The sequence below is a fragment of the Mustela nivalis genome, assembly GCF_964662115.1.
Source record: "Mustela nivalis genome assembly, chromosome: 3".
NCBI lineage: Eukaryota > Metazoa > Chordata > Mammalia > Carnivora > Mustelidae > Mustela > Mustela nivalis.
This window is the reverse complement of record NC_139022.1, coordinates 119591005-119733640: the sequence shown is the minus strand read 5'-3', so window position 1 is coordinate 119733640 and position 142636 is coordinate 119591005. Positions and strand designations below refer to the sequence as shown.

The following is a 142636-nucleotide window of genomic DNA, read 5'->3' as shown; positions in this document are numbered from 1 at the left end:
GGTAGCCTGCAGGTAAGATCTTTGATTCATCTGTATCGTTCAATTTACATGTATAAATACCTATAATGTAACTAGCATTGTTCTTGGAATAAAGACAAAAATATTACACGGCAGCAAAGGGAGGAGGAGGAGCATACAAGAGATGGAAACAAAGTATCAAGGAATTGAGAAGGGACACCTTGACCTTGTGCCAGGCATGGAGGTGGACAGCAGGATAAGAAGGTGAAAATGGTACAGCCTGGGGCTTTGGAGGGGCCATAGCTCAAAGGGAGACAAACTTAAAGACCCAAATGATGGTTGTGGGGCCCTACTGGGGATCTGTGATGTTATTGTGTTGGGTAAATTTTAAGAAGACTTCCAAGGCGAGGTGACTGAGGAGCTGGGTGCTAAGGGTGAGTAGTCACCAGATGGATAAAACCAGAAAGAGCATTTTAAACTGAGGACTAGTATATGTGAAGGCCCAGACACATTACAAAAAACAGCGTTTGAGGGTGCCCGGGTGGCTCAGTGGGTTAAGCCTCTGTTTTTGGCTCTGGTCGTGATCTCAGGGTCCTGGGATTGAGCCCCACATTCGGCTCTCTGCTCAGCCGGGAGCCTGCTCCCCGCCCCCCCCCCCAACCTGCCTTCCTCTCTCTGCCTACTTGTGATCTCTGTCAAATAAACAAAATCTTAAAAAAAAAAAAAAATAAAACAAAACAAAACCCAGAGTGTTTAAGGAACAGTTGGGTGTCTCTTTAGGGGAAGTGAAAGAAAGTCTTTTCATTGAGTACAGGACCTGGCACAGAGTAAGTGCTCAATAAAAGTTGGTCATGCTTATTGTGAGATAGTTCATGAACTTGTTCCCTAGTGGTGAGTTGGTACTGCTAAGACTCACTGCAAAGAACCAATCACCTCCCAGGACCAAGGCAGTCTCCGGGACAGAAGAACAAGAGAAGTGATCTTCAGGAAGAGGCTGTCATGTGGCACAGGCCAAGGTTCAATTCCTGCTTCAGGGGGTCTGCACAGTGTCCTTCCTCTTTGGGGATGCTCATTCTGTTCCCTTGCTCAAGCAGAACTTCAAGAACTGGCTGGCCTAATGACCAGCACTGAGCTAACGGGAAGGTGGGCCACACTGGGCCCCAAGTCATCTGCCTGTGCCGATGAGCCAGGCCCTGGGGATTCCTCCCGCCCCGGGGGAGCATTTAGAGAAGTACACTGCAAGTCATCTGCCCTGTGTGGTCACTGCCTGTCAGGGCTGCGCAGGGCTGGTGGGGAAATGGGCAGATTGCGGCACCGCTCATTGGGAACCGAGTGCTTGGGCCCCGGAGCTGTCTTCTTGAGTCTGTTACCAGAAGACAGTTACGTAAGCAGTTTGCTCGTTCCCTCGACAAGTGTGTATTGAGTGCCAACTGTATGCCAGGCACTGTTTCAAGCTCTGGGGGGACCGTGGGGACAGACCCAGCCTTCCTGCTTCAGGGAGTTCTGGAAGAAACATTCTGAAAAAAAAAAAAAAAATACACACTAACAATGTTCTACTATATTTATTGAGGATTTAATAGACGCTGAGCCCTTGTTCCATGCACTACGCCAACGGAGTTTCATTTATTCTCCTTATTGGATTCATGAGATGAATTTTATGTCTCATAATTGTTATCCCATTTTATAAATCATATTCTTTAGGAACCCACCTGCGGGGACCCCCCCTTCCCCAGATCTGTCTGTCGTTGACTCTCAAAGGGGTGTGAGCTACAGTGGGGTGCAAATGATGATGCCTGGCCTTGGTCTTGGCTCACAGTGACCTAATGGGGTAGGAATGAGGGGCCTGGCATCTTCTGATAACATTCGGGGCCCGCCCGCCCCAGCCACTCTCCTGAACTCTGAGAGCTTTCAAATGCTTTCGGAGCCTTGTAATAATGTCCTTTCCCAACATTCCTTAATCATCATTACTCTGGACTCAGGCATTTAATTGCTCATCTGTTTCTCCATTCCTTCATGAATAGAGAATTTCTTTCATGATTGCATCAGGACAACAGCCACCTTGGACCAAATCGTGTTATAGGTGCGAGGCCTCCCCACCCCGCCCCACCCCGGGTAATTGTCCTTCTGCCCCTCTGTACCCTCATGTGAGCCCTGCTGAGTGCCAGGTGCTTGGGTCAGGAGCCCCCATGGAGACAGAGGAAGAGGGCTCTGTGGTGAGAGGGGCCAGACAGGGGTCAGAGAGAAGATAGCCCCAGGGGGCTGGGGAGCCCAGAGGTCATATCGCCCAGCAGTGGGATGAAAGAGGACCTGGTCTGGACGGCCAGAAGTCATCCAGAAGCTCTGGAGGCTTCTGAAAACTCCACTGAAATATCCCTGTTCTCTTCCCAAAGTCCCTCTTCACGTCTTCCCAGCTCTCCACTGCCGGCTCCACCTGTGTACGCTCCTCCCGGCTCTCCGAGCATCCAGGCTTCCTCTGCTTTTCCCTTGCTCTTCCCGCCATCTCCCACTTGGCAAGACTAAAGTGAAGGGCACTGAACATGGAGCAACACAAGCAGCTGGGGCACTGCTATCCTTCGGTGTCCTGGGTCTTGCCTGTACTCATGAGAAACTCCTTCCAGTGGTTTCTTCTGGAGGGACCTCAAGGCTTTGGCATGCCCACATACATTCTTTGGAACAATTAGCTTCTTGTTTGCATATACATTAATTTTATATTAAAAAAATAATGAGGGACGCCGGGGTTGCTCGGTCGGTTGAGCACCCAACTCTTGGTTTCAGCTCAGGCTGTTGTCTCAGGGCTGGGGGATCAAGCCCCGCGTTGGGCTCTGTGCTCAGCGGGGGAGCCTGCTTGATACTCTCACTCCCCCTACCCCACCTCCCACTCTCTCTCTCTCAAATAAATACATAAATCTTTACAAAAATAAAATAAATAAATAAATAATGATATCCCCACCAGACCTGTCTCTAACATTGCAGGGACCCAGAGAAAGAGAGCGAAAGGAGGCCTATGACTACTGCCTACACCCCCCCCCTCTTCTCTTCCTGTCCTGGATCCAGCCTCTGGGCTTCCGGGAGGGGCCAGCCCCTCCCTCACAGTCAAAAGCAGATCTCTGGTCTACCTTTGTTATGGAGGACCTGGAAAGAGGCTTATGCAGGCTCTGGAAATGGACTAGGGACTATTAAACAGGAAATACAAAGGTCCTGGGTGCCCCCAAAATGTGAGGATGTGTTGATACTGCATCCACCCAACAGCAGGATTACCAATGTCTTTCTCTTCAATTCTTCCTTATTGTTGGAACATATGACATCTAGCAACACATTTGTGATCTTTACGTGGCCCCCAAATGACTCAGCCCCATTTGGAGGAACAAGATGACTGCAGAACGGCACATGGGTGGAGGGGCGCCGGGAGGGGACAAGGCTGGGGCACTAGGCAGATCTGCAGCGCATTTTGGGTTTTGTCACTTCCTAGCTGAGGGCCTTGAGCAAACCCACTTAGCTTTCTCAGCTTCAATTTCTTTCTTTGTCAAATGGGAATAGTCATTACCATTTTTCAGTATTATTGGAATGATTGAGTGGCCAGGCAAATGAGTGGCACAAAAATTTTAAATATAATTGTTACTATTTTTTAAATGTCAATCGATGCCAGGAATATTTTGGTGATTCTTCTAGGGTGGTTTCAGCACACTTATTTCCTGGTCATAATTACTTCCTTTATCACCTCTTACGTCATCCTCAGCCTTTACCTCATTACCCTCCCTGCCCTGTCCCTCCCACTAGCCACATCACTACTCCCTTCCCCGGGCTTAGCTTACCCCTCCCACCGGGAGCTCAGCCTCACATGAAAAGGGTGAGAGGGCACACTTTCTCTTTTATGTACCTCAAGCTACTATTTTGACATTTAGCCTTTCCCTGGCCCATTTCAGACCCTCTTAGTCACTTCTGCAGAAGCAATGCGAATGAATGAGCTCAAACTGGTGTGCTCCCAAGGTCATTTACATGTTAAACTGGATTAAGCTGAGATTTCATTTTTTGATCAGACAGCCAAGGTAGGTGGACATAAAGCTGGCTGGGAAAGCCAGAGACTGGGATTGAAATCCTGGGTCTGTGCTTCCTAATTGTGAGGCTCTGAGGAGTCATTTCACTAATACGAGCACTTGGGTCTTCATTTATAAAATGGAAGAAGAAGGGGCGCCTGGGTGGCTCAGGAGGTTAAGCGTCTGCCTTCGGCTCAGGTCATGATTCCCAGGTCCTGAATCAAGCCCCACATGGGGCTCCCTGCTCAGTGGGGAGTCTGCTTTTCTCTCTCTCCGTTTCCTCTTTTCTCTGGCTTGTGCACTCTTATGATCTCTCTCTCCCAAATTAATAAATAAAATCTTTTTTTTTTTTTTAAATGGAAGAATGATTCTTACCCAGCAGTTTTGTATCACAGATCACTAACATGTGTACGACACTGAATAGGACTTTGGTCAGTGATAGCAATTAGGCGGAGGCCGGATCGTGAACGGCCTTGAGGAGCAGAAGAATGGGTGCTGCAGGCTTCATGCTGAGGATGGTGGGGAGCCATGGAAGGTTCTAAACAGGGGTGGCACTACCAGATGGTAGAGTTGAGATGTGGGAAATCTTGCTTAGATGGCAAGATGGGAAGAGGCAAGAGGCAGGGAGACCAGTTAATGGCCGTGAGACCCGTACTCCGGCAGTGGCTGGGGAAGTGAGGACAGATTCAAGAGCTGGCCTGGAGTGGGCATCCTGAAAGGAGAAGGTGTCCTCATTCACCACTCTGTTGTCTGTCCCCCTCGAGGTGACAAACTGTCCAAACTGATCATCTGGATTTAACCAGGGGATGGGGTGGGGGGGTGGGCAGCAGAGTGGCAGGTGGAAGAATAACGTGAGAGAAAAAGAAGGTGAAACAAAGACAGAAATCTTGATTTTTGTTGTCCAATTTTTCAAACCCTGATTTCAGCTAGAAAAAATCAATACCCAGCAAGTCAGAAGTGAAGCAAAAAGTTTGTGTGGAGATAAAAATAAGTAATAAAAGCTAAGGAGCTCTTACTATGTGCCAGGCTCCACGTGAGGCGATGTACTCTATTATCACAATAAATCATCACAGTCAGCCCATAAAGGAGGCATCACCATCATTTCCAGTTTAGAGATGAAGAACACAGGTGCAGTGAGGTGAAGGATATGGGCGAGGGTCAGGGAGGGCACGGACTGTGATTCAAGGTAGGCAGACCCAAACTCCAAGTTCTTAGAGAAAACTAAACACCTTATGAGACTCGAGCAACATGAAAACCAGAAGTCTGAGGTGTCCAGGAATAGCGAGATAGTCACTCCTCCCTACTGGTATTCAGTACGCCTTTGAAAAGGTAATATAATATGATATAAGTAGAAAAAGCACATGACCTATAGTGTGACTACAAGTAGGCCTTAGAAGTACATGGACTCAAGATGCAATTTACAGAAGCAACCCCAAATTTAAGGTACCTAAGAGAAGTGATCAAGACCCTTTCAGGGAAATTACAACCTTTTATTAAATAACACTGGAGAAAATCTAAATACATGAAGAGGTATACCATGTTCACAGATAGGAAGGCGATTCTCCTTAAAGTGTCCTAACACTATTTTAATCAAAAGCCCAACTCAGTTTTTCTTATAACCTGGCAAGCTGAATCTTCAGTTTATATGGAAGAGCAAAGGGCCAAGGAAGGTAAAGACACTCCCAAAGCAGAATTCTGGGCAGGGAATTAGCTTACTATATATCAAAATATATGATAAAGCAAACACATTTTCAACAGTCTGAAACTGGGACAGGGATTGACACATATATTAATGAAATAGAATAAAAAGTCCTAATAGAAGGATCCTTGTGTATTAGAAAACCTGATTTCTGATGGAGGATCCCTTAAAGACCAATGCGGTAAGGAACCAGTTATTCCATAAACAAGACTGGGAAAACTGGCTCCCCAAGTGGAGAAAACAATACCCCTAGCATGCAAAATATCAATTCCAGGTGGGTCAAGGGCTTAAATGTGAAAGAAAAACCTTAAAACTCTTATAAGAATTATAGGCCATAAAAAAGAAGAAAATCCTGCCATTTGTGACAACACGGATGGATTTGAAGGGATTATGCTAGGTAAAGGAAGCCAGACAGAGAAAGAATACTGGGTTATCTCTTTTGTATGTAGAATCTAAAAAAGTTGAACTCATAGAAACAAAATGTAGATTATGGTTATCAATGGCTGAAAGTGGAGGAAATGGGGAAATATTGATCAAAAGTTACAAACTTCAGGGGCTCCTAGGTGGCTCAGTTGATAAAGTGTCTGACTTGATTTCAGCTCAGGTCGTGATCTCAGGGTCATGAAATTAAGCCCCACACTGGGCTCTGTGCTCAGTGGGAAGTCTGCTAGAGATTCTCTCTCTTTTTCCTTCTCCCTCTGCCCCCTCCTCCATGCAACACGCTGTCATGCTCTCTCTCTCTAAAATAAATAAATAAATCTTTTTAAAAGGTACGACCTTCATTAATGAAATGAATTAGTTCTGAAGATCTAATGTGCAGCATGGTGACTCTGTTTACAGGATTGCACTGTGTACTTGACATTGATTAACCAAGTAGATCTTGAATGTCCTTGCCACACACACACACACACACACACACACACACACACACACACACAAATGGTAACTGTGAGCTGATGGATGCACTGAGTAACCTTTTTGTGATAATCATTTCACAGTATGTATGTGTGCCAAATCACTATATCATACACCTTAAACTCACCCAACATTATCAATTATATCTCAGTAAAGGTGGGAGAAAAAAAGCTCTTCGACTAAAATAATGAGTATCTTTACGATCTCAGGGAGAGACAGACTTCTTAAGCAAAATACAGAAAGTGAAATCACAAAGGAAAAGATCAATACATCTAATTAGGTTATAATTATTTCTGCTCATCAGAAGACACCAAAAGAGATGAAATGACAAATGATAAATTTGGACAAGACATTTGGAATGCATCATCAATAAATGATTAGTATCCAAAATAAAGTTGTACACATTCATAAAACTGAGACAATCTAATAGGAAAATGAGCAAAAGACTTAAACAGATAGTCTACATAAGAGGAAATAAATATGACCAAGAAACCTATGACAAGATGCTTAATCCCATTATTACTCATAAAGATGCAAAATAAAACCACATTGTCATTTCACACCCACCAAATCAGTAAGAATCATGGCTGTGCCAATAGTGTTAGGATACTGAGCAGCTAGAAGGATCACTTACTCTTGATGACAGGTGTGTAAATCATGCTGATGCCATCTTGGACAAATCTGCCATGATGACGCTCTGTGACCCAAAGTCTTCTTGAGCACAGCCCCCCTCCCCCACATTCTTTCTTTTTGTCTAATCACACCCTTGGGGCATAGCATCCTTGATCAGCTCTGGAGATCCTACCGCCAGCACTGTACTCTCCAACCCCTAAGCTGTAAAAGCACGTCTTACACAAGGTGGGGTCAAGGAGATCTATTCATCCTGTGGCTGCTCAAGGCATGCCCAAGGCATGCTTCTGTCTGTAAGTACCCTTAATAAACCATCTCTCATCAAGCCGGACTTGTCGGTTTTTTCCTTGGGTCTTACAGCTCCTTTCAAAGTCATTTTACATATACGCCCCCTTCACAGAACAGCGGTGTGCGTTGGGACTGAAAAAAAAACACTGAAAAATAACACACAGATCTCATAACCCAGAAATTCAATTCTTAATTATGTTAATAGAAAAACTCTTACACATGGGCATCAGGGTGTATATATTAGAATAGTCATAACAGTTTTGTTTATTAAAAATCCTGAAACCGCCCCTTCCACAGGATCACGCTGAGCTAGTACCCATACCTGGAATTGGGTTGCAATCTCAGCCGCGCCTGTCGCCTGCCACTGCCTCTGGACCATGGACCCCCGCAAAGTGAGCAAGCTTCGGACTTTCGTGAAAATGTGTAAGCAGGATCCGAGCATTCTGCACACCGAGGAAATGCATTTCCTGCGGGAGTGGGTGGGAGCATGGGGGGTAAAATACCACCTGCCACTCATAAAACTAAATCAGAAGACAGTATCAAGGAAGAAAAACCAGATAGTAAGAAGGCGGAGGAAAACATAAAGACAGATGAACCATCAAGTGAAGAGAGTGATCTAGAAATTGACAATGAAGGTGTGATTGAACCAGATACTGATGCCCCTCAAGAAATGGGAGATGAAGATGTAAAGATAACCGAGGAAATGATGGATCAGGCAAATGATAAAAAAGTGGCTGCCATTGATGCCCTAAATGATGGTGAACTACAGAAAGCCATTGATTTATTCCCAGATGCCATCAAACTAAATCCTCGCTTGGCCATTCTGTATGCCAAGAGAGCCAGTGTCTTCATCAAATTACAGAAGCCAAATGCTGCCATTCGAGACTGTGACAGAGCTATTGAATTAAATCCTGATTCAGCTCAGCCTTATAAGTGGCGTGGGAAAAGCACATAGACTTCTGGGCCATTGGGAAGAAGCAGCACATGATCTTGCCCTTGCTTGTAAACTGGATTATGATGAAGATGCTAGTGCAATGCTGAAAGAAGTTCAACTGAGGGCCCAGAAAATTGCTGAACATTGGAGAAAATATGATTGAAAACGTGAAGAGCGAGAGATCAAAGAAAGAATAGAAAGGGTTAAGAAGCCTCGGGAGAACATGAGAGAGCCCAGAGGGAGGAAGAAGCCAGATGACAATCAGGAGCTCAGAATGGCTCTTTCCCAGGTGGCTTTCCTGGGGGAATGCCTGGTAATTTTCCTGGAGGAATGCCTGGAATGGCAGGGGGGATGTTTGGGATGGCAGAAATGCCTGGGCTCAATGAAATTCTTAGTGATCGGGAAGTTCTTGCAGCCATGCAGGATCCAGAAGTTATGGTGGCCTTCCAGGATGTGGCCCAGAACCCAGTGAATATGTCAAAATATCAGAGAACCCAAAGGTTATGAATCTCATCAGTAAATTGTCAGCCAAATTTGGAGGTCAAGCATAATGCCCTTCTGACAAATAAAGCCCTTGCTGAAGGAAAATCAACTTCGATCACCTAATGGATGTCGCAGTAATACAAACCAGTGTACCTCCGATCTTCTCATGAAGAAAGCTGGGGTACTGTGAAGAGAATCCCTACCCCCTGCTCCCCATGCAACTGAAACATTCTATAATAGTTTGCCTTAGGGTATTCATTCAGATAATGTTTTCCTACTAGGAACTACAAACTTTAAACATTTTTTAAACCTTAAAAATATTTAAAAACATAAAAAAAAAAATCCTGAAACCCCCTCACATACACATTAGGCTGACTATTATTAAAGTAATTTTTTAAATTTTTTTAAAGATTTTATTTATTTATTTGACAGAGAGAGATCACAAGTAGGCAGAGAGGCAGGCAGAGAGAGAGAGGGAAGCAGGCTCCCTGCTGAGCAGAGAGCCCAATGCGGGACTCGATCCCAGGACCCTGAGATCATGACCTGAGCTGAAGGCAGAGGCTTAACCCACTGAGCCACCCAGGGGCCCTAGGCTGGCTATTATTAAAACACCAAGAAACCCCCCCAAAACAAAAAATAATAAGTGTTGATGGGCCCGTGGAGAAATTGGAACCCTTGTGCACTGCCGGTAAGAATGAAAAATGGTGCAGCTATTGTGGAAAACAATATAGCAGTTCCTCAAAAATGAAAAATAGGATGACCGTATGATCCAACAATTCCATTTTTCCATACACACCTGAGCCAAAAGGTTGAAACAACCCAAGAACCCATCAACACATGAGTGGATAAACAAAAAGTAGTATATACATACAATGGAATATTATTGATCTTTAAAAAGGAAGGAAATTCCAACACATCCTTCAGTTTGGATGAAACTTGAGGATATAACGTTAAGTAAAATAAGCCAGTCATAAAAAGACAAAGACTTTCCACTTCAATGAGGTACCCAAGGTAACCAAAGTGAGAGCAGCAGAAAGTAGAACAGTGGTTGTCAAGGGTTGGGTGGGGAGAGAATGGGAAGTTGTTCTGTTTAATGGGCACAGTGTTTCAGCCTGGAAAGATGAAAAAAGTTCTGGAGATGAATGGCAGTGATGGGTGGACCACAAGGTGAATGCACTTAATACCACTGAACTGGACACTTAAAAATGGTTAAAATGGTAAATTTCACGTTTATATTTATTTATCACAATAAAGGCAGATCCTTAATCATTTTGTTTAATAAAAAAATTTTTTAAAGATGAAAAAAAGTCCTGGAAATCATCCATATGTCCATCAGCAGAAGAATGGATAAATAAATTAGAGGGCGGTATATATATACAACGTTCTTCAGCAGAGCAATGAAAATGAATGGTCTATACCTGCTTATGTCAACATGGGTGAATCTCACAAACATAATAAATGAAAGGGGACAGTTGCAAAATAATACACTAATCATATAACCAATAACATGGCTTTGTTTGGGGACACAACACACAGAGAGCAAAACTATAAAGAAAAGCAAAGAAATGACTCCCACAAAAACCAAGATGGTGTCTCCCTCTGGGTGAGTTGTGAGGGAGGGGTATATGGGGATTTCTAAGGTATTTGATGATTTCCTAAGCTGGGTGATGGACACATGGATATTTACTCTATAATTCTTTAAGTAACACATTTGTGTTACATAGTCTTTTGGTGTGTACATACAGTATTACATCATTTTAAAAAAAATACACATAGAAAAAAGGATAGAAGAGCTCCACATGTGATGGTATCTAGTAGTGGGGCCCTTTTACTTTGTTTTCCTGTATTTTTAAAAATATTCTTTCATACTTCTGTAGTGAAAGAAGCATTAAACTATATTTAGAAAAAAAAAGTGAAGAGATATTTTTCCCTCAGATTTGTTCAGAGAAAAAGGAAGTAAGGGGAAATGGTTGAAAGGTTTGGTTTTCCCTTCATTCTAGTAGGAACAGAAGATGACATTAAAATGTTGAGGCAAGAAGCAAAATGCTCATTAAGAGGTAATGAATTTTCACTGCAATCTTGAGGAAGGGAATGGTCCTCCCAAAGCGAACTCCCCAGTCCCTCTTCTCAGGAAATCCCTGCTGGTCTTAAGAGTGGGCGGACGGTTTTAATGCCCTTTTGAAACAAGGGACATAACCGAGGAGATGAAGCCACGAGGCTCAACCAGCCCTTGTCACTTTTGATTTCAGATGAAAACTTTGGCACGCATCCCCTTTGAGTAGCCTTAAAGACAGATGAAAAAGAAGAAAAAGAGGAACATCACCGAGATAAGAGAACTAGTTGAGCTAGAAGATGGTTTGAGAAAATATGATTCAACACAGTCACCACACATCTGGAGAACATAATGGCCACCTGCGCAAATTTAATTGAAGAGATTTGGGGTTTTTCTTTCTATACTGTCATCTTATGTTCCTCCTCTCCTATCATCACCAAAAGCTCAACACAAGACCACAGACTCCATTGTTCACTGTTTTGAGGCACGTGTGTACTTCATAAACATGTAGGCATCCCCCACCACAAGTACAGACTTGTCTGGAGCCTGGAGACATGGATGAATGAAACAGAGACCCTCGCTTCCCACCAGATATAATGGCAGTTAGAATGGGATGGAAAATGCTTTGACATCCATAAGTAGAAGACATTGTGGGCCACGACACAGAGGTGGGACATCTAACCTAGCCTGGGGGTGACTGGGAGGGCGACCAAGAGGCGATGGCCCCTATGAAGTCACAAAGGATGCACAGGGATGCATTAAGGATGAGAAAACTAGGCAAAGAAGGGTTAGGATGAGGAGCTGGTCTGCCACGTAGGACTACATGGGCAAAGATGTTGGGGAGAAATAACCCTGTGGCCTGAGGGGAACCGTCAGTTGTTGGCTTTTTTCTGGAATGTGATATTGTGATATAAGGACTAGATATTTGGTCTTCATCCTGTTTCTGACATAGAGCCCCTTAGGATTCTGGGGCACCTGGGTGACTCAGCCTGTTAAGCGTCTGACTCTTGATTTCAGCTTGGGTCATGATCTCAGAGTCACAGGATCAGCTCCACGCTCAGCATGGAGACTGCTTAAGATTCTCTCCCTCTGCCTCTATCCCTTTCCCCACTCACATGCATGCTCTTTCTCCCCCTCACTCTGCCTCATAAAACAAATAAAAAAATCTTAAAAAAAAAACCCTTAAGATTTCCTAAATGATAAGCATGATAAAGTTGTCTTTTGTTATTCACAGTAAGCTCCTTTCTACTATACCTGAGTTTCTGTCAAGCGGTGACTTTTGGAAAGCCCCTATGGATGGGCAGGGCTGGTGCCCAGGGGAACTAAACACAGGACTGATTGGAGAGTTGTGACTTACCCCCTCCACCACCTTCAGGAAGGGGAGAGGAGCTGAAGATTGAGTTCAGTCACCAAGAGCAACGATTTCATCAGTCATACCTATGTAATGAAGCCTCCATAAAACCCCAAAGCACAGGGATTGGAGAACATCCATGTTGGGAGACACGTGGAGGTGCTGGGAGAGCAGCAGCAGTCACCCTGTGAGGAGCTGAACCTCGTTGGTACATTTATAATATTCTTTTCTTTTTAAGATTTTATTTATTTATTTATTTGATAGAGAGAGATCACAAGTAGGCTGTGGGGGGGGGCGGTGAGGGGAAGCAGGTTCCCTGCTGAGCAGAAAGCCTGATGCAGGACTCGATCCCAAACCCTGAGCCCAACGCAGAGGCTTAACCCACTGAGCCACCCAGGTGCCCCCATTTATATTCTTTATAATAAACTGCTAAATGTCAGTAAACGTCTGAGTTCTAAGAACCCATCTAGCAAATTAATTCAACCCGAGGAGGAGGTCTCAGGAACCTCTCACTTATAACCAGTCACTCAGAAGCACAGACGACCACCCAGAGTTGAGAATGACCCCTGCAGTAGGCCAGTCTTGTAGGGCTGAGTCCTTAACCTAGCCACTGGGTACTGGGCAACAATGGAGGTATTTTAACAGGAAAGAGAGGCATCCAATTTGTCCCAGGCATTAGGATCAATTTCCTTTAAACCACCCATTTCATGATGTCATAAACCAAAGGAAATGTGAGGTATAAACCACAGGCAGATTAGGTAAAGGGCAGGTAGAGTCCAAATTTGGAAAAACGAGTCGGCATCTGAATCCTGCTGCACTACTCACCAGCTCTGGTGAGTCACTTACGTCCTCTGAGCCACTATGTGATCATCTGGAGTGGGGTTAACGGGAGCACCCAATGGAATACCATGAGCTCTCATGCAGATCTGTGTTCACCTGAAAAAACAAAACAAAAAAAACCTCTCAGATATATCATTGATCCGAAGATTAAATGGCAGAATAATACGTTTGATACCATTCATCTTTTTTTTTTTAAAGATTTTATTTATTTATTTATTTATTTATTTATTTATTTGACAGACAGAGATCACAAGTAGGCAGAGAGGCAGGCAGAGAGAGAGAGAGAAGCAGGCTCCCTGCTGAGCAGAGAGCCCAATGCGGGACTCGATCCCAGGACCCTGAGACCATGACCTGAGCTGAAGGCAGAGGCTTAACCCACTGAGCCATCCAGGCGCCCTTGATACCATTCATCTTAAAGGAAAAAGAGAAAGAACACATATATGTATGGAAAATGCAGAGAAAAAAGGAAGGATTCAAACAAAATTCAAAGAGAGTTTACCTCTGGAGAGGCAGAAGGAAAGCAAGACAGGAGCTGCAGATTGAAGGGGGACTTGACTTTATCTGGCAAACTTTTGTTTTTACGTGGAAAATGTATTCTTATACTATTTGTATATTTAAAAATTAATTTTAAAGGGGCCCCTGGGTGGCTCAGTCTGTTAAGCATCTGTCGACCTTTGGCTCAGGTCATGATCCCGGGGTCCTGGGATCGAGCCCCACATCGGGCTCTCTGCTCAGTGGGGAGACTGCTTCCCCCTCTCTCTGACTGCCTCTCTGCCTACCTGTGATCTCTCTCTCTGTCAAATAAATAAATGAAATCTTAAAAAAAATTAATTTTAAAATAGCCTGACAGGGGCACCTGGGTGGCTCAGTCAGTTAAGTATCTGCCTTTGACTCCCAGCATGAGCTCAAGGTCCTGGGATTGAGCCCCTGCATCGGGCTCCCTGCTCAGTGGGGAGACTGCTTCCCCCTCTCTCTGACTGCCTCTTTGCCTACCTGTGATCTCTCTCTCTGTCAAATAAATAAATGAAATCTTAAAAAAAATTAATTTTAAAATAGCCTGACAGGGGCACCTGGGTGGCTCAGTCAGTTAAGTATCTGCCTTTGACTCCCAGCATGAGCTCAGGGTCCTGGGATTGAGCCCCTGCATCGGGCTCCCTGCTCAGTGAGCCTGCTTCTCCCTATCCCTCTGCCTGCTGTGCCCACTGCTTGTGCTCTTTCTCTCTTTCTGTCAAATAAATAAAATCTTTACAATAAATAAAATAATAAAATAAGATAAAACGCCTGACAAATGGCCCTAACAGAGAGTAGCTTTTCAGTCAATGTTCTCTCCCTTTTGTTTGCTTTCATAGTGAGATTTGGGGTCTTTCCAGTTTGATTTCCTAATTCACCCTAATTTCAACCCTGAGTTGGAGGCCTGCCATAGTCACTCAACAAATATTTGTAGAAGACCTTTCCTGTAAGGGTTAGTAGGTTTCTTGGAAGTGGGTTAAAGGTGTCTTTGGCCAACCTCTGACCCCAAGACCTCCTCGAGAGGTGGCCTGAAAGACTGAACTTGGTCCTCAGCAGGGCCCCTGAGGACACTGCCAACACTCTGGCCTTCTGGTGGGCCCTCAGCTCCTTGGGAAGTTCCCATTCTTGCTCCCATTCTTGTCTTCCTGGCCTCAAAGCTTTTGTCTGAGACAGCAGAGAGAGGTCTATGTCCATTTTCTTCCCAAAGAAAGGCTGCGGTCTCCAATGACTACCAAAAAACCCAGTCCAGTAAAGAAAACTTTCAGCGGTGGTCACTTCTGCTAGGGTTTGGGGGGACAAGAGAGACACTCTCCCCTGTGGACTCTTTTTCCTGTTTGAATATCTTTTTTCATATGTTATTTTTAAAATTAAGTAATTACTATTCCTTTAATTAATTAGTTCCTGAAAACAAAAAAAATCACAAAAGCTAATTCTATTTTAATAACTCTGATTTAGGCCAGATTAGAGTTCTTGATGAATATATGACTTGGCATGGGGAAGGGGAGGTTGGGCAGGGCATAAAGAGGTCATTTGATGGGATGACTCTTCTAGAGAGGAGGGTCGGGCTGACATGTACACTCCTAATATCCAAACACTTCCTGGGGCTCAGTCAGGATTTCTTGAATTTAACTCAGTAGGAAGCCCTATCTAGGGTCTGCTAAGAATGCACCTGTTTTGGAAAGGAGAAAAAAAATGAAAAAGAAAAAAAAAGAATAAACTCATACAGCAAGGAGGGGTCTTGGTTATTCCCACAGATCTTACTTCACTGACATGGCCATGAGACCAGAGAGGGAATGGGACATGAGATCCAGCTAGAACTATATTAAAAGTAATGGGGGCTCCAATACGACCATAAGGATAAACACCTGACCCTCCCAACTATCCCATGACCTGGTGCCACATCCATTTTGCAGAGGAGGAAATCAAGGCTATAGTAGGGAATGAGACAACGGATGATGAAGCAGACAGGAACCAACAGAGCTGGGCCTAGGATCCTGCTCCCTGACCCCCAGGGCTTTCCCTTCCACCTTTGACCTCATCTCTTGTCAGGCAACTCTTTTGGACTTTCTCTGTTTGCAGGCACCTTGGAAAATGTGTGGATCTGGGTGGGGACCCCTAGGACATATTATTATTGGGCTTTTGTCTATTTATCACTACTTACAGCGTTCTAAACGCTTGAGTGTGAAGGGACTTTCTTTCCCGTTTGCTGTTGTATCATCGACTCATGAATGAATCAGGGAATGCCCTCTACTCCTTGAAGATCCCCAATTTACACAGGAAGAGGTTGAGGTTCAGGTTCACGGAGCTGAAGGGACTTAATTCAGTTACGTGGAGGCACACCCGGGCCTCCCAATTCTATTTCCTCTTCAGAGCTAAGGCTGCTTTGACAGTCTGCCAGTCACCAGCTCACCCTGAGGAGGCATGGCATAGTCATCAGCTGGGAGAACAGACCTACCTGCCCAGGTTGGACGTCAGCACTGCCAACGCATGGTGACACCCACACACTGTGACACACACTTGTGCTTGGGCCACACAAAGTTCTCCCCAGTCCTCAGGTCCAGCCAAGGAGTGGAATGGAGGGAGAAGCCCACAGAGAAGGGGGAACGACTGAGTCTCCAGCTGTACACGCCCCACCCGGCCCCAAGCCACACCACAGACAATGCAGGAAAGGGTCCAGGTGAGCTCCGGGCCAGAGCTGAAGAAAGTGACCCGGTGGCCCTGAGTCATGCAGCTCGTAAAGATGACAGCTGGAGGCAGAAGCTAGCACCATCTGGGAGAGACCTCAAACAGGCGACCTTCACAACTCTTGAACAGTGTGGATGAGGGCACCTGGGTGGATCAGTCGGTTAAGCATCTGCCTTCAGCTCACGTCATGGTCCCAGGATCCTGGGATCGAGTCCCACATAGGGCTCCCTGCTCCATGGGGAGTCTGCTTCTCCTTCTACCTCTGGCCCTCCTCCTTGCTCATATTCTCTCTCTCTCTCTCTCTCTCTCTCTCAAATAAATAGAGGAAATCTTAAAAAAAAAAAAAAAAGAAAAAGAAAAGATAAGTGTGGATGAAATGCCATGCTCTAGGCTGACCAGAGGTCCCCTATCTGTGTGAGACAAAGGCCCCCTTCCTGCATGGACCAAACAACACTACCTTTTCATTCACCCTTCCTAGAATTCTCAGAGTGGAAGGGTACGGGCACTGCAGTTTTATTAATGTGTATAATGTGTTTGATCCTGTGTTAAGTGCTGGCCTTATATCAAGGCATTTTTTTTTATGACTTTATTTATTTATTTGACAGGCAGAGATCTCAAGTAGGCAGAGAGGTAGGCAGAGAGAGAGGGGGAAGCAGGCTCCCTGCTGAGCAGAAAGCCTGATTTGGGGCTTGATTCCAGGACCCTTGATTCCATGACCTGAGCCGAAGGCAGAGGTTTTAACCCACTGAGCCACCCAGGGGCCCCTATCAAGGCATTTTAATATGATATGAACATTACTAACCCAGTTTACCAATGAGCAAACTGAAGCACACAGTGGTTCAGTAACTTGCCTAGGGTCACACAGCCCAGAGAATGGAGGAACCAGGACTGAAACACAGGCTTGAACAATAAAAAGCACAGTGGGTCATGTGGGTCACGTGCCTCACAGAGCAGGACTTCAGTGAATAGTTAATGTGCCAAGGAGAAAAAGGTCAGGCAGGTGGATCTCAAGAAAGAGGTAAGACTGAACTGCACCTTGCATGAGAAATTAGACCCACCTAGATTTATCTGGATTCCAAGACAGAGTGAAGACTCATGAAAAAGGAAGAAGGTGGGGCTCAGAAAAAGAGAATCCAAAGAGTTGAGATTTCCTCATATGCACTGAAAATGCTAGAACACTATCTGCCAGGGGCTCATGACCGAGTAGTTTCCTACATAGCTGGGAAACACCTGGGCTTAACATGGAAGCACTGAGTGGACGCACCCATGTGTCCTCCCACAAAATGCGCCCTGTGTAGGATATAGAGGCTGGTGCTGGGTCAAAAGATGTATCCTACCTCCCCCTACATGAATGCACTTGTCAACTAACACTCCCTGAGCCTATAGAAGATATAGGCCTCGCAGCATCCTTCCCTTCTATGGCAATGCTGCCCTGACGTTCCATTAGGAAGCCAGCCATCTCCCATCTGAATCTGTGCATGTATAGGATGAGTCTGATTCCACTCCAGGCACTAGGGGCTCGTGTTCAGCACATTCCATTCTCCTGGAGCCACTGGTCAGGGTTGAGACGTAAGCAAGGCCCTCGTGGATCAGCCCTGGAGACTTGTCTGGAGGTCTCAGCAAAGTGGGTCATCACATCTGCTGACGTTGCTGAGTGGGAAAACAGCAGCCTGAGACAGCAGTCAGACGTTTTCCCACCACAAAGGGCAAGCTTGCCTTGAAATGAAGTCAGAACTTAAAAGATGAGGCTAGGATGGAGAGAGAGGGATTCCTGATGTGATGTGCCTAGATCCAACCGTGTCTGAAACCCAAATCTACCTCTGGACCTTTTTTTTCCCCCCACTTGAGGCACTGTGCATTGATTTGAGATGATTTCTTTCACCTTCAACTGAAAGAGTTCAGATGAATTCACCCCTATGGGAGCAATCAGGAACCCCTCCTTGGCTTCCCAGCAACCTCTGGTGCTGCCCATATCATGGCACTTGCCACACAACCCTGCATTGGCACAGAGAATTAGTGCCCTGACCCTGGTTTTTTGTAGTGGTACCGTGCTGTTATTCACCTCCTTCCTGACTTCTTGAGAGGAGGGCTGTCTCTTGTTCATCCAGAGGTCTTGTCGTCAAGAGATGTTCGGTGATTAAGTCATCATGAATGGATCTCTGCTAGTTGGTGAGTAGATTTGAATAGAGCAAGAAAAAAGAGTTGTTGTTCAAAGGCCTAAGTTACCCTCAAGACCTCTCTGAGGGGCACCTGGGTGGCTCAGTGGGTTAAAGCCTCTGCCTTCAGCTTGGGTCATGGTCCCGGGGTCCTGGGATCGAGCCCCACATCGGACTCTCTGTTCTGTGGGGAGCCTGCTTCCTACTCTCTCTCTCTCTGCTTGCACCTCTGCCTACTTGTGATCTCTGTCTGTCAAATAAATAAATAGATAAATAAATCTTAAAAAAAAAAAAAAGACCTCTCTGAGCCGACAAAAGATGATTATTCTTAATCTCTCACCATCCAGACCAACCACAGGTGAACCAGCAACACCTGTGGAACACAAACCAGTCTCCCATGTCAGAGAAGGAAACCAGACCTGGCCATCCCCTTGCTTAAAACACCTTTTGGTGACCTGTTTGGCAGGAGGGGGTGGAGATGAGTGAGCACTTGGCTCCAGGGAACGTCCTGTGTTACCGAACATTCATTTGTGTACTGACTGATTCATTTAGCAAGCATTTACTTAGCACTTGCTATGAGCTAGGCCCGTGTTACTCTGTCTGCACAGCACGCTTTCAGGACCACGCACTTGTCAGGCTGTATTACAGATCACCCCAGACTTAGTGGCTTAAAGCAGCAAACACTTGTTACCTCCCAGGATCCACACACAGCTCGGCTATGCTGCTGGGTCACAGTTTCTCAGCACATCACAATCAAGCTGCCCACCGGGGCCGCGGTCGCCTCGAGCCTCAGCTGAGGCTGCAGGGTCCGTTTGATTCCAAGCTCATTCACAAGGCTGTAGTCAGGCCTCAGGAGAGTCTTACGGGCCTCTCACACACCAGCCAACTTCCGTGGGCCTCTCCACAGGGCTGCCTCACAACATGGCAACTGGCTCGCCCAGGGCAACCCCTGTGAGTGACCCGAAGAGGGCCCAAGGCAGAAGCCATAATCTCTTCACAACCTAGTCTGAGGAGGAACATGCCACATCTTCTGCCACATTCTGTTCTTCAGCAGTGAATCCTAAGTCCAACTTATACTCTAAGGAAGAGGACTACACAAGGGTATGAATCCCAGGAGGTGGCTTGATTAGGGTGGCGGTTTTAGAGGCGTCCTGTCACAGAGAAGGTATTATTATCCTTCATTTCATACTCAGACACCCAGCTAGGGAAGCAGTGTGTTCAGGTCACTCGTCTTGGGTACTGTCTTACTGGTCAGTTGTGCGTGAGGTGGAGGAAGCCAGGGAGAAGGTGCTGTTTAAAACATATTCATTGCTCCACTGAGCAAATGATTACCCTACAACTTTGGGGATTAAAATAAACATTGATTATCTCATATAGTTTCTAAGGGCCAGGAATTCAGTGGCAGCTTAGCTGGGTGGTTCTGGCTCAGGGTCTTTTGTGAGGTTGTCCTTAAGCTGTGGGCCAGAACCACAGCTTTGAAGATTTGACTGGGGCTCAGGAGCCCCTTCCAGAATGGCTCACTCCCCATGGCTCTTGGTAGAAGTCCTTATTTCCCGGTCCCAAGGACCCCTCTCTAATGGGGCTTGGGTATCTTTGTGACATAGAATCTGATTTCCTCCAGAATAAGTGATTCAAGAGAGCCTAAGCGGAAACCTCAATGCCCTTTGTGACTTTAGCTCAGGAGTCATACGCTGTCATTTCTGCAATGTCCTGTTGGTTACCCAAGTAAGTCCTGTTTGTTGTGGGAGGATTACACAAGAGCATGGGAACATCAGATGATGATCACTGGAGGTTGGCTACCATAGGATCCTACAAGATTAGTAATCCCAAAACCCAATTTAAATTAAGTCACTCCATTGGTCAAAGAGATCCAGAACTTTCCCACATCCTGCAGCACAGAATCTGATTTCCTCAGTCCCATCTCCCACTCTCTTTTGGGCAGATGGTTCATTTGGGACTGGCAGCTTGGTCTGCTTCATGACCCCAACGGTCCCCACAGGGATCCTTGTAGATGTGTTCTCCTCCCCAGCCTCTCTGTTCAGGGGGATGCCCTACTTCCCTGGGAAACCCAATCCAGCCTCCTACACAGAGTCATTGGCCTTCCACCATGTGCGGGCTCTGGTTGGATGCTGGAATACTAGAGTGAGCAAACAGACATCCATCCTCCCTGGAGAGCTTCTGGTCAAGATGGGGAGGTAGACATTAGCCAATTAACAATAATCTAATTGCAAATTGCGACATGGTCTCCCAAGGAAAATGACAGGTGCCATGCAAACCTATAATGGGGGTCCTGGCCAATTCCACATGCCAGGTGTTTAGGGTTAGGTTCAGGTGCAAGGGCCAGAAAATCCATACTAAAGGTGGCTTAAACAAGAGATATGTTTATTTCTCTCTTGCTTAGATGTCTGGGAGTTAGCTGTCTGGGAATCTCTCTTGCTTAGCTGTCTGGGATGTCTGTGTTTGAGGACAGGGACTGTGCCACTTAGTGATAGGGATCCTGGTTCCTTCTACCCTGTTGCTCTGCTCTGCATGACCTTCACCAGGGGTCCAGGATGGTGGCATCCATATTCTGGGCAGCCATATGGAGAAAGAGACAGAGAGACAGAGGGTAATATATACCATCTATCCCAGAAGCTGCCACAAGATGCTTCCCCTTTCATCTCCGTGGCCTGAACTTAGTCACATGACCACACCTAGCTGCAAGGGAAGCTGAAAAATACAACTTTCCTTCTGAGCTCCCATATGAGGAGCCAAACATTAGAGCTCCATCACCATGCAAAAATAGCCATGATAGTCAACCTTATCTTGCACGACTCTGTGCCAAGCACTGTTCTAAGTCCTTGACACGTATCAACTCATTTCATCCTCACAATAGATCTGCGAGGAAGGTACCACTCTTGCCCCCCATTTTACAAAGGGGGAAACTGAGATACAGATGTAAAACAAGTCAGTAAGTGGACAACCTGGAGGATGAACCCATGCACTATGGTTCCAGGGTCTGGATGTTGTTCACATGGTTCATAGTTACGAAGAGAGGGAGAAGAGATATTGGGGGACAGGCACATTCTCTGTCCATATAGCAGGGTGGAAGACAAAGAAGAAAGTACTCCAGGCAAAAGGAATAGTCAAGGCAATCCCCACCCTTGTCTGCTTCCAAGAGTAAGGTCCTTTATGACAGTGTCTCTCAAACTTTAATGCCCCAACAAATCTCTTGGAGATCATGCTAAGTGCACACCTGATTAAACAGGACAGGGCCTAGAATTTGCCCCATGATGCAGCTGGCCTGTGTACTACCACCAGATAGACTGGACCACATTTTGAGGAGTGAGGACATGTGGTCAGAAGCCCATCACTGCATGACTCCCTTCTGGCACAGGGCCAACAAACAGTGCTTTGGGCCTGGTGGCGGGCCACAGAGAGCACTTACACCCTTCTTGCTATCCCAGATTTTCAGTTCAGGCTGATTTCCTCTGTCTCTCCAAAGTACCAGGCCACTTGTTGAATTAATGAATGAATAAATGAATGAATGAAAAGGTAATGCTGGAGATCAGAGAAAGGGAGAGACAACTGATCAGGCGATGGTGTATCCCCAGGGGAAGATTTTGGTTCACGGGCCCCACCCTGTCAGACCCAGTGCTGGCACTGTGCATTCTGAATCCTCCCAGAGGAACAGGTACCATGGTTTACTACTGTTTATAGATGAGGAAACTGCCTTCTGGCCTTGCTTTTAGAACGTGAGCCTCCACCTGTCTCCCCAGGGATTTTTCAAGCCCTGTGATGGAAAGATTGGAGGTGGGGCCAGTGACAGAACCCCAGGGCAAGTTCAGAATTAGTTTCCTTTATACCAGTCTTGCCTTACCTCAGCTACCATCTCCTCTAATCCACCCATCCTGGAGGGAGATGCTGATTCCCTGTGAGTTTTGCAGGATGAAGCACAGGCTCAGAGAGGTCTGTGAAAGGCCATGTCACAGAGCAGGTTGCATTGTGTCTGAGGCTGCCAATCTGCCCTGGGGGAACCTGGCTAGCAGCCAGCTCTCAGTGAAAACGGTTCAAATGAACCTTAAGTGGAAGATGGAAGCAGAGACAGCTATCTGGTCCACCGCAATCACTTCCAGTGATCCAGCCCTTTACCGGGTGCCAGGCGCTGCACTAAGCCAGTCTCCCAACTTTCTCCTCAGACCCTCAGGAAAAAGCCCTTCAAATGTCATCGCCATCTTTGTGCAGACGTGGAAAGCAGTGGGGGCTCAGAGATGCCAAGTGTCTTTCCCAGAGAGGCACAGCAAGGAAATGATGGGTCCGCTACGAGTGTGGGACTGCCTGACCTCCTCCCTTCTCAGAGCTGGACCTTATGTGCGACTCAAATCTGGATCATTCATTCATTTAATCCTCACAACACAAGGAAACTGATTTACAAATGCAAAGGAGCTCTTCGAGGCTGAGGTTTGCCCAAGACCACAGAGAGAAAGTGAAGGAACGCTTCGAAGGAACGAATGCGTCTTTGGGGGCTCCCTGGCCTTCCCCCCTCCAGCCCAGACTCCAAAGGCCCGCCCTTCCCCCTCCGGGCCCGCGGGCCCCTTTAACCGGGCGGCGGAAGGGGAGGCCGGGGGCGGGCGGACAGCGCCCAATGGGCTGCGCGGAGCGTCACTTCCCGGCGGCGGGAGGCGAGCGGCGGGTGTCGGGGGCGGTGGGCGGCCGGCGGGGGCGGGGCGGCCGGAGGAGGCGTTGGCAGCGGGCTGGGACCCACGCGGCGCCGCAGCCCACCTGGCCTGCAGCGCTCCCACCCCCGGCGGCGGCGGCACGATGCCCTTTGACTTCAGGCGGTGAGTGTGGCGACTGCGGACACGGGGTCGGGCACGCCGGGGACTCCTGTTGCCCCGCACGCAAGAGCAAGCCCCCAGCCCCCAGCCCTGTGCATGCCTCCTGCAGGCCCGCGGGGACCCGGGGAGGCCCCCTTGCTGCACACAAAGCCAGCCGGAACCTCTGAGGGCCCCCTTGTGCAGCCAAGCCACCCACCTCCCTGCCGCCCCACCCCTTCCCTGCCCCGAGCCCCCTCCCCAGCCTGCCCGAGCCCCATCCCCAGCCTGCCTCGACACCAGGCAAACCCCACGCAAACCCGCATCTCCTGCCCCCCGCCCCCCAGTCTGGGAAACAGATTAACTCACGCCACCAGCCATTCCCCCTCCTGCCATCTATGGAGCCTCGTTTGGTGGACCCCGCCCCTGCTGACAGGTGCGTCCCGGGGGCACCTCCGGTGAGCCCCCAGGGAGCCCCAGGGGTCTGCAGCCGGGTTACCGCGGAGCAGCAGCTGGAGGGTTTTAGGTTTCCATAGGCTGAGGCTGCCCCAGCCTAGGCAGCACAGGAGTCCTCTGTCAGTCCTGGTCCTGTACTCGGTATGGGGGCACCATGGGCAGGGCTCCCCAGAGGGCCCAGCCTGGTCTGGCCTTGGCTTTCTGCAGTCACTACAATGGGTCCTTTGTGGGGTCCAGCTGCCTCATGGTCTACGTTGTGCTGGGCTAGGCCTTCTGAAAGACTGCCTGGGAAGGGGTCTCCGCCAGACTTTCCTTTGAGGTATGGAGCCCCAGGGAATGCCCTGGCCTGAGACAGCCACACTGTGGGGGTCTGGCCAGGAAAATAGCAAGGCTTCAGTATGGGAAGAGCTAGATTAGCATCCTGGCTCTGCCTCCTCAACTGAGCAGCTTCGTAGATTCTAGAAGTTAGGGGCGAAGGCCCTAGGTTAAGACCTCTCCTCAGCTCTGTGAAGGGATGACTTGGGCAAGTATCTGAACCCTCTCAGGAGCTCTAAAATTCACTACCTTCAGGTTGGAGCTGGATTTAGGTCCTCAACTGTGAGGAGCGTGAGAAGCATTGAAATCAGAGGTTTGTAGGGTTTAGAGCTCAGAAGCAGGACATTAGTAGATGGGGGGCTTCTCCGTGAGGCCTTTTCTCCATCTACAAATGGGGATACTGATGCCTGTCTCACAGGAGGGAACTCTTCCTCCTCGCCTGCCCCTTCCCTCCACATAGGTGAGAGTGAAGTTGGGGTAAAGTGACAGCCTTCCCAGGAAGAAAAGCCTGGCAGTGACCCCCAGGCACTGGCTGATGTGGTACTCCCGCCTTTCCTGGGCACCCATGCAATCTGTAAACATCTGCCAGCTTCCTGCCCCTTCCATGAAGCCCAGAGGCCGGCACCAGGGTCTCAGGCAAATGCTTGCAGATCCAGGGCAGTTCCAAAGAAGGAAAGCTCCTCTGATGGAATCAGGGGACAGTCCTTACGCTGACCCTTAGCACTGGCCCGTGAGAGCTGTGGTTGGCACATGGATTCTGGCTCCACAAAGCCTCCCCTTACCCAGGCTGATAGTAAAGATCCCTGACCTCCCACCCCCAACCCCTTGCAATTTCTTAGGTTGCAGTGATTTTGACTTTGTTGGGGACACCGCCACTTTGGGTCATTGAATCCTTTCGCTCTGCATCTCACCCCTTACAAGGGGGAAGTTGAAGCTCCAGGCTGAGGGTCTTGCTGTGCACTTCAAGGGAGCTAGACCGAGGGGTGGGCCAGGGTCTAGGTCATGCCCAGCTTCTCACCTGCTGCCCCTTGAGTTGAAGGTTTGGCATGCCTGGTGCCATGGGGACCCCAGCTCAGTGAGGTCTTGTTTTATAAATTTTCTTGAGGGCTTGGGCTTACCATAGAACAGTGAGGATAGATTTCACCACTTTGCATTGGAGCTTTGGAGGACGAGTCATCTGTGCCTAGTAACCCACACTTTAAGATCTGTTAATTCCAGGGCTTAGTTTCTAAGGAAGGTTCTACCATCCCACACACCTTCTTCCTCTTCAGTGTTCATTCATCAAATGTTTACCATGCTCAGCTCTCTGCCACGTGGCCCACAGTACAGAGCTCCAGCTGTGTAGCCCTGCCCTCTCAGCCCTGGGGAGAAGAGAGGAGGGCATCTACCCCCAGACAAGGCACTGCGAGGCTTAGACTTGAAGTCTGTTCTCTTATCACCTGCGAGAGGGAGTTGGATCTCCATTTTAAATCAAAGGAATGGGAGGCTGTGCCCAGTAGAAACTGTTTGCCCAGGGCCATATACTAGTGAGCTGGTGGAGCTGGGACTTGAACTCAGGGCGGTTAGCTCCAAAGCCATAGCTCTGGGAGCAAAGGGAAGACTTGAAGGGTCCCACAACCCTGTCAGATCTCTTAAGAACTGTGGGGGAAGGGAGAGGGGCATACTGTGGTTGGACCCACTCTCCCAGCTGGAGGCCTGGAAGAAAACCAGGCTTCCTGCCTGTTTTTCTGGCCTTAACAACTAACCAGAATCAGGAAGTGAGGGGGGGGGGGGGAAGACGGGATGAATAGCAATCTCTTGCCCTCTTGCCCTTTCTTATCAATACTCCTTTTTTTCCTTAGTGCCTACGGGACCTTGTGCATCTTACCTTCTATGTGTTCTCCTGTCTGTGAAATGGGCATGAGAACAGTACCCATTGTTGAGAGGATTAAACAAGTCAATGTGTGTAAAGCATTTAGACACAGTAAGCACCCAATAAATTTTGGCCACTATTTTCATTATTTGTGTTATTACATGTAAGCACCTATATTTCCTAACACTATGTAATTCACTTAATTATGATGCTTATTCTCTTTCTCCCTTCCATTAAAACATGAGCTCCCTTAGGGCAAAGATTTTTATCTGTTTTATTCTCTGCTGTAACTTCAGTGCCTAGAACAGTACCTGAGCCAAACTCGCTCTTGGAAATGCCTCTTAGGGTCTGTTAAGGAAGTCAAAGGCATGGTGTGATTTGATCTGCCAGCTCTTCTTTACTGGGCAGATTTACAGCTCTTGGTGGAGAATTTTCCCCTTTCCTTCCTTGAATTTGCTCTAAGTTGTTTTTGGGGGTTGGGGGAGGCGGGATCCTGGGCCTGCAAAGATTACTTGTGTTTGCTTTGCTCCTGTTGAATTGTTTCATTAATCGCTGGCCAGTTGCTGTTGTGGAATTGGCCTTGTGACCCAGATCCGTGGGTGTTGGCTCTGACTGTACCCAGTTCCGGCTGGCAGGGGTCAGCAGCACCTACCTTCTGCTCAGCCTGGGGTGGGGGTGGGGGACAGTGCCTGCAGCCTGGAGGCCCAGAAGAGCCTGAGTACAGCTTTCAGAGGGCAGAGAGGGCAGGCCTTCCCACAGGCCCATGAGCTGAACCCCTAAGCCCTGGGTCACCAGGGCTTCTGCCCTGTCACCGACCAGCCAAGCCATGGGACTGTTAGTTTATTTTCTCAGAGCCTCGGGTTCTTCATTTTAAAGACAAGTGGTAACCTTCACTGCCTCACCTAGTTGGGTGGATGTAGGGGCAAGAGAGGTGTCCCTGCAGGGTAGGGTCACTCTGTAATCTGTAGGGCCCAGGGCCAAATGAAAATGCAAAATCCCTTTTTGGAAAAATATTGTGAATTTCAGGACAGTGACAGCAGAGCATTAAAATAAGCAGGGGACGCCCCCCCGCCCCGCCATCCTGCCACCAGACTGTGTCACATTGCTTCTCATACTGGCCTTCCTCCAGGAGACCCCAGACCTTCTTGAGAGAACCCTGAATGAGCTTTCCAAAGCTGACCTGTTTTTTTGTTTGTTTTTTTCCCATAGTAAAGCTTTCCACAGTTAACCTGATTTTCTCATGTCCTGGTTTCAACCTTCAAACAGGGTCCATTGCTCTGAGGATCAAGTATGAATTCCTCAGTTCTTCATGTGGCTTTGTCTGAGGGGGGCCCTGCACACCCGGACCCCTCCTCAGTCTGCACCAGGCAAGCCCCAGCCACCACAAGGGCTCTGAGCACATAGTTAAACACTCAGCTGTTAGCTAACATGAGTGTCTGTATTTCTACCCTGCCTTATTCCAGGAAGAGCTTGGGGAAGCTGACAGAAACTCATACTATTGAACAATTTTTTTTTAAGGATTTATTTATTTTAGAGCAAGAGTGTATGGGGGGAAGGACAGAGAGAGAAGGAGAGAGATTCTTAGTGAGACTCCATGCTGAGTGTGGAGCCCGATGTGGGGCTCGATCCCATGACCCTGAGATCACAATCTGAGCTAAAACCAAGAATTGGACATCTAACTGACTGAGCCACCCTACTTTACAACAATTTTTAAAAAACATAAATGGGCTTTAAAATGATGGCAAAAGGGAGATGAAGATTAGAGGAAAAGTGATGTGAACACTGGAGCTAGCATTTTGTTATTGAGCACTTACTACTGACTAGTGACCTGACAGTGTTATAAGGATCTTACATATATCAATTCCTTTAATCCCACAGCACCCCTACCACACGAATTATTGTCCCACTTTACAGATAAGCCAGTTGAGGTACAGGACCAGTGTGAATCGGCAGAACGTGCTAGGGTTGAACTGTTGCCCTCTGGTTCCAGAGCCCTGCTTTCTGGCTGTAGGCTCATCTCTAAACCTTTTCCCCTTCCATTCAGCAAGTTCAGAGAGAATGGGAATCTCCTCTAATTGGATTCACTGACTTTCTCATCTCTAATTCTTCCCCTACTGTGCTCATTAAGAAGCTTAATGCCTCAGCTTTTTTCTTTCTTTCTTTCTTTTTTCTTTTTTTTAACCAGCCTCATTTGGCCTCATTTCGCCTGACACTCGATTCAGAAATTGTCTTTAAAGAAGCCCACTAACCATCTCACGCTAACTTAGAGCATCTCACTCTTGAGGGTCCAGGTTTTTCCACATTGGCCACTTGGGCTTTAAAGCCTAGAACACGTGTTTACCTGCTCATCTGGACATGGAATGAGCTGGAAATCTCTCCTCTCAAGGCAGTTGGGATTCCCGACTGTGATACCTATTATCTTGAGACAGGGCTTTGGCCAGCTGTGGCCTTGTCAAGTGCCATTTCCCATCTAGTCATCTTTTCCTAGTTTATTTTGGACTTGCTGCTGGGCAGTTTTCTTCAGGCATTAGAGGGGCAGACCGATGTGATGAGGGTGTCCAGGGGGAGGTTTGCCCACCGCCTCTATATCTGTGGCCCTCAACACTGGCTGTGCATTAGAATCACTGGAGGAGCTTTAAAAAAGTCCCCCAACTCAGGCTACACTGTAGACCTAATAATCAGGCTCTGAGGGTTGGGGCCAGTGTTTTTTTACTGGTCAGGTAGCAGTATTTTTTGAAAGGCCCTCACATGACTCTAGACTGAGAAGATTGCTGAAAATCGGGAGAACCCATAGGAAGCAGAGCAGAGAGCTCTAGGGTAGGGAAGGCTGGGAGTGGAGTCTGGTCCTACCTGTCATTCCTGTGTGACCTTCAGCAAGCCATTTCCCTACTCTGGGACTGATCCTCTGTGGTCAGGGGGTTGATAAGTGGTCTTACCTTTCCATTGATGTCCTTGCTCTTCAGAGTGTGGTCCCAGACCAGCAGCTTCAGCATCACCCGGGAGCCCCTGGGAAATGCAGAATCTCATGCCCACCCGGAATCCGAATCTGTGCTTTAACAAGCTCCCTAGGTGATTTGGATGTGTGGGAAGGTTGCTGAAACCCTGCTCTATATGACTCATCTGATACACTGTCTTTCATTCTGTGCTGCATACGGCAACTCTGACTTGGAGACTCACAACACGCGTGTCCCTTTCTAAAGGCACTGAGAAGTCCTGCATGAGAGGAAGCCAGATCACTTGGTACAGACAGCTTTTGTCAAACTGATTGTTGAAGCCACCCCGTTGTTCACAAGGCGCCCAGTACCATTTCTCAGAATACAGAGTAGGAAGCAGCCCTAATTGATCCTTTAAGGAAGTAGTAATTAGCCTAATTGTCTGTTGTCAACTTTAACATTCAGGTCTGTTAACTTAATTACATTGGTTATATAAGCAGGGAAAGTGTAGAACAGGAAAAAAAAAAAAAACCCTCTAACACTAGCTGTATTTGTTGTTATAATTGTTGGCCCTTGGGAGAGGCAGGAGAACTCAGGGCTCCCCGTCCTGCTGAGAGCTAGGGGATACGAGGTGCTTTACAAATCTACTCACCCCGAGTGGGCATTATTGTCCCTATTTTACATCCAGGGAAATTGACCTCAGACAAGATGGGTCACACACCTGATGCCTCAAGGGCCCTGGGGACTGGTGTACACTGGCCACTGTAATCCTCTCCGTGGAGCCCTTTTCTCCTGTAACCCATGGGGCAGCACAGCTGGGCAGGAAGCAAGATCCCTTTGAAATGGATTAAAGGTTCAGTTTTGGAAACCCATTGGAGATGAGAAGCCTGGCTCTTACGAAAACAAAGTATAGTCACAGGTGCCTGAAACATTGAATCTTGTTGTGGCAGGAACCTTTCCATGGCATTTGTTTTTCGTTCTTGCATTCCATTCCGGGGCTGGCATCTCTTCGGAGGAGGAAAGGAGGCATTAGTTATCTTACTAGGAATGCCTGACGGTTCCTCAGCTCGCGCAAAAGATTGAGTGCTGTGCTGGGCAAGGTGTGTCCTTGGATTTGAAAGTCACCCTGACCCCACAAGACAGACACAGTTTTTAGTAATTTATTTTCTTTAGTTTCTTTTTAAAATTAATCCTACAAAAAAATTGACTTTTGGTGTACTCCTCTACAAAATTCAAGACCTTCACTTGTAGAACCACCCCAAGCCTGTGTAGATACAAAACAGTTCTTTTTTTTTTATTGACATATAAATATTATTTGCCCCAGGGGTATCGCCAGGTTTACACACTTCACAGCACTCACCATAACACATACCCTTCCCCAATGTCCATAACCCAGCCACCCTCTCCACACCCCCCTCCCCCCAGCAACCCTCAGTTTGTTTCCTGAAATTAAGAGTCTGTCATGGTTTGTCTCCCTTCCGATCCCGTCTTGTTTCATTTTTTCCCTCCCTACCCTCCCCCCACAGCCCCCTGTCCTGCCACTCAAATTCCTCATATCAGAGATATAATTGTCTTTCTCTGATTGACAGAGAAATAGCATAATACCCTCTAGTTCCATCCACCTCATTGCAAATGGCAAGATTTTGGGGTTTTGATGACTGCATAGTATTCCATTGTATATATATACCACATCTTCTTTATCCATTCATCTGTTGATGGATATCTAGGCTCTTTCCATACTTTGGCTGTTGTGGACATTGCTGTTATAAACATTCGGGTGCACGATATACACAATAGTTCTATCACCGTAAGAAAACCTCATGCTGTCACTGTATGGGTCCTGCTACTAATGCAGTTTTTTAAAAAATTGTGCTAAGAACGCTTCAGATGAGATCTACCCTCCTAACAAATTTTTAAGCACGTGATAGTATGAACTATTAGTTGTCCATCAGACCTCTAGAACTTACTCATCTTGTATGACTGGATCTTTATACCACTTGAAGAGTAGCTCTCCATTTCCCCCTCTCCCCAGCCCTGGCGTCCACCATTCCACTCTCTATTTCTCCAAATTTCACTGGGTCCAATATCACATAAGCAGATATCATGTAGTAGCTGTCCTTCTGTGACTGGCTTGTTTCACTTAGCATAACACCCTCACGATTCATCCATCTTGTTGCATATGGCAGGGTTTTCTTTTTTCAGGCTGAATAATACCCCATGGTACATCTGCGCCACATTCTCTTGACCCATTCACCTGTCCTTGGACCTCTAGGTTGTCTCCACATCTTGGCTGTTGTGACTAATGCTGCTCTGAGCGTGAGGGTCCAGACATCTCAAGATCCTGAGTTCAGTTGTTTTGGATAAATACCCAGTCACAGGATTGCTGGATCATAGGGTGTTCCTATTTTTTGACTTTTTGAGGAACCTCCGTACTGTTTCCCAGAGTGGCTGCACTGGTGTGCATTCCCACCAACAGTGCACAAGCATTCCCCTTTCTCCACATCCTCGCCAACACTTTGGACTGTGGCGACCTTACAGGTGTGAGGTGCTAGCTCATTGTGGTTTGGATTTGCATTTCGCTGATGACCAGGGATGCTGACCAGCTTTTCGTGTACGTGTTGGCCATTCGTATGTCTTCTTGGGAGAAATGTTTCTATATAGCTCTGGAGAGTAAATGGTTGGTCACATACCCTGAAGCCACTGAGCCCCAGGCAGATAAGGTGATTTGGTGTGGGCTCTGGCTCATGGGAGTCGACACTCTATCCGGAAGGGGCAGCACCAATGCGGCTCTGTGGTTCCGTCCTCCTCAGATTTCTCTCATTTTCAGAAAATGACGAAAATCTTTTAAATTATGTGAAAATGGTTAGGAATCATTTCTGGTTTTATTTTTGTGGAACAGGATTCTGGGCCAAAGCAACACCTTCCGGGGGCTGACAGTGGTCCATGTCTGGCAGCGGGCAGCCTGTGTGTCACACGTACCAGTGTGAGACCATGTGCTGGCTGGGTGGACAGGACTTGGGGCAGAGCCCCAGGACTGCTGGAGGTGATCTGCCAGGCTTGGAGCCCAAGGCAGAGAAGTGTGGGCTTGGGCAGAGGCAACCCTGGACCATACGACTTTCCTCTTTGGGGCAGTACTGGGACAGCACGGCCAGCTCTGCCACTGGACCCAGCCTTCCTCTCCAGCCAAAGCTCAACTTGAGTGACACTCCTTGCTCCAGACCTTTTAATACCTTCAGCCTCTAGGGTGTATCTTGCAGGCGACTTCTCAGGACTGTTGTGATAACAACTGTGCCCACAATAGTCCCCATTTAGCAAGTGCCTGGCTAAAAGCTTTGCTTGGATTCCATCAGTTGATCCTCTTATTGGGTAAGAGCTATATATTATTCCCATTTGTCTGTTGAGGATGCTGGGCAGAAAGGAGGGACAGGACTTGGCCAAGGTCGCACAAACTGCAGGTAACACAGCTGAGACTTGAGGGTTCATTTGTGATGCCAGAGCTGACTTTCTTAACCACACTCTTGTGCCCTGGAAGCAAGTGTTATCACCTTCAATTTTGGGGGGCTACTCCATGGACATGCCTAATGTTCCTTGCCATCCTTTTTTCTTAATTCAATTAATTAACAGAGTGTATTAATAGTTTCAGAGGTCGAGTTCAGTGAGTCATCAGTCTTATCTGACAACCAGTGCTCATCATATCACGTGCCCTCCTTAATGGCCATCACCCAGTTACTCTATCCCCTCAGTGACCTCCATTTGTATCCTATGATTAAGAATCTCTTACGGTTTGTCTCCCTCTCTGATTCCGTATTGTTTTATTTTTCCCTCCCGTCCCTCATGCTCCTCTGTTTTGTTTCTTAAATTCCACATATTTATAAAATCACTTGATAATTGTCTTTCCCTGATTGACTTATTTCACTCAGCATAGTACCCTCTAGTTCCACCCACATCGTTGCAAATGGCAAGATTTCATTTCTTTTGATGGCTGCGTAGTATTCCATTGTGTATATATACCACTTCTTTATGCATTCATGTGTTGATAGACATCTAGGTTCTTTCCATAGTTTGGCTATTATGGACATTGCTGCTATAAACATCAGGGTGCAGGTGCCCCTTTGGATTGCTACATTTGTATCTTCAGGATAAATACCCAGTAGTACGATTGCTGTGTCATAGGGTAGCTCTATTTTTAACTTTTTGAGGAACTTTCATGCTGTTTTCCAGAGTAGCTACACCAGCTTGCATTCCCACCAGCAGTGTAGGTGGGTTCCTCTTTATCCACATCCTCGCCGGCATCTGTCGTTTCTTACATTGTATTAGCCATTCTGACAGGTGAGGCAGTGGTTTTGATTTGTATTTCCCTGATGCCGAATGATGTGGAGCATTTTTTGGCGATCTGGATGTCTTTTTTGGAGAAATGTCTGCTCATGTTTTCTGCCCATTTCTTTTTATTTATTTATTTATTTTATTATTTTTTAATTTATTATTTATTATTTTATTCAACATTTATTTATTCTTTATTTATTTATTTATTTGACAGGCAGAGATCACAAGTAGGGGGAGAGGCAGGCAGAGAGAGAGGAGGAAGCGGGCTCCCTGCTGAGCAGAGAGCCTCATGCGGGGCTTGATCCCATGACCCTGAGATCATGACCTGAGCCGAAGGCTAGGCTTTAACCCACTGAGCCACCCAGGTGCCCCTTTCTGCCCATTTCTTGACTGGATTGTTTTTTGGGTGTTGAGTTTGATAAGTTCTTTACAGATTTGGATCTGATAAGTCATTTGCAAATATCTTCTCCCATTCTGTTGGTTGTCTTTTGGTTTTGTCAACCAGCTGTTTCCTTTGCTGTTCAAAAACTTTATCTTGATGAAGTCCTAAGAGTTCATTTTTGCCTTTGTTTCCCTTGCCTTTGGAGACATTTCTAGCAAAAAGTTGCTGCGGGCAATGTTACCCGCCACCTAGTTAGTTGTTTACAGTTTGTTTCTCTGGAAGCCTAGGAGGAATTCTGGGTCACTGTAGAGGAGGCCAGGCCTGGGTGATCACTTCCTGTCACAGTACACGTCTATGGGCAGATTACCACCAATGAGCCCCTGCTGGGGAGCCACACAGAGGGGTGCAACCCTTCCAGTGGGGAGCAGGTGGGACTGGTCTCTGAAGCCCCCGTGAGCAGGCCAGAGTGGGCTGCAGTGGTGAAGCCAGTTCATTGAACATATTTACTGGGGCCCTACTGTGTGCCAGGCTCAGTTCTAGTTGTGGGTATATGTACTGGACCAGACAGGAATCTCCCTCAAACCGCGATCTCATGAGACTTGTTTTTGTTCTGGCATTTGCTTCTCTTTCTCTCTTGCTCTTTTTAATTAAATGCACTTTTTATTTTGGAATAATTTAGGTTTACAGAAAACTTGTGAAGATAGTACAGTTACCCCCATCTGGCTTTCCCCATGATTCACACCAAGCATGACCACATCTGTTAAAACTAACAAATTGATATTGGTACATTATTATTAACTAAAATCCAGACTTTGTATGGATTTCAATGGTTTTCCACTCGTGTCCTTCTACTGCTCCAGGATGCAATCCAGGATCCTACATTGCATCCAGTGGTCATGTCCCCCCAGTCCTCTATGTTTGGGGACAATTCCTTAGTCCTTCTCGTTTTTCATGATCTTGGCAGCCTTGAGGAACACTGTCCGAGTGTCCTCAAGAATCGCCTTCAGTCGGGATTTGCCTATTGTTTTCTCAAGATTAGATTGGGTTGTGAGCGGAGCGCCTTTCTCAGTGCATCCTGTCAGGGTACCATGTGATGTCACTGGTGGTGCTTCACCTTCATCTGGTGCGAGCAACATGGCCCAGCTGCCCCTGTATGGCCCCTCTTGAAAGGACTGGGAGCATTTCATCTAGTGCAGAGAGGTGTTTGATTTATTTATTTACTTACTATTGAGCCTAAATATTTCCCCAGGTACTCATTCTTTATTGCTACAGAGAGGCATTTTGAAGATTTATCTGAGTCTTTTAGGCCCCCTACAGTAGACAGGGTGCTGGGTCTGTCCAGAGCCCATTCCTGTGGATCCAGGATGAGACAGCAACTCCCTGTTTGTCTCCACCTGCTGAAATCTCACCCATTGTCCTCAGCCAGCCTTAAGCACCCCCTCCTCTGTGAAGCCTTTCCCATTCTTCCTGAGTGGCAATGCCCTCCTGGCTGTGCCAGCCCCTCCTCTCTCCATCTGTCTCTGTGCTCTGTGCCTCCCTTGCTCTCTTCCTGTTTAGCCACAAGGACTCCGGGCTGTGGCTCCCTCCTGCAGGACCCAGCACGGGGACTGACACATAGGGCATGGCTGTCCCTGAGTGATGTGCTCAGCAGAGGCACATGGCATTAGGTGGAGGAAGGGCTTTGTCCATCTCCAGTAGTCCTGGCTTTAGTTTCAGCTGGACTGCTTCCCAAATGTTTGACCTTGGCTGAGATGCTTCACACCTCTGAGCATCCTTTGCCTCATTCCAAGCCAAGCCAAATCATCAGCAGCGCCTGGTTCCCAGGATTGTGGTGAGGGCTAATTGAGCTTGTCTCCATAAAGCCCTTCAGACTGCCTGGCATCTGTTTGGTACTCAGTAATTATTTGTTACAGAAAAAAAGGAAATCCAGGCTGTCACAGAAGCTTTCCGGGCTGGCAGGAAATTGGACTAGAGATGCCTCCTTGATAATAGCCCACGTCAGCGAATTTCCATAAGCAACCTGAAAATCACCGTGATGTAATACAACAGAAGCTCATTTCGTGCTCATGTAAAGTCCCAGGGTGGCTGGGGGAGCTCTGCCCCTCACAAGTACCTGGAGACCGAGGTTCCTTCCATCTTGTGGCTCTGTCCTTCCCAAGGAAGTGTTGGACCCTCTCCCAGACCTGGCAGTGTGGAGAGAAGGGGAGGATGTGGAGGGCTAGGTGGAAGGTGTGGATACAATGCCATCATTTCTGTCCTGACCTGGGGATGCGCTCCCACCCAGTTGGCGGGAGCCACAAGGAGACCCAGGCAGGCCATGTACCAGGAGGATGCGAACAGGAGGGGGTTAGATGTGCCTGTCGATGGCAGAGGTGGGAACTGCGCTCAGTACTTTCCAGCCTTCCACCATTCTGGCACCAGTTCCATAAGCTGGGGGCATATTCGTAACCAACATGTATTATTAGTCAGTTTTTTAATTCTATTTTTATCTATGAAAGGTAGCTGTATAACATCTTTGAAAATGGTGAAGCAGTATCGCCTGCCAGAAATAGATACCAATAATTGCAGGGTTGTTCTGTTAGCTAGCCGGTGCCTTCCAAAGTTGTTGAGTCTGTTAAAAAAAAGTGGGGGTAGTGGGTATCGGCCAGTGGCAGAAAGATGAGAGCTCGGCCACAGAGTAGCACTGCCTGAGACTTCTTTGATCTTTTCAGAATGTTAAACAAGTGAGAACTCAGCGGGGATTCAGCACACTGCGCAGCCGAATGCCACTGAACCACCAGGTCCGAATATCACCTGAAATCAGCCGGGGTCATACCAGTGGCCCAGGTGCCACACTTCCGGAAATGCTGGCTTCGGGGACGATGAGCACATGATATGTACAAATCCAAAACATGGTGCCCGGAGGCGTGGATGAGATCCACTGCTTCGCCTCATAGCACTTAGCACTTTACAGTTTGCACCTTGATCTGTGAGGGAGGAATTAAGAGTGTCACTTGGCCAACGGGGAAACTGAGGCCCAAGGCAGGACATGACTCTGTCCACCACCACGCCTCCTCAGAGGGCCATATAGCAGATTTGAGTGCCCCTTCCTTCCACTGTCCCTGGCTGCTGTCTTTGGTTGGGGAAGTAGGTGTGACTCCTCCTGTAGGTGTGACTACCAGGGGCCAGGGTCCCTGGCACCCGTCACCTGCCTGGTGCATGTGGCTGTTGACAGAGGAATGCTAGCCTCCCAGGCCTGCTTCGAGGAGCCAGGAAATCAGAAGGCGGCCCTGGGCCTGTTTGGGAACTTTTCAGCCACTCCCTGGCCCAGTGGGTGACATAAATGTGTCTGGTGACAGCATCAGTTGGTACTGGCATCTGGGGGACTGCTTAGCCGCACGTTGTTGAAGGCTCCTCCTGTGCCCTGTCATGCCTTTTTGACATTGTTCCGTCCTCTGGACTGGGGCAGAATCCTCCAGTGATCCCTTCAGAGTCCAGGTGAGTTCAGGAAATTTCCTCTAATTCCCCTCCTGCAATGCTCCACCCCCTCATTTATAGCCCCGCCCACTGAAAACAGGCAGTGTGCCCTGGGGCTCCCAGGCACTTGGGTGGTGGTATTCCCACAGTGGAGGTGAGGACCACAAGGCCCAGGGAAGTGGGGTTTGCTCATTCGTTCGTTTGTTCATTCATTCATTCACCATTCATTTAACAATTTATTGGGGAGAATTCCAGGGGGGAAAGCAAGACTGACTTTGTCTTTACCTTCATGGTGTTTCCAGGCTAGTGGGGGATAAATATGGGCTAACAAGGGTGAACAAACAATGGCATAGAAGGTTATTTTTCATTGTGGTGAGTACTGAGAAGGCAGGAAAAGTAGATGGGGCAGTAAAGAATTTGTAAGGGAGGAGCTAACTGGATCAGCATGGCCATCTGGTACTCCTCCTCCAAAGAGATCCTCCCAGACTGCCTCTTCAGTCTGATTTAGGTCTCCATTCACCCTCTCCCTGGCTGAACCTTTTTATCATACCTGGGCACGGCCTTCAGATCACTCAGCACAATTGTGGTGATCTGTGTCTGCCCTTTGTCATTTAACATTCTGTGTCAGTGGAGTGTAAGCTCTTGAGAGCAGGGACCCAATCTGTGCCTGTCACCAGGTCCTGGTGCTGAGGCCAGGGTCGGCACATGGCAGGTGCTCAGCAATATATTTATCAAATCAAGAAAGGAGAGAGGCAGGGAGGAAGGGGCCAGTCTAGCTAGAGTAAGATCCCAAGCCTGGGACGTATGCTCTCCTCACCTCACACCTTCCACGAAGGAGCTCAGAACCCCAAACAAGGTGAGACTCCCTGACCCCCAGCACCTGGCAGAAGGCTCCAACTCCACTGAGACTGGATGCTTTGTTGCCATATCTCTGTGTTTGGAAATGTTTTAGTTTTCTCCTAAGGGTGTATGTGCATCTGAAAGGATTTATTTCTCCAGCGGTGAGAATGGAAAATGTTTCCTACTGACTTTGTCCTGAGGAATTGGGAAATCAGATATTACTCAGGCGTTGCCTGTAGTGGGAATGGGTGATTGGCTGCCTGTCCTCTAACGAGTTGCCACCGTGTAACCCCCATCTCCTCAGGCTTCGCTTGCTTAAAATGGCACGTTCGCCCCCAGAATCCGAGGTCGGGAAGTTGGGAAGGAGAGGACACCTGATGTTCCACATTCACCCCAGCCTGGCAGTTAGACCACATTGTTCCCATTTTGAACAAATAGGGTCAGCGCAGTTGAGGCCTGGGCCCAAACTCACATTGCTAGCCAAGTAACAGAGTCAGGCTCTAAACTCAAGACTCTGAGCTCCAGGCGGTAATGCCTTCTGTTAAATACCTGACCTTGGAAGCTCAGCTTGATCATTTTTCAGTTTCAGTTGAGCAGTTCTGTTCAATCTAGAATGGACAGGTTTCTCTAATCCCCTGGGCCCTGTGTCAGTGCCACCACGCTCACACCCCCCACACCACCCTCCCCACGGCTCTCTCTCTGGTCCAGGATGGGCCTAGGATTCTACATTTTCAGAATGTCCTCAGTGATTCTTAGGGTCAGGCAGACTGCGAAAAGCCTGCAAAAAGTCTTCACTATTAGGCTTCAAATGTAATCCTCGAGCTGAGAACAAATCTGAGTTAACTTGATTGATGGTGATCGTGAATGTGTCTTCTGGGACTTCAGAGTTTAGAAAGCCCTCAGAGATGAAATGTGGTCTGGGGATGATTGTTTTCTCTGTAGATGAGGACTCTGAGGTTCAAAGGGTTCATGCAGCTGGAAAGGGACCGCGGGAACATGGCTTTCCTGAACTCACATCCCATCCTTGTTTAGTTTGCTGGAGGGAGCATTTACATCTTGCTAGGTGAGCGCTAGTTAGGTGCTCAGATCCTTGCCAGTGACAGAACTATGGGCTTTGACCCCTCTGTGTCCCTGGTACAGAGAACTAGACCTGACCTGTTCTCTGCCGACAGATATTTCTGGAAGGAGGGAAGTGAGAAGTTGCAGGTGCTAGACAGTTGGGGGTGGGGATGATAGTGGAAGTAAATGTTTATTGAGCGTCTCCTGGGCATTGGGCCCGGGGCTACGCACTGCAAATATGTCATCTTACTCACTTCTCACAACGAACCCAGGCAGTGGGGGCTTTTACTTCCGCATTTTGCAAGTGGAGGCAACTGAGGTAGAGCGATTTGCCCCAGTGTTGGTGCGTGTTCAGGTTCTGGGCTGATGGGAATCCTTAAATACGGGAGCTGGGAGGGTGGGGTGGGGCTCGAGATGGATAGAGCCAGCCCTTCGGTTTTTGGAGAAACCTGAGGTTCTGAGAACTGAGGGGCTCCACCCAAGTTCACCCCACAAACCAGGTTTTGCTGTCAGACCTGCCTGACTTTCCCCAACTCAGCTTTGGTTGTTCTAGCTATAAAACTGGGTCATGCTTAAAGCCAGGTGGTTTATCACAGCTGAGTTAACCCTGAGTCAAAGGAGCAATGAGAAGCTTCACCCACCCATATCCACCCCGCCCTGGGTCAGGCCCCTGGCAGTGGGGGCCATACTGGCACGTTACCCCACTTGGACCGCCGCCTGCCCTGCACTCACTGGAGCATGACAAGTCAGCCAGCCAGGACGCTGCGTGTTCTAGAGCTAGTCTTGAATGCTGCCCCTGGGACACCTGGGCTCTGGATCCTGGAGCATCCACCCATGCTGCGTGTCCTTGGGCAGCTCACTTCACCTCTCTGAGCCTGCTTTCTGGTATAAAAATGGGGACATGAATCCTGACAGCCCCCTCTCCCCACAACTACCAACTCCAGGGTTGCTGGGTAGAGTTAAGGAGAGAACCTCCTGTAGCTCCTGGCCCAGAGGAGGTCCCAGTCCATGTCATGGCCCCTCTGCTTTCTTTCCCCTATTTATGAAACTTCCTGACAGGCTTGATCTGCTAATGCAGAGACTAAACTGATAGCGCTGGGGCAGGGCTTTGAATTCTGCCCCATCACAGATTTTATTTCATCCTCATGGTCTTTTAAACAAATTGAACTAAATGCCAGCACTTTGAAGTTAGATGTCACAAAAATTGATTACCATTGCCTCTAAAAAATGGGGCTCTCCGGCCAGGTGACAGACATAGCTATATCCCTAAGGTGTGGCTGCAATGCTCCCCCACTCCCTGTTGCCTGGTCCCCAGCTGTCTCCCTTTCATTTATGAGATCTGCATCCTAGTTCTCAATAGACCAGCTTTTGGGCACAGGGATGTCTGAGAGGAAATAGGCTGCAGGCAGAAGCTGGGCCGGGCTGGGCAGAGCCCTGAGGCCAGAAGCTTGTGGGGAGGTATATGGGCTGGGCAGGGAGGTGGGCTGTGTTGGGGGCTTCAGGCATCCTGCGAACCTCTCTGACATGTGAAGACACCTTTGCAAGCAGCCAAATTGATTTGACCTAATGGAGGTTAGAAGTCCAGATGCCTGTGAAAGACTGCCTGGGCTCCAGTGTGCCACTTGCCAGCTCTGTGACTTTGGGCAAGTTACTAAACCTTTCTGTGCCTCACTTTCCTCATTTGCAAAATGAGAATGATATGTGGCTCATATGTGTGCCTGGACATGGTAAGCATTCTACTTGTCAGTGGCTAACATTTCCAACCCCAAATAGATTTGTCTAAGATCTTCCTTAAGAGATGGTCAGGAAAGGTTCCTAGAGAGATCGGCCTGTGTCTAGAAACCCCAGACAGAGACTAGTATAATTGAGTATAATTCTTGCTAAGAGAAAATTGCCAAAGCATCAGGTGTATTGTCGTCATTGCTGGAGGGAGCAGTTTTGCATTTCTCATGCCTCCACTTTGAACCTGGTGCTTAGAGATTCTATTAAGGACACTCCGTGGGGAGGGAGTAGAGTGAAGGAGAACAAGGCTCAGATGTAGATTTTTTTTAAAAATATTTATTTATTTATTTGACAGACAGAGATCACAAGGAGGCAGAGAGGCATGCAGAGAGGGAGGAGGAAACAGGCTGCCTGCTGAGCAGAGAGCCCAATTCGGGGCTCGATCCCAGGACCCCGGGATCAGACCTGAGCTGAAGGCAGAGGCTTTAACCCACGGAGCCACCCAGGTGCCCCCCAGATGTATATATATATATTTTTAAGATTTTATTTATTTATTTGACAGAGAGAGATGACAAGCAGGCAGAGAGGCAGGCAGAGAGAGAGGAGGAAGCAGGCTCCCTGCTGAGCAGAGAGCCTGATTTGGGGCTCGATCCCAGGACCCTGGGATCATGACCTGAGCCGAAGACAGTGGCTTAACCCACTGAGCCACCCAGGCGTCCCCAGATGTAGATTTTAACTTTTCGAAACGCTGGTGCATTCTGCCCAGGTGCCCTGTTTTGGCAGATTAGCTTGCAGGACCTGGTTTCTGGCCGATGTCATTTACCACCTCACAGGATCTTCCTATGAGCCTCATGTGGTCACAATGGACACTGAGGACCCAGGCAGGGAGGTCTCTCTTGAAAGGAGCCAGTGGCCATTGGGATACACCAGGGTTAATTAAGAGTTTGGTCTCTGAGTCTCCCACCAGGCTGCCAGTGCCTTGCTCTGCCTTGGTCATTGCTGGGTCCCCTAGGCCTAGGACAGTACTGGGCACACTAACAGAAATGGGTCAAATAGTAAATGAGCAGAGCTCGAATCCTGGCTGTGTTTGAATGCCAGCTCTACCACTTCCAGGCTCTCTGATTTCCTAGTGCCTTACTTGCATCCTCAGTGGGGATAGTGGTGGGAACTTCCTCCTGGGAGACAGGACTCCTTCAATGACATAATGCTGTTAAGTTGCCCAGCATGGCACCCTGCCATTGGAAGGGCCCAGTACCTAAGGCTGGGATTATTTTTCAGTTTGCATAGGTATTTGAACCTTGACACAGGCTACCACATGGGCCTCTGGCTCTGTGGGTGGCAGTGTTGAAACTGTCATTTTGGAAACTTTACCTGAGCATATGGGCAGCCTGGAAGAGAGAGGGTATGTGGGTTTGGCCGAGGAAGAGGAGCTCTGGGGAGAGCCACCCCTGTTTATCAGAAAAGCTCCTGTGTGTACTGTGTGTGTGTGTACATGTCTGAAAGTCTGTTCACATCTTTGCTAAAGGCCCAGGGGTGGCCATTAGTGCCCCAGCTGGTGTCACAGTGTGGGGCTCCCCAGTGTGGGGACGTGGGATGTGGACTTGGTGTCTGCCGTCTCACCAGGCTTAACTGCTTTGCCATGCTCACTTGTTGTCTGGGAAGATATTGCACAGGACCTGTGATATGGAGGAATGTCTAGCAAGACAGCTGGACCCCGCAAGGTCAGTGACTTGTGAGTGGCTCTTGGGTCAGCTGCTCCTTCAGGGGGACCTCCTGCCAGGTATCTCTCCACTGGTTTTAGAGCACATTCCGAACATTTCCCTCCCTTGGTCCCCCATCACAACCCCGTGGGGGAAGGAGTTGCCCATTTCACAAATGGGAAAATCGAGGCCCAGGGGGTCATGGTCTGCCTGACTGGCTAAGGGCAATTTGCTGCTTCAAATGCAGATTCCCGTGGCTCTACCCGGAGTTTGTGATGTGGGGCATCAGGGCCTTGGCCTCTGTATTTCCACACTCCTGATCATTACAGTACCCCCAGAGTGGAACCCCAAGCAGGAATTCCAGGTTTGTGCTCTGGCCCTGTTTGCTCAGTCTTGCCAATCATGGCATCTTTCTGGGATTGGTTGTTTGCTCAGGTGTGAGGTGGGGAGAGCAGTAGTGAACTTCTGGTGATGTGAGAATTCTAGAAGCAGGTGTGTAGCACTCTTTAGGGCCCAGTGAATACACATTTGTTGTTATTATTCCATATGTGATTTGTTACAAAAGCAATTAAAGAAACAAAAGGGACGCCTGGATGGCTCAGCCCGTTGAGCATCGACTCTTGGTTTCAGCTCCGGTCCTGATCTCGTGCGGTCCTGAGATTGAGCCTTGTGTTAGGTTCCATACTCAGGAGTCTGCTAGGATGTTCTCTCTCTCCCAAATAAATAAATAAATTTATTTTTTAAAAAAGGAAACAAAAATGCTATCTGTGTGTATAAGACACGGAGTGTTACAGGTCACACTCCTCCCCTACCCCGTCCGCTGAGTAGTGTTCTCCAAACACCAGGAAGCACTGCTGGCCAGGGAAGGGGATGCTGGTTTCCAGGAGGGCAGTGGGTACAGGGGAGGAAGCACACTCAGCTGCCTCCTGGACCTGGTCTGGATCCAGGGAACATGTCCCCTGATAGGCCCCCACGCCCCTCTGCTGGCCGTTTGCCTGGGCCAACAGTTCCGCCTAGCACTTCCGGGGAGATGGTCTCCAAGCCCGCTCACGCCTTGTTTGCTCCTTTGCGCACTCATGCATGAACTATTACCATTAGCACCTGCTGTATGCCGCATATGGTATGGGAGCCGGGATATGAAGCTCAAGGCCGCGGATACCGTGCCTGCTCTCATGGAACTTCCATTCCAACAGGGAAGATGGATGGACAGTTACATGAGTAAGAGCTTTCTGAGCAAGAACATCCAGGGAACCTGGGGATTCAGATCGAACTTCTCGCGGGGCTGGAGGAGGGCCTCCCCACGGTGTCACTCCGGAGACCTTAGTGTTGAGCAGAGCTGGGTAGATGCCAGGGTGAGGGGTCCAGTGCTGGCCAGAGGCAGAGGCAGGAGTGAAGCGTCAGCACACAGCAGACTGGAGAATGCATTCGCGGCACGATGAGAGTGTGCCCTTGACCCTCAGTGCAGGGAGCACAGGTTTGAGCAGGGGAGCCAAGTTCGATCTGTGGTGTGGCAGCTGGCAAGTCTGTGCTAGGGAAGCGGGCCAGGGTGCAGCCTGGCAGGGCCAGGCGAGCAGCTGCTGGCTCTTGCGGTGTTTAGTTTCTCTGCCAAGAGGCTGCTTTGATTCATATTTTCCACATGGACTTGATGTTTGGAAAATGTTGACCTTCAACTAATTAAATGTCACTTGTTAAATTTTAAGTCACATCCTATTCAATTAAAAAAAAAAAAAGGACAATGGGCCTGTGACTTAGTTTATGGCCTGTTGGCAGGAGGCAACTTGACAGTACTGGAGGCCAGAGAAAAAACAGGTGCCTTATCAGTGACCCCCCCTCCCCACCACGTCCTTGGTGGTGGGCCCTGTGTCGTTTCTGTGTGAGGCTGGCTGGACTGACAGTGAGGCTGGGTGAGTGGCCAGGCTGGAGAGGCTCAGATAAGACTGGAGTGCCAGCCCAGGCGGGCAGAACTGAGCACTGCTTGCAAGAAGCAGGGTCTTGTTGGGAAGGTGGGGTCTGTTCACACAGGCTGGAGAAGAGTGGAGGCCACGTGGGTGAAAATGCTTGGCCAGAAAAGAAGCAGATGGTGGAATGTGCAGAAGCCGACAATGAATTAAGGGGCTTTCTGGGGAAGAGACACTGGAGAGATGAGGCAGGGTCAATCAGCGAAGGGGAAGGAATGGCATTCTGGCCGAGGGGCTCTGCAGCCTGATGGCAGACTGGGAGGCAGGGATAGTGGTGTCAGAAAGAGTGGGGGTCACGATAGCTTGGGGACCTGGCCCAGGGTCTGCCCGTTTTTGCATCAGGCAATGGGGAGCCATAGCAGGTTCTTGAGGAAAAGCAGTGTCTAGCACAAAGAAAGGGATCAAGTGAATGTGAGAACTCCCTAGGGCATGGATGAAGGGGAACTGAAAGCCTATTGGCATGGGTTCCTGTATTTCCCAGGGATGTCGAGTGAGTGTTCTCTCTGTTGGGATGACTGCTTGTTATTCACACTCTCATGGAGGCCAGCCTGAGACTGAATTCAAGCATATGAAATGCCGAAAGCATGCTTCAGGCGTACAGGCGGCATTGGAATTGTGGCCAAGGGCTGGGGCCCCCAAAAACCCCACTGCAGGAAATTCGCAGTTGGGGAATTGAAAAGCTGTTTGGAAAATAGCACTGGAGCCCCAAGGCCACTCGTAGACATTAGGCATGTGTTGACGTATTTGAAGTTCATTAAAATAATACAGGAAGAGGGGTGCCTGGGTGGCTCAGTGGGTTGAAGCCTCTGCCTTCAGCTCGGGTCATGATCCCAGGGTCCTGGGATTGAGCCCCACATCGGGCTCTTTGCTCGGCAGGGAGCCTGCTTCCTCCTCTCTCTCTGCCTGCCTCTCTGCCTCCTTGTGATCTCTGTCTGTCAGATAAATAAATAAATTTTAAAAATTAAAAAAAAAAAGTAATACAGGAAGGAATATACTTGATGTTTTAGGCATCTTAAAGGAAGAGTAACAGGAACTTATTTCAGCTTCACGTCCTCATCTGCAAATGGGTCCAACCATAGTGCCAGCTTCATGGGGCCATTCTGAGGATCACAGGGGCTGATGCAGGTGAGACACTTGGCATTGGACTTGGCTAGAGTAGATTCTCCATTGATATGCCTGGGACAATCCGATTAATTCTTACTTACCATGCTGACTTACTATGACCGTGAACATTTCTGTTCCAGCAGTTTCAGGGAGATGCTAATAAATTTGTTTCACTTTCTTGCATGGATGCCCTGCGTAAGAGACTTTTTCCCCTTTGTCTAGAACTCACTACCTAGTGTGAACATTCACTTCCCTGGCCCCACCCCCTCCCAGCTGTGGGACTTCAGGCAGGTCCTTAATCCCCCTGGGACTCAGTTTCCTCCTTTGTAACAATGGGCTAATAATAGTGCCCCACCTCCGCATTGTGTGAGACAGAATGAGATCACATACGTGAATTGTCAGCAAGTGCTCCTCCTCAGCCACCGTGTCGCTGGCCCCTCCTCCTGAGGTCCTGTGTACCCCCAGGACTCAAGGCAACCCAACCCTCTTCCCCATGACTTGGCTTCCTCCCTATGTCCTTGTCTTCCACCTTCCATTAGAGTTCCTAGAGTGGGAATAATCAAATCTATGTCTTCCCGTCTGCTCCTGGCTTTACTTCCCTTTTCATTTTTCATCCCCCAAGGCTGTTTCATTGGCCATTCATTTATTCATTCATTCACTTGTTTATTTACACATATTTCTGCTGGTCATTGACTCGGCAGTAGGAGTCCAGTGGTGAGCAAGAGGGATATAATCCCTGCCTTCATGGAGTCTTTGGTTTCAACAATTATATCAAAAACCCAATTAAATTTGTAGTTCTCAGCGGATACAAGGGCTGCAGAGGAGAACATAGAGGGCTCTAGGACCTGAGTCTTCTTGGGAATCAAGGAAACCTCACTGCAGTGATGGAGCAGCTCTCTGAAAGATGCTTAGGGCTGAAAGGGAGGGAGGCCTGGGTGAAGGGCCCTGCATGGGCATAGGCTGGAGGCAGGCAGGACCCTGTGGCAAGCGGAAGTAGGGCCGAAGAGTGCTGGGCTGGAGGTGTCCAAGGAGGCAGACCAGGAGGGCCTCATAGGGCATGGTTAGGAATCTGTCCTCTATCCTCAGAAGCCTTCTACCTGGGAGGGGTTTTAAGATCATGAAAATCTCACCCTGGACAGAGGGGGAGGAGCAGAGCAGGTGAGGTCCTTCCACAGCGTTCAGGTGACAGGCTTGTTGCTCTGTACCATTACGCACCCCAGGTCCTTCTAGAATCACGCCCTGGAGAAGCCACTCAGCTGGGGTCCTCAAGGCCAGAAGCTTTGTGTTGATGTGCAGGAAAGTCACAGACACTGAGGTTGTGGGTCCCAGAGGCTTGGGGTAGGATTGAGGAGCCCTTGCCGGCTACCATGTGTCCAAGAGGATTTTTGTGTAGTCTGCTCCCGATGAACCTGGGGAAGGGCTGTTTACTTAGAGCCTTCTGTGTGCCCAGCAGGCCAAGTTCATCATCTCAGCGAGCCTTCCCAGCGCTCTGCAGACAGGGGTGGGAGTGCACTGTTGTCCAGAGAAAGAAAACAGGGTTGGGCATTTATGAGGGACCTGCCCCCTTATCCCGAGGCTCCTACCTGCCAGGTGTTTTGAGCCCAAGTCCGAGCCCCCATGCGCTGTAGGTACCAGCAGGGAGAGCCCGCTGTGATCGGAAGCTGTGTGGATGGGTCTCGCCGTGTCAGAAGATCTGTAGGTAGCTTGAGAGGCCTGTGGCTGCGGGAACCCACTGTGATGGCATGACTTCTCAGGTTCACATTGCCTTCTTCATACACCATGGTCCAGGCTCCCCTTCAGACTCCCAGGATCGCTCCTGGCCCAGGTGCGCAGCAGGCAGCCTTCCTAGGGAGGGTCTGGCCCTCCTGCCTGCCCCCCAGTGTCCCCTCCCCCAGTCCATCCTTTCAGACCTTGGGTGGAGGCAAGGCTGTTCCCTGTAAATACCAGTCCCCTTACATGTGCATTTTTCCTCTATGATTTTTCCTGTTTTGATGAAACACTGCTCTTGGCCCTTCAGGTTCCCAAGAGGGGACTGAGGCTTCGGCCCGCCAGCCAGTCATTCAGGAACTTTGCTCCCAGGCCCAGCCCCACACCCAGCCTGCATTCCGCCAGGGCCATAACCTTTGTGCCCTGTGTGAATGGGGCCCGTCCCCCCCCCCCCATTCCCATGGTTCCCAAAGACACCTCCTTATCGCTTTTTCCAGCTGACTGAAAAAGGCTGCATTCTGGCCCCGAATTACCACCCCCCACCCCATGCCCTTTCTGTTTTCTGTTTTCTCCGAGCCCGAAGGGTGTGAGAGTTTACTACAGTTCACAGTCCTGCCTGCATCTGAGCCCACTGTGTGTCCGGGACGTGACTTACAGGCTGCCTGGAGGGGAAGGCCAGGAGTGGTGCCTGTGAACGACGTTAGCTCATTAATTCACTGGGCAGATGCTCGGAGTGCCTGCTATGTGCCGGGCATTGCTTTAAGCACTGGGCGTAAATGGTGGAGATAATAGCACCATCCACCTGCACGATAGGAGAGGTGTCACTGCTGTCATTGGCCCTACTTTATAGGCTGGATCTGAGGCTCAGAGCTGACACAGGCTGCTCAGAGCTGCGGGTCATTTCTCTGCCACCTCTGTGGGAACCGCTTTAAAAACTTCCCTTCTTCCCTTCCAGGACCCCTTTGCAGCCCCCGCACCTCCTTCAGCTGAGTGGGAGCTAGTGTCCAGCCCTTGCTGTCTGCCCCAGTCAGGTGACCCTGTGCAGGGGACAGCCTGCCCATCTGTCCACAGTGGCCTTGCCAAGGCCATAGCACAGCCAGTAGGTAATGGCTCCAGGGTTTGGAAGTGAGGTTTCTCTACCTCCAGATTCTCAAATCTGTTCTTTGGGGCTCCTGATTATACGTTGGCCATGTTCCTTCTGTTGCTTTTCTCCCCCTACTCTGTGTCTACTGGCCTTGTCTTAATCAAACAACTCTGCCAGTGGCACTTTGTTGAAAGTATTTGTCCTGAGTAATTGTGAGCTTTAGATCTTACCTTTGACGTCTATTTACCCATCCCATACTCATACATGTTTGTTCTTTGTTTATTCATTCTTTCAACAAACAGCATTTATTCAGTGCCAGGCCCCAGGCCCAGGAGGGGAGGGACAGATGAGCCCGCCAGCTCCCGGGCATATAAGGCTCAGTCCTCCCACGGTGGTGGGGAGCAGAGGAGGGCGGGTTTGGGGGGAGCCACGATCAGGGCGCTAGGCAACACTGAAGTAGCAGTCTCGGGGGACCCATGCCACCCTCCTTCTACCTCTGAACTAATTTCATCCTTACAGCTACCCCTATGACCCTATGACGTCATCAGGAGCTCACTTGCCCAGGGTCACCCGGCTAGTGGTAGAGGCAGGATTTGAACCTGGACTTTTTCTGGCTCCTAAGCCTGTGCCCTTCCCCACAGCACTGCACTGTGTGAACATGAGAGCTTGCTAGATAAAGAAATGGAAAGAGCACGTGCAGATCTCCATGCTGTGAAGGGTTGCTATGAGGTGTGTGTGGCAGAATTGAGCGCCTCCGTGGGAGCAGGCCCTGGGCTGGTGCCAGGCATGGGTTCCAGGCTCCAGGCTTTCCGGACCAGGAGATGCAGTGCGATCTCGTGTGAGGAAGGAGTCCAGGGCATTCGCCACACCCGTGTTTCTTTGTGAGCACAAAAACATATTCCACAGCCAACCCCTGAGTTCCACGCTGTTTGGAGCTCTGCCCAAGGGCCTCGGCCCGGTGCTGTGTGGAGGAGGAAGGGCCTGGCTGGGGTGGACGTCGTCTAGGCCAGCCTCGGTTGGAGCCTGGCTCTGTTGTTGACCACTGGGGTCACTCTGGGTGAAACCTGGTCCGCCCTCCGGGGCACTCAGCACTGTGCTTCAGATCCACCATGGAGAACAGTCCAGAGTCCTTTCCCCAGCCTGCAGGGCCCTGTGTGATCCATCCTCCCTGCCTCCCCATCCCCGCTGATGACCTCATCCTAGGCCACCTCCCTATCCCCGCGCTCTCAGCCCTGGTAGCCACTGTGGCTCCTTCAGCAGGCTGACTTCACCTTCCACCTCTGAGCCTTTGCTTGGGGTGCCCTTCCCAGGCTGTTGGCATGGCGTACTCCTTCTCTCCCCTTCAGGTCTCTGTTTGGTGGGGCCTACCCTAGCCATCTGGCTGGAAGTGGCCCCTATCACAGTCTCTCACATCCCCTCTTTGCCGATCAAAAAAATATATCGGTCCCCTCCATGGGAATGTAAGTTGCTCAACTCACAGGCCTTGCCTGTCATGTTCACCCCCATTTCCCCAACACCAGTGGCTGTTGGCTATATGAATTAGCCTCAGCTAATGGGAAGTAAAATGGGAAGCATCCTGCTGACGTAGTCAAGTTGGCATAAAGGCAAGAGCTCATTTAGGTCACTGTGCCCAGTATAACACCTGGGACATAGTAGTTCCTTAGGATTCCTGAATAGGGCAAGTGTGATGCCCAGGTGTGATTTATCAGCCTAGTTTAAACTTCGTGTACATGGCAGAACTGTCTTGTGCTGCTCGGCTAGCCTGGTGCTCACCAGCTCTTAAAATTAGGGTGGGAAGTAAGGCAGGATGAGGCAAGGGAAGGAAAGAAGAAAAGAGAAAAGAACAGGAAAGGCCTTAGGGTGCGGCGGACTGATTATCAGCAGATCTGTAGGAAGAGATGGTTTATCTCAAGGCCAGCTTGGCCACTAGAAAGTTTATAAATTTCTGCCAAGAACTTTTATTTTTTAAAACCAAAAAAAAAAAAAAAAAAAAGAAAAGAAAAGAAAAGGCACAGGTATTCCATTTAATGAATGTAGAAAGGATTACAGAAGTTAAAAATCACCATTAGAACACCATGGTAGGGGGTGCCTGGGTGGCTCAATGGGTTAGAGTCTTTGCCTTTGGCCCAGGTCATGATCCCAGGGTCCTGGGATGGAGCCCTACATCAGGCTCTCTGCTCAGCAGGGAGCCTGCTTCTCCTCTCTCTGCCTACTTGTGATCTCTGTCAAATAAATAAATAAAATCTTAAAAAAAAAATAAAGAACATCATGTAAATTGGGGCCCCTGGGTGGCTCAGTTGGTTGAGCATCTGACTCTTGATTTCGGCTCTGGTCATGATCTTACAGTGGTGGGACCAAGCCCCTCATCAGGCTCCGCACTGACTGTAGAGTCTGCTGAAGATCCTCTCCCTCAGCCCTTCCCCCTGCTCGTGTGCTCTCTCTCTTGAAATACATAAAGTCTTAAAAAAAAAAAAAAAAAGAAAAGAAAAGAACAAGAGCACCATGGTACAGTTAAGATCTGAGTGCTAAAATTAGTGGGTGAAAGTTTAAACAGAAACCAGATATTTAAATGGGCTCAGCATGTTTCCCCCAAATATTTAGTAATCATGAAGGGGAACACAGTTCCTTACAGCAATGAGTCCTGGCAGTTCCCATCTTAGCCAACTGCTCAAGCCCAGCATTGCTGGTAATAAGATGTGGACATCACGGACCCTGATGCGGGACACGGGCAAGGGCCACGTCCTGGTGGGATTCTCCCCAGAAATGCGCAGCCTGGCTGAAAGCACCAGAGAACATCAGACAAACCTAGCTTGAGAGAGCTTCTACAGAATGCCTAACACACTCTTCAGAAGTGTCATGGTTGTGACAGATGAGGGAGGACCTGTTGCTGTCACACATTGGAGCAGGCCGAGGGGACACAGCAGCTAAGTGCAGCATGGGCCCCTGGGTTGGATCTGAGACCAGAAAGTCAGTGTACTTGAGAGTCTTGTTCCAAAGTTCATTTCCTGCTTTCAGAATTTTTCTGTGGGGTTCTAGGGTTCTGGAAGGTATTCCCATTGGGGGAAGCTGAGTGAACTTTCTGTACTTTTTGCGCCACTCCTCTGTGAGAGTCAAATGATCTCGACCTGAGAAGCTTATTAGAGGGCTGGCGTGACCTGACTGGGAAAGGTGAAGCACAGTAAAGGAAAATGTAAAGGGAGGCTTCGCTGTGGAAAGACCTGTTGGTGCTGACGGCAGTTGGAAAGCATACGTTGCAGTTGTAAAATCCCGGTTCCTTGTTTTCGTAAAGAATTCTCCATGGCTGTTTGGCCGGTGGCCTTGACAATGCTCTCTCTAAAATGGGTCTGTTTCTCCCCTCCTGAGCTCTGTCACCTCTTGGCAGGGAGCATGTCCTTTGAGGACACTCACTGCTGTCAGGATGTGCAGAGCCGAGGTGGACTGCCTGGCCTTGGGTTCTCGGAGTCCTAAGCAGCCTTTGCCAAATCGCAATGATTCCTGGGCCACTTTTATGCTTTTTGCCTTTACAAAGATAAACTTTATATATTTTTTAAATGGACCCACTGTAAAAAGCTTGAATAGAGAGTTTTGTTTTGTTTTGTTTTTTAAAAAAACACTTTACCTCATCCCTCTGAAATGGAAAACCAGTGTCACCCACCATAAATCCAAGGTATCCATAAAATTCAAAGCAGTGTCAAGAAAGTTCTACATTATGGCCATTGCTGGTAGACGGTTCCAAAGTCTTCTCTTTATCAAAAAATGAGATTATTGGGTGTTAAAAGACCTACCTAAATGAGACTTCTAAACTTGTCCAGGCGAGGCGCCTATGTGGCTCAATGGGTTGGGCATCTGCCTTTGGCTCAGATGATGGTCCCAGGGTCCTGGGATCCAGTCCTGCATCCGGCTCTCTGCTCAGCAGAGAGCCTGCTTCCTGCTTCTCCCTCTGCCCCTTTTCTCTCAAATAAGTAAATAAAATCTTTAAAAAAATAAAAATAAACTCATTTAAGAGACACAAAAGAGAAGTGGAACAGGAGTAACTCCTTCAGGAGATTCCTGCTGTTTGTCCAGCCTGGGTTCCACCTAGAACTGTCTTATTCAGGACCACTCTGAAGCTGCCCCAGAGCCACCTAGCTCCTTCCTAAGGGGCACAGCTGGCCACATCGTCTGGCCTTCTGGGGCCTGGCCCACCTCTTTCTTCAAGCCCGGGTGCTCAGGCCTGACTGTGTAAGTTGTAGGCCTGAAGCTGCTTCCTCCAGGCAGCTCTCCCTGACTACCCCTCAACTTCGGGGCACTTGGAACCTTAAAAAAAAAAGAAGCATGATTTCCTGGAGGTATTGGAATTATTCTCCTAGTGCACTATTGTTCCTGCACAATTCTAAGAACTGGGCCTTGTCGCCTTGAGCTGGTACCTGCTATGTCAGAGGGCTGCGTAGGGTTCAGCAGAACAAGGCATTTAAATGCTTTTGACATTTACCCTCTGTAAGAAAGACATTGTGTATTGCAGTCCAGCGTATAATGTATAAGAACTCAATAGAACAATGCTACCTTTTATTATAGGCAATGCAAACAGGTATTTTCTGTTCTGTTGTAATCTAATTTTTTTTCACACTGTCTGCAATCCACTAAATTGATTTTTCAATCCACTAATCAGTCATAACATGCAGTCGGTAAAACTTTGCTCTAGAGGGGTTAAAGCATGAACCATACTAACAGGTCCCATTTTGGGGGAGGGGTCACCTCATATGTGCAAGGCACAGTGTTGAACACTGTTGTCTTTGACCACATTTGTCGTCTTGACCATGTTTTGCACCTTAGGTCACCAGATCTCGGAGAGGGCATCACATTAGCCCGGGTCACAGCACAAGTAAGGGCAGAGCCAGGATGCGCGTCTCAGTCAGCCCGACATTTGTGCGTGTCCCTGGGGCTGGAACCCTTCCCCTGTGTATCTGCCATGACACCTTGCTCGAGATGGTTCCCAGAGGAGAAGTCAATAGATAGACGAATGAGGGAACCAAATGTCAAGCTGATAGAGAAAGAAATTCAAAAACAGTCTCTTGACTATTATCCCGAGCCAGTGCAAAGGGTTTCCAAACCTGGCCAATAATGAGATTTAAAAAAAAATTTTAATTAATTTTTAAGTTGAGTTAAAATAACTCTTTATAAAGTGCTCTCATCTCGAGCACACGGCTTGATGGCTCTTTGTGTATATACAGCTACAGAGCAATCCCCAGATCAGGACCCAGAACCTCAGAAAGCTCCCTTGTGTTCCTTCCCAGTCAGTACCCACACCAAGAGGGGCCCTTCTGATTTTCCTCATCACTGGTTAGTTTTGCTTTCTCCTCATGGCACGCTGTGTGGGGATCTACTTTCATTCAGCGTGACGTCTCTAGGACTTACCCACATTGCATGTGTCCACAGTTCATTCTTTTCTGTTTTGTAGTGTCTGGTTACTTTTTGGTACTTTTAAACTTTTTAAAAATTTTCATAGACTATTTTAGACATCTAGCACAGAGATTAATCCAACCCCCAACACTGTAACAACTTAGGCTCCCATGTTCCTTTCCTCTTCACATTTCCAACTTTGATGCCCCAACAGCCATCCTGTTATAACCTGCTTTCCTGAGTATGCTATCGATCCTTCCTGTGTGTATCAGGAGATTTTTTTACTGCCTGTGTATGAATTCTTAACGGGTCCTTAATTTGTGTGTGTCTGTGTGCACTTTCTTTTTCATTGCTGAGCCTAGACTAAACTTATTTTTTAGTGTTCCAGGTCTTTCTGGAATTGAGAGCCTCAGCTCTATGCTATTGAGATCCAGAGAGCTGGGGCAGAGTCCAGGAGAGGCCAGTTGTGGGGAAGCAGGAAGTGAACAGAGGGGTTGGAGGTCTGGGGGTTGGGAGGTGGGTGTGCAGGGAAGATACTCCCACCTGTGTGAAGCGGCTATCACCCTGGGGGTCCCTGAGGCCACTGTGTCTGTCTCATCTTGGACCTATGGGGAGCTTGCATGCCCCTCTCTCTAACCTGATTTTCTGGGTCCACCGGTGCCACCCCAGCCAAGGCAGTTCTCAGAGGAACTTGTTGGGGAGAACAAGGTTCTCCTTTGAGAAGAAAATGCTTGTGGTCCTCTATACCTCACACCCTCCAGCCAGTGACTGGTAAAGGTGGACGGGTAAGGTGGTGAGCCCTCGTTCATGGAGCCAGGCACCATGCCTAGCAGGCACTTCCCACGTTCTAACACATGGCCTCTCTCAGAGCAACCTGTGAGATGGGCACTGTTTGACAGACTGGGAAGCTGACATACCTGGCCCCGAAGTAATTTTCCCCCAGGCTACAGCTAGCAAGTTGCAGAGCTGGGGCTCCCAGCCAGAAAGGCCAGCTCCAGACCCACCGCGACCTACGTACTCTCCAGCCTCAGTTCCGGTAGAGGGCGGAAAGTGTGCGAGCTGTTCCTTCTGGCCACTCACCTCCTCTGACGACACATCGGTTATGGAGGTTTCCTTGCTGTTTGCTCCAGGCAGGCAGGAACTACATTTGTTTGTGGCCTGTTGTATCTTAGGGACCTAGCCCAGCATCCAGAACAGAATCGATGCTAGTGATACCTGTGGGACAGATGCTGAATGAATGAATGGGTCGCAGAGCAGTTGCAGAGTGGTGGAAAACCGTCCATGGGGAGGCCTTTGAGTGATGTGTTGGCCAACTCCGGGCTTGACTCCCAGCTGTGGGGAATTGGAAAGTCAAAGGTTTGAGTACCAGCTCCAAGGCTCCCTCGCAGTGCCATATTGGGTGGCCTTCACCTTCCTCTTCTGGAAAGTGGGGATCCTGACAGGGCCTCCCTCCTGGGTGGGTGCGTGGGTGGGAGGGTGTAACACATCACCATCTGTTCTGGGTTCGGGTGGGGCCGGGGGCCTCGCAGGTGGGCAGGACCTGTTTGGGTGAAAGGCCAACATCGTTTTGTGGGAGAACACCAGAGTTCCTTTTTGGGTCCAGCAGTTCCACGGAACTTACTGTGGGCACATTGGAGCTGCGTGATTGGTGGTGTCTCATTACCTTTCCCCGTGTCCCTAGTTCCACCCCTTAGAGGTGCAGAAACAACCGCCAGCTGGCCTTGGCCCCTGCCCCTGTGTTTCAGCCCTTTGTTGTCATCTGACACTCAGGAGATGGCTAGCCAGGCCTTGGCCAGCTGTCGGGACGTCCCTGGTCCAATCCTGGCTGACATCCCCTGGGTGCCGGCTAGGCAGGACAGCACTCGTTTCTCCTCACACTCACTTGGCTTTGGAAACCCCCTTCCTGGCCCTGGGACTAACCAGCGAGTCTTCATCCCCATCCTCAAATATGCCCACTGTTGACCGTCCCTGCATGATGCACTCAGCAGGGCCGTTCCTAGGAAATGCTGAGGACCTGTCTGTCACAGTTGAGACATCCCAGCCTCACTTTACAGATGAGTAAACTGAGGCGCAGAGAGGTCTAGCCAGTTGCCTAAGCACACTCAAGATTTGAATGCCAACCTGTGTGAGCCCAGAGCCCGGGTTGTCTCCGCTTCCTCCCACTCAGCTCTGTAGAGAAGGCAGCAGTAAGCCCATGAATGCTAGCGACAGCCACAGTGCCCATGATGACGACAGTTGCAGCTGTTGTCTGTCACGTGCTTGCTCCGTGTTGTGAACTATAATCAATGCCCCGCATGCACCTTCCACATGAAATCTTCACTCCTGTGAGGTTGTCAACATTTTTATCCCCAGTTTACAAATGAAATACCCTGGGAGTTCAGAGCAGAGTTTGCCCAAAGGTATGACGCCAGTAGCATGGGACAGTCGTGCCCCCGGCTCTGCCGATCCACACCTTGGGGATTTGAAAAACCAGGTATGCTGTGACATCCCGATGCTGAGATTTGCTCCGTCCTGCAAAGAGATGAGCTACCAGGCCATGAAAAGGCACAGAGGAACCTTAAATGCATATTACTAGGTGAAAGAAGCCAGTCTAGAAAGGCTGTCTACTGTATAACTCCAACCATGTGACATTCTGGGAAAGGTATAAACATTCTGGAGAGAGTGAAAAGATCACTGTCAAGGGGGGAGGAATGAATAGGCAAGAAACGGGATTTTTCAGGGCAGTGAAACAGCTGGATGTGAAACTATAATGATGTCAGTATCCATGTGAATTATAGAAATGTCCTATGTGTGTTCAAATGTGTGTTCTGCACAACACCAAGGGTGACCCCTGATGTAGACTGTGAATTCTGGGCAATAACGATGTGTCACTGCAGGTTCATCCAGCGTTAATAAGCGTCCTGCTCTGGTGGGGGGATGCTGGTTCTGGGGGAGCCTGCGTGCATAGGGAACAGGGGTTGTTTGGGAAGTCTCTGCCTTCCGCTCAGCTTTGCTGTGAAGTTGAAAACTCCTCTCAATAACAGTCTGTTTTTAAAAAGCAGACAGGTACACAAGGCACCTGTTCCTGCCTGGGCTGCCACCAGCCTGCCCCTGACCTATGTTCTTCTCATATCCCCCAGTGGTGATCTGTGGGGGGAGGGGGATGGGGCATGTGTCTCTGCAGGTGGGGGCCTCCCTGACTAGATTACCTGCAGTCTAGTTTTTTCCAGATGTTTGTTCAGGCCTGCCGTCAGGTGTGGTTTGACATGGAATCCTGGAGCCTGCACAGCGTGGGGAGCCAGAGGGAGGGAATGGCGCAGCTGGGTGATGGGGGGGGGCAGAAGGATGTCAGGCTTGCCAGTGGGCTCTGCCAGGGTGATGGGCGGATGCTCCCATTTGGGGAGAAGGAAGGAGAAGGTAGGAGGTGATCACCACATTCTTTGGTTCCATTCCCTGGGACAGCGTGTGCTCAGAGGTGGCTGGCCCGGCGGCCGCCAGGACATTGCAAAATTCAGGCTTAGTTGAATCAATGGCCTTTGGAAAAGTACATTTTGCTCAGGAGCCAAGTTAAACTTAAGACTCCGCCGCCAGCACGCTGCAGTCGAGAGCCCTGACTCACACTGAGTGGGAGGGCGGAGAGCTGAAGGCAGCCTGCAGCCCTCCAGTGGCCCAGGCTCCCTCAGCGCCAGGCACCTCGGCCGGCTCAAGGCCCTGGACCACGACACCATGCGTGCCGTGGGCAGCGTCTCCGATGGCTCTGTCAGCTCAGACCCCCTTGGTGATCTAGAAGAGGTTCCATCCCTAGGAAACCATGAATAAAAGGAACCACTGTTAAAATCTGATTTTCTTACTGACATGTATTGTCGGTTTAAAGATGACTTCTCTCTTAAGATGAGTCTCTGGCAGATAACAGTTCCAAAAGTCTAAAGATTTTGGGGGCATCTGGGTGTCGTGGGAAGAACTCTGCTGGGACTTACGCATAGTTCCCACATGTGACATTTTGCGATTCAGTGTAGCTTCCTGGACCTCAGTTTTTCTGCCTTTAAAATGGATCTGGACTAGATAGATTAGCCCTGCCAGATACCCGGGAAGCATGTTGCTAGTGTCCCCATTGCGTAGGCAGACACTGCTCATCCATCTCACCCCTCACAACTGGGCAGCCTGGACTTGCTCCCAGAGACAAACCTTCTTGGCCACGCGGGGACTCCGTGCTCTCGGAGTTCTCTTCTAGCACTAGAATGTTTAGATCTCTGCCCTCTCCTGCCTTTATAGTTGTACTGTCTTGTTGACACAAAAAGTCAACCTTTAAGGCCAAGCTCACAAATTTGATCGTCCCCAGGCCAAATCTGAGTCACAGAAGTATTCCCTTTGATTCTTATGTTGTTTTACTTCAACAACAACAACAACAACAAAACTCATTGCCGTTATTTTTAAATTGTGATTTCACATAGGACCTAAGATTTCTGGGTTTTTTTTCCTGGTTTTCAGCCACGCTGGGGCTTCTTATTTCAGTTGAGGGCTGAGCTGGGGGGCTTTCTGCTCCCTTTATTTTTTTAAATTTGATTTTATTTTTATAATTTCAAGTTTTTAAAAAATTGTGGTTAGTTAACGTACAGTGTAATACTAGTTTTTGGTGTCTGCTCCCTCTTGGTGGGCTCTGGACCCTTCCATTTGCCACAGGCCCCAGCCAGCCGGCTTCTCTCGTGTTTAGTACCTACCTAGCCTCTGTAGGCATTTTTCTACTTCGGACCCTACTTCCTACAGAGACCGTAATGCCTGGTTGTCTGTCATTTGGTGATCTGAGCAGCAGGTGATCTGTGCCCGGGGCCACTAAGTCATTTGGGAGGTTGATATTTCCTGGATTCTTTTTCAGAGGGAAAGAGTAGTTTCTGTCTGTGAATAGTCACTCCCTAGTGGTTTTGTATTTTTATTTTCTCACGTGGGCTTCCCTTAAAGCAAAGGCTTAGCTAAGCTGGGGACTGTTGAGGGAAGCAGGGGTGAGGCAGATGTTCACCATTAGGGGGTGTGTGGAGGAGGTCTTCTTGCCCTCCTTCCTTCTGTCACTCCCTCCCTGCCTCCTGTCAGCCTCCTCTGTGAAGTCTCATTGATGGTGGGTGGTTAGGAAGCCTGTGCTTTCTAAGGGATCTCACCCGCACATCTCAGGTGAGCTCTTCACCTGCGAAAGACCCAGTCATCTGTGGCTCCATGAGCCTCTTGTTACTTAAAGAGGTTGCATGTTCCCTGCTTAAGAGGGCAGTTCCAGGCACCAGGGAGCCTAAGATGCGTCAGGCCAGCCTGCCCTGGGGGAGTTCACAACTTCTAGGGGAAAACACAAATAGTATTAATGAGACAGAGTGGATTGTACTGTTCATTCATGATTACAGTTCACACCTATTTAGTAACAACACACCATGTGCGATATGATGACTAAACGAAGCTCAAGGGCCATGGGCAGCCCAGAAGGTGGTGTCCCAGCCAGCCTGGGGCTAATTAGAGGTAGATTCTTAAAGAAAGGGAAGTGTGAGCTGAGTTTTAAAGAATTACTGCATCCTCTGACTTCTCCTCCCACTCCCAGCTGTGTCAGCCTCTTTACTGTTCTAGGAGCCTGCCAAATATGCTTCCTGCCTCAGGGCCTTTGCACTCGCTATCCCTTCTGCCTGGATTGTTCTTCCCTGGATATCCAGGTGGCTATTCTCTCACTTTCATTCAGATCTCCACTTGCATGTCACTTTGTTAGATGGGGCTTCTCTGATAGCTGTTATTACTCTCCCCTTATCAAAAATAGCGCCTATGTTATACTCTGTCTTCTAGCTCAGTTTATTTTTCTTCATAATATTTATCGGCCTTCACATATTAGTTCACTCATTGTTTCTCTCTCCTACAAGAATGTAAGCTAGGCAAAGGCGGGGAGTTTTGTGTCTGAACACTGTTGTGTTCCCAGCACGTAGAAGTGTTTGGTACCCAGCAGGTATTCAATCATGACAGAAAGAATGAGCGGGTGAAGGAAGAGAGAGAAGCGGTGATGCAAACAGAGGGCACAGTGCATGTAAATGAATGGACCTGGGACAGAATGGGCTTTTCTGGAACAAAGAGTGTTGGTGGGGCCATGAGGTAGGTGCGAGGGAGAGAGGGCAGTCCTACCTGTCTTTATTTTTTTCATTTATAACTTGTTTATTGTGAAACAACTGAAAAGTACTGAGATGTGCCCAAAAGAAAATGGTCACCAAGGAGGGCACTTTGATCCCTTTCCTTATTCATTTTGCCATGGGATTGTCTGAAAAATTCCCCCTTTTAATTTGAGAGCCAGGCCTCCCTTTCTAAAGCATGCCGCTGCTTCCCAGCCTGGCACGGTAACTTTGTGTGGGTGCAAGGCCCAGCTTTACCACATGCCAGTCGAGTGACCTTGGGTTTCTGGAGCCACGAACCTTAGCAGGAGCTATTGCTCTGCCTGAGACACCCTTCTGCCCTTTTTCTCAGCCTCATTTCTGCTTGTCTTTCTAGGCTTAGGGTCTCAGCCCAAGAGTCACCAACTCTACACTGTCTTTTCTGAGCCTTAGTTTCCTTTTCTGAGAAAAAGGGCTGAATCTCGCTTTTGTATCTTGGATGGTTTTGGGGATTCAGTGAGCTGTTATGAGTCCAGAGCCTGGCTTAATAAATACTCTCTTTCCCCTTTCCATGACATCAGCTCGACCTCCAGGTTTGTCATTATTCCACTTTTCTTTGACCTGCAAACCTCTTAAAATCTTGATCCTGTCCAAGGGCTTTTATCCCCAGCGCTCGCCAGAGCTCAGCCCACACTTCTTAAGGTAGCTGAGAATGTTGTCCAAAAGGTGGTCTGATAGGACAGAGTAAAACTGAATTATGGGCAGGTGCAGATGGAGGTCATGTGACATTTGGGCTTGCCCCAAAGGGGGCACCTTCCACAGGTGTCTTTCTCTCAAATACTTTGCTCCCAAACTTAAAAACACTGGCCCCGGTGGTTTCTTCCTTTTAAATTTCTGTTGAAGGCCATGCTCTGGCCGGGAGCTGCAGGGAAGAGAACCCAGTCCCGGAATAGCTCCTGCTGCTGAGCATTTAAATGCCGTCTGTATTTTTATCCGACGATGGGTCATTTCTGAAAAACCCCCACTCATGTTCTGCCCCTCTAAGAATACATTTCCATTTATAGCTTCCACTCTCAGGATGATGTTGTGTCCTGGTGTGGGGCTGGCGGCTGTGTCCTGTTTCCAGTGATTTGGAAACACTTTGGGGGCCCTTGCTGTCCCCTGGCCTGCGCTCCCTGTGGCCTTGACAGTGGGAAGTCTGACTCCCAGCCACGCCCCGGCTGCCTGACGACTCGAGGCTCTGACACCAAGCCTTTCCTCTTTCTGTGAGCTCATCGAGCTCTTGTGGCGTGGGGGGAGGTGCATGGGGGTAAAGGGGTCCTCATCTGGCTGTGCTCTGCCATGGCCTCAGAGTGACACCACACCACAGTTCCAAAGCTCCACAGAACCCTTCCCCCTTTACTCGCTCACTGAGTGCCTACAGCCTGCTGCGGGTGCCAGGCTCTGTGCTGGCACTGTAGGGCAATGCTGATTGTGGACAGCCAAGGGCACCAGGGCCTAGTGCAGAGCTTTGGAGAGGACAAAGAGGGTCAGGGTGAGGGTCAGCCTCTGGGTCAGGCCAGCCGGAGTTTCAGCCTAACTCTGCCTCTCACTGGTTGTATGAATTTATGCAAGTGGCTTGGCCTCTCTGAGCTTCAGTTTACACACATGTTGATGGCATCTCACGGGTGGTACGGAGGATTCAGTGGGATAGAGTAGGTCAAGTGTAGTAAGTAGGGCTCGGCCCATAGAGTAGGAGCCCAGGAAATGCCAGTCCCCTTTCCCATCCCTCTGTTAACCTGTGGTAACACAGGCGGGTACATGCCGAAAGTCTTAGGGAATAAATTTGAAGTTGGAAACCAACACAACGCTGATACCTTAGAAATTCTAGCATGCACCAGAATCTGTGAAGTGCACATTTTTCACAAATGCCTGCCCTCCCCACCCCTGTGCTGGTTTAGTACATTCCACAGTGGGGCCCTGGCAGCTCTTGGCGGATTTAATCAGCTACCTGGCGGACTCTGAGGCTGTGGTGCAAGGACCACACTTGGAGAAAAGCTGCCTCCTTCATCTATTTCACAGCCATTTCTGTGGGCCTACTGTGTGCCTGGTACTTTTCTAGGCTCTAGGGATGTAGTGGAACTCAAAGGCAGACACAGTTCCTGCTCTTCTGTAACTTACATGCTAATGGCAGAATCAGGCAATGAACAAATGCACATAACACAACATAAGCAGTGATCTCAAGTGCTATGAAGAAAAAGAGAGTAGAGTAAGGAGATGGAGAGAGGTGTGTTAGTGGCCACAACAGGCCTCTCCAAGGAGGTGACATCTGAATATAGATGTAAATGAAGGGAGGCAGCAAGTATGCAGATATCTGAGGGAAGAACATTCCAGAGATAGAGGCAAAGGGCCTCTTGCTTGACTTCTCAGGGAACAGATCTCTTTAGGATTTGGTGCTATCTGGCCAGTTCCCCCTCCCTGCTGGTCATGAGCTTTGTTCTTCCCTGACTAGCCCAGGTCCAGGTAAAGGGCATTGTCTGGCCCTGCTCCCGTTTTTCTGATAGACCATCTAAAACACTCTTTGAGACTACTTTAGTCATCTTCCTGATTAGCCGGTTTTACTGTGTTGCTCAGCAGTGTAGGCTCCCTGGCCAGCACAGCACATCTCACCACTTCTCAGACATTTGCAGACCCCCAAGAGAACAGAGACAGTGACTTGAAAGGAGTCAGGGGGCCTTGCCTCTTAGCACAAAACGCTGCTGCCCTTTCTCTTTTAATGTAACTGTCTGAAGCTGCATGAGTTTGGATTCCATGTTGCTGAGTTTCCTTCTGGGATCCTAAGAACAGGTTTTGTGTGAGAAGCTGTTGAGTGTTGTTTTGGACATATCAAGTGTGAGGGGCAGGCGGGATACCCCTGGGCATGAGGAAACTCCTCGGGCATTACCGTGTGAGCTCTGTGAGGACAGAGACCACATCTGTCTTGTTGACTTTCTCCCTGTCTCCCTGGAACTTGGCACAGTAAATTAAGGCATGATGAGTTGGCTGTGGGAGCTAAAAGAGAAGCCGCCTCAGCACAGACTCCTGGGGGCACACCCAGATGTCAGGGATAGCAGGAGGAAAGGAACAGACAGAGAGGGTACCAGAGAGTGAGAGTGCCATGGAATATTAGGCAGCCAAGAGAAATCCAGGAAGGAAGGGACAGTTAGCAGGTTCAGTGTGGAGGCATACTGAGGAGAGCCAATGGCATCTGGCCCTTAGTGACTCTTGGGTGATTTTAGACTGGATGGGAGGTTGATGTCAGAGGCCAGACTGCTGTGGGATAAGGATTAAATGGAAGGTGAAATGTGAAGTTGTTCTAGGCCAGCAGTTAAGAAGTATGCTGTGTTCTTCCAATTGCATTGCATTAAAAGGTACTGACAAACTAGTTGTCTTCTCTTTAAGATACTAATGTTGATTATTGGGTTCAGGTGGCTATAGTCCGGTCCATCTATTATTAAATTTCTGATCATTGCTAAGATCCAGTGTTTTATCAAAGGATACACAGGGATGGTTTTTCTAATTCTGTTGGTCCTTCCACATTATTCTGTGGAATTATTCTATAAAACAGAACTTTGCCTTCCATCTATTTGGTTAGGTAGAAATGCATTTGTATACAAAAAAAGTCAGAATCAGTACTTTCCTTTTATTTACTAGTTTTTAGAATAATGAATTGGTGGCTGAGTATCTCCAAAGGTGTCCAATGAGGCTTTTTTTTTGTTTTCTGAAGTGTCGTTATGAATTTGTAGATTGCTTAATGTATTTGATGTATTTTAGCTATGGCCATCATTAAAATTTTTTTAACAGCTTTACTTAGGTATAACTGACATACAGTAAATTTCACATAGCTAAAGTGTATGGTTTGAAGAATTTAACATGCATACATCCATGAAACCATCGTCACAACCAACATAGTGATTGTGAATTCCAACTTCAAATTTATTCCACCACCCCTTAAAGTTTCTGCAAATCCCTCTCTTCCTTTCTCCCCAGGCAACTGACAACCTGTGGTCTAGACTAGGTTGTATTTGTCTAAAATTTTATATATTCAAACAGAAGCAGTAGAAACTGTAGCCAAAAGCTAACACAAATTGTTACTTTTATTCTTAGGAGGTGTATGCAAAATATTAAATATTTAGGGATAAATTTGACAAGAGAACACCCATATGCTGAAAACCATAGAACACTTCTGAGAATTTTATATAGACAGAATCATACCGTATGTACCCTAGTTTGTCTTTCATTCAGCATAATTATTTTGAGAATCATTCATGTTGCTCATGTCAATACTTCATTGCTTTTTATTGCTGAGTAATAGTCCATTGGTATGGATATGCCAAATTTGTTTACCCATTTGCCCATTGATGGGCACCTGTGCCTATTACAAATTAAATCTGTGGCTGTTACCTCATAAATTCGAAGATGTAAGTGAGGGAGTTCTTTTTTTTAATTTTATTTTTGTTTATTTTATTTATTTTTATTTTTTAATTTTTATCACTACCCTCCCCACAAGACATATGCATAAAGTTTTTTTTTCAAAGATTCCATTTATTTACTTGACAGAGATCACAAGTAGGCAGAAAGGCAGGCAGAGAGAGGGGGGGAAGCAAGCTCCCCACTGAGCAGAGAGCCCAACACAGGGCTCGATGCCAGGACCCCGAGACTATGACCTGAGCCAAAGGAAGAGGCTTTAACCCAATATGCCACCCAGGCGCCCCCATATGCATAGAATTTAACAAAAGTCAACGTTCCGCAGTTTGCTGTCTTCTGTTACTGTATAGAGACCTTCCTTGTTCCCCTTTCTAGCTGTTAACATCCTCTACTTTATGGATGGTCTGTAGGATATTCCTGGTCTCCTACGACGGACGTTTAGATGGTACCCAGTTGTTCACTGTTACGATCGGTGCTGTGATGAATAGCCTGCATGTGCATCATTTTGTATTTTCATCTGGAATTTGCTGGATGCCATTAATGGCCAAGCTCTGCATGATCCACAGGAGACGAGGGACAGGCCTGAGTGTCTCAGTCCAGGGGAGGACCCTCCACAGCCATCTTCTAGATCGAGACCTCCACACAGACACTGAGATTTAGGGAGAGAACCACAGGGGTGGGCTGGAGAGAGAGACCTATGCCTGTGATAGTGCTGTGTGCACAGAGGGTCACCACCCAGACCTCCACTCCGCCAGCTCCCTGCTTGTCCCTGTTTCATGGAGGCCTGTGGGACGGTGGGTAGAGCACGTGTCCTGAAGCTAGACTGCGGGGGTTTGAGTCCTGCCTCTGCATCCTGGAAGAGTGAGATAGGAGGAAGGATGATATCTACTGCACAGCTTGTAAAAAGGATGTGTGCTAATGAATATTAAGTTTGAGTCCACAGCTGGGTGCATGGTCGTCCCTCACAATGTGGGGCAGCCGCCGTGTAGCTGTGATCATCGTTATTCACCCCCCGAGCTCCTCTGTCTGGGCTGGAGAGGGAGGCAGGCTTTTTTCCCTTTCTTTTGACAGAGGGAATATTGGTGTGGGCTCATATTAACATTTGAACATCAAGGACGGGATTCGGGGGACTGTGAGAATGATTCCAGGGCTCAAGAGAACCGGGGCATGGTTCTTTCCAGAACCAGAAAAGAATTTATTCTTCCTCTGCCTGCGCTCGGCTCAGATGTGTTCATTTACCTCTATGTGCCCTCTGGCATGCACATGCCTGTGCATGTGCAAGCATACACACACACACACACACCAGTAGTTCTCAGTAAGATGGAAGAAATAAGTAAGTGAACAAACAGGCACACTTTTCACCTAACTCCCTGGAACTTGGCACTGAAAGCTCTGACAGGCTGGTGGGCAGGGGTGACCAGGCCAAAGCACCAACAAAAAGCCTTGCTGGCTATTTTTGGGATGCATGACCCACCGCTTCCAATGACTTGCTCCTCCTCAATGGCGTCTAATTTCATTAAGCCTTGGAAACAGTGACATCACGAGCGCCTGCTGGTCGCTGCCCACATGGGGCGAACCACAGAGTGATCTGAGATTCGTCTTCAGGAGCTGGGGAGAAGTGAGGTCCCGAGCAGCAAAAGTTAAAATAGCAAAGCTGAGGCATTCTGCTATGAAAAGAAATTACAGAAGAAATCCATTAGTCAGACATTTCCAGCAGCAGTTTCCTTGCTTGGGAGCAGAAGAAGACTTATGCGTGTTTATTTTGGGTGAGGTTATTTTGGATGTGGCATGGAAAGTGAATTTCTGTTAAGTAAATCCTCTGCTCTCATCCACTTCTGTACTAATGTCAACGTATGTTTGATCTTAAGGTAGAATGCATTAGAGGCACGGATTCAGCACGTTCAATTACAATGTTGACACTGGTACTTGCCCATCATAGTGAGCCACAAGTCTAGGTAGACTTCTCTTGTCTGTGGATTCCTTGGCCCAGGACTGTCCAAGTGAGCTCTTCCATCTCAGGCACAGAGCAAAAGGGAGAGGGAGAGACTGCTCAGTCCAGATTCCAGGTCTCCATGGGGGCAGTTGAGGCCATGGCCATGACTTTACCTAGCGGGAGCAGAGGCAACTGGCCACCTTTCAGACAGAACACAGACTCAGAGGGAAAATGAGCTTCCCACATGTGAAGTTTTGCTATGCACACAACACGGTTTCTCAGCTTAAGTTCTCTGGACATTTGGGGCCAGTGACCCTTTGTTGTGGGGGGACTGTCCCGTGCATTGTAGGATTGTCAGATGTATTAGCAGCCCTGGCCACAACCCACTAGGTACCAGGAACACCCCTACTCCCCAGTGTGACAACCAAATGTCTCGGTGAGTGGGGTGGGGTGCAAAATTATCCCTGGTTGAGAAAAAGTAGTATATGGCTTTTTAAGAGCATAAGGGATAGCAAGGATTTCACAAGATTTTTATTGGCTTGTTTTTGTTTTAAATATTTTTGAATTTAATATGATACCTTGAAGTGGACAAATCACTCCTCTTCTTGGGGCTTTCATTTTCTCATCTGTAAATTGAATCAGTTGGATATAGTGATTTCAGAGTACCTTCTAGACCTGACAGTGGACAGTGTTGAAGGCAGGAGGCCCCTGTGGGGTCTCTGTGTTTGCATCCTGCCCTAGCAGGTGATAAACCTCTTGCCCACCTAGCTCCAGTCACTGGCTCCGTTCTCCTGGCACTTGGTATCCAGATCAGTCAGTCTTCCTTAAGTCCAGCTGACAGTTCTCTTACTTTGATTTAAGCCCACTTTGCACCCCCCTCCCTTTTCAAAGTGAAGATTTCTCAATATTCATTACAAGGAACCCTGGAAGCCTCAGCTTCCCCACTATCCATTTCATCTTAACCTGCCAGTGGGTCTTATCTTTGTGCAGATTCATTCATTAAGGTCAGTTCCCCAAGGGCCTGAAATGGGCAGGACTGGGCAGGAAGAAGGCTCAGGTCCTGCTTTTGAGAAAATCAGTCTAGTGGGAGGGCAGGGGAAGAGCGGGTTTTGTTTGACAACAATAAAGAATCCATCTTTTCGCTTTTTCTGGTGGAGGCTACACAATTCCAGTTCTTTAACTTTTTTCCCTACGATGTATTTTCCACCAAAATGGTCGTGGTTTGTCCCCACATTGTTGGGAAAAGCAGCAAGAACATCAGTTAGGCCTGGATTCAGATTCCTGGCTGTGGAACTTCAGAGCTGGGTGAGCTCAGCCAAACCACCAGTCTCTCTGAGCCTCATTGATAAAATGGACTAAAAATCCCTAACTGGAAGGTTGGCCAAGAGAATTGAGTGAGAACATGCCAGTCAAAAGCGTAGTGTGAGCTGAGTACACACTAGATATACAGCAAGCATCCCTTCCCCCTCCTCCACTCTCTACCCTTTCCTCCATATTCTCTTGACAGTGGGTGGCCACAGTAAATCGCATCACCACATCACTGCGATGAGGGACTGACTAATGTAAGTCAGAGAGGACGGCTCACTTCCCAGTCTGTCACATGCCTGGGTTCTCACCAGCCCATTTTCTTAGTGACATTCACTGCTGACTCACTTGGCTTGTGGTCAGCTCTGAACCCAGGGTCTTTTTCAGCTCTCTGTTTACTATCCCCCCTGCCCCACCACTCCCCAGTTTGATTTATGGCGTGGGAATGGGGTAATTATTAGAGAACATTCTGTTTAGGTGGCCCTTCTCAAGGAGTCAAAAGCATTATTAGACTGGCAACTTCATGAAGGCAGGACCCATGTCTACCTTGACTGCTTCCATCTTCCCACATCGCTAGAATATGACCAGCAAGTACTTAGTAAATATCTGTTGAATAAATTAGTGTATTTTGAGCTGGTCCCTATCTTCCAGGAGATTCCCACCTGCTCTATGGCAGCATCTGTGGAAAAGTAAGCAAAACCTTGAGATTTTAACCTACCGAGGAGTGAGCTCTATACGATTCCCACAAGTATATAGGGCAATGGAAGGACATGGCCTATGACTCAGATTTGGGTTTGATTCCCAGCCCTACTGGTCACGGGCTTGGTGACCTTGAGCAAGTTACTTATAGCTTAGCCTTAGTTTTCTCCTTGGAAAAATGGGGTATCAGTGCTTGCCAGGGTTATTATAAGAATTAAGTGTGAATATGTATGTGTAAAAGTGCCCAATACAGGCTGACAGTGATCTTGGTTTCACATTGATGACTGTCTCCAAAGCATCTCTTTCCTTGGATCACCATTGCCTCCATAGTTTGGTCTGTCTCTCCTCCTCCTCTCTGAGACCTTTGTTCACTCAGCCTTCCCCCCCCCCCCCACCACTTTCCCCATCCCCAACAAAGACATACTCTTGACACCCAGCACACTCAACAAACATTTTCTAAGCCAGCGCCTCAAAATCAGATGCCTATAGGGATTGGGTATGTGTGAAAAAAGTGGGATTTTTATGTGAAATCCCCCCCCCCCCGCAAAATTGTTTTTCTGAAATTCTATTAAATTAAACAATTTTTTTAACTTTTTATTTTGCCATAATTTCTGGCTTACAAAATTTGCAAAGCTAATACAGAAACTTCCCATATGCCCTTTACCCATGCTTCCCCAAATGTCACCATCTTACATAACCAAAAAACCACTATCACAACCAGGAAAGCAACCCTATACGGAGGTATTAACTGGTTAATGGATACTATTCGAATCCCAGCCATGGTCCCACTGATGTCCTTTTTCTCGTCCAGGACATCCTCCATGATTTAGTTGTCATGTCTTTGTAGTCTCCTTTGATCTCTGAAAGTTTTTCAGCCTTTCCTTATGCCCATGACCTTGATACTTTGACAAGTACTGGCCACTTGGGAACCCTCAGTTTGGATTTATGGCTTGCTTTCTCATGATTCATTTGAGGCTGTACATTCTGAGCAAGGTCCCCGCAGGAGTTTATGGTGTGCCCTCCCCAGTATGTTAGATCAAGAGGCACATGATAGTTCCTCTTCCTGGTGACACTCACTTTGGTCACTCGGTTAGGATGATGTCAAGTTTCTCGACTGTACAGTTACTTTTTCCCTTTGTAATTAAGAAGGATTCTGTGGGGACATACTTTGAAGAAATATCCTGTCCCTTGTCACATTTTTGATTTATTCATTTCTTTATATAGATTTGTGGCTTCCTATTTTATCCAATGGGTTATAATCTATTCCTATGATTATTGATTTTAAGGCTCACATTGTCCTTTCTTGGGCCAGTGTCCCCATCATTCTTAGAACACTTTCTTACTTTCTGACATAAGAAGTGCTCCAAGTTCTTGTTTTTTCCCTGCCTACCCCTGGAATCGGCCATTTCTCCAAGTAAAGAGGGATATTTAGAAGCCAACAATTGAGTATCAGATACCCTCTTTGCTATCTGCCTGTCACTGTTCCTGGACCCTCCCTATGGAATGAGCTAGTGGATATATGTTAATATGATGTGTATTTGTGTGTTTGTGTCTGTCGAAAATCATGAATTCACAGTTGAAACCCCCATGGCCACTCTAGCACCACCGAGTTTACTCTGTTTCTCTCCATGGGTGCCTCCCTTCCCCAGCAGAGGCACCTGGCCCCCATTATCCTCACTGTATTTCCATATTCATTTACTGTGCCCCCCTCCCACCTGTGTATCACTCTCCCTTCTCTCCCCTCTTCACCCTTAACCAGGTTCTGACACTCTGCCCCCAGCTAATCCCATCTTCCCACCCTGAGTGACCTCTGACTTCCTGTGAAACTCCCAGTTTGGGAATGATGGTTTATATAGCATTTAAACTGTGAATCCCAGTTTCTGCCTGTGGGCCCTGGCTGGTGACCTGATAGCTACTGGCTGGGGAAGCTTTGTAAGCCCCTCCCACCTCTCCGGTGCCCGGTCCTCCTGCCCATTCCAGCGCCGCTGTGTGCCTGTCAACTCCGTGATCCCGCACGCCAAGCTCCATCCTCTTTCTTGGCCTCGAGTCTTGCTGTTCTCCCTACCTGGACTACTTTATGCCTCCACCCACCCTTCCTCCCATCCTCTTGCTCTGCCTGGTGCTAGAAGCTTTGTGGATTACTCCAGGTGCCCTTCCTGGGTTCTTCCAGCACCTTCAGCAAACCCCGTGAGAGAGCACCACTCCTTCCATCTCCTTGTTTGTCTCTGTTGCTAAACTATAGGCACCTTGGCCCTTGGGGGGCCAAGGGCCAATTTTTATAGCTGTTGTCCTAGTGCCTAAAAGAGGACTTAGCACATAGTGGGTACTCATAAATGTTAGATGACTATTACTAATAGTAACTGCCAATATTCTTATAGTACCTCCTGGGAGCCAGGCATGGTCCCACATGCTTTATATGCACAAAACCACTTGGTTCTGACCGCTGTGCTATGAGATAGTATTTTGCTCCCATTTCACAGCTAGAGGAACCGAGGCACAGAGAAGTTATGTCAGTGATGTGCCCGAGGTCCCACGGGTCACGTTTGAGCCTGGGTGGGCTCATTCCACAGTTCGTACATCTTCTTACCTCTCATAGCCTCTGACAGCTAAAGGGGCCTGCATTTTCAGAATAGGGGAGATGAGTAGGCCTGGATAATTGAGTCATGTGGACCCCTCCCTCTTGACCACACACCCAGCCCGTTTCTGGTGCCCCTTAGGGCCCCATGAACCGATGACTGGTAGCTGAGCAGGCGGGAGGGAAAGTGTTGCCTTTTAACTTGGCAGCCCCAGGAATATCTTCTCCCCTGAGGTGTTAGGAAACCCAGCACAGTTCACGTGCAATTAGAGTGAACATAGGGGGGTCAAACAGCAGATCTTACGCAAGATTCCAAGTCATTGCTGTGAGATTAGCGGGGTGCTGACAGCTTTTCCCAATCACTGAAGGGGAACCACATGTCCACTGGTCACCCCTGAGATCTGGAGCGGCCGGCGGCTTCACCCTGCCACGTCCTGCCAGAGAGCGGGGGAGCACTGTGTGGACTCAGAGCTCTGTTGATGGAGCTCCTCTTGGTGAGAACTGTCTGCTCAGGTTCCAGTGACAGGAAGGAAGCCAAGTGTGTGAGGAGCCTTCGCTGTGAACATGGTGAAAATCCACCCCAGACATTTCTTTCCATTACACCTCTCAGTGGCCTGGCAGGGCCTGATAATAGTAGCCACGAGCAAGGAAACTGAGGCTCAGGGTGGTGAAGCCGTTTGCCTGAAGTCGCCTAGCAAGGAAGGCCGGCCTGAAAGTCAAACCCAGAGTGGTCTGATTCCAAGGCCTGAAGTCTTAATTAAAGAGCTGGCCAGAAAGACACCGTGTCTCTCTGACTCCCAAGCCCCCACACCTTCTGCTGTCCCCATGACCTTCATTTGCTGTGGTGGGACCCATAGGAAGGAAAGGAATCTGCTCCATGTGTTGGGAGGAAACCCGCAGTAGACAGGAGCCAGAGCCATGGCAAGGTGCCCCCGAGACAGGGGGCCTCAGGTAGGATTTTAGGTTAACTTCACGCCTTGGAGTTAAGGAGACTCTCCGCAGGCAGGCTTCAGGAGCTGGGGCAGGGGGCAGTGGAAAGGGGAGGGGGAAGGGGGGGGCAGGAAGGGGAAGAGGGGGAGGGGAGGTGACTCCTGGCAAGAATGTAGTGCCGTCATGGAACTCAGGAAAGACTGCATTTCCCTATTTCCTTCATCATTAGAGAAGCCCAAGATGTGTGTTCCATTTGTCCAACAAGTGCTTACTGAGTGTCTGCTACCCACCAGGCCCATGCTAGAGTCTGGGGATTTGGCAGAGGACAGAACTTGACAAGGTCCCTGCCCTTGTGGAGGTGCCATTATGATGGGGGTTGGGGGGAAGACCAACCCAGAAAGGTAACCAAACAAGGGTCCTCTTGGGGTAGTTCTAAGTACTCCCAGGGAGTGGGGCAGGGCCCCCTCAGAGGGGGTGTTCAGCAGACCTCCTGGGGGAGATGGACTGAAAGAGTGGGAGTAGTAGTTCTGGGAAGAACTGTGGCTCTCCAACCAGGTGACGCGATCACCCCTGCTTCATGAGACCCGCCCCCTTGTGCCCACCTCACCCCTGTCCCCTTTGCTCTCTGCAGGTTTGACATCTACAGGAAGGTGCCCAAGGACCTCACGCAGCCGACATACACCGGAGCCATTAGTGAGTAGTGTCCTTCTGCTGTTGCCCCCCACCGCTCCCCCCATCCCATACCTGGGCCTGTTCTCCCTGCACAGAGCTGCTGAACCAGGGAGGAAAGAAGGAGATGAGAAGGGATGGGCATCTTGCCGGTCCTGCATATACCTCCTCATCTCATCTGTCCACACCATATGCAAGGTATAGGCATTGTCTGTTTCTGGAAGGATACACCTGGAATCATCGGCAGTCACTGTCCCTGGGAGGGGAGATGAGGGCTCAGGGCTTGATGGAGACTTGCTTTTCCCTTCTAACCTTTTAGACTACTGGAGTTTTTGACATAAGCCTGTTTTTAATCATTAAAAACACAATAATAATTGCATCAGATTTTGGTTTCCAAATGCCAGTCTTCAGTAAAAGGACCTAAGGCTCCTTGAAGAAATAGCTGTTTCCAAGACTGGGGCAGGAAGAGCACAGAATAAGCACGGATCAACCTTAGGCCAGAAAGCAAAGGAGCACCAGAGGAGAGAAGAGGCTAGAGGTACCTCAGCAGGACAAGGGAGAAACACGAAAGAGGCAAAGACCAACACTGGGGCCATCTGAGTCACAGATCACAGTGTGATTGCCTCATATGCTGAAGAATTACGAGAAAGGAACATGAGTCTGTACGGATGTAAATAAATGGGAGAGAAGGGATGACTCTTCCTTACAGAAGAATTCCAAATAATGGAGATGAATAAGACCCCCTCCAGGAGGTCAAGTTATATTCTCCTCTCCCGAGTATGGGCTGGACTCAGCAACACACTTGCCAAGAGCAGGAACAGGGAGGAGAGAACTACCCAGAGACAACACCTTAACCAAGCAATGAAGGTTGACGTCAACCAGTGAGAAGTCTTGGGCACGTCACGCACCCCGATGGGATATGATGGGAAGGACTCCTCCCCTCGGAGGGATCGTCCCCAAAAGGGACAAGCCTGTCTCATCATGGGAAGATGTCGACCAGTCCCAGGGGACATTCATGAGACACCTGCCAGTACTCTTCAAAAGTGACAGTGTCTTAAAAACCAAGGAAAGAATGAACTGTCAGTGGATTCAAGACTAAGGACACAGGGTGACTAAATGCACAGCGAGATCCCAGGTCAGATCCGGGAACAGTGAAAGGGAGTTAGTGGGGGAAACTGTGAAAGCGGAGTGCAGTCTGTAGCTTCGTTAGTGGTTACGTGAGTGTTAATTTCTTCACTTCGACAGCCGTGTACTGTGGTTATGGAAGATGTTGACGTAAGGAGAAGCTGGATAAAGGGCATACAGGAACTCTCTGTGTGTCTATTACTACTCAACAATGAGCAGTTTACTAAAAACACACTAAAAGTGCCATGTAAGCAGGAACACTTTATAGTCCCATATTCTGGATGAGAAGATGCAGCCAGAGAGGTGCAGAGATTTGTCTGAGGTTTCATAGCTCTCGAAAGGCACACCTCCCTGCAGCCCCTACCTGGCCCCTTGCCAGCCTTTCCAGTGTTTGGTGTGGGAGAGGGACCCTCCCTGTGGACTATCCCCTGAGCGGGGCCCTGGGGTTGGGCAATCAGGTTGGAATCCATGGCTGCCTCCCAGGGTGGGCCATTGTCAGGTAGGGGCATGTCCTTGGAGATGACCTCAACTGGTCCTGGAGTTCCAGGGGGTTCCAATGAGGTCCCAGCCCTCCCTCGTTGATATTACGGATGCCTTCTCCAGCCCTGAGTCTCCACATCTCTAGGGAAGGGAACAGAGCAGCCAGGTAACGGGATGCCTGTCCTCCGGGCTTCAGGTCTTGCTGAGCTGGGTTCATTCTCCTTTCTGGTAGCTAGGTGACCTTGGGCAAGTCCCTTCACCTCTCTCTGATCCTCAGTTTTCTGATTGGGGGAATAAATGAGTTCCCACCTGTCAAGTGCAGGATATGCGCCAAGTCCTCAATACTTGGACTCCCCTTCTCTTGTTGTGGATCTCCGGGAGCCCCCAGCCTGTGAAGGTCTGTGACAGCAGATGCTGTGATGCTTGGTGCCTGTGTCCCCACAGAGAGGAAAGTCAAGGCACGTCAGAGGCAAGGGGCTCGTTCATCTAGCTGTTCTACTAGTTTATAAGCCTAGTCACAAAAATTTGAGTGAGGTGTCCTGTCCCCTCCCTCCCACCAGCCAGCAGTTCAGACCTCTCCATCATAGCCTCTGCGGTCTCACCCTTGTCATGTATGTGTGACTGTCAGGTCTGTATCCTCCTGGAATTTAAAAAAAAAAATAGATACAGGCTTGATTATACCAATATCGTTGTCGCAAGCAGAGAAGGGAGCATACCGTGCACACCAATCGTCCTACTCTGTTTCCCAACTGATATATCCTGGATACCTTTCATACCCGCACACAAACGGCCCGCTACATTCCTCCCTCCTGCCGTGTCTGGCAGCCCACAGTTCCGTCATCTAGGTGACCCACGGTTTATGTAACCAGTCTCCTGGGGTGGACATTCTTGATTCCGATTTATTGCTATTGCTGACATCCTTGTCTGTATATTTTTATATCCTTGTATGGTTATTTCTGTAAGGTAGCTTTCCTAGAAGAGGAATTACTGGGTCAAAGGGCATGTGCATTGTAAAATTGAGAAGGTACTGCCAGATGGCCCTCCAGGGATGTGGTCTGATTTGCAGTCCCAGTCACAGCATGCAAGACAGCAAATTCCTTTACCGAAGAGGAAAAGGGCGTGAGGCATGGGAAGCCAGCCCTTAGCTACCATTTAGTGAACAAATATTTATTAACCAGGTCTGGGGTCCAGGTCCCGTGCCAAGTCCCAGGATCGTGTTGATGAATGGGCTTTGGTCTTTGTCCTTAAGGAGCACACAGCCCAGCAGGGCAGCAGACCCAAAATGGTCCCATCTCATTATGTTGTGATTGTGCTATTAATAACTGAAGGAAACAGTGAGGGCGTTGGGACACTTGCAGATCAGGGTTTGAATTCTGCCTTCTTCTCGTAAGCGGCTGTGTGGCCTTGGACAAATTCCTTGACTTCCCAGAGTCTTGGATATTGGGTCCTGGGTCCAGTGTCCCCCTTCGTGGACTGCATCTGGGTTTCCCACTTGTACATGTTCTCAAGGGGTCACAGTCCTACCACCGCCTGAGTCCATTTCAGAAGAAGTCTGGTATCAGAGAGCCTTAGCTTCTTGCCCAAACATGGGTAAAAAATCCTCATCCAGCCTTCAGGACCAGAAAGGCCTTTCTGGTTGAAATACCTCCTACCTGCCTACATGTTTTTCTTTCATTCGTTCATTCATTCATTGATCATTCATTCAACAAATATTTATTTCATACCTTCTCTGAGCCAGGCACTGTGCTAAACCCTGAGGCCACTGGTGGCACCGAGACCTTGTCCCTGTCCTCCTAGAATGGAGCACTGGTACGGTGAGCAGTCACAGAGCATGTCATCGGACACTTGGGTTTCAGCTGAGCAGACTCAGCACTTAACCGTGTTCACCTGCTGGGCTGACCAGGCTTGATCCAGGCCTTGAAACAGAGCACGCAGATTTCAGAAAGCAGCCTTCCGTTCCTGTCCCACCACCCTCTGATCTACATTGAGTTCGAGCTTTGGAGCCGTTTTGCAGGCTTGGGGCAAGGAAGGCAGTTAGAAGACCTGGCTTGATCTAGGTCAGCACTGACCTTCAGAAATACCTCCCTATTTTGTGTCTGTTCATTACACCAGCCAGTGGGTTGCTGGGGCTTGAGAGCGGTTTGGGAGGGGTGAAAATGATTCTGAAACACGGGTCCTATATGAAACTGGAGGTTTCCAGGTGAAAGGTGTTTTGCATGGTGGTGGGATTCGTTCCCAGACATCATGGCTGTAGTTTGCAGGTGAGAAAGAGAAGGACGTGAGCTGGGAAGTTAGGACGGGCGGCTACGGGAGTGCGGTGCCTGGGTCCAGCAGCTGGAGAAGACATCTGAAATTCGTTTCTTTGCCACAAAAGCAAGCAAGCAAACATGACCCCTCTGTATAAACCGGTGAGGCATGTCTTTAGACCAGGGTTGCTGAGTGAACAAAGCATGGTTGAAAAGGATGTATACGTTATGTTCTTATTTTCTTAGAGAAAAAAAGGATTTGTACATCTGTGCTTAATGCCCGTGGAAGAGGCAAAGACGATGGTGCCGATACCTCTGGGCAAGGGGCTGCAGATTGGGAGGGGGAAAGAGACTCAACACACTCTTCCTTTTTATGCAGCTTGATTACTTTTCTTCTCATGTGCCTGTATTACCTCTTCTGAAAAGAAAAGAAAAAGAAAAAAGAAAACCCTTTAATACTGGGTGCCTGTGTGGCTCAGTCATTAAGCCTCTGCCTTCAGTTCTGGTCATGATCCCAGGGTCCTGGGATCGAGCCCCGCATCCGGCTCCCTGCTCGGTGGGGAGTCTGCTTCTCCCTCTCCCTCTGCCTGCTTGTGTTCCCTCTCTTGCTGTGTCTCTTCTGTAAATAATATATATAATATATAACATATATATTATATAATATATAAATAAATAAAATCTTAAAAAAAAAAAAAAACTTTAAATACTGCCCCATACAGCTTTCTCAGTGTTTGAAGACTTGAGGAGTTATTCTAGGATCCTATAGGTTGGTCTGGTTTTAGAGGTGTGGTGGGACTCGGGATATTCCTGTCTTGCTCTTTGCTTGGAATCCTAGATTTTGGCGTTTCTTAGGGCAGAATTCCCAGGTTCTAGGACTTTCCCCCCACCTGCCTTCTGGTGTATTCCAGGATCTGGTCTTTTCCTCTCAGAGCCACCATTTCTACACACTTCACAAGGGCTTGTTCCCCCAACCCCCGTCATGCGGGAGGGGGAGATGACAGGGTGGCTGTTCAGGCTCTCATGGCAGGGCATGAAGTAGGAGCCCAGCGAACATTTGTTCTCTTCTTTCTTCCCTCAGAATTCATCTTTGTTCATTTTAAGGTAGGTAGGTGGATGGATGGATGGGTGGATGATGGATGGACGGACGGATGGTTGGACGATGACTGTTTCGCATTTATCAGTGCTCAGCCAGTCCAGGAGCAGGCTATCAAGAAGGTAGCAGAATCAGCAAGTGGGACCAGAAACTTTTTTTTCTTTGCAGGAAACTAGGGGCCACCCCATTTGTCGATCACCTTCTGCTCACCCTCCAAGGTCTCCCTGATAAAAGTCCTAGTAATGAGGGAATGCTAAAGCTTTTATTACCTGCCAGGCACTATTTCAAGCCCAGTCTCTATGTGGTGGAAATTCTCAGAGCAGCTCCATAAGGCATGTCGCCATTTAACAGATGAGGGAAGGGAGGCAGGGAGAGGTAAGTAACTTAGAAACCCACAGCAGATGAGCTGTGGTCCATACTCTGTAGGCTCTTGCCCACTGCACACCTGTGATAAGCCCAGAGGAGACATGCTCAACCCTCACTTTGTACTCTTGGGGATGACCCTCTGCTGTGTGCCCAGCTCTGGGCCAGGCATTGGAGCCGTGGAGTTACTGCCTTCAGGGATATCATTTTAGTGAGAGAACCAGCCACAAATAGCCAATAAAATGTGGAAAGTGTGAGAATAGATACTGGGAACACAGAGGAAAGAGCGACCAGCTCCACCTCTAGCAGTGAGGGGAACTTCCCATCAGAAGAGACATTTGAGCTTGGTCTTGGCCCAGGAGGTCAGGGAGGAGTTCACCTCTCAAAGAGGAGGTTGAGGAGGAGGGGGAAGGGGAAGAGGAGGGACAATGGGGAGGGGCAGAAACCACAGGAACAAAGGAGCAGCGATAAGACCCATATTTATAGAATGTCACCTGCTCAGTGTGGCTAGGCGGTTAGATGTTAGGAGAGTATAAGGAGATGGGGCTGGAGTTGAGGGGAGATCCTGGGGCACTTGCCTCCAGGAGTGGCTCCAGGGGTCACGGATTTCAACCTCATCAGGGACCCAGTGAACGAGATAAATAAGAGTGATGTGGGTCAGCTCGAGCTGTGTTCCACTCTCTGCATTTCAGACCCATATAAAGAATTCCTTCCATAAGGAACTGTCCCTTCTCTTGACGCACAAGTGCTCAGTTATCCTCATTTTTCTGACCTCTGATGAGGACATGGGCGCAGTGTTCGTGGTACGGCTGGGAGCAGCCATGAATGGGGACAAACAGTTGGCCTCAGCCTGCGCATCAGGGAGGCGAGAGGGACTGCTGAAGTGGCCAGCTCAGACCCCGCTGTGGGAGCAAGGGCTTGAGTGTGGTGGAGCAGCCAGAAATCTGGACTTCTACGTGAAATCAAATTGTTCAGTGTCAACTCCAGATTTGAAAAGCCGTACCACTTTTGCTGAACAGAACACATTCGTGGGCAAGCAGTTTGCAAGCTCTTGTTGACTGAGCTCTGTTAATACGCGCGTGTGGAAGGAAGCCAAGCTGGCCCCCCTGAGGACTGCCTACCTGGCGGGGGGGGGGGTCAGTCCCCACAGGAGGGTCATCTCGGTACCAAAAGCAGTCTGCCTTCCTGGGAACAAGGGCTGCTTCGACTAAGAAGGGGCTTTGGAGGGTCAGTGGGGCCTCTCTCTTGCTCCCTCTAAGCAACTCTCCTCAGAGGGCCGGGGTTGGGGCGGGGAGAGGGAGAGGTGGGGGAGGGAAGGGCAAGCCCCCCTCAGCCAGTGCTCTCCACCCTTAACAGTGTGTCTCTGTGTTGTTCCTTCCAGTCTCTATCTGCTGCTGCCTCTTCATCCTCTTCCTCTTCCTCTCGGAGCTCACCGGATTCATAACAACGGAAGTGTAAGTTCCATTCCCCCCCGAGGGGCCATTCTAGAGCTTCCTGGGACCCCAGATCAGAGGAGGGAGGTACTTTAAAAAGGAAAGAGGCCTCTGAACCTTCCAACTCTCTCATTTCCAAACCCACATCCATCAATCCTCTATTTCTTAAAAGGGTTTTGAAGTTAGAGCAAAAGCACACACTGTTTTGTTGAAGCTGAAGAGAACATTTGGGTTCCGTTCTGTGGGGGGGCCTCCTGGGTCCTCAGATGAACAGAAATCATGGATCCATCTCTGCCGTTCCTTTGTTTAGCCAGTGGGCTTTTTTCCCTCTGATTCATCACGGGGTCATTTGATGTGAAAGCTGGAGGAGTTCAGAGAAAGGGGTGCCGCTTCCTAGCCAAGGGGGGCGGAGCTGCTGACATCAGAGCCCGGCCCCCTCATCTAAGCCCCCTTCCCTGCTCCGAGGCCCACCCTCAGTAAAGAATCAGCGTGGGCTTCCTGGCAGCGCCTGACGCATTGTGAATCGATCCCTGATTTCTAGAATCATCCGTTGCCCAGATAACCTAGTAAATGCTCTGGGGTATGTGTAACACAGAATGCCATTGGAATTATTCACTCACGGCCTCATCGGCTGCCCTGAGGTGGAATTAGACCCCAGAGCTTCCTGCCTTAGCCACTGGCTGAAGGCTTCCAAGCCTCTTCATTCCTGTGTTTACAACCCAGAAAGTCATCACGGGGCAGGGCCCTGGCCACCCACTCCCCTGTCCAATGCTGGAATTTTCTTTCTCGCTCATGGAATTTCTTGGTTTCCTTTGCCTCCCTCTCAGCCACAGGACAATAAGAAACTAAAAACATCGTTGCCTAGCCCAAGACAGGCCTTGTAGCTGAGGGAGTGTTCCCACCTTTAATCCTCAAACAGGCCTGGGATATACTTATCGTCTGCTTACAGATGAGGAGAACCGAGGCTCAGAGATGTGGAGGGCCTTGCCCATGGTCTTACACTGAGGAGGGGGCTCCTCAGGTCCACCAGTCTCCTGGGCCCACAGGCATGTGGGTCCTATCCATTCCCCACTATCACCTGCCAGCCAAATCTTGTCATTCCTGCCCTCCATTCCTGCCCTGCCAAACCTCTCTGGCTCTCAGTATTGCTGGCCAAACAAGGGAGGATACACCAGAGCCAAAGCCTCCAGGTCTGGGGAGGCTTGTCTGCTTCCCAAGACATGACCACCCAACCATGCAAGGGTCAGAGAAGGTTCTTTGTCCCACTCCTAATGGGGTGGGGTACACATTTGGACCCCTGAATTTTCAGGGGTCACCCCATCATGAGTCAGAGTTGGAAATTGGGACAGCAGCAGGATATTAAGACCTACTCTCTGCCATACACCTGCTGGTCTTTGCAGGCTGCAACCCATTCCCTGGGCGGGGGTGGGCATGGGGGTGGTGGTGGCTGCTGCATAACCCCCTAATGTTCTGAGCAAGGTGAGTGGAGTACATATAGGGTGCATGTGTGATAGCAAGGAGGGAGCCCCAACTGTATATCCCAGATAGGGCCACTAGGGAAGTGCAAAGGCCCTGGGGCAGGCATTACCTGGTGTACATGCAGTGTGGATTAAGAGCTGGTGTAGCTTTGGAGCAAAGTGAACAAGTGGAGAAGGTAGAATATGGAGGAGGTAGGACTAGAGTGGACAAGGTGTTGCCCACTGTTGTGTATTAATAGGACTCATTCTTGGTCCTAAGCACCCAGAAATCAGAAACCAGGTTTGCCTCCTTCATTGCTGGGTGATTCCATGCTCAGAGGAGCGGAAAATGCCAACAGTGGGCACAAACCAGGAATAAGCGAACAGGACTAGAATATATTAATTAGTGAAAAAAGGCTTTGAAGATAAAGCAGGGCAAGGCACAGAGAAGGTATGTGATATTTGGTGAGGTTTAAATAAGATTATTTACCGGAAAGGTACTTAGTGGAGCACCTGATATACTTTAATACCCATGAATCCTAGCTCTTCATGCATTCATTCATTTTCTATTTATTTCCCATCTAATGCGAAAAAGGTGGTAAGGCCACTCAGCACCTGCCATGTAATGAACATTCCATGAATATTAATTTTCTCATCCCCTGCCCTGAACTGAGAGCAGTTTCCCTCACCTCCTGCTGACCATTGTGAGCTGCAGCTTATTCAGCTGGCCCTCAGGTCAGCTCAGGATGAGGTAGGCTGCTGAGCCAGCGGGCCCCAGACAGGTAAGTTGTGACGTTGGAGCTTGTGACTGGAGCAGGTGGGGCGCCACCGGCTGTGTTAAGGGCCTTTGGGGCAAGCCTGGACAGCTTGTTCTGTTGAACCAGGACAGGGCTCACTCCTTTCCCAAAAGCACACTGTGTTCCCACTGCTCTGCCTGCTGCCCTGCTCCAGGATTTCCCCTTCCTGACCCCCCGGGGGCATCCTGGACACTCTGGTCCCAGCACCTCCCTGGAGAGGAAGAAAGATGAGGGGTGAGTGGTGGAGTAATCAGCCTGGAGGGCTGCTCATTGCTGTTTACCTTTTGTTGTCTGCTAGGCTCTTCATCTGCATTGTGAGTGGCTGGAGGGAGAGAGGAAGGCAGGCCGGAATGAGAGTCCTGATCCCAGGCAAAGGCCCAACTCTGATGCTGCAGGGACCCCAGTGCCCCTTCTCCCCCCGTTGCCGCGTGACCACGGTGCAGAAGTGCTCAAAAGGAGTCTGTAGGAGTGAGGACTGAGGACTCCATGAAAAGTCCAGAGGGAGGATTGTTCTGGTCTTCCTGGTGTCAGAAGATTCTCTGACCCCTGGGAAGGCCTGCCAGTTTGGGAAGAAATGAAGGTCACAGTTCTTTAATGGATGGCTGGCCCTCTCTGGCAGTTTTGTGACCACAGTGTGTCAGCTCCCCCTGCCACCATGAGATCGTATTCCGAGGAAATGAGGTCACTGCTGGTAGGATCAACAGTGCTCCAACCCCGACCTGTGGTTATCAGTGACATAAGACACTATTCTAGCCTAGCCCAGTAGGGAAGGAGGCCTGTTTGTTTGTGTGGTTGGGCCCTAACTTGGGTTTAGACAGGCCATTAATTACCATTAATTATGGGGAACGTGGCCCCATAGGGTGCTCTGCAGCTTCAGGTTTCCAGGGGGAGCAACGTCCCCCACCCCGCCCAGACAACATGGCTGCAAAATATTCTAGGCTTTGACTGCCCAGGCTTGGCTTTGACTGCCCAGGATTGGCTGCTCTTAATTATTAACCCCATGAGGAATTATAATAAGATGTGGCAGCTGGAATGCTCCGCTGACAATTTATAGTATAATACAGTGTGTTGTACTTTCTAATTACGACATGCCCACCAACCACCTGGGTTAGCACTTCATAGCGATCATCTCATCTCATCAACACAGAATCACTTGAGGGATGTTCTCCTGTTAGCCTTAGCCCCACTGAACAGCTGGGGAAACTGAGGGCCCAGGCGGCTCAGGCCACAGTGGGGTTGGTGCAGCCAGAGTCAAACCCAGCCTTGGCACCCCTGCGCTGTCATACCACCCTTCCCTCCCCAGAGCATTTTGTGTCCCCCCATCCCCACCAGGTGCATGGGGGCTGCTGCCTTTTGGTCAGAGTGTTTGACTGGAAGACTTGAATACACCCTTCCAGGGTGAGATGGCCGAGCAGGCAGCTAGGACTCTAGGAAGCCATTGTCCACCTAGTGGGAACTTGGAGTGACCCTGAACTGTTTCCTTATGTGCTCCGTTGCAGGCCCCGAGTGGGGAGGCCAGGAACTTAACCAGGAGGAGAACCTGGCCGTCTCCCACAGAGCCTGGGTTACCCACTCTGAGGCCTGCATTGGGCCCTAGAGCCAGGTAGAGAGACCCAGGGCTGGCGTGTAAGGGAGCACTGGCGGGCCTGAAGGCTTCCGAGCATGGAGTGACTGGGCCAGGTTCATGCTGTAGCACAGTCACCTCTTGTGAAGGTGAACAGGGGACAGGGTGACCCTGATGGCCAAGACCCCGGGGAGAGAACTGGGCAGTGGCAGTGGAGAAGGGGGCGGGGGCCGGACTTGGTGACCGAGAAGGGAATATTTTGGCTCCCCACCTGGTAGGGCATAGGTAGGCATACTTATTTATACCTGGAATGGTCAGGATTTAAAAGAAGGTCCTGGAGAGCTTGCTTACATAACGTACATCCCTCCCCCTCCAGCCCAGGCCCTTCTGTGGGCCTCACTGCTGTGTAAGTTTCCATTAAATCAAATTATGAAGCACAGAGGTCAGCGACTTTGGGCAGGAATCTGAACTATTCAAGTGCTCTTCTAAAAGCAAATAAAATTGTTTTCCATAGATGTCATCAGACTCTCGCCTCAGCCTAGAATTTCAGGGCCCTTGGTTACATTCCACTGTGCTCCCCCACCCGTACACCTCCCGAGTCCCTCTCTTTCTCTCCCTACATGGCCGCCGCTCACTGACCCCCACGCAAGCCAGCCAGCTCCCTGATGCTGTGCGGTGTCCCCCTATGGGGATGCGTGCCCCTTTCCTCCGCCCGCACACGTTACTTACCTCTCCCGTTCATTCTGCAGACGTAGCGATCTCGTGCTCTCTGCTCCTTGTCCAGGTTGGCTGGAAAGTCCTATGCGGCAGAGCCCACCAGGGTGTGGCAGACGGAGGTGACCGAGGGAGTCTTGTGGGAGGGAATGGTCTCATCACACCTCCATGCCCTGTGGGTACTTGGGCCATGGGTGGAGATGGGGTGGGCTTCTGAGGGTTATCAGAAAGATGATGACACCTGCATCACAGGTCTGCTGGGGACACTTGTCTCGGTTTTTCATTGATTCCATGCCCCATCCAGTTTAATAAAATGGAAAGAACCTAGCTGTGGTCTCCCGTGGGTTTTGTCTATCTTCCTCTAAGCCCAGTTTCATCTTTGTGAGGAGAGAATGGTAACCCCACTCAACATTGTCTTGCTGTGGCTATTAACTGAGATACCACATGTGAAAGCCCCAGCATAGTGCTTGGCCCCAGTGGGCTGCTCAAAACTGAAGTACCTTTGATTAGTTATAAGCAAAGCCACTTCTTATACGGGCCCTAGAATTTACTGGGGCTGTGAAGCCCCTTCCGTCCATTATTAACACACTAATCCTTGTGATGAGCAAAGCAGCTTCGGAAGAGCACAAACTTTGTTTTCCTGGGTTGCTGCTTAGACCTTTTACAGTACGATAACCTTACTCACACTCAGAGTCTGGACACTGAGATAAGGGCTTTTGAGTTGAGGATGCCCGCCATGAGTTCCCGCTTTTATTTTCCCGGGCACCTTTTCCAATAACTGCTTAGTGTTAAGGCGGGAGGAGAGTTGGTGACCTCAGACTTTGCCCCAATCATCTTAGAAGTAGTAAGTGCTCGCTACCCCCACTCTCTGTCTCCTGCTTACCCCTGTCCGCCCCGTAGCCCACGGCATACACACCCCCACTCCTGGTTGCTGTAGATCAGAAATCTTGGGACTCTTTCTTCCTTTGTGTGGGTGGACTGAAACTGTTTCTTCAATCAAAATGACCCTGTGGGTTTCACTTCCCCAAAGTGGGAGCTCTGGTGCCGAGGGAGCTACCTAGCAGCACCATGTGGGTGGCTTGTGGCCCCTGGTTCAGCAGGTCATAACCGGCGTGTTCTTGATGTTATACGCCAGCCGTGGGCCCCTCCGCACAGTCCTTACCACAGTGCTGCGAGGTGGATGCCTGTTATTACCAACTTGGTAAACATTGATATTTGTGAGAACAATAACAGTAGGGAACGCTTTCTTATCGAGCACTCACAGTTGAGTAAGATTTTGCCTGTCCGTGATTGTCCCCGTTTTACAACTGGGGAAACTGAGGCTGGTAGAGGCAAAGGCCCTTGCCTAAGGTCAGTCGGCTAGTAGGCGGCAGAGCCAGGATTTGAACCCTGGGAGTCTGGACTCACCATGATGCTTTATGCTCTTTACCAAGAAAGTCCTGTGCAAGGCCCTCAGAGAAGTGAGTACCATACACACCCCTGTCCTGGGGCGGCCTGTAGCTTTTAATGCTCACAGCCCTGGGAAGTAGCCCAAAACCTGACCCCTTGTTTGTTCTTTTGCTCTTCTTTCTTCCTCTTTTCCCTCCCTTCCCTCCTGGTTTTCTTTCCTTCTTTTGAGAGGTGTAGGTAACTTAGGAACAGCAAAGCGTACAGATCTTAAAGGTGAGATCTTGATGACTGTGTGCCTGGGCTCACACTAGTGTCACCAACATCCCATCAAGACACCTATCCACCAGCTGGAAGCTTCCCTTGTGCCTGTTGTGCCCGAGTTTTCGCAGCCGAGAGACCACCAAGGAGCCAAGCACCGATGCAATCACACGAGGGTTTATTCAGCAAGCTTAAGCTTGGGCCCAAGTATACCTGACACAGCGGAGTAGGGACTTGGACCCCGAGCCAGACTACAGTCAGAGTTTTTAAAGGCAGAGTAGGGGTGAACTCGGTGGTGGATGAGGACAAAGGGGGTTATGGATGAAGTAAGTCTCTAAGGAATTTTGAAAGCGAGGTCTCCAGGACCTTGAGGGGCTAGCTGTTGTCTGGGGAAAAGGTTACTCATTACCAATAATAAAAATCTTGTGAGACCCTTTAGATGTATATCAGTGGGTCATATGCTTGGGAATGATCGCTGACACTATCTTGGAGGTTTAGAGATAAAGTTTCACATTTCTCCTATCAAGTGTCCTTGTTAGTGAGATTTTAGGTTAGAGAAATTTAACTTTATTTAGGGCTTGAGGAACTGAGCTATTTGCCTCTGGAAATTGTGCTATTGTTAAGATAGCTGCTTTGTTGTAAACCTCTAGGACATTGGTAAACTGAGGGAGACTCCTGTCTTGCAGGATTGTGATCTCTGCAAGTTAACTATTTGCTTTCCCCCCAGGGCAGCCTGAGGTGGCTGAGGAATGTCACACATACTACTGAGGGGAGGAATGTCACACATACTACTGAGCGGGTGGAGAGGGGGTGCAAGGTGCCAGCCTCTGCTTTGCCAAGATGGCTATACTTATGTCAGGGCTAGACTCGAGGTCTAGCTGTACCCACAGACTTGTTCTTCTTGGCCTCCACAGTGCCCCCTCCCAGTCAGCATCTCCTACCAGCACCACCACACTACGGTGACTTTTATTACCGGAGATTAATTTTGCCTGTCTTCAGACTTCATAGAAAGCTTTCCCAGTTTTACAGTTAAGGAAACGAGGCTCAGAGGGGTGAAGCATCTTGTCCCAGGTTCCCCAGCTTCTTAGAGGCGGAGCCAGGAGGTGAGCCCAGATCTGTCTGCCTCCTGGCTCTGTCTTCTCATCACCCTTGCTAGCAACAGGAGAAATCAGGCCCATGGGTTCCCAAGACAGCAGTAAATCTACAAAAGTTGATACCCCTCCAGGTAACCTGACTTCTGGCTGTCCATTCACCTTTTTTTAAAATCAGTTCAGCCTGTGGGGTGTCTGGGTGGTTCCATTGGTTAAGCACCCGGCTGTTGATTTTGGTTCAGGTCATGATCTCTGGGTCGTGGGATCAAGCCCTGTGTCAGGCTCCACGCTCAGTGGAGTCTGCTTGAGATTCTGTCTCTCTCTGCCCCTGTCCCTCCCCCCACTTAAATAGATAGATAGATAGATAGATAGATTAAAAATTAATATTAATCCATTCAGTCCCAGCCCCAGCCATTAAAGTTAGCTAGCCTTGGCAGGCATCAGCAGGTGACAGGCTCTGGGCAAGCTTGTAGCGCTGCCTGGGTGTAGCAGGAAGCCAACAACCCTAGAACATCTGCCTCTCATTCAGAAGGTGGCAGTCTGGGCGTCATTGGGTAGGCAGCGCAGATGATGGAAGTGCATTTATGTTGCAGCCCCTGAGGGCCTTTGAGGAAGGCATCTGGGAACCAGCAGGCAGGCTCTCCGTCTCTTCACAGGCACCTTAGCCCCTTTATTCTAGATGGCACTAGGAAGCCTGGGCTCTGTGAGCTGGGAAAGGCCCCCTGGGGCCTCGAGGGTGAGCTCACCTTGGTGCCACACCTGGGATTCACCTCTCGGCACTGAGGTCACCTCCAGAGGATTGCCAGGGGTGACATCATTCCACAATCCCTTAGTGATGTGCTGAGGCCCCGCCTCACAGGTGGGAAAGGTGAGTGGCTTCAAGGAAAACTTTTGCTTGTTTGGGAAGGGAAGCCAGGGTCTCCTGTTGGTGGTGAGGGTCTGTTAATCACCCAGCAGTCTCATCACTCAGTAGCCCTTTGGAGTTGCAAATCAAGGTTGTGGTAGAAATAGGGCCCTGAAGGCTGAGGAGAATTGGGCTGTGGAGATAGCCATTCCTCCTCCTGCCATACCTCGGGTGCTCCTGCTTGCTTCTCTCCCACTAGCTCATTTGTACTTTTTGTTCCCTGATAGGGGCCAACTCTATCAGCCTGCCAAGCAAGAGGGCCAGCCCCACCCCCACCCCCAGCCTTTTTTGCCCTTGACCTTAGCAGTTGAGAGCCAGAGCAGGGGAGATAGCATAGGCCCCTGGAAAGCCTGGGGCTCAGGCAGAAAGCAGACCCAGGTTGGGATTTTAGCTCTGCCATTTCCTGCTGTGTGACCTTGGAGATGGGACTCACCCTCTCTGAGCTTGTTTCCTGGTTCTAAAATGTGGATCAGGACATTTCACGGGAACAGGTGGGATAACATGAATACACATAGGCCCAGCTGGGACTTTCCTGGTTTAATGGGCTGGAGCCCCAGCGATCTGTCACTCTTTTGTCTTGAGGAACATCCTTGTGACTCCCACAAGGAAACAAGCCCAGGATGACTCTTTGAGCTTACTGTTTTTCTTTTCTTTTTTTTTTTTTTTTTTTTTTAAGGTATTTATTTATTTATTATTTAAAAAAAAATTTTTTTAAAGGTTTTATTTATTTATTTGACAGATCACAAATAGGCAGAGAGGCAGGCAGAGAGAGAGGAGGAAGCAGGCTCCCCGCTGAGCAGAGAACCCAATGCGGGGCTCGATCCCAGGATTATGACCTGAGCTGAAGGCAGAGGCTTTAACCCACTGAGCCACCCAGGCGCCCCAAGATTTTTATTTATTTATTTGAAGAGAGGCAGTGAGAGAGGGACTATAAGCAGGGGGAGTGGGAGAGGGAGAAGTAGGCTTTCTGCTGAGCAGGCAGCCCAATGCGGGGCCTCAATCCCAGGGCTCTGGGATCAAGACCTATGCCAAAAGCCGATGCTTAACGACTGAGCCCTGTAGGCGCCCTGAGCCTACTCTTTCTTAATTGAGTATCAGCTACATCAATTAGGTGCTAGCAGCATAAAGACAGGGTCTGAGTAAAAACAAAACACCCTTGCCATAGTCAACTCATTCTTTCCCAGAGATGCAGCTTTTACAAGGCTTTCTGGGAGTCGAATTGCTTAGAGCTGCAAGTGTTTATATTCTACTACCTGTGGACGGGCACCTGGTTCATGTTCACAATAGCCACAGTCCCACTTCCAGCTGCCTGTGCAGCTGTTCACGAGGCCAAGCCTTCAGTTTCAGTTCCCTCTCCCCACGGGGAGTGGTCTGGGAATCAGAAGTGGGCTTCGGACAGAGCCATCCAGCATCCACTCAGCAGCTCCTCAGGGATGTCTCCAAGACACTTCAAGTTTAGCACAGCCACGTGGAACTCAGTACCTTTCAAGCCCGCTGCTCTTCCAGGGGCTCCCAGTGCGACAGATGGTTCCAGAAAGAACGCGGCAGTCTGCCCGTCTGCTTGTGCCTCTGTTGAGCCACCCTCAAGCCACTCCCAAGCCCCACGCGGTAGCGAGTCCTGTCTGCTCCAGCATGCTGCATTTTCCATCCCTCCCTCCTGCCTAACCCCCCACCCCCGACCCAGTCCAGGCTGCCATCTCTCCCCTTCTCTCCTGCACCGTGGCATCAGCCTCCCGTGTGGTCTGCCCAGTGGCCCCTCTGGTCAGTCTTCCTTGCAGCGGCCAGAGAGACGGGCCACACTCCCCAGAGGTCAGTGGCCCTGTTCGTCCCTCCCATGGCTTCCCACAGCTTTCAGAAGGGCAATAATCCTTAGGAAGTTGGTGGAAGGTATTTATTTAGGGTCCCAGTGGGGTCTGTAAGCTGAGGAAGGCAGAGGTCGCATGGGACTGGTTACCCACTGTCTCTAATGCCTGACAGCTGGTAGGCACTCCAAAAGTACTTGTTGAATAAATTTGTGTTGCTGACAGATCCCAGTGTGGTTCCCTTGTCCTGGGTAGCCACGTGACATGGCTGTCCCTGCAGCCCCGTGCCCCTAAACTGGGCCTCTCATCACAAAGACACCATGTCCCTATCCCTGAGACTTGTGAATGTGTCACCTTATGTGGCCAAAGGAATTTTATACATGGCATTCTGTTGAGCATCTTGGGCTAGGGAGGCAACCCTAGGTTTTTTGGTGGGCCACGTGAAATGACAGAGTTGCTGTAGGAGAGAGTTAGGAGGTCAGACAGGAGTGAAGATGCTGTGTGGTTCTGCTACACCGCTCTGCTGTGGAGAAGGGCTGGGAGCCTTGGCAGCCTCTAGAAGCTGAGAAAGGCAAGGTGAAGGATTCTGGAACCTCCAGAAAGAGTGCAGCACCATACCCATGTTACACTTCTGACTTATAGGAGGGCAAGAGAATAAGTGTGTGTTGTTTTAAAGCCACCAATGTGAAAATTTGGTACAGCAGCCACAGAACATTAGTTAGTCATGTCTCAGACCCCATGCTCACCCTAGAGCTTTATGAGCACTGGACGCTGAGCGTGACCACCCAGGGAATTCCCCTTCCCCAGCTGAGTGGGTGGGGGCTCAAGAGAGTAGGGAATAAGGTACCATGTGCCCGGAGGTACTGGGCCCTGATGCCTAGTAAAACTTCCATTTCTCAAGCGTTCAGACACCCCATTAATTGTGAGTGGTGGTGTCCCATTGAACAGATGGGTTCACGGAGGTCACGTTACCTGCCAAGTTCCTATAGAAAGTGGCAGAGCCAGGATTAGAACTTGAATGTGTCTGACTCTGAAAGCTGTGCCTTTACCATTCCCCCATCCCCCCCCTTTAAGTGGTAAGGCCAGCATCTGGAGAGGGCCCTCCAGATGGGAGGCCCGATCCCCTGTGCCTGATCAGGCACACGCTTCCCCGAGATGGGGGTTCTAGTTAATTGCGCAGTGGTCACTAAGGGAAGTGGCCCCTGGCTTGCCCCTGCAACTGGGATGGTGCCCCACCTCAACAAAGGCTTCTGTACTTGTCTCCTTTATTTAGCGTGAATGAGCTCTACGTTGATGACCCGGACAAGGACAGTGGGGGCAAAATTGATGTCAGCCTGAACATCAGCCTACCCAATTTGCACTGCGAATGTGAGTATTCCCGACAGCCCTCTGCTCGTGCAAGACCCCTCCGTCAGGCAGAGCCGGGTATGCAGAAATGACAAGATGACCAGGACGGGTCAGCAAACAGGGCGAGCTACAAATAGCAGGTAGCATAAGATTCTCCTCACTCTTTTCTAGAGAGGAGAATAATCAACTCTGCGTGCATTTGGAGGTTTTTCTGAAATACGAAGTCCATGAAATTGCTAATGGGGATTACTCCTGGAGAGTAGCCCTGTTGATGTGCTGATGGGGGCTGTCTCTCGCCTCAGGGTCCCAAGAGTCAGAACCTGAGATTTTCTAGGAGGAACGGAGGAATGGGAAGGGTGTGGGGGATGTGAGAGGACAAGCAGAGATGTGTGTTCACGGGAGGGCTAATCACAACCTGATTTCATGGGGAGCCATGGCATATGCCACAGTTTGTCCTACCCAGTAGCGGTTGGGGGGGGCGGGCTGTTATTACCCGTATCCCTGGCTAGAGTCTGCAGGGTGATGTGTGGGGGAGGTGTGGGTGGTGTCACATAACCTCTTGAGCATCTTGGGGCAAGGAGACCTACCACCAACCAAGATCAGTCACCTGGAGAAGGATGCAGGTCTGAGTTGTTAGCAGCTGTTGGGAAGCTTGGTTTTTCACTTCATGCTCTGTTTGATTTGTTTTAACAGAGACCATGAATTACTAGGTACAGAACAAAACTCATTGGAGATCGGTTTGGAGTCAGAATCTGGCTCTTTTGCCCACTAAGACTGTGTGACCCTGGTGACGGTGTAACTTCTCTGAGCCTGTTTCCTCTTCTGTAAAAATGGGTGTAGTAGTAGTAGTCTCTTGCCTGGGGTTTCTGGGAGGGTCTGATGAGCTGGTTTCTAAACTTACCAAGTGGACTGGGGTTCTTTGCCCCAGCCTGGCCCGTAACCCGATGCGGGCCCTTCTCTTCCCGCCCACTCCCTTCCTCCTGAAGGACAGAACATCGGGTGTGTCTGCGGGCAGAGATAGGGAGAGATTCAGTTCTGTTATTGCTTCTGGTGAGAATTACGTCATAGTTTTGAAGCCACGGTGGGCCCCGAGCCAGGGAACCTGTTGAAATTGGTCAGTTTTATTTTTATTTTTTTCTCTTTCTCTTAGAAAAATAATTCCTCTGGCAGCTTCTCATTCAGGAGTTGGTCCGGTCTCTGGGACAAGGAAATTCTTAGTCAGGCCAGAGGACTGGGATGAGCAGAGCAGGGGAGGGAAGGGATGTGGTTCCAGGCTCCAGCCCAGTGACGGGCCGTGGCCCACAAGGGGCCAGGCAACCTCAAGCTTCAGGCTGCGTTCGCCCACCACGCCCACCGCTCTTCAGGGCCATAAGCTGAACCCAGGAGGCTCCTGCTCGAGCCCGTACCCTGGCTTCTCTTTAAAAGTAGAACCTAACATTTTCATTAGAGAAAAAAAATGCACGCTCATCATGGTACCTTTGGAAAATCTGGAGCAGCAGAGAGAAGAAATCCGTAATTCTTCCCCCAATGGCACGTCACTTGACATTAGACGCCATTCCATCCTGGCCTTCCTTTCTCTGCGTTTCTAAACACGGCTGAGATCACGCTGCCTGTGCAATTTCATATCCTGCTTTAAGAAGTAATATTTTATTATGAACTACTACAGGAGTATATTTTCGACTTTAAAAAAATCATGTTCAAAATAAAAAATGTATAAAGAAAAAAGTAAAAGAAATACGTATTCCCTGGGGTGCCATCTACCCCAGAGGAAGCTTCTGCTAATAGTTGGAACTCCTTTCCCACCCCTCTGTGTGTGTGTGTGTGTGTGTGTGTGTGTGTGTGTGTCTGCAAACCTGTATCATGTTTAGGTGGGGATGTTTTTTGGTTTTGGGGTTTTTTTGGTTCTTTTTTCTTTTTACTTAACTGGGACTCAACTACACGGGACCTTTCTGGGGTTTCTTGTTTTTTTCTGCTAATATCTTGGAGCTGTTCTTATATTACTCATAATATTAGTAAGATGATAACCACAGCTGCCATTTATTTTGCTCCTACTCCAGTCCAGGCTCTGTCCTGAAGTCTTTGGCTGTGCTAGTACATCAGTATGAGAGGTGCTTTAGCCGAGTGGCCAAAGGGTGTGGCCTCTGGATTGAAACTCTGTTTCTTAGCTGTGGGATCTCAGGCAAATTACTTAGCCTGGCTGTGCTTTAGTGTCCCTTGTAGAGAATGGGTCTGATAATATCTCCCCGACAGGTATGCTTCGATGGTACATTCTTATAAAAAAAGCATTTACAAGGGTGTCTAGCACATAGTAAGTGCCTTTTTAATTTTTTTAATCCTAGGGTAGAGGAGGAAGCTGAGACACAGGAAGGTTAGGCGACTTGCTTGAGGTCCCAGAGCTGGGAAGGGGCAGAGCCAGGAACCACAGAAAATGGCAACCCCAGAGCCGAAGTTCTTAGTCACTGGCCTGCTCTGAGCTGCCTCGCCCCACGTGTAGATACCCGGTCCGTGTACCTGCTGCCCAGCATTCCAGAAGGGGTTCTTCCGTCGACCACTTGTTGACAGCAGCTGAGCTGCCTCCAGTGGTCAAAATTTCAAATAAAGTTGCCCAGAGCAGCCTTTGCACACACGTCCTGGACATGTGTGCATCTGGAGTACGGGCTTCTAAAGGTGGAGCTGCTGAGTCAAACAGGGACCTGTTTCCATTTCTTTTAAATCAAACATTACGGAGTCAGCATTTCCCACGTACTACAGGCCCATGAGCGTCATTTTTAGTGACTACATCACATTTCCTTCTATGGATGGGCCCTCACTCTCTTCCCCATCTCCACTGAGGAATACAGTCGTTCCCATTTTTCCCTTTTAGGCTTGGCTCACATAAAATTGCTTCCAGCTGCTCTTCCTCTGGATTGCAGCCTCCTTTCAAGTGCTTCTTCCAGGGAATTTTCTGCGTTTTCGTGGTTTACAAACCCATGCCACGTAGACCATCTCAGGGAATGCAGTTGGCGTGGGCCTGCCCGTTTTACAGATTGGGAAGCTGAGTCACACTGGAGGCAAGGACCAGAACTGCTGGGCCCCAGGTTTCCCATTCGGTGTACTGAAGAACCCGGAAAAGCGCCCGAGCTCCAGGAGGGCAGGGCCTTCGAGAATAGACACTGGGTAAAAGGAGGTGTTGAGTGAATGGATGATGAGTGAAGCCAATGAATGACTGCCGGGACCTGTTTGCCCAACGAATCCAGAGACTGAAACCCATTAGGTGCCACCATTCGTCATTCGATTTGCGTAATTCTCCAAGGAGGGTCATTATCACCCCCATTTTCCAGAGAAACAGGCATCAGGGTTATGTGCCTTGGCCAGGGTTGCATAGCGGGTAAAAGGCAGGTGTGGATTCAGACAGCCTTTGAACCTCTACCCTCTGCTTCTCTCTGTAGCCTTGCATTTAGCAGAGTAGTCACCCCTGCAGCCCGTGGTCCTCCATCCCCTGCCCCATTAGCTGCTCCCTCCCCCAGCTCTTCCCCCCTTCCTCTGCAGCCTCAGGCAGTTTCAGGGATGGATCCTTGGGTGCTTGTTTCCTTTTAGTCCAGCTATCACCCTTCTCCTCCTCTTCTGTCAGCAGCCTTCCTCTCTGCAGCTCTGGGTCCCAGACTGTGAACGCCTAGATGGCTTGGGGCCCCCCATGTCCAAGGAGTAGATGGGGGATGGGCATCCAGGGAGGAGAGGGCTGGCCCCACCCCCACTGCTATGGGTATTTGTGACTCTCTCCTCCCCTTCCCCCTGCAGTGGTCGGGCTGGACATACAAGATGAGATGGGCAGGCATGAGGTGGGGCACATTGACAACTCCATGAAGATCCCGCTGAACAACGGGGCCGGCTGCCGCTTTGAGGGGCAGTTCAGCATCAACAAGGTATGGAGATCCTGCATGGGCCCCTTTGACCTGCTCCCTGTCCCTTCGGTCCCCTTCCTCCCAGAAACCAGATGGTAGAGATGTGCACTCCCTTGCCCTCCCCACCGTCCCGTTCCCCAGGCAGAGCCTAACAAGTGTCAGGGTCCCAGGCATTTCCTGCTGAGAATCTGGGTGGGGGTTCCAGCTTTCCCGAGGCATGGAGCCCCTGGCCGCTGGTTCAGGAAGAGGCTACTCTTCTTCCTAACAGGGAAGGCAGTACATGGTGAGAAGGACATGGTGAGTGTGTGTCCCAGCACTTCCCCTCTTGGCCAACCAGTATCCTCCAAGTCACCGCACCCACCTTTTTCTTTTAAAGATTTTATTTATTTATTTGACACAGAGAGAGCAGGCAAGAGAGAAACAGAGAGCAAGCACAAGCAGGGGGAAACAGCAGGCAGGGGAGAAGCAGGCTCCCCGCTGAGCAAGGAGCCTGATGTGGGACTCCATCCCAGGACCCTGGGATTACAACCTGAGCCGAAGCCTGATGCTTAACCAGCTGAACCACCCAGGCGCCCCTCACTGCGCCCATCTTAGCCATCTTTAGAGAGAGGATGTGATGATGGTAATAATAGAATCCTACCACCTGGTTCACAAAGTTTGTATGAGGATGAAATGAGCTATTACACATTGATTCAAAAAACATTTATGGGACATCTTCTGTGTTCTAGGGTAGGCTTTCAGCTCTGGGGCTGCCCAGAATGGGTAGAATGGACTGGAATTCCTGCGCTGGTGGAGCGAGACAGACAATATACAAACGTAGAAGCATTTCAGTGGGTGGGTGGTAGGTGCTGTGATGAGGAAGGAAGCAGGGGAGCGGGGAAAGTGGCGTGGTTTGAAAGTACCTGGTAGGCCCCAAAGGACCACTCAGGCATTACTGTTGTTTTATTGCTAGAACCAGGAACTTGAGATCCTGAGTCAAGGATGTGAGCAAGTGTCTGTGGGCTTTCCGGGGAAGCCCAGCGGGAACTGGCAGAGGTTGTCCCACACACGCTGCTCCCTTTCCAGCTCCTCTTACGTATTATCACAGGGGGGCCTCTCAATAACCCTGTGAGGTAGCTTCATGTTACAGATGAGGAAACTGAGACAGGACCCAGAGAGGCTGAGTGTCTTGCCCAAGATCACACAGCTCCGTCCCATGTTCCATAGTTCCCCTTCCCAGTCCCATCCAGACTGAGCCACTGGCCGCTCCTGGCTTCTGCTTGCCCTCTTGTAGCCTCTGTCGGAATAGCTTGTCTCTGGTCCCTGATATCTGAATCAGATGTTGCGAACTCCCTGGCCATATCCAGCCCAAAGACAAGCTATGTTTGTCCTCTCCAGCGTTCAGACACGTCAGAGCCAGTATCTAAAGATTGGGAGTCCAGACTTCTGCCTTTTCAAAGTTGGAGGCTCTAGCCACACTGGGCCTACATCCCATTGGCAACTTCCATCTGGATCCAAGGGGCAGCTGCCCCTTTAGACAGGGCAGGTGCCCTCCCTTCCCACAGCTCCTGCCCGGTGGCTACAAAGCTGGGCTGGGCTGGAACACTGGTGTTACTGGCACTGTCTCTCCCCACAGTCTCAGGGCCTCTCCTCTCCGCGTGGCCTCCGTGTGTGTTCTTTCTGGCAGAGTGGCCTTTTTCCACGAGAACTCAGGGCTCCCTGTAGTGTGAAAGCAGAGAAGGTTACTTATGCCACATTTTAGGGGTTAAATGAAGTCACAGGGTCCACGCTGTGCTCCCTGACTTGGATTTTATGGTGATGGTGAGGGGAAGCCATGGGAGAGTTGTAAGCAGGAAAGCAATGTGTTCAGATTTATGGCTTAGAACTATGCTATCCAATATGGTAGCCGTTAGCTGGGTGGGCTATTTAAATTTAAATTCATTAAAATTAAATAAAGTGAAAAATTCTGTCTATCGGTCTCACTAGTCCCATTTCAAGGACTTTATTAAGAGAGACTAGTGGTTACCGTATTAGTGCTATATACTATCTTTATCATCAGAGAAAGCTCTGTTGGACAGCGAAACTTCGGAAAGCTCACCCTGACAGCTGTGGGGGGAGCACAGTGAAGGGGGCCAAGAGCAGAGGTCACGGTCCATGGTTGTGCAGTGGAGTTGGAGAGAAGTGGTGTGATTAGGGACGTGGAGTTAACAAGAGTTACTGATCAGTTGGATGTGGGTGGTGAGGGCAAGAGTGGAATCAGAACCACTTCTTAGTTTTTGTCTGGACAACCAGGAGGTCCCATTTTCTAGATACAGAGTCTTGGGCACGCATGGATTCTATGGGTGGTAGGGCTGGGAAGCGGTTGTTCAGTTTCACATAAATTTATTTGGGATCGGAGGTGTGGTTCAGGAGATTGCTCTGAGCTGGAATGTGAATGTGGGAGTCATCAGTGAAGAGAAGATGTTTGCAAAGGGTCCATGGCCCTGAAGAATAAGCACCTGAGGTCTTTTTTTTTTTTTTTTTAAGATTTTATTTATTTTGAGAAAGAGAGGCAGAGCAAGAAAGCCCACACAAGGGGAGTAAGAGAGGGAGAGGGAGAAGGCTCCCCCCTGAGCAGAGCACCCTCATGCGGAGCTCGATCCCAGGACCCTGGGATCATGACCTGAGCTGAAGGCCGCCGTTTAACAACCAAGCCACCCAGGCGCCCCAGAAACCCAACGTCTTGAGGCCAGTGTGGTTTGAGGACTGATGTCTGGTACACTCCAGTGTTGAGGAGCAGGGAGATGAAGGGATGCTCTGGTGGGGAGAGAGAGAGGAACCCCACTGAGATAGGGGCAAAGGGAAGGCCTGTCTGAAAGGTGACAGTTGAAGATGGGCAGATGTACACACAGCTCCCAATTGTGGGGGCCTCCCCTTGGGGGTATGATCACCTGGCTAAAATAAATATTTGTGCCCCCAGCAATGAGCAAAGAAGGGACCCTTTCGGCCCCCAGCCTGGGGTGGACACAAGAGAAGCAGGACCACCACCCAGGAGCTAGCCCAGCACCATACCCTCCTCTGCTTGGCAGTCGTGCCCATGGCTGCTGTCAACCTCAGACAGGCTGTGGTGGGGCCCCCGGCTGGCTCTGGGTGAAGTGGGGCTTGCTTTTTGTGGTCAGACAGACCCGGGGTCGAGAGCCCTGGCTACAGGGCTCACAGATTGAATGACGCTGGGCAATTGAGCCTCTTTGAGCCTCAGTGTCCTCCTCTGTAAAATGGGGATACTAGTACTGGCCTCACAGGTTGTAAGACACGAGCAAATTAAAATACAAAGCACTTAACAGCTTAGAAACAGAGACACCCGTCGGTGCCCCTTCCCTGGTCTGACTTGTCTTCCGTCAGCGGGAGCATCCATGATTTCACCAGCTAGTGCCCACTGTCACCTGGGTACAAGTGTGCTCATAAAAATGTGCATGGATGTTCTTCAAGAAATGGCTCTTCTCTGGTCAGGGTGGGCCGGGGATTCTAGAAAAGTGCCATGCCAGCCCTTGCCTTATGGCTGTTCCCTATTGGGTTCCTACCTGGCACTTTCCCAGATTAGCCTATTTAGTCCTTGTAACAGCTCTGAGGACAGCAAGGCACAAAGAATTAAGTAGAATTTGAACCCAGGCAGCCTGGTACCAGGCCCCTGCTCTCCTCCTGTGTCCCCTGTCCCCTTGTTGCTTCTCCTTGCCAGCATCTTGGTCATGCCAGCATCTTGAGCTGTGCCAGCATTTTGAGCTATGACAACTATGTCCATTCACTCCAGGTCACAGCTGAGGTCACCCTCTGTCCTTGTCCCCTTGCAAGGAGTAGAAACCCCCCACTCTCCCTTGTTCCGGGTGCATGCCTCCTAGGAGCACTCAGACAGAGGGTGCTCGACAAGAAAGCCAGCCGCCAGTGTGCCCTGATGATGGGCGAGGTTCACAGCTGGCGCTCACCCCTTTATCTCCCAGCATCCAGCTTGCACTTGCCCCATGGCCTTCTTATCTGTCCATCAGGAAGTCGGCCAGCAGTCAGACGTCCAAGGTCACATGTTCCAAGCTGCACTGGCAGCCCCCAGCAGCCCAGACTCCTTGCTGAATCAACCAGCCCCCAGGAGGAGGGCAGGAGGGGCCCGGGTTTGGGGCCTGGCTCCATCTATAGGTTTCTAAAATCTATCAGAGACACTGACGTAGGTTCCTAAGTCACAGGCTCTAAAAGCGTCGTCTTTTCTTTCTTCAGCCCAGCGTGTGTGGGCATGAGTCAGCCACCTGTGATGGGTTCCTTGCAGAGGGGGAGCGGGTCACTGAGTCACAGCCTCGTGGCGAGGCAGCGGGTGGCAGATGCGCCAGAGCCAGCCTCACGGCCTCACTTAACTGGGAGCCTCAGGCCCAAGCTCGAAACCCCATTCTGAACTCTGCCTGCCGGCAGCCCCATGTCACTGCATGGGAAAACGCCAAAGGACCCATGCCTGACGCTGTTGGTTTCTTACTTCAGGAGGTGATAGGCAAGGGAGACTATAATCCTCACTTGATCATGCGAATTTTTAAGATTTTGTTTATTTGTCAGAGGGAGAGAGAGAGATCGAGCACAAGCAGGGGGAGGTGCAGGCACAGGGAGAGCAGCCCAACGTGGGACTCCATCCCAGGACCCTGAGATCATGACCTGAGCTGAAGGCAGATGCTTAACTGGCTGAGCCACCCAGACGTCCCTGTGAATTTTTTATAATACAAATGTGTATAGTTAACTATTTATATAAGTAAAAATGAAGTTAAGAAATAGTTCTGAGATACAGTGGGCTTTTCCCCATGCTCTCCCCGGTCTCCCCACGCTCTCCTTCTGTTCTTGGGTCCTTGTTCTGATGATGAACATGTTCATTCTAAGAATCCAAACCAATAGCAGTTACCATTGGCTTTGCACTCCGTCCCTCCTTTAGTTATCTCTGTAACCCTTTGTGGTCATCATCTCCATTTGGCCAGTGGGGAAACTGAGGCATGGGGCGGTTACTGTCCTTGCCCAAGGCACCCCAGCTCGGGGGTGGGCTGGACTGGAGTATAGAACCCAGCTGCTACTCTACCATGGGTCACTGCTCCTGAAGCCCACATCCCAAACCCTACTGCAGCCTCACCTGTGAGCTGAGGCCAGGCCATGCCCTGCCAGCCTGGTACCTTCCAGGTCAGTCACAAAGCTCAGGCCCTCGTGAAGACAGGAGGATCTCTAGAAGCCTACAGCTTTGTGTTTGAAACAGGCATGCTTACAAAATAAGCAGGCTTTGATGGACTGCTGCTAAGCCAGAAGCTAGAATGCATATTCCTTCCTCTAATATAGCTTACCAAACCTTTGTTGAACTGGGATAAAATAAACTGTTATTCAGCATGGCGCTGGGGCCTTTGCTGAGCAGCCCCTTCTCCCTCTAATGTTTCCTGATGCTACCACCTTCTCCTTCTTCGTTTCCTGATGCTACCACCCACTGCGGGCTGTTCTCTTATGCCGGGTTCAGTAGTACCAAACTCTTCTAGTTCTTTACAGTTGCGCACCGACTGGGTTGGGCAGTTTCTGACCTCTATACTTGTTCATGCTGTTCCATCTGCCTACATACTTTTCCAGCTGTTCCCCAGTAATGCGGACTCATTAGCACAGGAGTGTCCTTTCTGCTGAGATGCGCGCTCTGAACACTCCCAACTGAATTGGGAGCCCTCCCCATGGTCCCCACAGTCTGTACATTCCTCTGGTCCAGGGTGGGTTGTGCAGTCATTTTCTGTTCCAGGCTTTTGTCTGGGCCATTTTCCCAAACCCAGCATGTCCCAAGGAATGGCTGCATGTGACCATCACCCCAGGGCTGCCAAGGTACATGGTGGGAGGGAGAGTCCTGTCCTGCTTCAGTGTGCCGAGTCTGGAGTCCAACAGCTGTGAGTTCAAACCACAGCTCTTGACACGCCCTCTTCACTGCTCTGAGCCTCAGTTTTTTTTCCGTAAAATGGGAATTACCAGAAGTCAAATGTCAAAATAAAAAATGCTAGTTTAAGAATTCGTGCCATTCATAGTTTGTTCATTCATCCAGTACCTATTCTGTGAGCATCTGCCAGGGTCAGGGAGTGCACATCAAATCAGATACAGCTCCCCACCGGCGTGGAGCCAGCGTTCTCCTGTGAGGAAACAGAAGAGAACAAGATAGAGATCGGGTGGCAGGAGCTGCTGAGTGCTTTTGCAGACCAAGGGTTTTGGGGACGGGTGTTGGGGAGGCTCCCTGAGCAGAGGCCTGAGGGAGGCCAGGGAGAGCCGTGTCAAAGAGGGTTCCAGGAAGGGGTCGCAGGCACAAGGAACCAAGGTGGGACCACACTGGCACGGTTCCTAGTGCCATAGGGAGGCTAACACAGCCAGGGGGAGTACGCAGAGAAAGATGTGAGCAGAGGAGTGACACAATCAGATGTAGGGTTCAAAAGGAACCCCTGACTGCTGTTAGTGAAAGGTCTGGGGGTGCCAGGGGCTCAAGCTGGGAGCCCACTGGGGAGGCTGCACCCACTGTCTGGTGTAGGGAAGCAGTGGGGACCTGAGAAGGGCAGGAACTAGACATCGTGAGTGTGGAGCGGACAGCCTTTCTTGGTAGGCAGGTCAGGTGTGAGAGAAAGGGGGCCAAAATGACACCAAGGGTTTGGCCTGAGCAGCTTGGTAGAGGAGGGGCTTTTTGAAAGAAATCCTTTGAAAGAGAATCCACAGGATTGTCACAGGACATCAGTCCCTCTCCTGGGCTGTGCCAGGACATCAAGGCCCAAGGAAGAAAGGAGGCCACCACCGTCCTGCCTTCAAGGATCCCCCAGTCTGGGGCGGTGGGGCAAATATGGGGGAGTAGTAGTGTTGACTTGCATTTTGAGAAGCTTTAGTTGGTCCATGGGGCTGCGGGTTCAACCCACCATGCAGCCAACAGCCATGGAGTGGCCAGTGGGCAGCTGCCATTTTGAGCCCTGGCCTGTACCAGGTGCCCAGCTGTGTTCTCTTACCCCCTAATCCCGGCAGCCCCCTTGGGTAGTTTCTGTTCCTGCCCCCATTCTACAGACGAGCCACCTGAGGCTCAGAGAAGAGCAGTAACTCTTCTAAAGTGCCATGGTTCGGACCATGCTGGGATCCCATCCCAAACCAGGTATGTCTGACTCCAGTGGGGGAGACTCGCCCCCTACCGCTGGGGCAGCCATTGAGACTCCTGAAACTCACATCTCTCCCCCAGGTCCCGGGCAACTTCCACGTGTCTACACACAGTGCCACGGCTCAGCCACAGAACCCGGACATGACCCATGTCATCCACAAGCTCTCGTTTGGGGACACACTACAGGTGAGCAGGGCACACACCAGTGGTATGGCTGGGGGCGGGTGTCCAGGGACTGTCACCTGGAGCCTTCTCTTCTCTCTGGGTGCAAAGGTAACATTTAGATGGGTCACCCCCTCGGAGTCTCTGTCAAACAGCTCTTGTATATTGTTCCTTCGGAGCATGGGCCTACCATTTTGACAGTACCATGTGCTTGGACCCTTGGGTTGAGACCTGGAGCCTGGGGAAAGGGACACACTTTTCATGAGCCGGTACTCATGTGCTAGCACTTTCTCTGTGCCAGCATGGCCATACAAGGTATGAGGGGCACCGTGTCTTACAGCTGTGGAGCTGGGCCCAAAGAAGCCACTTGTGTGGGGTCCCCCAGTAGATCTGTCTAATGCCAGAGTCCAGCCTGTGTCCCTCTACAGCCCCGTCCACCCTCTAGCCCAGTGCCCAAGCCTACCAAGTAGAGGCACCATGGTGAAGGAAGCCTCTGACAGTCCTCGGTGGGGATGGAGAGGGCCGCCTCCAGCAGGCCCAGCTGAGCAGCTTCTTACCTGTCGCAGCCGTGTACGGGAGCCCAGCACAAGCCACCCGCTCTCCTCCAGCTGCAGGCAGGGGAGCTCGACTGTTCTCTCCTCTCCACTACTCCCATGGTCCTGAAGATAGATTCTGGAATGGAGGCTCAGAGCAGAGAGGGAACTGCTCCAGCCACAGTCCTGGGATCAGGACCCCAGGGCCTGCCACCAAGCCTTGCTCGATGAGAATACTGGTTCCTGGTTAAGGATATTAGAGGGTGGAGTCCCCCAGGGATGGTGGTGTGCACCTGGGGCTCACACTGGCCCACAAGCCCAGCACACACAGCATTATGCCATTTCTGTGCACGCACATCTGCTGAGATTCATGCACACACTTTTCACGCTCAAAGGTACTCCCTGACACACAGGTGCTCACATGTATACCCTAAGATCCATCCCAAACACATACACCAAATGTACACACACTCAGACTCTTGCACAGATTCAGCATACATATAGCACCCAGAGACGTGCACAGGCTCACCCGTGTTGGAACATCTCACATACACACTCGTGCCCGCACTGCCCCACTCAGTGGACCTGCCAAGCACTGTTCTTCATACACGAGAGCCCCCTTCACTCTCTCAGCGGCCCTAGAGGTGGGTCCTTTATTGTCTCCATTTTACAGGTGAGGAAGTTGAGGCATGGGGAGGGTACAGTCTGTTGCAGTGTCTGAGTTTGAATTACGAGTCTGGCTTCAGGCCGCACTGCTGGTGCCTCCTCCCCCAGGGTGCCCTCCGGAGGGCACACTGCCTCTCACACCTTCTCTCTCCACTGCACATTGCCTCTGCTGCTTTCCCTGCAGGCACCTTGTGCCCGGCCTGAGGGGCCAGTCATCACCTCTCCAGTCCCTTTGGAGGCCACAGAGCTCTTCCTCTTGGAGACAGGGCTTAGGGACAGAGAACCTGCCCACCCTGGGTGCCATGAGCCAGTCTCCCTGCCCGAACACTCGGTGATGGGTATCATGCACTGTGACTGTGCACTCCCTACACACAGGGTTCAGCACTCACGTGGCCCCAGGGCTCCACCTGGGGGGGTCGGCGTGTGTTGGCTCCCCAGCCCGCCTTTCCTGATCCAAGTCCTGGCTCCACTGCATACTAGTTGTGTGACCTTGAACAAATGATTTAGTCCTGCTGAGCCTCAGTTACCGTATCTGTAAAATGGGGACAATAACAAATACCTGCCACCGAGGATTGTAGTGAAGATAAAATGAATTCCTGCGCATACAGCCCTTAGATCAGGACCAGGCACAGAGAAAGCGGTCAAGGAAATGAGCTATAACCCACTGTTGTTGCTCTCTGTACCCTAACTCTGCACCAGGCCCTGTGAGACAGAGCATGCCGCCAGCCTTTGAGGGGCTCGTGCAGCCTTGGAGAACACAGAAAGTGGGTGGTCACCACCCCCAGTGGGACAGGAGCTGACAAATCACGGGCAGGTGGTAGACAGCGGACCCTCCATAGACTGAGCACTGGGCAGTCCCCTAGCTGCCTTTAGGCCCACAGGCTCAGCAGATCCTTACGCAGCCCTGGGAAAAAGTCACCATGAATTCCGGTGTGCACAGGGGAAGATTGTCCAGCGTCCCTCAGCTCTGCACAGCCAGAATTCAAACCAAGTCTTTGTACCACACCATACTCCTTCCTTGCTCTGAGGACTCTGGACGCCAGAAGCCTGCTCTTTCTTACCTAGAGGGCAACATTACAGATGCCCCGTGTTTAATCCTTAAGGGTGCTGGATGGCATTTGTTCCTGATGAGGAAACTGGGTTTCAGAGGGATTCAGCAACTTGTCCAAGGTCACACAGCTTATAAGAAACTGGGTACGTCTGACCCCAGGTCTTCTATTACTGTGCCTCCTGCAGTCATGGATTCATCAGACGCTCTTGAAATATCTGCTCTGCTCCAGGCCCTGGAGTTACATGATACCCATCATGTAACAATACATGGTTCTGGCTTTCAAGGGAAGAGATCAAATAAATAGCAGGATAATATAGGACGAGGAGGGTTAAGGACAAGAGAGGCGCAGGATTCTGGGCAGTAATATGGGAGCAGGGACAAGTTTCCTCCTAGCCTAGGAAGTCAGGGAGGGCTTCCCAAAGGAGGGTGACCTTGCAGGTGACATGTAAGCCAACCCCTGAAGGGTGAGAAGGATTTGGCTAGGCTCACAGGGAAGTATCACGGGCACAGGGCACCTCACACACCTTCCATTCTCTGACACACCCAGCTGGTCATTTTCATAAAGACGCTCAAGGTTACTTTAAGAAAAAAATGGGTCAGCAGATGTCTACAGCATCAGAATGATGTTCTGTAACAAGGCCTGGCAAGTGAGTGCTCCTCAGAGTTGGAGAGGATGCAGAAATGTCCCAGAAGGGGAGCAGGGAGCAGTGTTCTATGGGGGGCAAGAGACCCGTGTTAGATTCAGGCAGGTGGGGCTGATGGAGGCAGGTTGGTGTTTTAAAGCGCCCACCTGCCGTGGTGAAGATGAGCTGTGAGGCCAGACTGGGGCTGAGGGAAGGGCTGCAGCCAAGGCTGGGGGAGATGGGGCCCAGACAGAGGCAGGGCAGCAAGGAGAAGGGATGGGGACAGATGTGCGTAGGAGAGGGGACAGTCTTATGTTTCTATGTGCCACTGGCAGAACAAGACACTGACAGCCTTCTGCTTGGTCATGATTATGGGCAAAATAGGATTCTTTAAATGCAAAAAACCTAGTTAATGTTCCAGCTACTCATCCATTCAGCAAATATTTCTTGAACACCTGTCCTGCAGGTTATGTGCCTTGCGCATTACTGAGTGTCGGTGTCCAACCTCAGTCTAGAGGGGAAAATAGAAGTTAATCAAATGATCAAACAAATGAATGTGAGATAAAACCATGACACTGGACTATGGGAGGGAACATTCTAGCTCTCATCTCCCATAGCCACCTTCCTCTTGGTTCCGATTTTCCTTCCCTAAGGCAGCAGGGCTTTCTTTGGGCTTGTTAAGTGCTCAGTAAACATCAGCCACCTCGGATCGGGATCAAGGATCAGATCACCCAACTGCTTCTCACCCTTCCTGAAGAGGCCTGTTCCCCACCTACCTCACCCCCTTCCCCTGGGGCCACGCAGGCCTCTGTTTATTCCTCAGTCTCCAGCTCATGCTTCACAGATGCTGTTTGCCTGATTAACTTCCCACTTTCCTGCAGATCTTGGCGTGTCACTTCTTCCAGGAAGCCCTCCAGGATGACTAGCTTGGCAGCTCCTATTAACCATGCCCACGGTGGCATGCCTCATGTACCTGGCATGCCTTGCCCTGCTTTAGATGTCCCTGCAGCTGACATGGTTTCTGCTCATTCTCAGAGAAGAGGTAGAATATGGCCTTCAGCCCCACTTTACATCAGACCCTGCCAGGAGGACACAGTAGGGCCAGCTGCCATGAGGAAAGCTGCTGAATGTTCTCTGCAGTAAATTCAGTAGGAGGCCAGTAGCCCTGGGTCCTCAGAAGGCTGTAGGGGATCTCAGGAGGTGTGTGCTAGGACCTAGGCTTTCCAAAGTGACTTAATGGAAAGAACTCAGGCTTGAGGTCGGATACCTGAATTTGGATTTTGGCTCTGCCATTTATCAGCTGTGTGACACTGGACATGCTTCAGCATTTCTCCAAGCCTTGGTCTGCTCTTCTGTAAAATGGGCTCAGCAGTACCTCATTAGGGGCACTAAGTGAGATGACTAGAAATGTGCAGGCTAAAGTGGTATATTACAGGGGCTCACGATGGGAAGCAAGCTAGTGCCTGCTATGTGCCAGGCCCATGCTATGTCTGTATCTTGCCTTCTACAACTTCTCTGTGAGACAGACCACGCTGAGTAAGGTCCCTACACCAGGTTGCACCTGGCCGTCCCGAGCGGCCAGAATCAGGCCCAGAAGAGGCGATTTCCTGGAATCATTCCCTTCACTGTGCTTCTCCACAGGTCCAGAATGTGCATGGAGCTTTCAATGCCCTCGGGGGAGCAGACAGACTCACCTCCAACCGTATGTATCCCGTATCCCAAGTGGGAACAGGGAAAAGGGGAGAAGGGAACGTGCAGCAAGTACTCAGTGTAAGCCGGGCTGTGAATGCTCCATTCCCACAGCCGGTCTGTGAGGGAGGTAGAGTGAGCCCTGTCTGACAGACAAGGGCAGAAAAGTGACTTGTCCCCACCCTCCCTGGGGAAAGGAATGTGACAATCCTAGGCACCTCGTAAGAGCTCAGTGAGTACCAGCTATTATCATCATTATTTTTTTATTTTTTATTTTTTTAGAGAAATGTGTTTTATTTATTTATTTATTTTTATTTGACAGACAGAGATCACAAGGAGGCAGAGAGGCAGGCAGAGAGAGGAAGGAAAGCAGGCTCCCTGCTGAGCAGAGAGCCCCTGATGCTGGGGCTCAATCCCAGGACCCCGGGATCATGACCTGAGCCAAAGGCAGAGGCTTTAACCCACTGAGCCACCCAGGCACCCCATCACTGTTACTGTTATTATTACTGCTGCGTAATTGATTTTAGTTGAGATGACCACCTAAGATCCCACAGGGAGTCGTGGCATTGCTGGGATTCATCCTGGCTCCAGTGGCACCAGGAGAACAGGGCTGACTGAGAGTGACCCAGTCGGGTCTGACCACCTGGCTACCCACCCAACCCCACAGTTTCCTCCTGCTCGAGCCCCTCCCCCTCATAAATGCCCCCTCCCTGAGCCCTCCACCCACTCAGTTCTCTGGCACCTCGGCCCCTACGAAAGAGGGTTTGGTGTCTTTACACACTGCCATACCTATGCACACACCTGTCGCCTGATCCAATGAACTTTTGCACACCTATGCACACATGTGTGCATACACACGGGGCCTTGGAAGCATGCACAGAATGGGCCCAAGAGACCTGTCTGCTTAAATGGATTCACCCCCTGGATCCTGCAGGACAGGTGACCTTGACTTTCCTTACTTCCTCAACTGAACTTCCCTTTTTTATCCAGAAGGCATTTCTCATAGTTTCTTAAAATGCATTCTGCTCTCTGATGGTCAGAAATTCAAGCAAAAGAAAACATCTCCCATGACCAATCCCTCACCCTTAACAAATCACACTTCATTTCTCTATGTCCCTGTGAACCCTCGCCCATCAGCAAAAGTCATCCGTCTCAAAGCCAGTAGACGGCCGTTTCCCTTCTGATTTTTGTCCTTGGCATTTGTGCGTGACCGTGTTTTTTCAGAGTGTCTCCTGTGGTGACGGAGGCACGGCTGCCCACCCAGCAGTTCTGCCGTGCTTTATTAAGGCATTGTTTCCTCAGGGAAGATGTCTGTTCCTTGTTTTTTACCATCACGGCAATGCCTGTGATACTTACGGGATCTGCTTTATATTGTCCCGTTGCTTCCCCACTGGGTGCAGGCCCCTTCGTGTCAGCTCCAGCAGGCAGCATAGGAGCACACAACGAGGCCTCCTTGTCTTCATGCAAATGTCTGATTCTGACCGAGGGAGATGATCCTTCCCATGTTGATGCTGGTGTACCTGTCGGTATAGTCTATGGAAGGGCAGAATGTTGTTTCATAGCAGTGTCCACATCTGCTCGCAGTTGGTGCGGATATTGACATAGAACTGAGCTTGGAAGGACCCAGGCTGTGTCAGCCAGTAGAGGGTTTGGGCAGAAAACCCTGCCTGCTCCAGGGCTAGTGACGAGAGCCATCGCAGGCTGGCTTCCATGGAAAGAAAATGCATTAGATCAAACAATAGGCAGCCAGGGGTAGGGCTGGCTTTCATTCCCTCAGCCCTCCAGCTTGGCCTCCCTGCTAGGCCTTTTTGTCTTTGCCGCCTCCTCTGCTCCCAGACCTTCCCCTTGAGGGCTGCTTCTTGTCATGTAGGTCTCAGCTCAAATGCTACCACCTCTGAGAGGCCCTTCTTGGCCACCTTATGTAGAGGAGCTCCCACTTCTAGTAACCGATTTTTCTTCCAACAGACCACTCTCTCTGGCGATACTGAGGAGGGATTGTGGATGTTTTAGCCTTGGCGATGAGGACATTGAGGTTGTTGTGTTTTTGTTTTTTAAGAGCCTTTATCTTTTATAGAGACATAAGTAAAATATTTGTGGATACATTGATGTGATGTCTGGGATTTGCTTCCAGATAAAACAGGGTAGGGTGAAAGATGGGGTAGGGATGAAGCAAAATCAACCCTGTATTGTTAATTGGTTTTTGTTTTTTGTTTTTGTAAACATTTTCTTAAAAGATTTTACTTATTTATTTGACAGACAGAAATCACAGGGGGAGGCAGGCTCCCTGCAGAGCAGAGAGCCCCATGTGGGGCTCGATCCCAGGACCCTGGGATCATGACCTGAAGGCAGAGGCTTTAACCCACTGAGCCACCCAGGTGCCCCTGTATTGTTAATTGTTGAAACTGGGGAATGGGGTTTGTTATAGGATTCCCCAGTTTGTATGTGTTTGAATTTTTCCGTAATAAGATGTTAGGAGGGAGGGTGGGAGGCTGCCAGTGCAAAATGTACTTTGGGCCTCCCTGGATCAGGTCAGAGTCAGCAGCCCCCTGGAGGGGCCCACAGACAAGCAATCCATGTGGGTGGAATTAGGTGCGGTGTCCCTAGTGGGCATTTGGCAAATTGTGTCAAAGGCCTTAAAAATGGTCATTGCCTTTGAGTCATCCTTTCTACTCATAGGAGAGTAAGCTAAGGAAATAATTAAGAGAGTGTGCAAAGATTTAGGAAAATCATGTTCATTAGGTCATTGTTTATAGCAGTGAAAATGAAGAACAGCGTCAGTGTCTAGCCACGGGGGGTGAGTTGAGTCCATTTACGTGGCGGCGCTGTGGGATATGTGCAGATGGGTCAGAACTTCACAGGCATTCAGGCAACTGACGTTTATTGAGCACCTACTGTGTGCCAGGCACCATACTAGGGGATATTGGAGCGACTAAAACAAATGGAGTGGAGCTTACTGCTTTCTGTGTCTTAATGATATCTGTGGTGTTTAGTTCTTAGAAAAGGGTACAGTATGATGCCATTTTAGGAAAATATAAATATATGTATAAATATAAGCTTAGCAGTTTATACACAAAAATGTGAATCCATGGTTTTCTGTGGATGGTGGATTTGTGGGTGGTTTCTATTTTTTTTTCTCTTTAGGATCATCTGTATTTGTACAAATTTTGACAGAACTATTGCAGGTGTGATTTTCATAAGGCTTTCACTCCTTTCATTCTCTCAATTATTTAACCTAGAGCAATGGGCATTTGAGCACGGTATCTCAAGTATGATCTTTGGACTCCGGGTTTAAAATGCAGATTCTGAGTCCCACTCTGGAACCATTCAGTAGGGGTGAGACCCAGGTGTCTGCCTTTTAAATCCCCCTGCTCCTGACCTCTGGGGCCCACTGCAGGTTCTTCGTGGACTTCCCCCTGAGGCCACAGGGCTTTACTGAGGTTTTTCAGAGGAGTCCGGTCTCAAGACAGTTCAGGAAGCAGCCTTTTCCTTACCTAGAGGCAGTATTAGCAGGAAGAGGCTGTGAGTGTCATCCACTTCCCCTAACCTCTTACAGCGAGCAAGTCCAAGGACTCAGAGCTGATTTAGCCCATAGATCAGGACTAGAACACAAAAGACTAAATTTCCGTGTGGTTTTAGCTCCATGATCCCTGAGCTGACATTCTAGAATGCAGTAACTGAGGGGGTCCTTGAGCTTCTCTTCGCATCCCAGAAGCATGAGCCAAGGGAATTTGTACCTGGCCTGGATGCTGTTGGGCAGCTTCGGGCCAGCGTTCTGTCAGCCTCCTGTTGGGCTCTGGTTACCTCGTGCTTATCAGAAGCTGATTCATCTGTTCTTCCATTCATGCCCCGGACCAGCCGTCCTTCCTTCCGTTCGTTCATTCCATAAGCACTTGCTACTTTCTCCTCTACGCCAGGCCCTCTGCAGGCTTCTGGGAAAAGAGATGAGTAGGGCTCGGTCCCTGCCTGCTGCAGTGTCACCCCTCCCACCCCATCCGCCGTACAGCAGTGTGGGCAAGAATTACAGTGCAATATGACAGGGCCAGGTGGAGGAAAAACTGATCTCCCATTTAATTGAAAATGAGGAAAGAAATTTGAATCGTTTTTTTTAACAGAAATTTGAAAAGAAATTATGAACAGTTCTTCATAAATGTAGTTCCTCTGCTTCATGGGCTCTTTTTTCTTAAAAAAATATATATTATATATATATATTATATATATATTTTTGTAAGTAAGCTAGGCACTCAACGTGGGGCTTTACAACTTTACAACCTTGAGATCAGGAGTTGCACGTTCTGACTGAGCCAATCATGCACCCCATCTCTCTTTTTAAAACTCAAACCCAGCTTGTTTCAAAAGCAACAATGTTCATACAGGACCAAGGGTGCACCATGAAATGTGATATTTACCAAAATCCTGCCTTCTTCGCCAGAGGATACAACTGCTAATAGTTTCTTGGGTATCTTTCCAGGAAATTCTGTATATTCATGCGTCTAGAGAGAGTGAGTCTTCCCTGCTCCCAGGACATGTAAACATGTTATTCATTCCGTTTGTAACTTGGTTCTTTTCCCTTAACAATACCTCTTGGACAGCGGCTTGTCGCAGTACCCATTCTTTAACGTTTGCTCTATTGCTGGACATTGGGGTCATTTCCAGAATTTTAATATCCTGTACAGTGGATGAATAAAGATCCTGATAGACGGAGTCTCTCAATTCCTGGTATTCAAAGAGAGAAAATGAAGAGGGGTTGTTTGGGGATGAAAATTTGGAAAGGGCACCCCCAACAATGCTGAACAGATTTAGGGTTGAAATGACAGAATTGCCAGCCGGGCAGTGCCTGTCCCCCTGCTTCATCCCGCTGTGTCCTTCCTGCAGCTCTCGCATCCCATGACTACATCTTGAAGATCGTGCCCACAGTTTACGAGGACAAGAGTGGCAAGCAACGGTACTCTTACCAGTACACAGTGGCCAACAAGGTAGGTCGTCCTTGGGTCCAGCTGTGTGCAATTGTGCCCTCTGCTGGTCCTAAGCAGAAGTGACCTGTATCTGAGCGAAATTCCCACCAGTTCCCTTTCCAGGAGCCTTTCCCAGGGTGCTGCTTGGGCCAGGCTCTGTCCTAGCTAGAGATGAGAGGCCAGTGTCAGAGTTAAGGGGAGGAAATCTAACCAGGAGATGGGGTGTGATCTTTTGAGAAAGAGCCTTGCAACTGGCCACAGTCCTTCAGACTCAGGACCCTGATTGGTCAACACACAACAGACCTTCTGGCTCCCGGGGCGCAAGCCCGTTATCCAGAATCACCAGATGGCCATTGCCTAACAGGAACGTCCTAGGACCCCAAAACTCAAAGTAATGGAGAAGCGGGTAGGCGTTGATGGGAAGCAGAGGACGATGAGTGCCCGCTGAATGGGATGACTAAGAGTTGTTTCAAGCTGAGACAACCTCTAGCTTCCTGGGACATGACCCTGCCAATGGACAGGCATGCTTGCAACACATTAGTTGAGGCACCCCCAGTGGATCCCTTGATCATCAGGACTGTCCTTTTCCTCCTCTTCTAGGGCTGCCCAAACCCCTTATAGCCAGTATGTTGTTTAGCACAATTAAAAATAGTAATGGAGTGATAGCTACCATTTACTGAGCAGTTACTATGGGCTGGCTACTCCGCTAAGCTCTCTAACTCTACCGTCTTTTTCAGTCATGACAGCTCTGACTGGGACCGTCCTAGTCCCCATTTTACAGATTTGGGGACAATGACACTGTCTTGACCCTGAGAGGTGGTCATAGAGCTGCAAAGTGACCTAGTGAGGGTTAGAACTGGGTTCTCCTCTGCCTCCAGAGCCTGGCCTCTTGCTCCCATCACCCACTCAGCCTGAACAGAGTCAGTCAAATCTGTTGGGCTGAGAGCTCCTCTCTCTCGGGTAGCTTGAGGTCCTTCTGCCTGGCTCGGCCTCTGCTGACTGATGCTCTGGTGTAACTTTCCAAAGGGAGTTCTGTTTCTTTCACTCACTGTCTCCTGAAGGGCATCTCATTGTAACTGTCAGGTGCTGACGGCATCTAAAGGCTGGGATATGGATGCGGTCTGAGCAGAAAGGGTGGGGCCGGAGCAGACTGCTGGTGCAGACCCGGCTCAGTCACTTGCTAGCTGTGTGGCTCGGGACAAGTCTCATAACCACTCTGTGCCTCTGTTTACTCATTTGTAAAAGGGATGGTACCCACCTCGTAAGATCACTATCCAGGGGGGCAATGTTTTGGAAAACTGCTTTGTCCACAAAGGAGGCTTTGGGTAAATGGGATTACTACTGCTATTTCTCATTATCTTCTATCCCTCCGCTCTGGGCTTTGACCCAGACAGTCACCCTGCCTCATCAGCTCCCCCCGGAGAAAGCTGATCCTGTTTTGCCCAAGGCTCCTTCCCCTGAGGCTTTGGCAAAGACCCAGCAGCCAGAATGGCTTGCTCAGCTCTCTCTATGGCCTTGGTCCCAGCCTGCCCTGGAGAAGAGTGGGCCAGGCCTGTCAGAGCCAGCGGTGGTCCATCAGGGCGGGAAGGTCTTGGGTCATCCCTGGGGAAGCCTCAGAGCACGGGCCCTAACATTTGGGATGGCGGGGGCACGCCTATGGTTTAGTCTGATCTACAGTTATTGTGGCTGAATGAGAATAGCCCAGAGGTTTCCAGCAAATGCCCAGACCAGAGAGGACACACATTAATTCAGCTCGTTAAGCATCCTTTCATCTCACCCAGCCAAGGGCCATCTCAGGAAGCCTGGTGGTAGGGTCCTTCTGTCTTTCCAGTTCTGGGTGTTCCTTCTTTGAAGAGGCCCTCTCCCCACATGGCCTCATACTCATCTCTCTTACACACACCCCCCCACACACACACACAATTCAGGGTGATGTCCACCCTTCAGGTGTGTGGTGTAGAATGCCCCCTCCTCATAAGCCTTCCAGCTGGCCTGGGGAGAGTTGGTCATTCGTTGCCATCCCCCCCAGCACCCCAGGCTTCTGGGGCATGGACAGTGTGGCAGTATTGTGGATGGTCTTCTACATCTGCTTCCTTCCCCGGACTGTGACCCGCCCCCCCACTCTGGGGATAGGACAGAGCTTCCTCCCCTTGGGGTCCCCAGTAGCCAGCACCCACGAAAGGTGCTTAGCCCACAGTCAATGAGTAAGTGAATGGATTTTGCATGGCCAGGAGTTAGAGGGGGAAATGCGCTTTTACTCCAGAGGATCTCAGATCACACCTGTCCTTTTCACCTCTCTGCTCTCAGATTCTGGTGCTGCCTCCAGGTCATATGGTCAGTGTTCAACCACCCAAAGGATTGGTAATGTCCCTGGAAAAGCTGCCCATCCAGATGCCTATAGCAGAGCCTCCAGGGGAAGGGGTGAAAGGCATGGTGTTGGGGGGCGGGTCCAGCTCCAGGAAAGGGAGAGAAGGCTCCCTCCTGGGGTCTCCAAAGGACCCTCTGCAGTCCATCTCCCACCCACCAGGAACCGTGGTTTGTATGTCTGGTTCTCATGTCCCCCTTTTCCCCTCCTCCACCCCAGGAGTATGTAGCCTACAGCCACACAGGACGGATCATCCCTGCCATCTGGTTCCGCTATGACCTTAGCCCCATCACGGTCAAGTACACGGAGAGAAGGCAACCTCTGTACAGGTTCATCACCACGGTAAGTCGGTGGGGCCCCTGCCCTGCACCCCTTCTCCTTGCACCCCTCCTGGTTCTTGGAGGAAGGGGAGGCAGTCCACAGGGTTAGGAGCACAGGCTGTACACAGAAGGTTATGATCCCTAGGATGTGGAGAAATGTTATCAGAATCATGTCAATAACAATGGCGTGTCATCAAGAAAATATTTTCCAAAGGGGAATGTCACTAGATGAATTTGATTTGTTAGGTAGATGTTTATATAGCTCATTAGGTTTAGCAGGGTTTATCCTTTTTTGTGGAAATTTTACAGTGAAGATTTAACTCATTTTTTTCCCCTATGTCTATTTTCCGACTGTAGCTGCTGGTACTGTCAGGTTTCTCCTTTCTCTCCTGCCTGCTTGTTCTCTTTTCTTTTTTTCTTTGATTTTTTTATTTTTCTTTTTCCTTTTTTTTTTTTTTTTCTTTTTGGCATTGACTCCATCAAGTCTGATTTTCTATGGGGCAGCTTCAAGCTGATGTCATTTTTCTTTGATGCTGAGTGTTTCTATCAAGGATGCTATTTCCTGGCGTTCCATTAAAAATGTCCTTGGGGGCAGAACAGCGGGCTCATGGCACCCTGCTTCAGCCAAGAGGCCCAGAGATGTTTTGTAAGCCAGAGTCAGCCGAGGTGGAAGAGATGGGGAGATTATCTCTACCTCACAGATTTGGAAACTGAGGCCTAAAGGCCCTTATGCTTTTTACCTCTTCATAGTCTTAATAATGATTCAAGATCAGGGGTCTACTCCTGGATCTTTCATTCCTGGCTCTCACTAGATTTGTATTAGTCACAGCTCTGTTACAGTAAAGACAGAACCCCACATCCAGTTGGCTTGATGTATTTAAGCTTCAGGCATGGCTAGATCCAGGCATAAATGTTGTCCAGAATAGACCTTTTTTTTTTTTTTTTTTTGTAGTCTTGTTTTCCACTAAACTGGCTTCATTTTCAAATAGAATTTACTAACAGAAAGTGTCTCTTCCTCAGTAATTTGACCTGAGTCCTGGATGAGGATGAGATAATCCTGTCATTGGCTTCACGCAGCTCCCCTTACAACCTTGTGGCCCAGAGAATGAAAGGAGTACCCCCAGCTGGCCAGCCCCAGTTCGATCATGAGGACAAAGATTGTGAGGGAATGGGCCTCCCTAAGGGAAAAATCAGGGGTCAGTTTTTAAGAAAGAGAGGGCTGGATATTAAGAGGCAAAAAGTTCAGATGTCTGCAATGTCTCCATCTTATGATCCACTATGTACCAGTAACTGGCCCTCAACTCCCTGTCTCCTAGGCCTCATGGGACTCAAAGGACATTATCAAAGGGAAACTCTTTGCCAAAAGAACGCCATGTGGGTGCAAAGGGTGTCAGAACCCTAGTACTGATTTGAGCCTCACAACAGACTTAGGCTGCTCTCTGACTCCAAATTGGTAACTTCCAGTCAACAGAAGACACCTACCATAAAGCTAAGACACGTGACACAGATTGGGAAAATGTACTTGTCCCACATACAAGAAAGGAATAATCTTTAGAATTTATATGGGGACAACTCCGACAAGCCCGTAAGGAAAAGTTAAGCGACCAAAAAGAAAGATGGGTGAGAACTTGATCATTCATTCACAGAACAGACCATCCTGGCCGTGAAAAGATGCCAGGGTTCCCTAGATCTTAGAGGAATTTGATTCAAAATGCAAGACCCGGGGCACCTGGGTGACTCAGTTGGTTAAGCGACTGCCTTCAGCTCGAGTGATAATCCCAGAGTCCTGGGATTGAGTCCTGCGTCGGACTCCCAGCTTCATGGAGAGTCTGCTTCTCCCTCTGACCTTCTCCCTTCTCATGCTCTTTCTCACTCTCTCTCTCTCAAATAAATAAATAAAATCTTCAAAATGCAAGACCCAATTTGGCCCTACCAGACTGGCAGAAATGACAGGGCCACCACAGTGGAGATCGGGAGGACACAGCAAGGGGACTGCACCCACTGTTTGGGATGCAGGTAGACTGGGTCAGCCTCTGGGGCAGGAGATGTACAAACCCCTTGACCCAAAAGCTGGGGAACTTACGAGCAAGTAATTTTACCCAAGGCCTTACAGGGTACCACCTGAAATGTTTTGGGGTTTTCTGCTTGTTTGTTTGTTTACCCCATGCTCCTACTGCACACCCAGAGTAAGCTAAGACACAAGTAGGTGTGTTTGTGCATGTGTGGTCTGCTTCTCAGAGGCCCTGTGGTCTGTGGCATTGGCACCGGCAGAGGAACCCCTTTGCCTGTGTCTCACCGTGGGGTTGAGAAGGATCTTCATGTCCCTTTCTTATTTGCACCTATTTGCCACATAGTTGAGGCTCTGAGTGTGAAAACCCCCGGCAAGTGGCTGAGAAATGAAGCAACTTCATTTATTTGCTGAACTTCTGCGAGAATTTACCACAGGCCAGGCCCTGTGCTGGGCACCAGAGATAGCTGAACTTGACTTTCTCTCCGTCCTTCAACCGCTCCCAGCTGCTGGGGAAGAGGTTTGAGCACACAGAGAACTGAAGTCCCATCCAGCAGGGGCTCCCTTGGGGCTGCGCACTGGGCACTGTGGTAGCGACGACTCCCTTTGGTTTGGCAGAATTGGAGAAAGGAAACCCAGAGATGGGTCTTGAAGGATGTAGAGATGTTTTCTAGACCAATGAGTGAAGCAGAGGGGGTCTTAGCACAGGGAATACTATGTGCAGAGGTGCCCAATAACATATTTTGTGAAGGCCACAGGGCCTCTTTTGATGGCGGTGGACTTCTGAGAGCCAGAGGTCCCGAGAAGTCACAGGGGAAGAGCCTGTCCTTTGTAACCCAGAGGCCAGATGGCTCCATGACTCCATTTCCTTCTCCTCTTGCCACTGGCCATCGGCCGTGCCTGCATCCCTGCCCCATCCACCTTCATTCAAGCAGGGGCCATGCTGAGGGCACCTCCCGATGTCATGAGCCTGGTGGTTTTTCCGGAGGCCCTGCACCACCATCACGGTTGCCGTGGCAACCATGGGGGTCAGCCCCAAGTGAGCCAGCAGGCTGTCCCTGGCAGATGGCGTCATTGTGGAGCTTCAAAGACTCTTGTCACGAGGCGGCAGATGTGGGGGTGATGCTCACGTGCAGACACACACACACACACACACACACACACACACACAGAGCCCCGGGAGCCCTGGCAGGGCGGGGCAGGGCCGGGGTGGAAGTGGAGGCACCTGCTGTGACTTCTCTTTCTCTCTTTTTAAAATCAAACACTTGTGTGCAAAGCCCCCAAGCCCCAAATGGGGGCCTCTGCAAATAGCTCCTCACGGGGGCTGCTTAAGAGAGGGCTTAGGCCAGAGGCCAGGATGTCGTCATGTGGCGGCTGCAGGGCGGGGGTGGGGGGCAGCTGTGGGTGGGCTGGAATGAGGTGGGGTGCCTTTCAACAGGGTGTGCGTGTGGAGGGGAGAGGCGGGTGGGGCCTCCCTGACGCATCTGTACCTATCAAGTCCCTCGATCATTCGAGGTTGCCCCCCTAGGGTCTCCTGATCTGCACAGGACCAGGACATTCTAGGTCTGAACAGAGGAGGTTCCCTTCTCCTGGAAGTCTCCCACCAGGCTCTACAGGGCTTCTCTCTCTGGGCACCCGGGGCGTGTTGCTCAGACTTCCGGTCTGTGCTATTCCAGAAAATTCCATCACTAAAGGAATAAACAGATGGTGTTTAACAACATGCAAGTGATCCCCTTCAAAGTGTCCTCCCACACACACACACACATTTGTCCCCTGCCCCTGCCACTTGCCCAAGCCCCCCTTTTGGGATTGCCTTCAAGTGGCTTGTGGTGACAGATTGGATGACTTCAGAAGTGTCACATCACTCTCCTCATGTGTTTTATTCTATGAGGGAGGAACAACCAGAAGTCAAAAAGTACCACACTGGGCCAGTTTGGCCATGTTTTTTCCGCCCCCCCCCCCACCCCCAAAAGTATCAGCTGGGAATGGCATGCTCCCATTGAGCAGCAGGGATAGCTGAATTTGAAATATTCCCTGCCCACCAGGTGTTCCTTGACAGTGAAATAATGCCCCGAACTTTAGATTGCACTTTATAACTGCTAGGCCTGATTATGAAGAGCTCCAGGTCTGATGCCCCTGTGTGTCCTCAGCATCCAGCATGGGGCCTAGCCTGGAGGTAGAAATATAGAAGAGACAGCTACTTGAAGAAGTGATCGTATAGCTACACTTACTAAGCATCTACTATGTACTGAGTAATCTTAAAATTATCTCCTTTAACTTTCCCAGGAATCCTCCAAGGTAGATGGTATCAGTCCTGTTTTATGTATGAATTCACTGAGGCCCAGAGAGGTAAAGAAACTCATCCAAGGTCACACAGCTGGTAAATGGTGAGGCTGGGACTTAACCCCAGAACCTGCTTCTGTCACATCCCCCAACCCACCACCATCACATAGCTTGGGAGCCTCCATCCTCCAAAACAAAGGCCGTTGAAGATGTCCCAGCAACAGAGTCCCAAGAAACCATGGAGTCCTTGGTAGGACACCAGGATGATTTGATACAGTGACCCCCTGCTGGGAATCAGGAGGACATGTAACAGCAGGAAACAATGCAACATTGTGAGCATAAACTGTGAGCATTGTGAGCATTTTATCAAGTCACCATCACACACATACCATAAGAAAACAAAACACCGCAACAACAAACTAGCCCATATCATCTGTCCATCTAAGACCAGGTTGGCAGGTCATTTGCAAATTTTCCTGCCCAGATCTGATTACCGTTCACTCATCTATTTAGGTACCTGCAAGGATTGGCCATAGACAAAAGGCATCAGGTACTCGGGTGGGAAGAAGGGTATGGGGGGGACAGTAAAAACAATTGAGAAGAGACAAATGTAAAAATGGGGGAGGTTTTGCCCAGTAAGACTGTGTGAGTAGAGAAGAGACCAGCTTTGTAGCCGGACCCTAATCTCGCCCACTCAGACTTCCCTTGGTGTGTCTCTCTTACCTGGACCATGAGCTCCAGGAAGATGGGGAGGGCCTTGGTCATCCCTGGTCTCCAGACCAGGGGCAGAGCAGGTAGATGATAAGTGGGCATCAGATACTGAGCAGAAGGATAGAGGGGTGTGTACCTTGGCCCACCCCCATTCTACAATAGTTTCTGTTACGTGAGTGGCAACATGGAGCCCACATTAGCAGCTCAGTTGCTTAGGGTTGGAATGTGTAAAAAACTTCGCTTCCAGTCTTTCCAGACGTTTGAACAGAGCTAGATCTTCTAGAAGGTCATGTGCCAGGGACAGATCGCTCCTGCTGGGTCAGCACACAGATCTCTCTGTTGTAATTGAAGTTCCCGGTTCTTGCTTTTCAAAGACAGATTCTGAGACATGGAAGGAGTATGGGAATGGAGCGAGGTCCTTTTTACAAACTATACGTACTTTTTTTTTTTTTTTTTTTAAGATTTTATTTATTTATTTGACAGAGAGAGATCACAAGTAGGCAGAGAGGCAGGCAGAGAGAGAGAGAGGAGGAAGCAGGCTCCCTGCCGAGCAGAGAGCCCGATGCGGGACTCGATCCCAGGACCGAGATCATGACCTGAGCCGAAGGCAGCGGCCCAACCCACTGAGCCACCCAGGTGCCCACAAACTATACATACTTTTACAGCCACACGGCTTCTTACTTCTTAAACTTTGTTCATGGGGTCCTCTTACTTGAGGACGTTTGCTATGTAAAACCTAACAGAATTGAGAAAGTAAATACAAAGAAGCCATCTGTACATGGAGATAGGAACTAAAGGGAGCCTTCGGGTTGGGGGAGAAGCTGGTGGGGGGGCTAACAGAAAAAAGCAGGCCCTTTGCAGCTTTCCAGACCTGGATTCTCCTCACCCTCTCCTATTTGGTAGCTGTGTGACCTTGAACAAGCCTGCCCCCCTCTGAGCCTCTGCTTCCCCATCTGAGAAATGGGGGTTGCTCCATTTCCTTAGTACTTGCACAGATGGAATGAGAAGGCAGAAGAAAGTGCCAGCTCAGGCCTGACACGTAGAAGGGGCTCAACTGGGGTGGGTTTGGGGGAGGGGAGTGGATGTCTTGAAGCTGCAGCCCTTGAAGGAGTGGTGGGGAGAGGACTCAGTTCTCCCACCAGGCTCCTGTCCCAGACGGTGGGAGTGGGGGGGACTGGCACCACGCCCTCTCCTCCCCCACCTTTCCAGGGCCCAGTCATCATCAGCTTCCCTTCCACAACAGCCCCCACCCCTGTGAAGCCACAGCCTCGGTGTTCTCATCCGCGGCTCCAGTCTGTCTGCCGCCACCGGCATCTGATGGGACTCCGGATTCATTATTTATTTCCTCAGCTTGTGCCTTTTCCATAAGCTTTTCAAGCATTGCTGCCTGGATTAAGGACGGTAAATGAATAGTTCCCAGGCACTTGTGGTACAGCAGGTAGCCATATAAGAGGTCATCTTGGCCCTCACAGGGGGGGCCCCATTTTACAGATGAGGGAAACTGAGGCTCAGAGGGGTGACCTGGTTTTCCTGGTCATGGTGGCAGGGCTGGGATCTGACCACAGGAATGTTTCCTCTGGAGCCCACAGTCTCCACCCCCACCCCCATGTTGGGGGCGTGGGGTTGCGTGTCATGCTTCTCCACTGCCCGATGTGGGAAAGTAAATGGGGGGAGGGGTGATGGACTGGGAAAGCATTCATGTTGGTGGAACAACAGAGGGATTCAGCTCTCCAGCCACTGTGGGTGGAACACGTCCTTTCCGTATTATAAGGAATTAAGAACCATAATTAAAATGTAAGGGAAACACACACGCACACACACACACACACACACGCACCTTCTTTTCAAGGTAGACAAGCTGACTTCATTCTAGCCAGAGTAGGAGGTTGGGAAGCTGGTAGAACCACAGGAAGTCTCTGCCAAAGAACAAAGGGGCATTATTGATGACTTCTGATGAAAGCAAAGTAACGCGCTCCTCCCAGACTCACCAGGGCCTGGATATCGAATTGTCCTTGCTTCCATTTCCGGAGCTAGGGCTGCTGGCTAGAGTAGGGTTACGCGTGCTGGCTGTGGCAGCCCTTCCTGACTCGGTGGCCCTGCTCCTTCACTGACCTCCCCTGAGGTTGTCCCCCTGCTTCAGGGCCTGGTCGGCATACAAAACCATGGCAGGGGTGAGGGAGCGAGGGAAGAGGCATTCACCATTGTGTGTGTGACTTGCTAGTTCAATCTGACAGCAGTCCTGAGGGCTGAGAATTAGCCTTCCCATTTTTAAAAGTAAGGAAACGGAGGTATGGGGAAGTAAGGCTAACATAAGGGCCCATGAAAGGAGGGATCCCAGTCAGAAGACCCTTTATATCCGCCGTTGGAACTTCTGATATCTTCTTGGCGTTTGGGGTTGAGGTAGAGTCTTGGGGAGATTGGAGAGCTCCCTGACTGGCGAAAGCATGGAAACAACCTCTGGCCTAGGTACTCCGCCCCCGAGAGATATGCTTCATCACAAACACTTCTTGGCACTTAGCTGAGGAAATATCCTGTTGAAGTCTCAGCTACCCCATCTGTAGAATGGGCCTTTGCAGGTGCTTGAGACCTGGGCCACTGCAAAGAATCTGTGTGTGGTGCCTGGGACACCTTTGCTGTCCTGTCTTTCTAGAAATCGGCTTGTTCTCAACTCAAAGAGCCAAGTAGAAAAAGGAAAATTGAGACCCAGAGGCTGGCTCTGGGAACTAGGTGGTATTTGACCCATTGTTCTTCTTAGAATGGGTCTCAGATCTTCAGAACATCTCAGATCTTAGCGACAAGGTCAGAGCCTTCTGGTCAATGGCAAGATTAGACTAGGTATTCTTTACTGAGCACCTACTAAATGCTGGGAGCTCCAGAGGTATTTCCTGCAGTAGGGCAGATGGCAGGGCTAGGGGTGTTTTCCCTGTGTCGTAGATGGGAAAAGCTGAGGCCCGGGAAGGCTCTCCCGAGCTAGAGTAGGTGAGGGATAGCCTCGACTCGGCTTCCCAAGGCTGAGAATTTTCTGCCACCACGGCAGACCCTCCAGCACTCACCTCATCCTCCCCATGCTCAGGGCCCCCTGCTCCAGTGAGAAGGTATACAATTGGCTTTGTCCTCACTTTTACTCATTTCTATTCATGTTGGCACATCCCTGCGGGTCAGCAAGGCGCAGGGCCGCCATCATGCCTCTCAGCAGCCCTTTCCTTAGATGTTGTTGAGATCTGCTCTACAGATGTGGTGAAGCCTGTTATCTTGCCCTCACCACCGTATAGCCTATGTCCAAAGACAGACACCCTAGCTGGTGCAGCCTCGTGGCTTCAGGTATTTCTCTGTGTTCTAGACGTAGGAACTGTGGCCTTCCTGGGACCCAAGGCGGCCATGACGGGCAGTGCCTTGGACAGTCTGGATGTAGTCACCTCTTGGGGTCGGGGTTTGTGTGGTCCTCCCCCGCCATGTCAGAATCCAGGATTCCATGTCAACACTACAACCTGAGAGTACCCCAGGACCCCTCTCCTCATGACCGCGGCCTCACCTCACACCCGTCACTGCCTGCGAATAGGAGCATGTCAGGAAGGCCTGAGCTGGCTAACGGCAGAACAAGGAAAGCAAGGAGCCGTAGCAGCATCAAGCAGGTAGCTAGGTTTCTTTCAGCCTTTGAGGTGCCTCGCTCCACCCGGGAATGTACCAGAAATCCCCCTCCTCATCTGACTGGGGAGCAGCACCTTCAACAGACGTCAGATAATGGGAGTTGTGCTGCTGAGCTAGGCTATACTGGGAGATACATATGAAGCTTCTGCGGGGCCTCGCCAGGCTCAGGCTAACACTCACTCCGGTGGGGTCAGTTGGTTGGTGGCTTGTGTGCACCAGAGCCCCAGCCTCCCTGCAGTGGTGCGTTTCTTGGGTACCTCAATGCGTGTGTCTTCTCCTCTGGCCCCTGGCTGGCCCAAGGGGGAGGAGGCTTCAGACCGGGCGCCAGGTGTCTGTGAATCATTGGCACCCTCGGGTTCCCAAGTGTGTGTGTGTGGTTATAGGGGGTGGAGTGTGCATGTCTACGTGTGTGGGGTTTTTTGTTGTTGTTTTTATTATTTGCTTCATTGCACTTAAGTCACCATTTCCTCTTCTCTGATCCAAGCTCTAAAAGCATTCTGCGGTGTAAAATCTCCTATCACCTGACCCACTCTACAGAAATAAACCAGCTGCCCTGCCGTCATCTTCCTTGAAAAGTGCCCCTGCGTCATGCTCTGAGGCTGGCAGGGAGAGGCTGTGCCTGCTGAAAACACTTCATAATAATCCCCCTAGCGCCCCCCATCCTCTCTGCTCCCTGGGGGGCTGCTCCGGTTTCTTGGGCTGTTATTACTGGAGTGCCAGCTGCTCCACTGTAGCCCGTCCATGCAGACCCACTCCGTCTGTCATGGGCCTCACAGGCCTCTGCTTAACTCATCTCGTAGAAATATCATTTTAAAAATAAGCACGGGATCGATTGGCACTTCCCTCTCACTCCACAGTGTCTCCTGGCCTCCTCTGCTTGGCACCGGAGGGTCTGTGAAGGCATGGCCATCTCTCAGAGTCATCCAGGGGTCGAGTGTCCCTGGCTGGCCGGCCACCCCATGGCGCCCCCACAGCGGTCTCAGGAGCCCTCTGGGACTGATCCACTGGGTTTCCTCTGAGGCCTGTGGTCCTTGAAGTGCTCCTCAAATAGGGTAGGGGGGAAAGGGTGAGAGCCCTGGAGGCGGACAGATGTCACTCTGCCATGCACTTGCTGTGTGACCTTGGAAAAGTGATTTCCGTGTCTGGGCCCCCCAGATGCATGCTTGAGGCATGGCACATGGGGCGTGGGTCATGTGGTTCTTGTGGATTGCATCACATATGCGCTCAAGAGGGAGAATAAATTTAAAGTTGCCTTGTCAGCTTCTTTGATCTGCCATCGTCTCTACTTCGATTCTTTTATGGAACCAGAAAGCAACTGATAGATAGGCCAGAATATTTTGAGTGAAATGTAGCCTTACTTCGATGTGTCACAAGTGGAGTCCTGACAGCTTCACAGCAAAGTTAGTCATTTGGTTTGGTGAAGGAGCTTCGTGCCTGAGAAGCGGCAGTGTGTCATGCTAAGAGTGCAGACTCCGGAGTTTTGAACTTTCAGTTTGACCACTAATTACTGTGGCATTGGACCAAACAATTCAATGTTCCTGGGCCTCAGTAGCCTTGGCTGTCACATACATAGAAGAGTAGGGCTTGCGAGGGTTGGCCTGGGGATTCAGGAGGGAGGTAGGAGGGATGAAGCCCTCCAGCCCTGCCTGGCACAGAGAAAGTGCTGTGTGAGCTGTTTTGTCATGCAGGAAGTCATAAGCTACAGACATGCCACAGGTGACATTCCTCGTCATCCCCCCTTCTCCAGCAGTTCTTCACTGGGGGGTGGTTTTCACCTCCAGGGGACATGTGACAGCGTCTGGAGACATTGGGGTTGTCACGACAAGAGGGAAAGGCTCTTCCTGGCATCTCCTGGGCGGAGGCATGAAGTATGCTCATCTAAGTACTTCAGCGCACAGGACAGCCCTCCTGTGGCCATGAATTTTCTGGTCCCCAAAGCAAATAGAGCCATAAGAAGGTCTGCCCTAACATGAGCTCTCTGGTAGCATGAGGCCCCCCATGCTCTGTAGCGCTTGCCTTGGTTGTAAGTTTGCATTTGTCGGTATGGTCATTTGGTTACTACCCAGCCCCCTGCTACAGTGCATGCTTGGGAGTGAGAGGTTTATTTCTCGCTCCAGTCCCTCCAAGCCGGTGCTGCCTCTTCAGCCCCTCCCAGATCTCTGTCACAGGCCTGGCCCTGTCAGATCTGGGTTCAAGTCCCAGGATTGCCACTTCCTGGCTGTGTGACCTTGGGCCAGTGCCACTGCCTTTCTGAACCTCCACTCCTTTGTCTGCAAGTGGGATTGTAAAAATCTGCTAAGTTTAGAGTGGACATTAAGACCACAGACTCCAGCGTGAAGACATAATGAGTTCAAGTCATAGCTCTGCTGCTTCCTGTGTGAACTTAACTAATGAAACCCCTGTTTCCTCATCTATGAAATGGGTCTAATAATCCCTTCCTCATTTGGGTTAATAAGGGATTTAAAGGAGCTGATAATAATTATTTTTATTATTAGTGAATTCACCCACCAGTAAGTGGGTTTTTGGTTTTTTTGTTTGTTTGTTTGTTTGTTTTTGAGGCCTGAGTATATTCTTGACCCCATTAGTTATGGGGCAGAGTGTCTGTACTTGTCAAGCTCATCATCTCGTGATCTGGGAGAGGGCTGGCCTGGCGCTCCATCCAGCTCTGACCTCTGAACTCCTCCCCCCCCTTTCAGATCTGTGCCATCATCGGTGGGACCTTCACTGTGGCCGGCATTCTGGACTCCTGTATCTTCACAGCCTCGGAGGCCTGGAAGAAGATCCAGCTGGGCAAGATGCATTGACGACCCACCCGGCCCCATGGCCAAGGACCCAGGGAGACCGCCAGCCCTGCTTCCGGCGCCCTGTCTCCTCCTGCCCTCTTATCTGGCCCAGGATCTGGCTGCATCCCAAAGTGGGGGTTGGAGGAGGTAGGGGGTGGCTCACGGTTTTGCAGCTACCTCTTTTCCCCATCTTTAATTTTAGGTGAATTACACTGCCTGAAGTTGTGGTGCCCCAGGGAGGTACCCTTCCTGGGAAGCCCCAAGACCAGAGTCAGGCAGGGTGGGTTCGGGGATATTGGGGACCACTCCCAGGAAGTCTGCAGTCCCTTCCTTCTTAGGGGAACAGCCCAGAATCCATGTTGACCAGCTCTCGGCCAGGCTTTGACAATCTTGAAGCTCCCACCATTTGGATGCACCAATCCCTTCGTTTCTCCCCTGGGCAACCAGCCCAGAGATCAGGGCTCTCTGCTTTGGGTCACGCTGCCCAAAGGTGCCTGCACTCGGCACCTTCAAAAAAGGATGGTACTTCCCAGATGAGCCCCTGAGATGTGGCACCAGAGATAGAACCCTCGCTTTGGCTCTATCCCTTCTTGCCCATCCCAGAGCCCAGGCTCAAGTCCCTTACCCCCACCCATTTCTTTTTCTTCTGAGAAGCAGATGCCCAGTTGTTGGGTAGCAGCGGTAGAGACTCGGATCTGCCCATTGGAAACGGCGGGTGGCGAGTCCCCCTTCCTTTTCCCCTTGTTTCTCTGCACCACCACCCCACCAATGTGCCTCAGCCCCTGTGCTGTGTGAAGAGCATCTCTTGGTGGAGGGGCTGGTTTTAACTGGGGAGTATCCTTTGAACACCAGACATGGTTCGTGCACTTATATCCAGACAGAAAGCATCCTTCTCTGTAGCCCTAAGATAATCATGTCTCACCATCTGCCACACGGTTGCCATCAACTGGTAAGGCTTTTGGTTGGGGGGAGCAAAGCAGACCAGTCCTTCTCCTGTCTTTGGATGGCTATCTTCCAGATTCCCGAGGGGTGCACAGTGTTTGGACTTCTTTGTAGCTCCCTTGTGGCCTGCTCGCCATTGAGTTCCCCCATCAGGGGCCACCCACCAACACAACATGTTTCTGGTCCCTAGGGCAGCTCCATGGTCTCCCTCACTTGCTCCTGAGCTGGGTTCCTCCCCTGCTGCTCACCCCCATCCTTCCCCTCTTTAGTCCTGAAAGGGAGCGGCCATGGTCCAGGCGTGAATTCCACCCAGGGAATTTTAGGTATGCCCTTGTGTCCCGGGGAGAGAGCCGCCTGCCTCTTTTCCATTTATATCAAGATTGTTTGCATACTTTTGTAATTAAGGGGAGTGTCTGGTAGAAGTTTTTAAATTATCTATATGGATAGCTCAAGTCTCTGCCATTTGTGATTTTTGGCTCTGGATTGCAATTAGAAAAGTGTCCCAGTCTGCATACAAGTTGAATGATGTGAGTGTAAACTGCATTTGGTTGTCTCTGGTATCTGTGGCCACTTGGATGGATTTTATTTTATTTTTTTCTTTTCCATATTCTGTTCCCCAGTTACTGAAAGGAGTCTCTTCGGTGTGTGGATGCCTGCACCTGTAGAGGGGTGGGCAGGGTGGGGCAGGGAAATGTATGGCATGCACATGAGTTGAAATTCTACTTTTATGCTTTTTCAAAAAAAAAAAAAAAACGAAAAACAAAAACAAACTCTTGAGGACATGGGGGATGTCAGTTTCCTATGGAAGAGACACCTCTGACCCGTTATTCTTATAAACAATCTCAAGGGGGGAAAATGGTTTAGTTCTCCCCCCCCCCCCCCTCCTTGGGCTCAAATCGATTAAAAGGCTGATTTTCAGAAGTATTGCTGCGTATTTCTTTCTACTTGATTGAGGCTGGCTGGCCTCGAGGCTGGGATCATAGTCAGAAGGGAATTTAATTTTAGAGGAGAAAATTTGAGAAATGTGGAAATGATCTGTGAGGATGATCAGAAAGTCAAGACCTCTTAGAGCCAGCCCTTCCTTTATTGAATCCCTACAGAATATGCCTGGATCTGCCAGCTTCTAGCTGTGTGGGCCCAGGCCAGGTCCTTGCCATTCAGTGCCCCTTTCTTTCTCAGGTGAAAATGGGGAGCATAATAAAACAGTCTCACAGGGCTGTTGTCAAAATCAAATCTATAATATGTGCAAGTAACTCCTACTGGCTCAGAACGAGTTCATATATGCAGAAAAAGGTTACGTGGCAAATCTTCAAAAATGGTAATTGTTTCATATAGGCATTCTGAAATAGGATCTACTCTCTTTGAGAACAGGGCTGACTGTTTTCCCACAGATTTGAACTAAGGGCTGCGTAAATAAAAAGTATTTCATAAACTCTTCTCGATTTCCAAGGATCTGGCATTCCTTGTTCAGCCTTCAGCTCAGCAAAGGGAGACCACCATCAGCTATGAGAGGGAGAATGTACAGAGCTATTTACCATCCTGCAGTCCAGTCCTTCAAGGCCCTTGCCTGGAACAGCACAAATGCGGGTCATTCATCAGGGGTGAATGTGAGAGTGAACCAGTCTGCAAGAAACTCTTTACTGATTCTCCCCATTCTCTCCTTAGCATCCCAATACTAGAGTTACCGTGACCTTCAGAGCTAGAGGTCAAGAATAATATGCCTACTGGTAGTCAAGCATGTGTTCCCAAACCTGCTTATGCCAGCTGTGCTTTATGCTGTAGCGCTGTGACTTAGCTAACCAGTGAGATGGGATTGAAAAATGAAGGATTCTGGTCCAACAATTGCATACTTTGCAGAGACCTGATAATGGTGAGTTGCCACCCCTTCCCCACAATGCTCCCGAATTAGATATGAGCTGAAAAGACTTGGAGCAGGGGCAGGGGGTGGTGCAGGGGGGATGTCCTTGAGGATTCCACATTCACGTGGAAAAGGTCTCAGTTCTCACTCCACGTTAAAGTCACCCAAAACTGGAACTCTTGGGTTGATTTATGTAAGGACGAGGGTTTATGCAAGGAAAGTAAAGATGAACTCCGACAGTTTCTCAATGATAAACCCTTGCCTCAAAGGGTCAAAAGATGGGTGAATGTTTTTAAGTGGACATAAAACGTTTAAGATATGTGTCATTTTTATGATTTCTATGCTAAACCAATTCTTTCAGTTTCTAAGCAGGAGCAGATTATGATGTTTTTGTGTAAGAGGATTTCTCAATCAGGGATTATAGCACAGACTCATAGAGGCGGTGGTCAGAGGTCAGGGACTGTGCTAGGTCAGGCAGTGGGGAGGGGTTGCAGTCACACAGGAGGGGAAGTTACAGAGATGTATCAGGGAAGAGAGCACCTCAAGTCCTGCAGCCCATGCTGCTTGGTGGGGGGATAGGGAGGAGGTACCACAGAGCAGGTGTGAAGCTTGGGAAGAAGTGGGATGTAGCAATGGCGCTTATAAGGGACAGCTGTCATTCGTTTTTATGACTTTATGTCACAGACTCGTTTTTGATTCTTGCCAGAAACAAAGAGACACATTTTCTCAGTGAGACAGGCCACCGCTGGTCCTAATCCCTTCTTAAGAAATTGGCTCATTAGTGGCTCCAGGAGATAGCTGCCGTGGTCCAGGAATGTGAGAGGGGGACTGCGTGAAGGAGAACATTCCCCCAAGAGCTTTTTCCCTCCCCAGCAGTTGTCTTGGGCCAGTCATGTAGTGATGAGGTCATGCACTTGATTCTGACCAAAATAAGTTATTATTATCTTCACTCTTGTAGAAGTAGCTACCAACGGCTGGGCATTCTCCACACGCCAGGCAAGGAGTGAATGTTCAGGCCTCGTCTTTCCCAGCCCTCACAGCCATCCTACCCTCCCCGGTGGGTATTCCCTCCTTTGTACAAAGGACAAAACAGATTGAGTAACTTTTCTCCATCACACAGCCAACAGGTGGTAAAGTTGGAATTCAAATTCATATCCACCTCACCCCAGGGTTATGAAGAACTGTATGGTTCTGCCTCAGTCCCCAAGAGCATCTTATCCACCTCCAAAGAGGGAAACTGACCCCCACCCCACAAAAAAGGGGAAATTGAAAGTCGTGAGGGTACTTTTGTTTTTGTTTTCTTTCTTTTTAATAAGCCTGCAAGGGAAGTTAAATCGAACATTTGGGGATCCTCTTAAAAATGTAAGGCCCTAAAACATTTTAATTACACAAATGATACATGCTTATGGCCCCATTGGAGGAAAATCGGAAAAGAGCAAAAAAGGGAAAAAAGGAAAAATTAAAGTGGGCCCTGATTCCACTAATCAGAGGTGATCATTAACATTGTAGCGATCTCCTTCCATAAACAAAATGGGATCGTGCTATTATAATTATTATTATTATGTTATTATTAGTTTACTCTTCAGCACAATAGACCTCATCCTATATCAATTGACTATAGGTCTCATCGTTATCTTTATTGGCTGCAAGATAACAATAAGCATATTGAGTATCTAATGGTGGATTGTGTTCATCCTCTGCTCCCGTCTCATTCAGAACCTATTTGCGGCGCTTGGCTGGCTCAGTCAGTAGAGCATGCGACTCTTGATCTCAGGGTGATGAGTTCAAGCCCCATACTGGATGTGGAGCCTACTTAAAAAAAAAAAAAAATTAAAAACAAAATCATTCAGAACCTGTTTTTTTTTCTTTTTTTTTAAAGATTTATTTACTTGAGAGCATGCAAGAGTGTGGGCATGGGTGTAGGTAGGGACAAAGGGAGAGAGAGAGAGAATCATGGAGCGGACTCCCTGCTGAGCAGGGAGCTTGAGTTGGGGCTCACTCTCATGACCCTGTAATCATGACCTGAGCCAAAATTAAGAGTGGGACATTTAACTGACTGAGCCACCCAGGCGCCCCACAGAATCTGTTTTTTTTTTTTTGAACCAGTAAAATGAACAATTCAGAGGATTGTTTACCAGATTAAATAATGTGACATTTGTAAAACTTAACACAAGGCCTGACATTAAGTGCTCAGCCAAGTAAGATTAGCCATTACTATTCAGTAATTTCTACCATTTATTAAGTGCTTACTTTGTGCCAGATATCATGCTAGGGATTCATTTAATCCTGGCACCAAACCAATGAGGTAAATACTATTAGTCCCATTTTTCTAATGAGGTAAGTGAGTAACCAAGAGGCTAAATATCTTACCCAAAGCTACCCAGCCAGGAAGTGATGGAGATCCAAACCCAGGCTACGAGAATCAGGGCTCACATACTTCCCCACTATACCACATTCTGCCTCAGACACAAAAATATTCCCCAGGCATTTCCTCTGTGCTAGCACTGTCCTCAGCCCCTGAGTTCTGTACCAGTTGCTGTGCATGCTTCTAAGGGTGGACATGAGGCAAGATAGTAGCCTATCCCACCAAGCCTCATTAGAGTGGCTCTCAAGATCTTAACTGGTTATGTCATTGCACCTGTCTTCATTTTACTGAGTGTGGGGTGAGGGGTGTAAAGAAACACCTCCCTGTGGGGCTCCTGGGTGGCTCAGGGGGTTAAGTCTCTTCCTTCGGCTGGTGTCATGATCTTAGGGTCCTGGGATTGAGCCCCGCATCAAGCTTTCTGCTCAGCCGGGAGCCTGCTTTCCTCTCTGTCTCTGCCTGTTTCTCTGCCTACTTGTGATCTCTCTCTCTCTGTCAAATAAATAAAATCTTAAAAAAAAAAAAAAAGAAACAAACAAACAAACAAACAACTCCTGCCCTGGGAGATCATAAACATAACTTGATTATCCTGGGTTGTAACGGTCTGTCCTCATGGTGACCTATAATACTGGGAGTTTAATGTGTACAAAGTTGAGCTGATAGACTCAGGTATTCCAAAATGACTACCGTAGTGGCTTAGTTTACACTTCCATCACCTCCACAATTGCCATTTCTTTTTTGTGGTGAAGGCATTTAAGATCCTCTTTTCTTAGGCTTCTCCCCTACCCCCCAACCTCCTCACTCTGGGAGCCTGACGGCCTTTCGATTGCTATTCCCTCAATAAGTTTCACACCGCTTACCCTGCTGCCATAGCTTCTCCAAACAGCCGAGGTGTTGGCCATTGTCCCTAAGTCTGAGAGCCAGAAGTTTCCAAAACTGCGCGCGTGCTGGAGCGGGGTGGAGGGTTGTGGGGGGGGGGGGGGGGAGTGATCTGGAATGAGACCTAAAATAGGACCCAGCACGTTCAGGGACCATGGCAGATGCCCGGGTTCATCATGAGTATGAGTAAATACTGGTGTTTAACAAGTGTATCACCATATTCCTGAAGACACTAATAAACGGAGAGCAGGGGACCTGCCCGAGTCTGGCAAGACAAGCTCTTCTCTGAATTTCAGGGTGTCCCTCTGTTAACTGAGCACCACAAAACGTTCTGTCTGCTCTGTGCCACAAAGTAGGAGCTCGATATATGTGAACTGAATGAATGAATCAATTCTTTCGATAAATGAGTCGATCCCACACTGGGAGTCACCCCCACAGCCAGACCTTTCATTTCCAGTAGCCTAATTAGCCTTTTTAGTACGTGGGGCGGGGGCCGCCCCTGGGGGCGGAATTCCCGTGAGGGAAGGCGGAGTGCGGATACCACTGGGCGGGGCGCGACGGGCAAGCGAAGGGCACCCGCCAGAGAGCGCAGACTCCGGAGGGCAGATTCTGGAGGGGAGGGCAGTGCCGGGCAAGGAAGGGCAGACTCCGGAGGGCAGGGTAGGGCAGGGTAGGGCAGGGCAGGGCAGACTCGGGAGGGCAGGGTAGGGCAGGGCAGACTCGGGAGGGTAGGGCAGACTCAGGAGTGCAGGGCAGACTTGGGAGGGCAGGGCAGGGCCGCACTAGCCTGCAGGTGAGATCCTGCTTCAGAGTCTGGGGGGAGGGTTCCCCCCCCCCCCCCAAGGTACGCGGAATGTGTTTACATCAAACAGAAAGCTTACAGTTTGTGTCACTGGGACTTAATAGCCAAGGTCTGAAAGTGAGGACTCACGGATGTGAGGCCCCAATGTAGGGCTGTCCTGGAGCAAGCCCCTCTTCTTTCATTAGGAATAACGGCTTACTGTAAGTGAATTCTAAACATTCCCAACGGACTAACTCATTTAACCCTCATAACAACTGTATGAGTCACCTGCTAAGATCATCCCCATTTCACAGATGAGAAAACTGAGGCTCAGAAACATGGAGGCATCTCCCCAACATCCAGCCACATGAAGAGGCACTTGGGTCCAGGTCTGATTCTACAACCCCTCCCCAGTAATGTGGGAAACAAAGGCAGAAGAAAAATTATTAGATTTCCTTACTACTCACAGCCCACCGGCAAGTCTTTAAACAGGCAGAGTGACATTTCTCTAGGGACTCAATTGCCTCGATGTTAATACTTTGCTGAGGGCAAAAGGCAACCTTAGCCCTACCCCCAGGATCCTGTAAGTCTACTTCAACATATAAAAATTGCTTTGGAAACTTCCTTTATCTCTACCCCTCTCCCCCACAAGACGCGTGTTGGTTATCATTCCCCAAGCATAAGGCCCACTATATACAGCTGAAGGGTCTCATGACTAAGGTTTTATTAGTCAAAAAATGACCTTTCCCTCATAATATCTAGGCCCCTCAAGGTCCTGGTAACCTCGCTTCCAATTTTTTTTTTTTAAGATTTTATTTATTTATTTGACAGACAGAGATCACAAGTAGGCAGAGAAGCCAGCAGAGAGGGAGGAGAAGCAGGATCCCTGCTGAGCAGAGAGCCTGATGCGGTGCTCCATCCCAGGATCCTGGGATAATGACCTGAGCCGAAGGCAGAGGCTTTAACCCACTGAGCCACGCAGGTGTCCCACTTCCAAAATTCTTTAGAGACTTATGCTACCCCTGACCCCCTCCAAGCTTGAAAGTTTATAATCGGCCATTCCTCAGGACTCCAGTGCAGCTCTTTCTGCCCATGGGTTCTGTCCTTGTGCTTTAATAAAATCACCTTTTTGCACCAAAGACATCTCAAGAATTCTTTATTGGCTCTTGGCTTGGAACCCCAACCTTTTCCCTCCATCACCCAGAAGGACTAAAACACTGGGGGAAAGTTTTGCAAGGCCAGGCTGTTGGTTATCAAAATCTCCAAATATTGTTGCACCTCAAAATCTTTGGGTGGGCGGGAGGAGGGGACTGCGTGCTTTAAAACCTGGACCTATCACTGCCTGGTTTCAAAGGACTGTGATGGATCACAAAAATTTGCATTTTGAACAAGCTTCTCTGATTTTGAAGGAGCAAGTCAGCGGACTGCGTTTGGATCATCATGAATGCCCAAAGCATCCAAAAACTAACATTTCACAGCTAAATCACCTCAAGGGAGGGTAAGAAGAGGCAAAGAAAGAGTTTGGAATAAGAAAGAGACTGTAGTGAGTCTATTTTTAAGACACTAGTAGGTCTCTAATGCAGGCCCTAGAGAAGTATGCCTCTTCTCCCCAGCGGAGCCAACTCTTCGTGGGTCCTAGCGGGACCCCGGAAGCCCCACAGCCCTGAACTGGCCCCCTTGGAATGGGGCGCTGCGATCCCACCCCAAGTCGCAGGGGGCGCCACCCAGTCTCGCTCCGACGGGAAGGGGGCTCCGCTTCCTTTCTTCGCTTGCGCGCCAAGGAAGCCCTCACTTCCGGCCTTGCGCGTTCAGGGCCCGAACCTAACGGGCGCTAAAGGTGAGTAGAGGGTGGTGTTTTGTCCGAGAGAGATGCTCTCCGCCCTGTGGATCCTTCCCCCACGTTCTGGAAGGATCTCTTTGCGTGACTTCCGACCCGGCATTCTTGTCCTGCTCGAATCTTCCTCCCACAGTCAGCCTCGAGGTCCCAGTGCCGCCCTCTTCCTATGGCCCCTCTCTGGTCAGGCGGGCACTCCCCAAGCTTGCCTTACTCTGTAACACCCAGACCCTTCGCTTCCCCGATTCTCCTCCTTCAGTCACCTCCACCCGAGGCCACCTCCGGCAGAGTCCCTGTGCAGCGATGGGGAGGAGTGTCTTGGGTGGAGAGCAGGCCCTGGTACCCAACTGAGCACCCTCCTCCTCCTTCCCACGCCTCTCTTTGCAGACGGTCAGCATGAAGTTCAACCCCTTCGTTACCTTGGACCGCAGCAAAAACCGCAAACGCCACTTCAATGCGCCCTCGCGTGCGCAGGAAGATCATGTCTTCCCCACTCCAAGGAGCTGAGGCAGAAGTACAACGTTCGCTCCATGCCCATCCGCAAGGACGACGACGTCCAGGTTGGTCTCCCTCAGGCTCTCGTTACCCAGCTGCGTGTCGCTCTGGTGCCGCCTAAGAATGTCATGTGCCCTAGGACGTAGGGAAGTTGTAGACTTTCATGCCCTCAGGACCCTGGCAATTAATGTTACCTGGCAGATGTATCGGACTGGAGATGGAGCCTACAGCCACCCATGTGCCTACCCGGCTTAACGTAGAGCTTTCAGATACAATCCCTTAATAATAATGACTGTTGTTTTTTTTTTTTTTAAAGATTTTCTTTATTTATTTGACAGATCGCAAGCAGGCAGAGAGGCAGGCAGAGAGAGGAAAGGAAGCAGGCTCCCTGCTGAGCAGAGAGCCCAAACTCGGGGCTCGATCCCAGGACCCTGGGATCATGACCTGAGCCAAAGGCAGAGGCTTTAACCCACTGAGCCACCCAGGTGCCCCCATAATAATGATTGTTTAAGAAAAGTTGTATACTAGTCAAGCAAAACTTTGCTTTTAGATTTAGTCCCCTGGCTGCAAGTTTCCCAGGCATTGCTCAGGGTGGCTCTTGGGAACCAGATTCTCCGGGAGAAAGTGCCATGATAACGAGGAATGTTTCTGTAGTATTGGATTTAGCAGGGGCTGGGCGTTGGGTGGTACTGGATTTGGCAGAGAGACTAGGGAAGCAGCAAGTCGGAGGCATGAACTTATGAAAGAGAACAATCCTTGTGAGAAAGTGAAGCTGTCTTGTTCTTCCTAGAGCTTTGGATGTGTGGTAAGAAAGAGAGAGCGAGGGATGACTGATTGAGGGGGTAGATTAACTCCTTGAAGTAGTATTGAAGGGACCAGGCACTAGCAGTAAGCAGGACTGACTAGGCACCTGTCGCATGGAGCTCAACATTTTAGAGCAGGGATTCCCAGCTTCAGCACTGTTGACATCTTGGATAGGATAGTTCTCTGTTGTGGGGAGCTTTCCTGTGCATGGTAGGATGTTTAGCTGCATCCCTGACCTCTCCCCACTAGATGCCGGTAGTACCTCCTCACATTTGTGACAAACAAAAACATTTCCAGGTGTTGTCAAATGTCCCTGGGGACCAAATTCACCCGTCCCTTTCCCCTAATTGAGAACCATTGTTTTAGAGAATGAAATGGGGGTAAGGCTACGGGATTTGGGGTATTTTCCAGGGCACTGGGACGCTTTAAAGCTTCGAGGAACATTTTGAGGAGAAGCTTGAAACCAGGGGATAATTTGGCCTGAGGGAATGACAGGAATAGAGTGGGAAGAATAGTTGAGAGGTATGTTCAACAGTTACTTCTCTTCTGGGTCCTTCCCATCAGACGTGTTCTAGAATGGGGGAATTGCAAATGCCTAGAAGGGCTAGGTAGGCAAATTAAAAAAGAGATGTTGGCTGATGGCAAGAAAAGAGCAACTGGAAAGCTCATGCCTCATTTAAAGAAAATTGTCGTGTACCTTCAGCCCACCGCTACCATGGGAAATGCAGGCTCCCTATTGTCAGATTCTTGATTTTGCAAGAAAACTGGAAAGTTTAGATTCTCTTCCAGGCCTCCCATTTCCTTCCAGCTACTACTACAGAGTAGTAGCTGCCCTACTCAAAAGTTTACTCAAAAGACTTGCCTACACTTCCTCACCTCCCCATTTATGCCTAGACCCTCTCCAGCCTGATCTGTATCTCACTACCTAATAGAAGGCTGCTTTCGGCTGAGATCACCAGTAACCTATTTGTGACTAAATCCAGTGGACCGGGACGCCTGGGTGGCTCAGTGGGTTGGGGCCTCTGACTTCATGTCGGGCTTTCTGCTCGGCGGGGAGCCTGCTTCCTCTTCTCTCTGCCTGCTTGTGATCTCTTTCTGTCAGATACATAGATAAAATCTTAAAAATAAATAAATAAATAAATAAATAAATAAATAAAGTGGACACATCTTGGTCTCATGCTTGACTTTTTCAGCAGCATTTGGCATAGGTAGCACTGCCTTCTTGAAATAGTCTGACTTTTTGGTTTCCGTGACCGTTCAGGCTCCGTTTACTTTTGACTTCTCAGATTCCCTTGCTCGTCTCCTCTGATCTCTGAATGCTGGAGTTTGTCAGGGTGTGCACATGGTCTAACATCTCATCTTGCATACATTGCCTCCCTGGGTGATAATACCTATTCCAAGATCTAAACGTCTGCCCTGTGCTAACAAGTCCCTTTTTTATATCCCAGCCCAAACTACTGTCCAGAGCACAGGCCTGTAGATCTAACTACATATGCAAACCTCATAGTCGTCTCAAGCTTTCAGTCTGGAAGTACTCTTGACTGGAACACTGTCTCTAATCTGCTTTTCCTCCCATCTTTCACATTTCAGTAGGCAACACTTTTTCACTTGCCTGTGTCATAAACCTTTCAGTTCTCCCTAATGTCTTTCTCTTCCTAACCCATGTCTAATCTCTTACTTAATTTTGTTGATTCTGTCTTTAAAATAAGTCTTAATTCTGACCATTTCTTTACATTTCCAGTTTTAGTTCAAGACACTCCAGCTTTCACTCTTACCCTAGTCAGGTATTCTTCACAGAGGGGCATTTTTTGCAAATTAGATTCTGCTTAGAACCTATCATTGGTGCTTGACTGCTTACTATAAATCTAAAATCATTGACAGCAAGGCCTCGTATGTCCCAGTCCTGGTCTGCTTGCCCAGCCTCGTTTCAGCCTGTTATGCCTCCACATGCTCTGTTCTTCAGACACACTGGCCTTTTCAGGTCCTTAAATATGCTTTGATCTTTCCTCCCTCAGGGTCTTTGCCCAGAAGGCTCCCTTTGCCTGGAGTGCTCTTCCTTCTCCCCTTTACCTGACTTCTCATTCTCAAATGTTATATGTCAGTTGCCCAGACAAGCCTTCCCAGATACATTAATCAACATGGTATCATTACACCTTCTACATATATTTGCTTCCTGGCAGTGAATACAATTTGATTTTATTTCTTTTTAAACTGAGGCGTACTGGGTCCACCTTTAGCTGCTGGAGCTTGTCTTCCTCCCAACCATGTACCCCGACATCCGCCTGTGCCAGCACCTGTCTGCGCTCACCCTGCTCCCTGAGTCCAGGATCCAGGTGTGGTTCCAGAACAGGCGTGCCAAGTCAGGGCATCACAGCTGGAAATACTTTCAACCTTCAGCCAGCTCAGCGCTTTGACTCCACCACTCTGTTCGTGAAACTGAAGCAAAATGATTGAAGTCCCAGCTGCCTTTTGAGATAATGTAAACTGCCCGCCGCATCTCAACAAGGTTGGATAGCATCTCTGCCCTAGCTCTCAAGGTTAGAATTTTAAAACCTATTCTCTGTAGACACTGATTGAAAGCTGGGCTCATGAGAGGAACACGACTTTTCTGCCTTTGGGAACTCTTGAGGATTCTAGGCGAGTTCAGGATAAGCTCAGAGGAGCCAAGACTGACAGCCAAGGAGACACACACCAGATGTCTGTCCTTTCTGGCTTCTATATTAAGGCCATATCAAGGTCCTCCTTGATGAGGGCTGGCCGGTTCTCTGTCCTATGAAGTTCCTTCACTTTTTGCTGGTGAACCTTTACTCTCGCTTAGTTCTTCTTTCTCTGCAGCACACTACTCCCCCACCCCTTGTAATTGCAGCATTTATTTTGACCTGTGCACCTTTAGATCAGGACATTCAATTTGGTTTGAATTCCTGCTCCTTCTTGCCAGTTCTCTTATTTTTGGGGTTGGTTTTTTTAGAACTCATTATCTTCTTTGCAAGGACACTTCAGCTTGGCCCTGCTTTGCCTTGTGCTCCCTCCTTCCCATGCTTCCTCCAAGATGGTATGCTTAACCTTCTCTAACCCATCTCCTTCTTCATCATCCTGTGCCCAGGAGTGACTGCTTTTTTAATGCAGCCTGTCATCTTTACATTCATTTGTAGCTCCGGTTATTCTGTATCCAGATTATTTCAAGAGTCCTTGCCTCTAGCTTCTCAATTTCTTACAGATTACTGTCTTTAGAAATCTGTAGTAGCCTCCATTTGCTATCAAATGATGGAAGCCTTTTCGTTCCTGTCCCAGACGACTAAATGATCTCTCTAGCTAGCAGGGCAGTTTTGCAGATCTTATGGTCACCCATGCACAATGTATGTCTGTCCCAGAGCCACTCCTTTCCATTTCGGAACCAAATGAATACCTTTCTCTTTCACAACACTTGTGATCTCCACCCCACCCCCTTCTGTAGTCTGAAACTTTATGTAATCATGATTTTGTACCTGTTAACTTCAGTCACTCCAACATTCCCCTTAGCTCTTATTATTGTACTTCTGTACAACGTCAGTGAATTATTAAATGATTCCACAAGTGAAAAATAAATAAAACTGAGTCATGATTTACATATGGTAAAGTGCACAGGTGAGTTTGGGCAGATGAAAAGCCATGTTGCCATCACCATAGTTAGGATCCAGTAAGTTTCTGTGTGCCCTACTCCAGTTAGTGATTACATATTTGCCTGTTTATTGGTTAACTGCTTGTTACCCATTACATTAAGATGAAGCTAGAGAATTTCTCTTTTTTGTTGCCTGGCCTCAGTGACCTATCTCTGGTGAATTCATTATCTTTACGTAAATAGCGTCCATCCCTCTGTTCCACTGGAAGCACACTAGCCATGATCACCAGTGACCAGCCTGTCACATTTGTTCCTTTATCCTTCCTCTAGATGACCATTCCTTGACATTCTTTCCTTGGCTGTAGTACCCCACATTCCCCCAGTTACCCATTTTCTGTGGCCACTTCAGTCTTCCTCATAAGCCTTTCCAAAATGTTGGCTTTCCTCAGATTTCTACAGTCTGCCCTCATACCACAAGCTCCCTGAACAATTTTAGTATATGTGCTGCCGAAGTGAGCACAAGCTCCCTGAACAAAATTAGGCTCTGAGTTGCCATCTTCGGAGGACTCCCAGGTCTTCATTGTGGACCCATTTGGTCTTCCAGCTGTGATTGGAATTCTGCACTAGAATATCACGATACACTTCAAACTCAGCATGGTCCCAACTATACTGTTTTCTCCTAAAATGTTTCTTCCTGGGGCGCCTGGGTGGCTCAGTGGGTTAAGCCTCTGCCTTCAGCCCAGGTCACAATCTCAGGGTCATGGGATCGAGCCCCACATCGGGCTCTCTGTTCAAAAGGGAACCTGCTTCCCCCTCTCTCTCTCTGCCTGCCTCTGCCTACCTGTGATCTCTGTCAAATAAGTAAATAAAATCTTAAAAAATTAAAAATAAAATGTTTCTTCCTCCATGTTCCATGCCTCTGGGAAAGGCATATTCATCCATCCAGTTGCTCAGCCAGACTCTGGATACCGTCTTTGCCTCTTCTCCTTTCCAGGCCAGCGGGGTTAGTTTTGTCCTATCCCTCTCCTTGCTGGGTCTAGTGTTTGTCCAGTTCTCTTTAATCAGGGTGTTCCTTTGGACTTAATTTATTAATCTCTTTCTTCAGTGTTGATGATGTTGGTCAAGAGGGACTTTTTCACACACTTTTCCATGTGGGAGTCTCTGGTCATATAGAGTGGTGGATTTTCAGTGACGCATGGCTATTCTCTCTTTAACCTGAAAATCACCTTAGTAAGTAAGCCGAATAATCTAAATAGACATTTTAGGAGTGTTGAGATAGTCTAGCGTTTTATATGTGGTATTTCCTTCATGTTTCTTAAAATCAGCATCAACTCTATTGTGGCTCCTGTTGAATAGGCTTGTGCCTTCAGAGAAACCATATTCTAGTTGGTCTTGAATAGTGTTGGAGTGTGAGTAAGATTTTTAGTGTGTGAGAAGAGCCCAAGAGATTTAAATTTAACATTTAAATTTTTTTCTGACTGTAAAATATTTGTGTTAATTATAGAAATCTTGAAATTTGGGGACACCTGGGTAGCTCAGTCAGTTGAGTATCTGACTCTTGATCTTAGCTGAGGTCTTGATTGCAAGGTTGTGAGCTCAAGCCCCACACTGAAAAGAAAATCTTGAGATTTGGAAGAATGATACATTTCTTTAAAAGTCATTCATAATCCTACTTCCTGGCAACCATTATTGACACTTAAGATACATTTCCATTCCATTGTGTTATATGCCATATACCTGAAACATATGCATACAGCATTCACACTGTATTTCATATAAAGCTTTGTTTTCTTTTTTTTTTTTCCCTAAAGGTCCTATCATGAGCATTTTCCTAAGTCATAAGTTATTTTTCGAAAGCACAGATTTTAAATGGTTGCAGGAGAGTCTCAGTAGAGTATCTTTAACCATCCTCCATTTAATCCCTTGAGAATGATTATATTTTTTCTTTCTTAAATTTTACTTCCTTTTATTTAACTGAGGTAGAATTGATATATGACTGTTAGTTTTGGGTGTGCAGTGGTTATACTTTTTTACTCTCAGGACTAGTTCTGTGGTGGCTATTCTAGTTCAAGGAATTTTTTGTTTCAGATAAGAAAGAAATTCAGGTGAAGAATTTTCACCTGACTTAGAACAATACAGACCAGATTTATAGCCAACAAATAGCTGACTTTTGACTGCTAGGGTTAATCTGCTTTTGTGCAAGAAGTTACATGTTAATCTGTGTATTCCTGATAATTAGTTTCTTCATGGTGACATTCACATGTTAGAATGGGGAGGAATTCTCTTTTGTGTTTTCTTTTAGATGGTTCGAGGACACTACAAAGGTCAGCAAATTGGCAAGGTAGTCCAGGTGCACGGAAAGAAGTATGTCATCTACATCGAGCAGGTGCAGCATGAGAAAGCTAATGGTACAACTGTCCATGTGGGCATTCACCCGAGCAAGGTATGGCCTGGGACCGGGCAGTGGTAGCAGCTCTGTAGCTGCTTCTAGAGGGAAGTCAGGCAGGCTTGATCTGTTCTTTGGCCTAGTGATACCTTCAAGGACCCAGATTCTTTTCTTGTCTGTTTTGTCATCCTTCGTGAAGGCTCTGTGTTCGAGCAGGTTGCAAGAGGCTTCCAGGTATTGTGGGCATCACTTTGCTACCAGGTGATGTCCAGGGGGAGAAGAGCGACCATCTGTTCCTGTGGCCCTCACGCCCACCTGGTGGAATAGGCTGTTCTTCATTTGTACTCCTATTTACTCCTATTTCATGCACTGTATTATACGGTCTTTCTCCTCCACACTTTGAGGTAGGGGCCGAGTGGTGAGGGTCTTTCTTATTCTTATGATCTATGATACAGTAGCTGGTCAGAATGCAGAAGTTTAAAAAACAACATATTTTGCTGACCAAAGGGTGATAGACGAATGAGAAACATGTTGGTGGTATAATTTTCCCAGCTTAAACAATATTTGATATCACTAAACTATCTAACTGGTTCTCTTAGGAGTTAGGAGTAGGAGGGTGGGTAGCAGAAGGAACCCAAACTGCAATTGTTTGGAAAAGCTCTTCGGTAGAAAATAATTATAAATTCTTTTCTTAAAAAAAAAAAATAAAAGATCTGTTTTCTTGCTCTAAAACAGGTGGTTATCACCAGGCTAAAGCTGGACAAAGATTGGAAAAAAATTCTCAAACGCAAAATCTCGACAGGTCGGAAAAGAGAAAGGCAAATATAAGGAAGAACTTATTGAGAAAATGCAGGAGTGAACATAACCTGTTGTGCAAGCATGTTTACCTGTAGACCTTTAGCCTGGTGTGTGTTCCTTTGAAACTTTTCAAGATGTCTGCCAAACATTTCCTCTTCATGTTTTGCTGTTGATAATGTAGCTTTGTAAATCTGCTTTTGCTGTTTTGATTAATAATTTTTATGAATAACAGTTGAAAAGGTTTCCTGATTCCAAGGGGAATTTGCATTGTTTTATAGATAAAATTCATCTAACTATAAATCCCTTGTTGCCATTCTTTCCTATGTGTAATGTACTGAGCAGCAGAATAGCAGTGGTAGAATGGCTCTCTCCTCATGCTGGGACCCTCATGCTGATTGGGTGGACCAGAGCTCTGGTCCCTAATTCAGTAGTTTGTCCCACTCGGAGGTAGTCATGATGTCAACTGGCACGTACAAGACCTCACTGAGTGGCTGGTGCTGCTCTGCACACCTGTCTCAAGTCTGATGGATTACTCCCTGGACCCTTGCCTCTCCCTTGTGCTCCAGCCCAACCAAGTGGCATGCAGCTCCCTGACCAGGTTACCCTTCCCAAGGTCTTGACTTTGCAAGTGCATTTCCAAATGACTGAAACATCCTTCCTCTCACCTGGAGCTGGCTAAGGAAACTGATGACAGCCTGGAGTCCAGCAAGATTTGGTTCACAGGCAGATTATGTTTGTCCTTCTGTTTTCATAATTTTACTAGGTCTGTTGCCAACATTTAAAAGTTCAGGGATTTCACAGAGAA

The 142636-nt window shown here is 49.2% G+C and overlaps 2 protein-coding genes, 1 long non-coding RNA gene and 1 pseudogene across 4 annotated transcripts; 3 read left to right on the top strand and 1 right to left on the bottom strand.

The window, feature by feature from the left end:
• The first annotated feature begins 7901 nt into the window (after positions 1 to 7901).
• LOC309861601 (hsc70-interacting protein pseudogene) lies at positions 7902 to 9068 on the top strand (annotated as a pseudogene). The gene has a single exon. The product of its transcript is annotated as a hsc70-interacting protein pseudogene (transcript).
• A 13894-nt stretch (positions 9069 to 22962) lies between these two features.
• Positions 22963 to 126960, top strand: ERGIC1 (endoplasmic reticulum-golgi intermediate compartment 1). The gene is made up of 10 exons (XM_082726099.1): positions 22963 to 23356; positions 72202 to 72263; positions 78928 to 79000; positions 90229 to 90323; positions 94080 to 94204; positions 101385 to 101489; positions 105980 to 106040; positions 110900 to 111000; positions 113561 to 113683; positions 125008 to 126960. Exons 1-10 carry the CDS (start codon positions 23337 to 23339, stop codon positions 125113 to 125115), a joined length of 873 nt encoding a protein of 290 aa, XP_082582225.1. The 5' UTR covers positions 22963 to 23336; the 3' UTR covers positions 125116 to 126960.
• Positions 126776 to 131774, bottom strand: LOC309862349. Its single transcript, XR_014310478.1, has 2 exons — positions 131117 to 131774; positions 126776 to 129703 (listed from the first exon to the last, which is right to left on the bottom strand). It is a non-coding gene; the product is annotated as an uncharacterized lncRNA (long non-coding RNA).
• A 2363-nt stretch (positions 131775 to 134137) lies between these two features.
• RPL26L1 (ribosomal protein L26 like 1) lies at positions 134138 to 142131 on the top strand. The gene is given in 6 exon segments (XM_082726101.1): positions 134138 to 134214; positions 134216 to 134242; positions 134244 to 134310; positions 140950 to 141090; positions 141769 to 141819; positions 141821 to 142131. Coding segments are annotated over 6 exon segments (426 nt in total). The 5' UTR covers positions 134138 to 134146; the 3' UTR covers positions 141893 to 142131.
• Positions 142132 to 142636: the final 505 nt, after the last annotated feature.

What these genes read in the sequence shown, in the direction of transcription:
- ERGIC1 (XM_082726099.1), top strand. Translation starts at nt 23,337, where the DNA reads ATGCCCTTTGACTTCAGGCG. An exon ending in GGCAGTTCAGCATCAACAAG is followed by an intron (nt 94,205 to 101,384) that starts GTATGGAGATCC and finishes TCTCTCCCCCAG; the next exon opens with GTCCCGGGCAACTTCCACGT. An exon ending in TGTACAGGTTCATCACCACG is followed by an intron (nt 113,684 to 125,007) that starts GTAAGTCGGTGG and finishes CCCCCCTTTCAG; the next exon opens with ATCTGTGCCATCATCGGTGG.